Source organism: Lygodium microphyllum, chromosome 22, assembly GCF_053477565.2.
Source record: "Lygodium microphyllum isolate KBCC chromosome 22, Lygodium_microphyllum_v1.1.10, whole genome shotgun sequence".
Classification (NCBI taxonomy): Eukaryota; Viridiplantae; Streptophyta; class Polypodiopsida; order Schizaeales; family Lygodiaceae; genus Lygodium; species Lygodium microphyllum.
Window position 1 is genome coordinate 28,765,014 of NC_141156.1, and position 144,179 is coordinate 28,909,192.

Here is a 144,179-nt window from a genome sequence, read left to right on the forward strand (position 1 = left end):
AAGGTAGCACACTCCATGTGACTATCATCTCTTCTATCGGCATGATAGGTTTTTGACCATACATCAATTCTGCAGGCATATATCCTGTAACAGCACCATGAGTTGTTCTATCAGCCCACAAAGCATAAGGGAGCAATCGTGGCCACTCTTTTACCTTCTCTGCATATGCTTTTGCCAATGCCTTCACAATAGGTGGATGACCTCTTTCACTTTTTCCATTTCCTTCAGGGTTATAGGCTGATGTTAAAGCAAGCTTTATCCCCAACCGTGCAAAGAAATCATGAGCCTCATTTGCATCTAACTCACCCCTATCTGCTATAATTTTTTCCACACAGCCATATCGACAAAAGATCTCTTCTAAAAGAAAAATACATACGGCATTTGTCGTCTTAGTACATAGAGCTATTCTTTCCACTTGATTAGTCAAGTCTTCACGAGCAAGCACAAGATATCTCATTTGCCAAAGACCTGTAGGCATTGTGACCAAATCCACCACCCACTTAAAATGAAGAGACAATGGATATGTGGGTTGCAATCCATCCCGATGTCTCATACTTGAATACATTTGACATGTCGTACATCTTTCCACAAAGTGAGCAACATCCTTATACATACCCTACCACCAATATCTTTCTTTGATCTTTGTAAAAGTACCCCAAACACCTCTATGACTAGCCCACAAGCTTTCATGAAATTCTTGCATTACTTTTACTTGTGAAGCTCTGTCACCCAAAACTCGCAATGGCATACCCTATTTCTTTTTAGCATGTTTCCATAAGTATCCATCTTTTAAGAAAAATCCATAGGCTTTTCTCTTGATCTTCTTAAACTCCTCATCTAACCATTTATCTCTCTTTGTTAATGTACTGAGGTATTGACCAATTCTTAGCCACTCTCCTGCATATTTGTCTTCCAGAAACACTTCTACACAAGATGCAAAACATTTAAAGTGTCTTCTCTTTGTTGTCCAAGCTTCTGTTAATGCTGTAGCAACACCTTGCATTGCTAAATTCACTCTTGCAACATCATTTTTAGCCATAAGAAAGTCATCTTCTTCCTCCTCGTCCATCATCCCATCTTCATTATCATAGATTGCTCAAGATAAAAAGTCTGCCACAGGGTTATCTCTTCCTGCAATATGTTGAAATTCAGGGTTCAAATATTTGATGTATGCAATCCACCGGAGCATAGCAGTGTCTGGAGTAGCACAACTAGTAATCACACCCAATACCGGCAAACAATCGGTCTCAATGACTACATGAGCACCCATAAAATACTCCTTATCACATTTAAGGGCTGTCACAATTCCCCATAATTCTCTTTTTATATGTGGATATCTTCTTTGTTGTTCAGTCAATACTTTAGCACCAAAGCGAATTGCATATCTTTGTCCTTCCTAATCATCTTGCCCAATTGCCCATCCAATCCCGATTGGGCTTGTATCAATAGTAATAATGATAGGCTTTCCATGTGAATAGTCAACCTTTCTCAATGTAGGAGCAGATTTTAAGAGTTGCTTCAATTTCTTCATTGCTTTCTGATGCTTCCATTCCCAATGAAATTTTTTACCTTTCCTTAGAAGCTGATAAAGAGCATCGGCTACATGTGCAAAGTGAGGAATCCATATCAAATAGAACACACATGCACCCACGAATCTACGCACCTCTGATACATTCGTGCATACATCTTGCATTCTATCAATCCCATCTATTTTTGCTGGTGATGGCCTTCGCCCATAAGGCCCACACATATGCCCAACAATCAAAACCTCTTCAACTCCAAAGACAGAATTTTGTCCATAAAGAGTTAATTGCACCTCTTCTAGACGTTCCGAAATCCTCTCACAATCCACAATATGGTCTGCAACAAGTTGTCTGCATCCATGAGCATCCATCTCTTCATTCTTTTCATCCACTGCACACCCTTTGATTGGAACATCATCCAAGAAGGGCATAGTCAATTGTGGTATAAAATCCTTGAGTATCCTATTCATAGCATTTGTCATGTGTGCCACTGAGTTTGTTGCACCCTATGGGAGAGTACACATCCGTACTAACCCCAAAGGAGTCTTCATGGTTGTGATATCCCTACTTTCAATTGCAAGTTGAAATGATCATAACCCGAGTAAAGATCACCCAAAGAATAGATCGCTCTGCCTGCAAAAGCCTCTGCAAATTCATCAACCACAGGACTTGCACCCACATTTCTTATGGTCACTTTATTGACCGGTTGCATGTCTTGAATAAATCTCAAAGCCCCATTCTTTTTGGGCACAGTAAACCAACAATTTGAGTACAGGGCTGAAGAAGGCTCCAAGATCTTCATGCGAATCTTTTCATTTAGCAAATCCATCAACTTTGGCAAGTAAGCTTTAGGCACTCGAATAGGCCTCAAGTTCCATGGTACATGTGGCACAGTAAATATGACCATAGGAGAGAAAACATTTGGATCCACACAACCTATTTCACTTGGCTGAAATGTAAATGCCTTCCCATGTCTAGCCAACATCTGCATAAAACACACTCTCTCAGCACGCAAAAGAAACCCTTCTGCACCAACTTTCAATTTCCGTAATGTTTGAGATGTAAACTGATGACCTATATCTTTAGGATCTCGTAAGCTTGGCTGCCTTGACACTTTTTCATACTTATCCTCACTCTCTAGTGGAAGTGGCAAAGTAATTGGTTTCACCTTTTTGTAAACTGTCTTATACTTTGTCTCCACAAGTGCTTCAGCCCATTGTAATCCTTCCTGCTGAGCAAAAAATGCTATAACATCATACATATCCAAAGAACATACTGACAACACTTTGTTTTCAGCCTCATTTTCTGCATGTATAGTTGCTAAAATTTCAGCCATAGTGTCATTAATATTTAGCCCATAAAAGATGCCTGAAATGCCATAATTTTCAGCTAAAAACCCCAATGCTCTCAGTTTCTTAGTAGCCCATTTCATAGATATGCATTTAGCCCTACACATAGCTTCCATAAGCTTAAACCAACATGAATTGTTTGCTGTAAACTGAGAATTACCAATAGTAAATACATGCTTCATTTCATCAAGAGGCGAGTACACCCTTTGAACATCACTACTGTAGCCCCGCATTACAGTAGTGCTTAATGAAAATCCAGGTCTTTGAATTCACTTGCATTTGGAACCAAAGGAGACTCTCGAAGCATATCTCAATTTCTAGGATGATTAACATAAACCGTAAGAAATTGGACTGCTTTTCTCCCATCCTTGCTTCTGACTCTTGCATAAGCAGAACCATTGTCAAGCACCTTTGTTTCCATATGCACACCTGTAATATAGGGCTGTCCCAAAATCACTACATATGAGGAATGATCTTGCACAAATAAGTGTTGCTCTTCTTGTACATCACCAATCGTCACTTTTACATTAGGACATGCAACATAGAGCTCCCTTGAAGAATTATTTGTAGCCCTCATATGCCAACCATGATCAGTGTCCACACACCATGCACCATTTTCATACAATCCCTGCTCAATGACATTTATCTCAGACCCATGGTCAAGTAAAGCAACACAAGGAGTTTCACATTCCCCTATTTTCACTACCGTTTTAGTGGTAGCTCTAGCCCAATGATTTCTTGTGTAGTGACTTCGAGGAATAAATCCTAGAGTCTCTTATCCATATTGTTGCATTTGCCTTACTCCACCATACATATTGCTACAAGACAATGCATTTTCAGCCACTTTCTTCTCTTTTCCACATGCTATCCATTGATTAGTAGCATCCTACATAGATAATCATGTACTTACTTCATGCTCATATTCAGACTGAATACCTAACAAACCAATTTCCTCTTCAAATTGCAGCAATGCACTAGTGGTATCACCAAGAAACTGACGCTTCATTTTAATTATGTCAATGATCTCATCATTAAGCTCTCGCTTGGCAATGCCAAGCACCTCTCCCAAGGTAAATTCCACCCGACTGTTTAAGTTCTGATCTTCAAGAACCTTCTTAAGATTTGTGGATGTCTTAATGTCAGATTGCAACTTATATCCTGGCTGCTTGCCCTTCTTTTTGCCCTCTTTTTTGTTATTCTGTTTTTGCTCTTGAGGACTGACCTCTTCCATAACATGCTCGGGAGGTGGCTCATTTGTAGCTTTAGACTGATCCATACTTCTTCTTGTCATTCTTTTAGATGTCCTTGCAATATCTTCATCTCTTTTTTGCTTTTCTTCTACAAGTACATTCATGTTTTGTACCTTTGCTAAATATGCATACATTGAATATGCATCTACTGGTGATTCCCAACCAGTTATGCCACGAATGTCTTGCCCTGCATGAGACATTTCACTATTAGTGAGCTTTCTCTTTTCAACTGCATGTAAAGCATGTGTCCATATTTCAACCTTTGGACCAACTATCACTTGGCCATGCATTCTATCCAACTGTAAGCCAAAAGAAGAAGCATGTACTATCGCATAAGCATTTCGGACAGCCAAGTCTTCCAATAACTTTTGCATACCTCCCTTTCCAAAATTCAAAGCAAGAGGCAATCCCATTTCTTGTGCATGGTTCTTGCCATCTTTCCAAAAGATAAGCTCTCGTGTGAGGCCTCCTGATAGGCAGCACAATCCTTTCTCTCATGCTACAAACTGTCACACCACATACATCTTTTTCCAAGTTTAGGGGCTGTTGCTCGTCCCCTTTCCTCTTGTCCTTTTTCATCAAATTTTGCAACCTTTAATTGAAGATCCCGCATCCCTTTGACCAATTCATCCAAGACATATTTCCTAACAGAGGAAACAATAGCAGGTACAACCATAGGGTTAGCCACAGAAGTGGGTGGCTTACTGGATACTTCAACTGTTTTGTCCGTAACAGTGGGCAAGCTAGAGACATCCAATCTTTCTCTTCTTCTATGCTTCTTCACAAGTGCAGTAACAGCTTCCTTGACATGTCTCCACTCTGTTTTCAAACCTTTCTCTGTAGTCTGATCCTCCAATAAATCATCAAGCTTCTCTTGAAGCTCAGGATCAACTGCTGTAGAAACAATTCAATTTTCTGACTTGCAAGAGCTTGTTGTTCTGCGAGATCCAACTGCTCAAATCGACTTTCAAATTCTCTTAACAATTCCATAGCCACAAGACCCGAATGGGTTGTAAAACCCACTCTTGAAAAGTCTTGCGCGTAATCAAACTGGTGTCCTCAATGTAAAATTCTTCCCTGAGTGTCATCTTGAAGGCTACTCAGTCTGCATCCTGCAAGCATAATTCAGTAATCTGTGCTTTCAGTTCATGAACAGTAACACGTACAAAATACCGGCTCCATGCAAATTGAGCCACTCCAAATAATTCCATCTTTTGAGCATAGGTATGTACATATGTAGATACATTCCTACCATTGAATAACTTCACCTCACACTCAACTGCTTGCAAAGCATTCATCACAACACTTTCTGTTTGAGCTGAAGCTTGCATCACCTGTTATTGTTGTTGTACATGCATAAGCATATTCATATTTTGCACCAACTGTCGCAAAACATAACTGGAGAATGTATTCGAAGATTCCCCCATCTTGTCTTTCTTTCTTTTGACAAACTTTCACGTCGGGTTCACCAATGTTGGAGGGGTTTTTATCAAAAGGTCGAATCCACCGGGGATCAGAAGTAGAAGGAAGTAGAGATAGAAGATGGAAGAGAAGATAGAGAATAACCAAGTGGTAAATACTACAAAAACAAATCACAATGAATTGAATCAATATGTATTGAAAGAACCTGGAATCTTTGCCCTACTCAGAAGCAATCTACAGGCATTAGTTCTCCTAGAGCTCCTTCATAGACCAAAAACGTGGATTAGAAAAATCAGCTCTTTCTCTACTGCCTGAAACCCAAATCTGATGGCTCTGTTGGCTCTAAAAGGGGGGTAAAACCCCAAGACGCCTGATCATGAATCTCCCGGATCACTCCTTCTTCTTTCAGTTCAATCTGCAATTTTTAGCCTGTTTACAGCGATCGCGATGCGCGCGATTTTGTCAATCTGTCTTTTTTATGAAAAATCTCCTAACCGGTTGAAAAAGCAACTAGCTTTTTGCATGCCATCCTAATCTAGAAGCATTTTTAACCTTTTCAAAATTTTACAATAAATAATATCAAATATAGGCTAAAATTATCCTAAAATCTAGTATTTTTGGATAATCCATGCAACCCACACTAATACTAATGGCTCAGTTTACATTGACTTTATTGATTAATAAGAAGTCAGATGATGATGCATTTCATACTTTTTCACACTATGTCCTCATAACATCACGACAACGCCCAAAAGGGGAAGAAACACAATATTAGTGAGTTTGGGAATCTCCCAATTCCCATTTTTTGAATACTAAAAAGGTGGCACTCGAATAACATGCCCATAAGTTTCTCAAAACCATATGATATGACCTATCATTCAAAAGCACTTGAAAAATGGAATCTATTGAGCTATAGAGCACTTGATTTGGAGTTATATTGTTCAACTTATGACGAATCCAAAGATTTGACTGTGTGTCCCAAACTCATGGGAAATTCCCATATTTCCCAATATAGTGTTAAGGGTAGGTCGACTGTGATTGTCAAGATCCCCAAGGAGGGAAGTACTTCTTCAGACGATAGCCATTGATCAGAAAAGGGTCATCAGAGGAATCAACAGTCTATACACCTGAACAGAGCCATTAGGATTGATAGCAAGTACCTTATATGGGACCATCCACCATTGTTGAAGCTTGCCAGAAAACTTGCCAAATCTCGAATCATAGGATAGGACAAGATCACCTTCTTTGAACTCCTTGTGTTTGATGAAATTGTCATGATAGGCCTTGTCTCGCGCTTGAGTGGTTTCCATACACTGTAGAGCCATCCGTCGTATCTCATTTAAGCATTCCAAGTGTAGGAGGTATTGTTGCAGTGACTCATCATCTCCCAATCATTCTTTAGCTGCCACTCTCGCAGAGAGGAAAATTCCAGTTCAACAGGGAAGACGACTTCTATACCATACACTAGCTGGAAAGGGGTTTGTCATGTAGCTGCCCTGTGGGAGGTTTTGTATGCCCAGAGGGCCTTTGCAAGTCGATCGTCCCAGTTGTGATGATGTGCAGCAATCATTCTTGTTAGGATCGAGCAAAGGATGCGATTGGTGACTTCAACTTGGCCGTTGGCTCTGTGGTAGTAAGGAGTGGGCTTGCGATGGCAGATCTTATACAACTCCATCAGTTCTTTCATGATTTTGTTAAGGAAATGAGTACCTCTGTCATTTACCAGCTCAAGGAGATTGCCAAAACGGGTGATAATATTCTCGTATATGAATAGGGCTATGTTGTTACCATCGTCCTGCTTCAGAGCTTTAGCTTCACACCACTGTGTGACATAATCCGTACATACTAAGATGTATCTGTTTTGCTTCCGTCTGGTGGGTGGATCAATGGATCCCAGAAATCAATCCCCCACTTCTCGAATGGCTTTAGGAAAAGAATAGGTTGCAGTAGCATGGCACTTGTTTTGGTGGGTTTTCCCATTCGCTAACAGCATCACATCTTTTACAATAATCATGTGCATCCTTGTAGAGGGTCGGCCACTAGTATCTTGCTAATAGAGCCTTCTTGGCTATTGCTTCTCCTGCGAAGTGTCCACCACATAGTTTGTCATGGCATGCTTTCAATACTATGCCAATTTCAACCCCTGCAACACATCTTCGCGGCACTTCATCTTTGCCTCTCTTGTATAGTGCACCGCCTAGCAAAGTGTAGGGGGATGATTCTAACATAAGCCTCTTCTTCTCATGGCTTGAGATGCCAGGAGGATATTGTTGAGTTGCCAGGAGGCTGGCTATGTCTATATACCAGGGATTAACTATTTCAACTAGAAATAAGGAAGCATCAGGAAGGTCTGGATCATCCTGTTCCTCTTCTGTAGTTTGAGGAATTTGTGATAGATGATCGGCTAGGACATGGGAACGGCCAAGCTTAGTGACCACTTCAAAATCGAACTCCTGGAATATGAGCAACCATCTCATCAATCGTCCTTTAACATCTGCTTTGTTCATCAGGAAGGACAAGGCTTCATGATCCACATAGAACTTGAATTGTGTTGACAATAGATAGTGTCTAAACTTCTCTAGTGCAAACACCATTGCCAAGCACTCAAGCTCTGTCACTGTATAGTTCCATTCCCTATTAGTGACCTTTTGACTTCATAATATATTGGTTGATCTAATTTAGAGGGGCCCTTTTGATGTAGGACAGCACCTAGCCCTTCGACTGATGCATTTGTGTACACATGAAACTCCTTTGTCTAGTCAGGAGGTTGTAAGATAGGTGCTTTGATAAGGCACTGTTTTAGGGTATTAAAGGCTCCTTTGCAGTCATCAGTCCAAAGAAAATCCGCTTCTTTCCTTAGGAGCTTGTGCAGAGGGGCTGCCTTGGTTGCAAAATGTGCAATAAATCTTCTGTAGTAGCCCACATGGCCAAAAAATCCTCTCAATTGCTTGAGATTTGTTGGTGCTGTCAAGGCGGCAATCTTCGCCGGGTCTATTGCAATCCCTTGTGTAGAGAAAATATGACCCCGAAGAACTCCTGATGAGACGCCAATGACACATTTTTCGGGGTTGAGAGAAATCCCATACTCTCGGCATCTGCCAAAACATTACTCTAGGTGTCCCCAGTGCTCATGGATCAAACTATAGACACAAAATTCATCAAGATACACCTCAATGAGATCATGCAAATGATTCTAGAAGGCAACCATCATTACTCCTTGGAAGGTGGGAGGAGCATTACAGAGCCCAAATGACATCACTCTATAGACATAGGTCTCCCATTCTGTGGTGAAGGTTGTTTTGGAATGGTCCTCTTCTGCGATTTGGACTTGGTTATATCCACTGGATCCATCCAAGAGGGAATAAAGCTCATGGCCTGCCACTGTATCCAATAGTTGGTCTGTAAAAGGGATAGAGAAATGATCCTTCTTCGTCTTTGAGCTTTCAAAAGTTCACACATATTCAAAGTTTCCCGTTCTTCTTGGGTACTACCACAATGGGTGAAACCCATTCACTGTTAGCCACAGGATAAATGAACTCGGCTTCAAGAAGTTTCAATAATTTAGCCTTCACCAGAGCAGAATAATTAGGATTCATATGCCTTGTCTTTGCCTTACAGGTTTTGTATCGGGCTCTAGGTCAATGTGATGTTGGCATACTCTAAGATCAATCCCCTTTAGATCTTTATATGACCAAGCAAACACATCTAAGTTCTCCTTTAATAAGTCTCGCAGGACCACTAGTTCTTCTGGAAGATTGAGACCCACTTTCAAGTGACATTCAATACCGTCAGTGTCTAGGAACGTTACTTGTCTTTTACCTTCCACTTCGCGGATAAATGTCTCGCCGATTGCTTCTAGATAGAGATCTGACTCTTTCAAGGGAGTAGTGTCCTCGTCTAATGTTCCACTAGAACCGGTGTCCTCCTTCTGAATAGATGACTCATTTGTCTATTGAGATTGCTGGAAGGGTATCAGAGCTTCGTTTGCTTCTATGTGAGTGGTAATTTCTTCTGGACTTAGGGAATCATCTTCAGAGGATGTGTCCAGGAATGTCACATAGCACGAACCTTCTAGAGGTCGTTGCTCCGAGGGCTTTGGCTTTTGTTGGCAGGGGGCATCATCATCGTCTTTTCTCTCGACTGAACGGTCAGGGCAACAAGAGCCACTGGTGAACTTAATTTTTGTGCCTTTGATCCATTGCTTATGCAGATTCTGCATACTTTGTGGTCCATTGGCCAACCCAAATGGAACTATGGTCATTCCATCCAACACCCTGAGATCTTCGGCCTTTGAGGTCTCCGTAGGGCCTTCAAAAAGATCATCCACTATCAGAGGATCTTCTTCAACTACACTTTCATAACCTGCTTCATTTTCTTCCTCATCATTTTCATCCTCTTCCTCTGGTGGAGGCTCTGTCACTGCTTTTGTAGAGGCTCTATAAGAGAAGAAAAAATCTTCTATCTCTGTGTCTACTACTACCATGTAACATGGAAGACAGTACATCCATGCTTCTATTTCACTGTCAGAGGTGATTTCAAAAGTCGATTCTAGTTGAGGAAGGAGGTATTCTCCCATAGACAAGGACTTTTCTTCCCTTGGTAGTTGGCTAACAATGCCCATTGTTAGGGACTGTGCGTCTGTTTTCTTGGAAAAGATCTACTTAACAACCTCTTCGTCTCCTGATGTACCATCTGTTACCTCGTTGGAGGAGTTAGTTAGGACTTCGATGGATGTGGATCCATTGCCTTTTTGCGATCCATACAATTTCAACATCACTTTGTTAGGTCCTCTGCCTAGGGTTAGGTTTTCTTTGAACTAGCATGTCCTAGCCCTCGCTTCAAAAAGCCAAGGTCTTCCCAAGAGCAGAGGGTATGAGGTCCCATAAGAATTTGTTTTGACCACCAAATATGTCAGCCAATAGTCTCTTCCTACAAGGGTTGTTTTTATGTATGGGAGGATGCCCAACTATTTAATTTTGCTTTGGTCTGCCAATCTGATAAGCCACTGTGTATGTTGAATTCCTTGCAACCTTAAATCCTTCATTGTCATACCCATCATTATGTTTACTAATGAGCCTCCATCAATCAATGCATCTAAAATAAAGCATCCTTCTATCCATACACTAATCTCTAGGGTTCCAGGATCTAGGAAGGTGTCAGCCACATCTACTTCCTTTACAGGCTCCGGGGCCTTTTGTTCTTGGTCATTGTTGAAGGAACAATCCTTAGTCCACGTCTTCTTGTCAAGATGCTTTTGAATTTCTTTCGGCAACTAGGGAGACCTCATCAGCAAAAGCTGCTAGAATGTTAAGTTAGGTTTAAAGCTGTCTAGGTCTTTGACCAAGTCATATTCTTTTATATGATCCACATGCTTCTCCAGCCTGCTGGGAAATGGGGCTACACCCATTTTCATCTTTCCTTTTTCTTCTAACAATGGCAGCATCGGTACTTCCTCTGTTTCTAGAAGTGCTTTTGTATCATCTATCTCCTGGACCTCTGGTCCTGTTTCTGGGACAGTCTCTGTGACTCTCTGTGGCATTACAATGCTATGTACTGCGCTGTTCTGTCCTATACTGCTGCGTCCCTCTATTGGCAAGTTGAACTTCATAGTCTTGGCAAGAGAGTTGTTCTCTTCTTGCAAAACTAGTCCCTTATTCTTGGTGCGCATGACAGTGGCAACTTCCAACTCTACCAAATCGGAGGTAGGCTCTTGTATCTTCTATTGGCTATCAATGCCATTGGCCTTTACAGGGGCTAGACTTGGACAATCCTTTGCAATGTGGCCTTCTCCCTTACATCGGCTGCATAAGGGCTTGTAATCCACATATCATCTAGGATTTGGACAATTCACAGAAATATGACCCTTTTCTCCACACCTATAACATTCCACCTCTGATCTTTGACCACCGCCAGACTGTTGTCCTCTGTAACTTTGAGAGGGAAACCTCCTTGGACCAAAATTAGGACCAAATTCTCTAGGCTTTGGTCCAATATCCTATGTTGTCATTTTGGATTCTAGCAAGTTGAATCTTGCATTTTTATCTTTCTGTATTCATTCGTGCATCTCTTTCTGAGAGCAAATATCCTTTGTATGATTATTTTGCAAATAGTAGGAACAAAAGGCTCGAGGAATGGTTGGTTTTTTAGTACATTCAGTGGCTAAATGTTCTGCTTGATGACACTTTCCGCACCATGTATTAGAACACATCACATCTCTCCCAGCTCCCGCAGGAGTGGATATATTGGCGGTATTCACCTTCAACGTCTGTAGCTACTCTGTAAACACATCCATAAGCTCTTTCTTGATACTTGCAACTGAGTTGGATGAGTAGTCCTTCAGATTTTCCCCTCCTGAAGTGCTTGTAGTAGGGTTTTGGAAAGCTTCTGTAATTACTGCATACACTGGTTGGGTTGATCCAAAAGGTCCTCTGTTCTGGTTCTGATTCAGAGCTCCTGTTGAGACTTGGGATTATTGATTCTAGTTGGTAGGATTCCACTATTGTTGAGTTGCCATTGGAGGAATTGTTTGAGGTCACTGTTATTGTGGTTGAACCATCATTTGAGGCACTATCGTCTGTGGCAACCACAATGGATTAGGTGCATTATACTACGGCACTATTTGCATATGAGGATAGGGGTAGGGAACTGTCCCTAGGACTGCATTTGGTGGGTATACCATTCTTGGCATGGGAGGAGGTAAGACTCCTCTTCCTAGAGTCATTGACAACCTTGCTTCAACTTCGTCATACAATCTTGCACCTTCCATTGCAGCTTGCAGATTGACTGGTCTTCTCAATTCCACAAACTTGTGAACTTTTGGTTGTAGGCCTCTAAGAAACACTCATTTTTGAATGCATTTGTCCAAATGATGGTTAGTCCATCTCTTTAGGATGGATTCCATTTGCGAGACATTAGCTTCTACTCTTTCTCCAGAGGACTGACTTAAGTTCATGAACTCCTCTCGCATCCACTCTTCAAAACCTTCACGCCTGAATTTAGTAAGGAAGGCCAATTTCAGGTCGTCCCATGTGCCAAAAGTTCTTGTTGCTTGTCTCTCATACCACTAAGGAGGCTTCTGCTTCAAGCTCGTTCTCAGCTTTGATTTTTGCCTTCTCTCTTCTCACGTACCTCTGGACTCGTTCTAACGCTTGCCTCTTGATTGCGTCATTCATCAGGGGCTTGGCTCCAACCAGTTGTTCAGTACTCAACGTAATAGAATCAGAGAGAGCTTCAATCTTTGGGGAATTCTTTGGCCAACATCTCTGTTACTTTCATCTTTTCAACATCTCTGAATTCGGCTTTCAAACCACTACAGAGGGGGAGATATTCCATTCTGAAAGTATCAAAAATCATTCTTCTCAGGATCGTTGTTGTGCCTAATGCCAGCTTTTGAGGGTTTCAAAAGTGTATGTTGTGAAAAACACTCTGTCTACCAACTTCCAGTGGGTTGCTAATTGGACAAACAGAAGATTGTCAGTGCACCAAGCATCCCACATATCTTGCTGTTGAGTATCCACGAACAAATTCCAACTCTTTTCCTTCTTGTTTTCGTGAATCTCCACAGACCATGACTCCTGAAGCTTCTTAATGATTTCTCACTTGATGATGCCTGGAAACCTCAATGAATACCAAATCTTCCATGGATAGTCATTCTCTCTATTTTTGCTCTTCAGTTTGTTTCCAAACAATTTGCCACCAAGATGCAAGTTTCTACTACTTCAACACAAAGGGAAAACAATCCACCGCATAGAACTTGCATCATCATGGTAATATGTTTCCGCCAATGTGGGATGAACTTCTTGTGGAAAGTGGATTTGATAATAAAAATCTCCAAATCTTCAATGGAAGAAGGAACTTTGCAAACATCCATTGAATTCTCCTCTTCTTGGCAATGCCACTTCCTTCATTTTTAGCCTATTTTGATGCTTGTTGATGGCAAGTTTCCCCGACTGCGCACCAAAAACATGGAGCCCCAAGAGGAACACCAAGAAAATGGGGATTCTACTACAAGAAAATCTATCTTGTAACATCAAGAAGCTTTTATTTCATTCTTTTGATGACCAAAACAAAGAAAACAACAATTCTTCACGCAGCAACATAGTAGATATCTCCCACAGATTTGATAGAATCAACCATAATCTTCAACATCTTTATAAAATCTATAAATAGAACAAAAAACATAAAAGAATACACCATTTTTTAATGGAAATGAATCACATAGTATTAATCTTCAATGTCTTCATAGTTTTCTCTCTTAATCTCTCATATACAGTTACATTGTTTTGATAGAATTGATTATCTCTCTCTCTCTCTCAAAATAGTACATCATCTCCTCACTACAATACTCTATAATAACTCTCAATAATACTTCTTAGGTCGTGGATACACCTCCCAAGAGGTATGTCTGATGTGAAGAGGCACCAGAACCACTACAATGTCTCTTCATAGCTCACTACTGTCACTGTCACTCCAGTCTTCTCTTCAGTCTTCAGCAGCTGCTTCTTCCATTTGTTTTAGCTCTTTTGAACTTAGATTCATCCTTTCCAAAAGTTAGAAAAAATTTCCAAAGTCATACATACATTCTACAAAACACTTACAAAAGATCTACAGAACAGAATAGAACAGAATAGAACATAACATAACAGAATAGGAAGCAGAGACAAAACAGATACAGAGTAGAGACAGAGGCTCTATAGAAGGTTTACAGAGGGTTATAGAAGGTCATCAAAGAACATCAAATCCTCATAAATCATACTAAAACCATTCCAAACTATCAAAAACTATTCAATAATCTTTTAAAAAATTTCAACCTTCATCAATCATCAATCCAGGCTTCATATAGAAGAAAATTAGAACAAAATAGAAGCTATACAGAAGGTATCATAACCAATTAGAACCTCAACAGAACCTATGAGAACTTCACAGAGTTTCATATTTCCACTAAGAATCATTATAAGCTTTCAAAAAATAATCAATATCATCCAAAACACTCTCAAACACTTCCATTAACAACCATACATCACTCTAAATCCATCAAAAATCAATCATTCAGACCTCAAAAACAATAAAAATCAATAAAAAATTCAATCTCTTTCCACTCTCAACAGGTGTCTTTCAAGTGCATGCCTACATGCCCGAGCTTGGAATTTAATGAGAAATTACCATTGAGAAAAGCAACTTCAAATTGCCTGATAAAAGCTAATGCCTTAGCAAGATCTCTCTTATCGGAGTAAGAGTCAAACTTTATGTCCTTATCCCTAGACTTGAAAGTCTTAGTCTTATTAAGCTTGCTCCTCCTATGGTCCATCTTTGTCTGTTTGCAAATTGCATGAGACTTAGAACCTAGACAGTAGGAACTAGAAGATGATGAGGAGGAGGAGGAACTTGAGTAATTAGAGGAGTAGTTGGTTGCTGAGGGAGATGACTTCCTCCTTATCCGCCTCACTCGAGGTGAGGTCTTTTTACTCTTCTTGACTCGAGAGTCCTTCTTCCTTCTAGGAAGCTTCTCAGAAATTGGATGCTTTGCACTTTCACCATCAATTGGTGCAATTGTGTTTCCTCCAGTATCACCATCTTTTAGATGATCCGGTCCTTCATAAGTAGCTTCTTTCCTTGCCCTTAAGCTATCAAACAATTGATTACTTCGGGAATCTCCAACAAGCTACGATACTCTGTCAATTGAGCCTATAATTGCTCACTTATAAGCACTTCATCAATTACCATATTTAACTTCTTCTTGCAAGAATCACCTTTACTTTGATAAAAGCAAGGAAACCTACACTGATACCATTGTTATAGGATCTGAGATACACGCTCAACCTTCTTACGTACTTAAAAGATATATGGTGAATATTATGTTAGTGCAAAGAGAGAACAGATGATAGAAAAGAAAGATGTAGAGAGAAAGAGAGAGAGATTGAGAGATTGACAACATAGTAGGGATTGGAAGATGGGCCAGTTCCCCCCCCTTGTGGAGTTATATTATTGACAAGGATCAATCTCCTCCGTTACACATAAACCAATTCTTAACTTGTAGATCTTGGAAATAAGATCACGGTTCCTTGCATGGTATACAATTGGCTAACACTTACATAACTTGGAAGTTGGCACCTTTTGATCCTTCTTGAGTCTCTCCTTTTCTCCTACACAATATGTGTAGGGATCTCCTCTTGGATCTTGATTTCAGCATAGCTTCCATAGCACTTTGTGAGACTTGAACCGCCTTCTCTCCTCCTCTTGCATGCATGCAAAGTGATGCTTCCTTTACCTCCTCCACACCTAAGGAGAGCCTCCCTTTTATAAGCTCCAAGAGATTCTCTTCTTGGCGAGAGACTTGAGTTCCAAGATTGTAAAGGTTGATCTTCATGCAAGATGTGGTTGCTCCAGGACCTACTCTACAGCACCAATTTTGAAATATCTCTCTGTGCGTTGCTCGAATGGAAAACCGTCCAACATAAAAGTTGTAGATCGTGTTGTTTCTGATAACTTTCACATGCCATTTTTAGAGATCGACTTTCTATCCCAATATATTTTAAAAAGGGATTCACCATGTCTATTTTAAGAAAAGCAACATTTTAAACTCTATTCTTAAGTTATGGTCCATGCAACCACCTTGATCCATAGATAAGGAGAGTTCATTAGATTGCCTTGGGCCTAAACCTTAAGATTGACTTCCACACAAAAGCTTGTGCCATCTTAGACCTTAGAAAGAGAAAATCACTTCTCGCCTCACTTCCAGAGGATCATGTATCTCATCTTTCTTAGTGAGAGAATTACCTCTCTCATCATTCTTAGTGAAAGAATCACTTCTCTCCTTAATTCATTAAGAGAGAAAAGACCTTAAACCTTGACTTGTAAGGAAGAGGATGACCCCAAATGAATGCAATGCTCATTACATACAAGTAAACGTTTCCAGGCATCCTCGGATGCACACATCAATACATATACACAAGACTAATGCACTTCCTCTTCTTAGAACTCAATCCATCTTCATTTATGTGTAACTCCTTGGTTCTTGTGTGAACTCTTACACTTGGTAGACACTTTCTTTCCCCTTCATAACTTGTATTGCCTATATCAGATATCCCCATCACAGTGCTCTGATCACCCCATTAAGTTATGTATAGGAATACTGGTCTCTAAATGGTCTCATGGCCATGCTATATCATCATCAAAACTTAAAGAAAAGTGAGTCATTAATTTATTGACATAAATTTACTAAATAGAGAATGCATAATAAGCAATCATTTTTCATTTTCACGTCCATCACAAATCCTTTTGGGCTTCCAACCATCCCACCCTCACATCTCGTTGCACCTTACTTTAAGCCTCCATTAAGTGCATTACATGTTCCACTCATGCGGGATTCAGTAGTAGTAATAAGGAGACATCACCTGCGTGCAAGAAATATATCAAAATACCCCTTAGCTACCCCCTATTTATGGGACCTTACCTTATAAAATGTACCTATCTTCCCTTAAATAACCCCCCTCCCTTACACTCATGTGGTACCATATGGTAAACCCTAGTGGACCCCTCGAGGTTCCACCACACGACATCTTGGGGGGTTCTACACACTTAGGCACAACGTTTAATACACCTTTCCCTAACCGGGCAGTTTCCCTGTGATGGAGGCTTAGCCTCACCCTTCCCACCATCCCCCCCCCCTCCCCCACACACTTTTTGGGTATCCCTTTGGGATTGGATCCCAAACATATTCGAGTATCCCCTGTTGATGCCACATTTTGCCTCCATGGCCTTACCTAGTGGTCCAATTGGTCATTCTTTCATTCTCTGCGATAGGGCTTACTTGGCATGGTGCTTCCACCTCCCCCCATTGGCACCTTCTCGAGACATTCATGTTCCTATGCTTTCGTATCAATTGGCACCCATTGGATACTCACAGCCTATTTCTGCCTACTTGCTTCCTCCTCCACTAAATCCAGCTTATCCACCTCCATATTCTACACCACCCATCTATCCCCCCTAAGCTTCTCATTCATCTTCATCCGCTAAGCATGCTTTTCTAGCAAGACTCGTTTTAATGGGTTGGATTTTACCACTTGGTCCAATTTGATTAGGTATAACTTGGATTCCCAAGTTTTGTGGGAACTTGTTCTTAGACAAGATTCTCAACTTGGGACCCCCATCGGTATCCATATGAGGTTTGTCACTCTTGGAAAAGTAGAAATGCCATAGCCATTGCCAAGTTGATGCAAAGCCTCCTTCTTGAATCTCACTCACATCTCCCATCACTTTGACCTTGTCTCTAAGTGTTGGGTTTGAGCTAAAACATGCTTTACAATTGAATAGCATTTTCAAACAGCCCAAATTATGCTTAATTAATGAGAAAACACAAATTTGGTGCACTATTGAGAGTTTCAGTGGTCTCTCAAAGCCCTAATTTTTAGGGGCACCTTTCAATATTTATAAATAGATAGGATGCCCACCATTCAGCCTTATCCTCTTATGCAGATTTCTCATTCTACCGTGCAGATTTCAACCATCAACAATCACCAAGTGCAGCCCATCATTATCCAGCCCTAGGTGGTCCAGTTTTAGCCATCGCCTTGTTATTTGGAGGTCTCCATGTACTGCATCATCATAGCACTTGATCAACCTACGTTCTTAGCATCTAATGCTAGGCGAGAGGCTGTTTCTCTCTCTCCTACTAGGTGATTATTGTTGTACCTGTGTTTTTGCTATTCAACAAGCTGTCTATATTAGCAAACACCTCTCTTGTTGTCACCTTAGTTTCTTGACACTTTGGTGATCAACATTTGGTGTTTCCTGCACTTCAACACTGTGACTAGTAGTCATAGCACTTGGGATCCATCTCCAGTGGACATCACTCTCTGACACTTCATTGCTTTGCCCTTAGGCATCTTGTACACTCTTATATTTATTTACATACAACATTCATTAGCTTCAAAATTTCTTCTCTCTATGTTCTAGTTTTGAGCTTTTTCATTTTGTGTTTTTTGTGGGGGGTTTGAGTTTTACTTGTCTCTATTTGAATCTTTGTGTTTTAGTCTTGGTTGTATATACTGTGTTTTCTCAGTGCAAACCCTAGCATATCTTCATGTGGTATCAGAGCCGATGTTCTTCTAAAGAATATCCTATGGTGATTGTGGAGGCTAGTCTTTGTGCAAGACTCACACGTGATTGGATTTTGACTCATAATGTCTTAGGAACCTTCTTCTTCAGATCCTATAATTCCCCATTAAGCTTCTTCATCATTGGAGGCTTTGAGAAGGCATTATGGTCTTAAGGAGGAGGTAGACACACCTTCATCTTTACCATCTTCTTCTTCTATTTTGATCATCTTATAGATGAAGAGTTTGTGGAGTACTTGTGCATCGTGTGTAGTTCAATTTACATTCCTCAAATGAGTGCTACTACTCTGTCTAGACTGATTGGTGATACTAGCCATCTCTTTGATCTTGGAGGGACCACGACATTTGGTGCATCTCACAATCCATCTCCTTTATCTCAGTCAGGCCTTATGTTAGGTTCATATAACTAATTTGAGTCGTATGAGCTAAAATCCTCTCTTGTTTCTTCTTTTGGTGTGCAAGAGCTGGTGGATGTTTTTTAGTATGTTAACTTTAATAGAGGAGGCTCTCAAAGTAGATACCCTTTATGAGGTATGTCTCTACCATCTGTTTCTTTTGACCAAGTAAACTACACTTCTCAACTCCCTCCCATCCCAACATTATCTTCTCCACATTTTGATCTACTCCCATCTTCATTTCAAAATCTTGGATTATATTTCACTTCCACTCAAAGTACATTAGGGGTTGGATCTTTCATCTCTGCTCCTAGCACTTTTTATTTCTCCATTCCACCATCCACCTACCCTCCATTCACTCTAGCTCTTGATGTGCCATTAGGGGGAATGCTACCCTTTAACACTATATCTTCCACCCCTAGTGGTCCACGTCGAATGGATGGGTCAACCCATCCAATCCGTCTTGTCCAATATGACACGTCCGATGGAAACTGTTTGACTATTTCAAGTGCTTGTTTATGACCATTTGGAGTCACTTTTGGAATAATTTGTAGGTTTTGTTTAGGCTTCCTCTCCACAACACACTTGTACATACCCCAAATCTCTCTCTCTCTCTCTCTCTCTCTCTCTCTCTCTCTCTCTCTCTCTCTCTCTCTCTCTCTCTCTCTCTCTCTCTCTCTCTCTCTCTACCTTGCCTCCCTTCTAGCAATATACTTTCTCCCTCTCTTTCTCTCTCTAATTGCAAATTCAAAATTGAAGCTCAACCTTCAAGCTCTCTATTCTCAAACTCTCTCTCCTCAAGCTCTCTAACCCCACTCTGTGAAGATCTCCTTTGCCATATCTCCACCACCTTGCCTCCACTTTCAAGCTCTCCATTGGCCATCCTCTCTATCCTCAAGCTCTTAATATGTAAACTTCTAGTATAAAGTCTCTAAATATTTAAAGTATATGACTTTGAGTCCCAACATTTAGTATAGGTATTAAAATTATATGTACAATTTTTTCCATCGGACGTAGCATCGAACATAGGTCCAAGATTTATTAGTCCGATTAGTACCGTACTAGTATATAAAACGGTATTAATTGGATGCCAGTAGATGTGACAACCCTACAAGTTCCACCTACCCCCAATGTACCACATCCTTACACTTTGGGACGGCTATGATAGGCATTTCCCTCACTATCCTTGGACACTCAAACCCCCCACACAACCTTTTAGATGCAAGGATATTCACCCTCTACTTACGGACTATCATCACACATCCCTCAAGTCACTCCTACACAAGGATTTCCATCCTTTTCTCACCATGTCCCTATCCCTTCACCTTGGGCTACTGCACAGATGGTTACCATGACCATACCCGGTCCGCTCTTGCCCACATTTGGAATGGCTATGCACACTTCTCATATGCATGGTGGGCACTGTAGGATTTCTTCCCAAGTGTACTCCACTCCCCCATCCTATTCCCTTTACACACCTTCTCCATCTCCTAGCACTACCACTCCTGTTGTTGCAATGGCCAAGAATGCCTTCACAGATAAAACTCATTTTAACAGGTTGAATTTCACCACTTGGTCAAACTTCATGCAACAAGTGCTTGAATTTCAAGGACTTTGAGACCTCATCATTGGTACCGAGTCATTGGACCCTTAATTAGCTCACGTTGATCACATCTGTTAATGGAGAGCATGCAATGCGATAGCCAATGTCGAGTTAATTTAGGGGGTTCTTTCTAAGTTCCACTCACAATTACAACATTTTCCCCTCGTATTTGAGTGTTGGAGTCATCCCATTGACCACTATGCAACTCCAAATTGCACTTGATGTGCTTTACTTTGGCCTCATGCCTAATCTAGGATCTGAGAGATGTCTATATAGTTGAATGGTACATTTGGCTGCATTGAATGCATCCAACAACATATTTTTACCATTTCTTTTCAGACTATTTATTGCCCGAGACAGAGATGGACACATTCTGATCGCAAGATTCTAGATTTTTGATTGTGGAGATTGTTGCATGTACTTCAAGATTCATTGTCCGTAAGATCTTCAAGGTGGAGACATATGCAAACATACGCTCTGCACTCGTGTACATATCTACTTCCTTATTCATCATTCTTGATTGCAGATTTTTTGTGTTCTATTGTCTTTTCCTCTCTCTCTCTTCTCTCTTTGTTCGCTCTATCTCTTAGCCTTGGTCATATGCTTTAGCATCGCTACACTCTGATAGGAGGCCACTAGACAGTTGAGGTGCACCCTTTGTCTGATGCCCTGATTGCTTTAGGATGGGACGCATTGGGGTAAATATTGCAGGCCTTCCCTTTTAAGCTCGGTTTTGGGCCTAAGAGGGGATGTTGAGCTAAATTACGCCTTACAGTGATTAGCATTTTTAAACAGTCTCAAAACATGCTTAATTAATAAAAAATACAAATTTGATACTCAATTTGAGAGATTTCAATAGTCCCCCAATACCCTAAATTTTTGGGTCACCCTTCAACATCTATAAATAGATAGGTTGCCCACCATTCAACCTTATCCTTTTGTGTAGGTTTCTTACTCAACCGTGCAAATTTTATCCATCAACCATCTATCAACTGCTGTCCAGCCATCATCGACTACAACCCATCACTATCTAGCCCTAGGCGGTCTATTTCCAGCCATCACCTTGCTATTTGAAGGTCTCCATTTGTTGCATCATCATAACACCTAATCATCTTGCATTTTCATCATTTGGTGCAAGGCGACAGACTACTGCCATCTTTTCCACCAAGTGATTGTTGTAGTACTTGCGCTTTTGCTGTCCAACATGCCATCCACATCAACAAACACCTCGTGTTGTCACCTTAGTTCCATGACACTCTGGTGATTAGCATTTGGTTTTTCCCACACTCCAACACTCCTATTGGTGATGTGAGTATCATTGACAAGGATATCATTGATAAGGGTATCATTGATAAGGATGACTTGAAAGTCAAGTTGTGTGAGTATCGGTGTTTACTCGTCGCTGAGTTCTCAACCACCATTGGGATCATAAATCCCCTGACGACTGGTTACATTGTTCCTTAATAAGTTGCTATGGAAATATTTCCATTTTATGCAGTGGGTGATCTCCCAGTCTCAGATGCCCACTTTCTATGAATTAGGTGATCTCCCAGTCTCAAATGCCTACTTTCTATGAATTTGAGTATCAGCTACTATGTAACACTTGGCTTTTTCAATCAGTTTTATGGGATATCCTCCACAGAGGGGGCCTTTGTTGCATATTCTTAGAAGGGGCAACAAGGGAAGAGCAAGCAAACTTAACTTTCCAATCAATATCCAAATCCAAACCAAGCTTGTGAGTCATAAGGAACTTTCTCGTCAAAACTCAAATTTGGGTGATAGAATGTACCAAAGAAAAATCGGTATTATCAACATTGTCAAAAGGTTGATCACTTTGACGACGAGTATTGTTGAGAGGCTAAGGGTAATTCGTCCAAGGCTGGTGTATTGAGACCATTTGGTGTAGGCAGTTCCCCTCCCCCCCCCCCCCCCCTCCAACATCTGAGACAATAGGGTAGACATAGTGCTCACATGGTATGTGGTTCCTTTGCTCTCTCTTCACATGAGGAGTTGTCAAAAATTTCTACCAATTCTGCTATTGTGGACTTTAGTTATCATTGGGCATGTGTTGTCTCTCTTGAGGATTGATGTTATAGGGATGTGCAATTTTGAGATGCTTTAATCTTGCTGATAACATTGATCAAGTTATTAATCAAATATATCAAGGTTGTTAGCACATGTGATGCACATGGCAGCTATTTCATGGTAATAGGTCAAGGACCCCAAGGATGCAATGGGTGTTAAAGGAAAATGTTGTAATAAGTTATGTCTGACAGGTACATGGTGGTATTCGGTGTTAGATTTGGGCCTAGACCAATTTATTGGCCACTAATATCAGTGGTGACATTAGAGACTAGGCATTAATCTAAGGGTCAATAACTGCTCAAGGATACTTGGAAGACAAATTGGCCTAGTCAACTTAATTATTGGATGGTGAAATTAATTTTTTGAGCACTAGAATAATTATTAAATTATTTTAAAAAAATAAATATTCTAAAAGTTAATTTAATAAGCTAGATAATGCTGAAAAATGGGATATGAAGGCTGCCACTTGGCAAAACTTCTTATGCAAGTGGAAAAAACGTTTTTAGGGGCTGGTGGAGTCTATTCCAACCATTGTGAGAAAGAAGGAGGCTGTTAGAGAGCAAGAAGAGGCTGTTGATGTGATTTGTAGCCACCAAGGATCAGTCCTACAGAATTTTGGAGCTCTCCAGGAGCAAGTGACAACAACCCAAGGTCTTGATACTTGTGATAGCAAAAATGAGGGGGCAACAGTCTTTCTAGTGGTCCTAAGTTGTAAGTGATAGGTTCCATGGTTGTTTGAGCAAGGATAGTAGCATTTTTTCAATGTTTCTCATGATGAAACTCTGAAATTTCTCTCTCTATAGCATTCTCTCTCATTATCTAGCTATTTCTCAAGCTATCTTAACATTTTTCAGAAATTTGAGCAATCAAAGGAAGAGATTTCAGTCAATCTCTACTGTAAACCCTATGAGCTACCAATAATACTATGGATACAATCACTACAAACGGAATGACAAATACTGGTATTACAAATGAAGCTGCAAATACCATCAACCAAGCACTTGTCATGGATTCCTAAGTACTATATTTTTATAATAAAGGTAGCTATATTAAGCCATCATCCCATGAATTGGCAACAAAAGCTGCATTCGTAAAATATGATTTTATTTATTTCTTGCATATATCTTTTAAATGAATTCTTAACCGCAACTCCAAGGTGTAACTTGGGTTTGTATAAGATGTACCAAGGAGAGTACAGGGAAGGTACTGTGTCCCTAAAAGACTTAATATATTTTATTTGTATTGATCTAATGAAACCTTTGATGGATAATCACAGACACTAATTCTTGGTATATAAAAGACATTGAGATGGAATTGTCGAAAGAATAATTTTCGTAATAAAACTAACCAAGGTTTTCTAAATCACGGACAAGGACCCACAAACTCCAAGGGAGTTATTCAGATTTAGTCTGAGCTAGATCCCAAGTAAGGGAAAATCAAAGAAGACTATTAGAAGGTATTGCCACTTACGCTAAGTTTTGCCTTGATATTATTATTTTTGGAAAGAAGAGATTTGTCTTGGAAATAAATTTGTTAAAAGTTTATGTTTATTGCATTTTAAATTGGATGTTTGTGATTGTAAGTTACGTACTAATCTTTCCTAAAAATCATCAGGCTAAAAGTTGAATGATTGGGTACAAATCACTAACTGAGGCAGTATTTCGAGGAGCACAGAACACCGATTAAGGTAATGTTCTTGATGGCGCTAGACCTCCCCAAGGCTAGTATGAATAAAACCTACTCCAAGGGGCTCTTTTTTTCTTTGCGTTAGTGAGTATAGACCAATCGTGAGGGGAAAGGTCTTATCATAGGGAACTCTAGTTGGCAGGAGGAGGTGAGGATACCAAGGGGCTCTGGTCATAAATTCCTTAGGCTCTTATGAACTACCAACTACCATTTGAATTCCAAATAGTATCCTGGAAGTTCCAATACTAGTTGAGGAATTGAACTTGGAAATAAATATAATACCTTCAGGTTGACATCACTTTAGTTAGAACAAAAACATTATAAAAAGTTATTTTTCTTTAAAAAACTATTGAAAAATGATTGCTTTACTCTTTTTTTGTGTCATGAATTAAAGATGTGTAATGAATTTGTATCAAGAGATAATTCAAAGAAGCTGTTTTTATATATTGAACCTAAGGTGGTAGGTAATTAGGTAATTAAAACACCCTCTTAAGGGAAGCGGGAGGATGGACCCCGATGGATCCAAACGTATGGTTGAGTGGTCTCAGTGAGGCGATAGCTTTCCTAAGAAGGAATAAAAATTACATTTTTGATAGACCAGTAGAGATCAGAAAGCCTGACTTACATCACTCTAGGACCATGGGCAGAAGGGATCAAAGTGCTACACTCCCCTTTGTCTCCCGTTCTCTTTGAACCTAGCCCAACACAAGCCCGTTTTAGTTAGTAATTTTTTATAAGGGATGGAGACTTGAGCCACTGACACTAATCAACCGTTAGCAGTTGATTTGACCAAAGAGACTTAGGTTAATCCTCGTGGGAATGGGCATAACTTCCACTACGAGGTAGACTCAAGCAAGCCTAGATAGCAAACTCCAAGGGTTTTAATAAAAACTCCCGGATGACGTTTTCTAGGACATCTCTTGATGGGCTACTAAGAACATACCGCCAAGGAAGTAGCTCGGGGTGGTACAGTACACAAATAAATAGAAACTATAAGGCAATTGTGAAATATTTTAGTGAAGTAAAGGTACACGTGTACATGCATTGAAATGATCTCGAAGATCACAAAGTATAGATTCTTACCATTTTACAGTTACAACATGCACTTTGAAGTTTTATAATACTAAAAATCACAATATTAAAGTCTCAAGGTTTTCAAATTGATTCTCATTATGGCTAATGGGCCTAAGTGTGATTATAGGTTCTATGATATTTTGGTATACATATAGTTGATTTAGATATTATTAGAAAAAAATATGAAGAATGCACTCACGTTTATTTTATTCAAGTTTTTCAAAAAAAATCTAGAATTGGTGAGAATTGCAAATCTAATATTCCACATCTTTATTGTATATGCAAAGTAGTTAGCTCAATAGTTGATTAAAAGAAGAAACATGGTACTAGTAGTGAAAATTGCAAACTATAAATGAGTGGTTATTAAAATGTTATTTTAGCATATCCATATTGAATAAGCTATTAAGAAACTTAGAAGGGGTCATTCTTCCATGTAATAGAAAAAGGATTGAATATTTGCATTTTTAGCTTGGATTATTTTTATCATGATCACTTGGAAATAAAAGATTGTATTTTTAATAAAATTTCAGATATAAATAATAGTACAAGAATGTAGCAAAAACATATTAGAAACACAACAATATTTTTTTTAAAACACAACCAAACACAAATGACATATTTTCCCTTCATAATGAGTGTCATCCACTTTAAACATAGGTTAATGGAAAAAGGGAAGAAAAGGAAATACCACTATGTTGCAATGCTTAGGGACACCCCTTCCTTAGCTTGCTACTAGAAATAGTCATAGATTAGTGACAACAAAAATATCATAGTTTATTAAGGTCAAATGAAGTAGGTTAAAATGCAAAGATTGAGCTCCTATAGAAATCTCTTAAATGAAGCATGAGCGAATTTCTCAACATGAGAAAATTCCTCACCATTTAAGATATATGTCTCCTCAATCAATGGGAGGAGTTGTAGAATGTATAGTGAAAGTCAATGTTACTTTATCCACTAAGCACATCTAGGTTATGCTTAATTAACACCAACCACGGTTCGAAATACTATTGTGAGTGCTTGAGGATTAGAGTAACCTTAAATACAATGTATCAAGTGTCACCACAGATATCAAAGCATGTGGATGTGCATGCAAAACGTATTAGATTAGTGCTTAGATATGGTAACAAGAATCTACACTTGACTACATGCTAATAAAGATGCTAACAAAGATGTGATTAATTTCTAAGTCACAACTAAGATTAGTTATTAATTAAACATGTGTGTCTCGTAATAAATATTGATAGATCAAAAGATTACTAGAATTTTATTACTCAAGAATATGAATAATGAAGAGTGACAACCCTTAAGTCATTGAGATGTGAGCCACATAATCCTCAACATAGCCATGAGGTCTTTGGTTGTGTTGATTGGTGTATAAATCATATAGTATATTACGACTAACCTAATCTAGATATTTCATTTAATCAAATGCTAGTATCTAATCTCACATTGTAAGATGTTATGACTAACTTATGAAACAAGTGTTGTTGCAATAAACCATTGTATGACTTAGTAGCTTACCTTAGTGGCAAGTCTTACAATAGACTTGGCACATGAATCCTATGACATTTTTATAAGTTATGTAGTTTAGAGGTACGATTACACTAAAACTAAATGTCCTTTAGTGCCAAGTCTTGGGAGTACTTGGAACATGAATATCAATCTTGGTGCAACCATAAGGTATTTGCATTGTGTATTGAAACATATGAATATATATTGATTATTTTATACATGCCACATCACTAGAGATAATAACCAAGGTAGGAAACATATCATACAAAACCGATTCTCATTCAGCCAACTTGGTAGCAACACCACCATTAGCATATTCATTTATATAGGCATAAGAAACTCCTATCACATGATATTGTTTCACAAAAAATTCCTCTTAAAGTTATAATATCTTTTTCATGCAGGTATATCAGGAATTTGACTTGGAATCATCCCTTATAAGTACAACCACACATGGTTTTCACAATTCTTTAGGAGGCTCAAACAATTGCTTAATTTAATATGACTAGATCCAAGTAGCTTATCTATTTATAACAAGTTGACTAATCATTTCAAGCATAGGACATGAGTATTATGTAAGTTTCTTGATATGTATAGGATAATCTCATTGAAAGGCTCAATGAAAAGAGATTTGTGAGGAAATACTTTTGCAAAAAATGCATAGATTTCACCTCTTAAATATAATTCATAGAGTTTATTAACATGTTTTAGCATATCCTAAATATAAAATTTTACTACACTAATTAGCGATTGTCACTTTACACTAGCAAACTTACATTTTGTATTTCCAAAAATGATTATATGAATTTGGTATGACCTAGAAAAACTAGCAACATGTTTAGCAAAATACATTAATGTATCTTGTTAGAAATATTTGTCAATCCAATGGTGTGCTAACCATCATTTTCCATCTACTATTGCATATTGCAGTGGTTAATATGAATCTATTCTACATACGACATGTATCTATTCAAGGCCCTAGTCATAGGTGGAGAACATGTAGGCTACACAATGACATTGAAGATTGATTTCAAGTAGTTACTTATTAATCTAGTTCAAAAACATGGATTGCATCTATAGATGACAGAACCACTACGACAATCTACTTGAAATGGGCTCAAACATTAGAAAATTTCACTAGCGGGTATGATGTTTGTTCTTTGATCCAACACTATACCAAACAAATATGTAATCATTGCTCTAATCCTCAAAATATCGAAAATTGAATGTGCATATACCACATAAGAAGTAAAACCTATTTTTGTGGTACTTTTGTAGTGCAAAACTAATAGACACAATATATACAATCTTTAATGGGGACCTATATTGGATGCATAAATGGGTGCATTGCATATTGTAGGCTTTGTGAAGAATCTTTGTTATGATTATTGTAAAGGATATCGATGTATCGATTAAGTTAATTAGACCCTCTTTGCTACTTATCCAACTATAACAAAGTCACATTCATTCACTCATTGTTCATTGATAGCACGTACACAATAATTTTGAATTTAATTAAAATGGATTACTATGTAAATATCAAGGTAAGAGATTATATTATGGAACCCTAATCTATAACATCCATTGTAGTTTAGTAGGTAATTTATCATCATGGTTCCCTCAAATCTCATTGTTCACGACAACCTTAGTATAACAAAGTGCAATTGAAGCCAATAAACATAGGAAAATAATTTACCGATACATAGAATATGTTATGTACTTAGACATATCGATCAAGTAGCCCATTTAACACATCCCCTTCACTTGGTGAGTCTCCCTTCCCTTTTTGCACCTCAGGTTCTATATTTGTGTTGACTTACTTAGGGCTAACACCTAGATCTAATTCTCATGTGTAGGATGCCTTGATTATGACACTAGAAATGGATTCCACAACCACAAAAGAGTACAACTATAGATTTTTCTTTGATCATAATGATATAGAACTAATTATGCCTTTAAACTTTTGGGCTTGTTGGGCCGAGTGCACACATTGAGAGAAGGATGACACTACACATACAATAGTTGTTTGTGAGCATAGATCTTGCATGTTATGAAATAATATACAAGTGTCTTGCTGTGAGATACATGGCTTTTCAAAAATAGAGCCATAATTATAGAAAGAACCAAGCAAAACACCTACTTGAGTGGCTCCAAGATGCAAAGTCAAAACATAGGACATTCGATTATTTTGATCAAGTTCCATTTCTAACTCTTCTTGTAGTTCTATTATATTCGATTCTTCTAGTCAATATCCCATACCAATAGCAATTGGAAGGGAGAGAAACAAAGGGATATTCAATTCACCCATGATGCAAATTTTTACACACCATATTTGGCGGATGTTAATGTTCATCCAAATACCTCTGCCAAAAGCAAGAGGTTATGTTTGGGCCTCAAGCGATGATATAATGCTTCTTTTGAACCCAATGCAGTAGTTGTATGGTCATGCTAGAATACATTATAGATATTCCGGTGTCTCCTGTACTCATAAACGATAACACTTTGGCTTTCAAGGGTTTTTGTGTATATATAATTTTGAGCCCCACATTTGGCAGATGAAAAGGGCGCTCACTACTAAGTCTTAAGATTGGCACATGAAAACTGAAGAAAAGACGAAGTGAAGGTACACTTGAAGTAAATAAATTATTACCACAAAATCGAGCCTCAATAGATGTAAAGAAAATTCGCTCGAAGACGATGCTCTCCTGACCATCCTCTTGCTGGTCTTCAGCAGCGATCAGTTCACATTCGTCCACCTCGCCAGTCTCATCCTCTCGTGAGTATTATGACTCATGCATTAACGCAACTCACTGCGCCACGGTTTTCTCATCTACTCATACAGAGTGTTTGGCATTAAGATATGCCCATTTACATGATCGCGCGTACGTACATAGCTGCGTTTCTGATAATTAGCGCAAGACTTAACTCAATGTATTTGCATCCCTTTTAATAGATACATATTGTGACAATACTGATGGCACTAGTACTGGTGGCTAGTCTAGTACTGTGCTTGATCGGCGCAGGTGCAACAGGCTAAGAAGGTTCGTTTACAAACGGAGCTACTCACCAGGGTATCGGTGACCATGGCCATTTTTCCCATACAGAATGTGTATTGGGCGCCAGGTGTGCTAGCCCATAGTTTCTTCTCAGTGTGCACCGATGCAGACAATCTGGCGGTGGCCTACGCCCTGGGACGTATGGTAGGTATCAATGACGAGAGTGCTGTGCGTGTGTACGTATTTTATATGTACACACACCGTACAAATACGTATACGACGTACACATACACACACATATTATAGCACGGGATCTTCTGAATCTAGAAAATAGGTTTTCATATGAAAGGTTCTCTTTGGACTAAGGTGCGTTGAGAGGTTGGCTGTGTGCAGATCAAGCACTACTGCTTGAATTATGAGCAGATAGAGGCTGTGAAGCTGCTAGCGAAGGTTGCCTTCTCCTCCTCCTCCTCTTCTAAGCAGCTGAAAGAAACAAGCGTGATCAGAGGAATTAGTACGACTGACGACGCGATGATCGTGCAGCGAGCAGCAGCAACAGCTGCTGTCCTTCCATTAATAGCTTACTCAAAGCCGAGGCCTTGTACTCGCTGGGCATAATCTATGTCAACACCTCCGTACGTGATCACTACATGGCCGACAGGCGCAAGGCCATAGACGTACTCGTAAAGGCAGCCCGGGCTGGCCACCTGGCGGCCATCCGCTAGGTGGCCAGGCGGCTGCTAACCGGCTTCGACGGGCTGACACAAGACTTGACGGAAGGGGCGCGTTGGCTGCGGCAGGCCACCCGATTAGAATCCCAAGAACGAGAAGAGAAACAGTGGCCTCCTCTGAATCGTAATAATGTGAGGATATTGAGCACAGCCCCTGTGGTACGTCGTGGAGTCCAATTGGAGATCATCCAAGAAGGAGAGGAAGAACTGTCAGAGCAGCAGCTCGTAGAAGAATTAGAAGCATCATATTCCCATCACCAACACCGTCTACACTCTCATGTACTGAAGCAGAGGCCTAATCCAAGATTGATAGACGTGGTGCAGTACTCTGCTACTGCCACTAAGCTTGATGAACCCGAGCCCGCCGTCCAAATCGTTCACACAGCCAACGCTTTTGTGAGGGAGTGGTGCGAGCTTTACGATCAAAGGCGTGCCCTTCCTAGGTGCGCTAACACCGACACATGCGGCCGAATAGGCTACTTCTGCTTCCACTGCCCCTTAATTACGACCCTCGTCTTCTGCTGATCTGCCTCATGCTGGCTCTCCTTCTACACATTTTTTGGCTTCTGATCAGCCAATGATCGCCCATATTGTGTGATCCCTTCTACACATTTTTGGGCTAATCAGCACTACATGCACCTGCACCTTATGGCGCGGCGCCCAGATTGTGTGATGCTCTGTAACAATTTTTGTCTCACGTTTGCTGGACAATTAGGAGTACCTTCACCTTCTAATTTTTGGCTTGTATCTACGATTTCTCCTTCTTCTTCTTCTTGGCGATGAATATATATATCAAGGAACTTTGAACACTATCCCATATAGTAAAAAAAGAGAAATTTTCTAGATACTTCTGAAAGTATCTAGAAAAAGTCTCAACTAGTAAAAGTGGAATACTTTACAAGTTAGTGATATAGTAAAAGATTTTTATATAGAAAGTTTTTAAAATTCTAGTTGATGATGTAGTAAATTATTCCTAGATGAGAAAACTAGTTGGAATAATAGATATAGTAAATTTTCCTATATAAGAAAAACTAGTCAGAACCATTTATACAACAAAATATTATTGTCTAGAATGAACAATTTGAAAAATTTTATAATACAATTTAATTAGTAGAATATAAATGATAATTTTTACTCATACATGGGAAAAAACATCCAACTCACATATAGGCAAGTACTACCAATCAAGGATAGACAAGGTTGCCCAAAATGTTTTTATTGAAATAATTCTGATCAAGTCAAAAAATAATCCACAAAATTCAAGTCACTTTAGGGTCATTTAGAATATTGCAATTTGTAAAGCAAAAGAAGCCACACTTAGAGAATTGTCGAGGAACCTATAAGTGGTTGGTAAAAGCACATCACCTATACTCTCAAGCTTCCTCTCAAATGGCAAATACTTTTAAAGCCCACTAATGCTCACAAGACATCTACACACCTTAAGGGTTGTATAAAATTTTAGTGATGCTATTTAGATTTTTCAATCCTTCAAACACTTTCCACAAGCAACACAATTTTTCATCATTTAATACAAAAAAACTCTTACTCATTTGGCTTGATGGTATATTGATTCACACCAAGACTTGGAATGAGTATCTTCAAGCGCTTTATGATGTTCTTCATCCTCTTCTAGAAAAAAACCTATGAATCCAATTCAAAAAATGTTAACAAAACATCATTAAAAATCCTATGTTGCATGTAGAAATTCAAATTCGTCCAAAAACATCATTAGCAATCCAAGAGAATATCGTGCTATGGGAGAGACATCTCTTCAAATGATGCATCAAAGCTCTCTTCCATGAGCAAGCATTCTTGAAGCATTATTTATGTTGTAATGGTCAAACAATAGCAGAAACCCATAGCAACTTTGTCTTAGTTCTACCACAATATGTCAAATACAAGTAAGACGCTTCTCTACAACTTCACCAAATTTGACTGAGTCCTACAACAACATGACAAGTGCAAGTAAGATGCTTCTCTACAACTTAGGGCCATCAACATATACATTAGTATATGAATTTGTTGTGATGTATAATCAAAAAGTGTTTGTATCCTTAAAAAGGAATTCAAACATTTGGTACCTCTCATCATGGAGAATGCCCAACTCCTACACCATCTTGGAGAATTGATGTCATCATTCACCCAACAAAATCTGCATTTCCTACACACTAGGAAACATCATTAGAAATTTATGGACTGCTCCTATTTGCTGTGTATTGGGAGAGAGATCTTTTCAAATGATGCATCACCTTAAAAATCTTATAATCCACTACTTTTCAAGAGGTGCAAACATTGATCAATGGCAAAGCCCAAAAGCACTATGTCAAAGCTGCCTTGATGTATCACAACCAAGAGAAACCCTGTCATTTTCAGTAAACCACCTTCCCTTTAATCTTGCAAGAGTGCAATCTCCCATAACTCCATGGAAAAATCTGTGCTAGTGGTTGTATGCTTCAGGCTTTGTAGTCCTATCCACCACAAGACAATTAAATAATGAAATGATATTTAAAATATTTGTGTAATGTGTCCACCTGTTCCCTTCAGGACATGCCTTAGCAGTCCATCAGAAAGGAGGTCTAGAAAGCTTCGCCTAGCACTCCCATGGAATGTTACGGGGTTTGCGATCTAGGACTTTCCACGTCTGCCACATAGCAAAAGTATTCTAGCCATTCCCACTTAGGACCGACCTGAATCAGGGTTTCCCCTAATGGTCATTTCCTAAACGGCAACAGCGTCGAACCCTGAGCGAACTACTTTACGCAAAAACGCCATGGTCGAAGCGGATTCACGTTGCACTTGGTTCAAGGAGAATGGGAAATGAGAGGGATGCAAGGCTCGACCTCTCTGCCATAAGGCATAGTCCCATTCCGTTCCTCTAAAACATCATAGAAAGGGATTATTATAACCTAGACTCTAGGTCAACGCCCTTGCTATTCATTTCCTTTGAAAATATCTCCTTGTTGTCCATTATGATTGAGAAAAGTTCCCGGCCAACCAGGACCACCCATCCGTAGGACGGACCCATGGCCGCCGGTTCCTTTACGTAATCTTAGCACTTGACATAGAAAAGCAGTGTCAAACAAGTTCCTTTTCAACATGTTATCATATTTATATTTGGAATGCATTCATAAAGTCCAGCCCACAAGCTTATCCATAATCCACCCGAAGGCTATCCAACAATCCACAGGGATTACTAATCCAAGTTTCCGCCCGTAGACTAGTATGCGGGCCTCGAGATCCAATCCCGAGTCACGTTGGCCTCTTGTGCAAGGCTCGGAAGGCAAGGGATTTACTGCCAGAGCCCCCTTGGCACCCAAGCGTCCTCCTGCTCTAAGTAGTGCCCAACGAAGAGACCTCACGTGGCGGGCTCGGTCCACCTTCCTAGCACAGTTAACAACCCCCTTGGTTAGGGTCAGGCAGACAGTTAGGGGTAATTGAGGCTACCTCTCCCTTCAGACCTTCAACTTGAAGCATTAGATATCTTTTTATCCTTTAGTTCCTTGAGCAAACAAAGCAAATAGTGCTCTCTAAACTGTTACAAGCACAATCATTTCCAGTGGTTGTTATTTGGCCAACTGCTAAGGAGTGAATCCTTCTCTCTGAATGCATCCAGCATTAGATCCGGGATCAATTGCGACGTGGCAAGATCCCCAAGGATTTGTTTGTTAATCCCTTATGTCCTTGGGTTAAGGCCGTACCCTATTAACCCAACGAAACTAATACCTTAGGTTTTATCAACAAAAAAATCATGGCGAATATGTTGCTCCAAATTATTGATTGGTCCTTTGCTTTCAAGCAAATACCCAATTCCCTTATCTTGGCAATTTTATAACAGGATGACTACTCATCCTCTTGCGAGTTAAACTTGCGCAAGAATCTACCAATCTCATTCCAAGGAATTGGCCATTCTCTTGTGATCAAACCACAAGATCATGCGACGTTGCAACTTGTTGCACAAGTATCGTATCTAATCCATGGGATCATTTCACCCATCGAACGACATCTTCTAATCATGGAATCATGATTAGATAAGAAGCACGATTTAGGGTGTCTTCCTATCCAACCCATTCCCAATTGCACTAGGCTGACAACGTTCGGACCTAGGGTCCCAACTCAATCAGAGTTTCATCTTTTGAACGAGTGATCTTTAGGGTAGAAACCCTAGATTGTTTCTTGCAAGTACTTCCAATTGTCCCTACATTCCGTGAATGTGGGTAGGACTTTAGGGTATGAGAGTTTCGACTTGGCAATAAGTGCGACTAGGTCAAGTCCTTAATGTGCTAAACCCTAGTTAGCACTTGGAGTATATTGTATCGATTTAACCATCCTAAGCGAATCCTTTGTGGTTTAGGTGTTTTGGGTAATCCAATTTACTTGTCTTATGACAAGGACAAACTATTCCTAAAGATATTGTCTTGATCAAAGAGGGAAAAAGCTAGTTGCATTATGTCATAATTCACGTAAGCATGCGATTCATTTCCTCTAGATTTGCAATCCCTAAATTTTCTTGTTAAGACCAAGCACATGTTAAAATTCGTATAACTTCCATTGATCCTACTAGGACATGCATTCATGATTCATGCTACTAAGCTTTTAAGGTTTTATGTTAAAATGAACCATGCAGCCTTTCCCTAACTATATTTCTGAATGAAATATTCATACACTAAATGAGCATTACGCAATCTTTCCTAACTACTACGTAGTTAAATGAGATTTATGCCAATTGAAACTAGAGTTAACCTTCTTCACGCAGCCCTTAGAATCTTTTCCATGCCTTGAAATTTCCTATGATTGATAACGATTTTTTTTATGAATCATTATGAATAAGGTTTGTCTAAAATATGTGACATGCGATTTAATCTTTCCATGCATAATCAAAGGTGTACTATAATAATCTCGACTTTGTAATGATAGTCATTAGTTGTTCTAGATTCGTTACTTTGCAATGCACAAAAGCAACTTGCTAAAAATGCATAGACATCTTATGTTCTTTTTCATTCATTCTATTGAAAAATACAAATGACCAATCTTCAATCGTGAGTTACTTCTTTTAAAAATAGCCAATGTAATTCATTCGCATCAAACTAGGTGGATTTGACAAGCATAAGTGCATCCTAATTCCATGAATTAACCATGCATAATTGCAATACTTCGACGTAAATCAAAAATAGGAAGAAAACCTAGACTTGTGGGTTCAGTGAAATGTCCACATGAATATTAGGAGATGATCCTCCTGTGGTTGCGCCTTGTGACTTTTTAGGGGCCATTGCGAATTCGGCTTCTGGTTTGCCTTCGTGGATTTCGAACTTCTTGCCTTGGCTCGCACTCTTATGATCTTGGCCTGTCTCCCTCGTACGCGCAATTTCCTTTGAGGTACGACTTCCTTGATTGAAGTACCAACTTGCGGAATTTGGCTTTGGAAGGCCTTAGGGTTCTTGTGAAGGCCCTTGCGGCAACAACGGCTTGAGAGCTATTCTTCTCCTTGAAATTCCGAGGTTAGGAATGGTTTTGTGGGGCCTTGTGAAAAAAGGGACTTTAAATCCCAAGCCTAGTGGCTTGTGGGTGATTGGTGGAAAGGCTTTATACTTATTTTCTTCAAAATCACGGGGTAAAGATCTTGTGCAAAGGGGGTTTAAGGAAACCCTCTTCTTCTATACAAGAACCGGGGGGGGGAATAGGGATGGGCTTATGGGGGAAATCTAGTGGGAAGCGCTTTGTATCTTCCTCTCCTTCAAAGTCTCAGAAAGGGCTTTTTGGGGAACTAATGGGAAGGCCTTATAGGCTTCCTCTTCGAAGCTCGCGGGGGGGGGGGGGGGGATGACCTTTTTGAGGATTCAATGGGAAGCGGGCTTTAAAACCGAGGCTAGGAAATGGCTTGCAGTGGATGCAATGGGAAGGAAGGGCTTATAGAAGGCCCCTTAGAAGCTTCCAAGAAGCTTCTAATAGCTTCTGGCAGCTAACGTGGTGGCGTGGAGACGGAACTTGGAAGGCCTGATGGAGGCAGTAAGCTCCACGTTCTGAACTGGCGGCTTAAGCAGGCGGCGACCTCCCCTCTCTCTCCACGACGGCCTCCAGCAGCGACGCAACCTCCCCCTTCCTCTTACACCTTGTGACTTTTGTAGCTTCTTCCCTCTTCCAACCGTCCTTCCCAACTCCCCCCAAAGGGGGTTTTATAGTTTGGGGGAGAGGGGACCTCCCCCCCACGTGGCCTGTTGCATGGCCCTCTTCTCCCATGTCCTCAAGCAACCCTGCTGGCCCATCCCCCCACACTCCATCTCCTCCAGCCGTGCATCAGCTGGGGGAGAAGGAATAATAAATATTTAAAAAATTTGAATTTTTATCCCAACATTATCCTCTTAACCTCCTCCCAAGAGGATGTTTCCACGTGGCTATACGGGTTTTGAACCTCGGTCCCGATTTGCCAATGCGGAGGTCATGATTCCTCACATACGGTTTACAGGTTGCACTGCTGGTAACTCCAATGCCGAAAATAAACTTTGCATGAGCTTTATGCGGGGTGTGGAAAGTCGGACTAGAAATATTTTTCAAACGGGAATATTACATTCTCTCCCCCTTGGAGGAATCGAGATGTCCTCATCTCGAGATGAGTTGGGGATATCCAAGTGGCATCCTCCTCGCGATAATCTTTCCACTGGACGAGGCATTCTCTCAAGGTTCTGGATCTCAATTGTCTCTCCCTAACATCTAAGATCCTGTCAGGCCGTAGCTCAAGGACTCCTTGGCTAGGCATTACAACTTGTTGATCATCAAGTACATGGCTAGGATTAGGTACATACTTCTTCAATATTCTGATATGGAATACATTATGAACCTTTAGGTTCTCAGGGAGTTGCAGTCTATAAGCATTGGGTCCTAGGCACTTGAGGATCTTGTTGTCCACAATACCTTGGACTTAGCTTCTTGCAATCTCCTAAGGATAGGGAACTCTTCTTTGGGTGTACACAAATGAAGACCATGTCTCCTTCCTCGAAGGTTCTATCTTGACGCTTCAAATCCGCGCATGCCTTCTGTCTATCCTTGGCAGCTTGGATGTCCTATCTTATTGACTTTATTTGCTCATCCATCTCTTCCAGCATCTGCCTTGAAGCTTCAACCCTCAAGGTTGGATCTGAGAAGTTTAAGGGACTTCAACAGTCATGCCCATACAATGCTTGGAAATGGGTCATCTGAATGCTTTGTTGGTAAGAAGCATTGTAGGCAAACTCAACCAAGGGCAAGTATTGAATCCACCTTTTTGGTTCATGGCAACAGTGTGCCCTTAGCATATCCTTGATGACTTGATTGACTTGCTCCATTTGGCCATCAGTTTGGGGATGGTAAGCTGTACTAAAACAGAGTTGAGTCCCAATGGCTTCAAAGATAGCTCTCTAGAAGTGTGATATGAAGAGAGAATCACGATCACTAATGATTCTTCTGGGTAACCCATGTAGCTTGAATATCTCCTTGATAAATAACCTTGCAATGTCTGAGGCTTTATAGTTTGTCTTAACAGGAATAAGGTGTGCAACCTTAGTAAGCATGTCAACCACAACCATGATGGAGTTGTATCATCCCTGAACTTGGGGTAGGCCAATAACAAAGTCCATACTGATGAATTCCCATTTCATTTGGGGAATGTCAAGTGGTTGCAACTTCCATGGCATTTTGACATGTTCGGTCTTGATACGTTGACAGGACAAACACTCGGTGACATATTTGAGAACGTCACCTTTAAGCCTCTTCCAATAGTAGCTCTTCCTAATAACTGCATTGAGAGACTTGGCATAGCTAGGATGTCCTAAGAAAGGGGAATCATGAGCTTCCCACAGTATCTTCTGCTTAAGTGACTGGCTTGCTGGTATACATAATCTCATTCTATAGTAGACAAGTCCACTATTGATAGAGAATTCATGATACTTAGCCTGTAGCTTTTGGTCATGTTCCTTGATAGGGATCTCCCTTAGCATCTTTTAATAGGATGGATCATGACATGCTTCTTCTCTAGCTAGCTCAAGTATTGGGTTATTTGGCATGGATACCTTTGTGGCTAGAGATCTAGCTATTTTGATGGATTTTGTAGGATTAGAGAATTAAGGAATGCCTTGCAACTGAGTGCATCAACAACTACATTCTCCTTCCCAAGTCGATATTTGATATCAAAATCATACTCCTCCAGCACTTCAATCCACTGACGTTGCCTCATGTTGAGCTCGTTTTGGGTAAAGTTTCACTTGAGACTTTTATGATCCGTCACTAGAGTAAACTTGTTACCCAACAGGTAGTGTCTCCAAAGCTTTAGGGCATGGATGACAGCTAACAGTTCTAGATCATGGGTAGCATAATTCTTCTCATGGCTCTTCAGTTTCCTTGAAGAGTATGCTACAGGATTACCTTCTTACATGAGCACACATCCTAAGGCAAGCATGCTAGCATCAGTTACTACTTTGAACTCCTATTACTGAGGTCTAGAAGTTTTAGGATAGGTGATGATACCAAACTTTTCTTTAATCTATCAAAGCTGGTTTGTTCGGCAGTTGACCATGCAATGGATGTTTGCTTCTTCAGTAAATCTGTCAGAGGTGCTGTAATCAAAGCATAGTTTTTGATGAAGACCCTATACCATCATGTCAATCCAAGAAAACTGGGTATTTCTTTAACAATTTTTGGTATTGGCCATTCTAGAACATCTCCATATCCACTGAGATTCCTTCTGCTGATACGATGAATCCCAGATATTAAATTTGACATTTGAAGAATGCACACTTCTTCATCTTAGCATAGAGATTGTGTGCTCTCATTGTCTCAAGGACCATTCGAAGCTGGGGTTCATGATCTTCTTCTTGTTTGGAATAGACTAGGGTATCGTCGAAGAAGATGAGTACGAAGTCATCAAGATATGGCCTAAAGATATCCTGCAGTAACCTGTTGAAGGTGGCAGGCGCATTCGTGAGCCCGAATGACATAACTAGGAACTCAAAGTGTCCATATCTTGTGTTGAAGGCCGTCTTCAGGATATCTTCTTCCTTGATCCTTATCTGATAGTAACCAGACCTGAGATCAATCTTGGAGAAGATCTTCGCACCTTGAAGACGATCAAGAAGCTCATCTATTCTAGGAATAGGGTACTTGTTCCTAACAGTTGATTGATTCAACCCTCTGTAATCAATACACAGTTGAACCATTCCATCTTTCTTTTTCTAGAACAACACTGGAGCACCCCATGGTGAACTGTTAGGATGGATGTAGCCCTGATCTAGCAGCTGCTTGAGTTGCTCCTTTAGCTCAATTTCTTCCGGGATGGACATCCTATAAGGCCTCTTTGCAATTGGCACAACTCCTTGCACTAGCTTGATCTCATGATCCACTTCTCTCTAAGGCGGGAGTTCTCTCAGCTCTTCAAGAAATACGTGCGTGTACTCCTTTAGCAATGAAGGTTCTTCACTAGACTCTTGCTTCTGATCTAACTTATTGAGCTTAATCAAGTAGCTAGGTAGTCCCTTTCTAACTCCCTTTATGATCTGAGATGCTTTGGCCAATTGAATTTTCGGCTTTCCAGTCTCGCCTTGAGTTGTGACTAATTCCCCTTCACAGTTTCGAAAGGAAACTTGGCCCTTTTCACAATGAATGTGGACGTCATTAGGTTTAAGCCAATCCATTCCGAGTAGACACTCGTGGATACCTAGGTTCATGACTCTGAATTTGACCAAAGTCGTCTTTCCTCCCAGCAAGAATTCCACCTTAGCAGTTTGCCTGGTACAAGTGACCTCACGACCATTTGCTAATTCCACAAGCAAGGTAGGTGTTTCTACTGTGGCTATTTCTAATCTTCTTGCACAAGCTGGTGAGATAAAGGAATCTGTACTGCCACAATCAATCAAGGTTTTGAAACCTTTACCTTGATAGTCTGATGGTGTCTGAATCACCGAAAACTGGCGATTCGGGCCTTTTTGTGAAGAGCAGCATGGACTGATGACCTCTCAACCTCTGCTTCCATGGTCGGGTCTTCTTCTTCGCACAATTCCCTATTCGCAACACAGGCAATTCTTCCTCTGCCTCGGGTGGCGGCTCCCTGGCCACGGCCATTTCCTTGGAAATGTGATTGACGATGTTCTCCGCCAAGCTTGGGACATTGCCTTTTGAAATGAATAGGCTCGTTGCAGTGGAAACAACGGAGATTTCGGCCATTGCTTTGGGTAGGGACAAAGTTGTTGACATTATTAGTCCTTGCTCTCTTTCTTTGTCCCCGGTTTTGACCTTGAACTCTCTTCACTTGGGGCCTATATGCTCCTCTATTCTGGTCATTATAATACCAAATTTTGTTACTTCTTGGCCTAGCCTGCACCTCCTAAATTATGGGCACAACTTGAATGAGTGCATCTTGTAGATTTGTTGGGCACATAGATTCGAGACGGGTATTCACTGGTGGGTTTAAACCACTACAAAATTTCGACACCTGCTATGTCATGTCCATCTATGGTGCATACTTAAGAAGTGAAACGAATTTTGAGTAGTATGCATCAAGAGTGAGTCCCAGCTATTTCAACTCGTAGAAGTCATTCATTTTTTGCGTGCGATACGCAGGTGGTAAGTATCTTTCTTGCACAGCTTTCTTCAGCTTTTGCTAGGTAACGGATCCCTCCGAGATCCCTTGATCTCTGCACCATTGCTTCCACCAAAGCCTGGCTTCGCCGGTGAGCTTCAGCTTAGCGAGCATAGCCTGGTTGGCGGGTGCAGTACCGACTGCTTCAAAGTAATCTTCCATGGACTCTATCCAAATCTCAACATCCGCTTGGACAGTCCTACCTTTCTCGTTAAATTCTAGCAGCTTGATGTGCTTAAGAAGAAACTTCTTCTCCCGGATCACGGCCGTACTTGATGTAGGAGGCGAACTGGGAACCTGTACCTGGGGTTGTGCGTGGATAGAGGATTCTTAACATTATAACTCGTTAATCGTTATGATTTATATTTCATACCCAATTCAACTATTATCCAAGAAACCTAGCCACTTAACTTTTTATCAATTCTCATAGACAAGACAAACATTGATAAAAAGAAGTCTTATTTCATTTATATGGGCATAGCCCTTTCAGAGTACAATATTTCCTGGGATGATAGAGCAACTGTTACATTTAGTTCGGGGAGAATAATGTTGTATTACATTTAGCTACGGGAACTGGATAATAGTATGGTTTCGGGTCATGGATCTTCAGGAATCGGTAAGTCATCAGAAGATTAGGGTATCCTTTCCTTTGGTACCCATTCTTCTCGTAGCGTCCCAACACCTTGATCCTATTGGCGGGGATTACGTGGGTCACTTCCTTGTATTAATATGAGTTCAGCTCAACCCTCCGACCTTCGATATGTAAAGTTGAGTTTACGTGAGCCTCCACAAAAATGAACAGCTTCACGATCTTTAGATCCTCCAACCACTTGATCCTCTTTAGGTTGGTTTGAAGGTACGCAAATCGGTGGGCAACTATATAGTAGATTCCTAAGTCACCCATACATCTCCATTCCACCTATAAAGGCGATGGATTATAAATAAGGTCTAGGATGTTCATCATATCGATCCTTTGTCGATAATCAGGGGAATGCATCGCGGTCATAAATATGACTCGGAACACTAAGAACCTGTTCCATGCTTCATAATTCCGCAAGACATCATTGAAAGTAAGGAAATGTTCTGAACAACAACATTTTCTTTACTTCTTCTTATTAAGATTTCTTAAAAACAAATCCTTCGTTGGTTCACTCTGATACCAACTGTAACCTGTCCACCTGTTCCCTTCAGGACACGTCTTAGTAGCAGACGTGGAAAGTCCTAGATCTCAAACCCCGTAACATTCCATGGGAGTGTTGGGCGGAGCTTTCTAGATCTCCTTTCTGATGGACTGCTAAGACATGTCCTGAAGGGAATAGGTGGACATGTTACAATTTGCTAATGATACAATGGCTTCCAAAAGACTTTCATGAACTGTGTTTTTGTAATTGGCTGATATTCTTTTAGCTACCATTAAATTTTTAAAAAAATCAATAGGATCCCTTTAACTTTGCATCCCTTAAGCAGAGTTAATAAGACTTTGATTCAAGTAGCCCAAAAATAAAGATACTCTTAACTTTGAAGCCGCCTTGAGAAGAGCAGTATCTGAATTAGTGGGAGACCACTATCTCGCAATAAGGTTCTTAAACTATATACTTGCAACTTGATGTACAGAAATGTCTGCAGTTGGTGTCACAACAACTTGAAGCAAACCCACGAGGTGACCAGGTACATGCTGATATTCAAAACCGATCATTAAAAGTCCAAATGTTTAGGTAGCCAGTTACAAAGAATAACATCATTGACATATTGAACCATACACAATTAGCTTTAACGTTCAAAACATGCCTAAGGTGGTACTTCAGGTATGCCATCTTATTATCTCTTTTAATTCAACTGCATAAGGTAGAAGAAACTACTTCATCTACAAGATGCACAAGAAGGTGGATTTGTATCATGAACATGCTAGTGGGTAGGTATTTCTCAAAGAGACAGACCGTCTCCACTGCTCCCCGCCTTGTAGATTCAATAGAGGACATCTTAATCTCCTTCTGTGAGATCCATTGCACCAAAGTCGACAACTTGTAAATGGCCCCATGCATTTCTGGAGTAAGACATCCTATGATTGCGATCGGTAGTACAAACTATCACAGATAAGAAAGCATTATGAACAATGGTTACACTCCAAATAACAAAATGCGCACACCAATTACAATCCATTCGTAGTATAAACGTGACATATCTTATGCCAGTCATTTTAGCCCTAATAATTGGTCGTCTTTAGAAAATGCAGACCTGAGAGAATGCATCATACCCGTTGGAGTGCGGATAGACTTGACTACTTGCTTCACAATGCGCTCTTGATGGGAGCTAAAATGGGCCGGCATTGGCTGTGGCACTAGCTGGACCTCATACTCATAACAGACAAACACACCTAGGCCTCGTGGACCAGGAGCATCAATCTACTGCTAAAGGACAAATTGCCCTAAAGCCTAATCTATGCGTTTATAGTTCTATCATTTTGTAGTCCAACGTTCACCTTTCTCATAAACTCCTCAGAGGGAGAACCCATACACATTGGCAGTGCTACGATCACACACATGGAGGCAACCTCTTTGTAGAAACACCGCGGCCCCACTGCAGCTCTCCTACATCGCAAGGATTGGCCCCTTGATGCACTGCTCAACATATAAAACATTTGAACACAAACTCCTCTCTTTATTTCAAATCCAGTAGATATACCATGTGTCCTCACTTAACAGTCCCTTAGGAAACCGCCCCTCTATCCTACGGCAAGGGATAACCTTACGCTCTCAATCGTGGGTCAAATTCCTAGGAAAACAAGTGCTATGCAGTCCAGGAGCTTTTTTGTTGATACCATGAACCATGCATAGTGCATAATGTGAATGGTTTAGTGCACAAACAGAAGAAAATTAGCATTGTGCTTCGTGCAAAACAATTCTTTTCATGATTTCCATGCTAACGTTTATGTAATGAGAAGAGACACCAAGCCTTACGCTCATGCTGCATTTCCCTTTATTTTAAAACAACGTCCTATATGCATGATGCAACACATAAACCAGATTTTAGTTTATATTTTGATGCTCAAGCTCTCCTCTCACCCTACCGTTTAATGTTTTGCATTCGTTGATAGGTGAAAGGGTCATTTTATGTGTGTTTCCTTACAAAGAAAGCGATAAACATAAACAGAAACATAGAAACGAGGGTAAACTAAGGCCAACCTCGTGCTTTACCTTCATTATACACTACACAAATACACATGTAATTTTTTGGAATTTTTATTTTATCATTTCTTAAAATTTTCCCATTTAAAACCCATTTTCACCATTTTTTGGTAATTTTCCTCTATTTTTTTCAATAAAAAATGACTAAAAATTAAGATTTATTGTGGGCTGTGGCCCTTAGGTTCCTTGACAACAAACTTTCAGGGTTTGGTAGGTATTATGTCCCATATTTTCCATTTATTTTGCAAAAAATCCCAATTTACCCCTTAAATGCGTGTTTTTCGGGTTTTATAACATTAATTTCAGCCATATCACTTATGATTTTCTGTTTTTTAGATTATAAACTATTGGAACTCATAGAAAACAACATCACAATGCATATTCAGCCCATGGGAACAATGTTTCATCAACCAAATAGCATAAAAACTCATTTTTCCTTCATAAAAATTGAATTACCACTTAAGCTTCATGTTTCGGGATCTTGGTTTTGTTGCGGGACTGTGGGTCAGCCCACATTCAATGTCCAGCATCTTCACAATCAGCAATCTTCATGTCTTTCTTAGATCCAAAAGTAATCCGATCCCAACCGGACAAGCTTTCCTTCACCATTCTTCATTTTCCTCTTGCACACAAGAACAACCCCTTAGGGGAGAGAGAGGGAGGAGAGAGAAAGACTCAATTTCCATCTCTTCATTCAGTCCACCGAGACAGGTGATATGATCAGCAGAGAGGGAGAAGATCAGCCCCAACATCGATTGCATAGGGTCTTCATAGCCAGACATCACCCCCATCATCCCTCATGGCGCATTTTTCGGGCACAGACAGGCCAGCTTCCTCACGTTTCATGCTCCTCTTTCTCTCTCCATGATTTGATGTGGCATAAAATGCCCCAAGCCCCCAAAGGTCACAACCCGTTTTGGCTAAACTTTGCTTTGGTCCACCTTTTCAAATCTTGCCCCTCTTGTGGCCATTTTCTCGTCCTGGCTTCGATTCGAGCTCTAAAAAATCCTGGGCGTCCGCCTTGACATCCCGCATTGACTAGCAACTCTTGACAACCCACACGGTAGTCTGAATAATTATAAAAAATCCACAAGTGTTGCTCGGGCATCTTTTAAAAGTCGTCTTTCACTTGGTGCTTAAAATCGTCCTAGGCTGGAGCCGCCGCCTTCGATGTTAAATATTTTTCCCCTAAATCTCAGATTTTTTGGCAAATTTTAGGCACATCCCGGGCTCAAAACTCCGCTCTCATTGGCGACCACGGGATAGGGCAACTCTGCCCGTCGAATCCCACAATAGATCTGCACAAAACAACCAAAGGAAGCATCAAGCTGATACAAAATAAATACATACTAAACACATCACAATGCCCACCCTACCCCTGACAAAACCAAGGCATGAAATCCACAAGGAGTAGGCCTAGCATAATTTGATAAAAGGTCCGAAGCTAGTCACTAAACCGACTACTCCAACACGGCCAAACAAAAAAAAAACCCTCAAAGAGGTCGCCCTAAGTGATGGTCGAACTAACTTCCTAACTATGGACAACACAACCAAGAGCTCCTACTAGGCGAGGACTCCTATAGCCTGATCAAGAAGTATTTTCTTTTAGCACATTTCTTCTTTTAGGTTTTTATTTTCCCCATACTCGGGCATATAAAAAGGAGGGAGCTGAGAGTAGTGACCTAAGGAGAACAGGGCATCGGCCTCAGGTCCTGTCTCGGTACCCAAGAACCTACCAAGCCCTCCCAAGGCGACACTTAATCCTTTTCTAATGCTCACTTTTATTTTCTCTCCAACCTTCTTGACTTTCTTCTTTTCCAGCAAGATGCCACCCCTAGGAAGACAAGGGATCGGCCTCAGGTCCTGTCTTGGTACCCAAGAACCTACCAGGCCTCTGCAAGGTGATGATCAACTGCTTATAGATTTTCCTTTCTTTGCTTTTCTATTTTGATAGGGGGTTAGAACCCCTTTTTACACACCTTTGCATATCCTTATTGTCTTTCAAATATTCAGGGGTTTTTCTTCTATCTCTCTATCATCATCATTATTTTCCTTCTGGCAGGCTTCTCTAACTGACTCACAACTAACAAGAACTCCTAGGATGGCTACCTAGCAGGCTAGCACAATAGGGTCACTAGGAATACCTTCTAAAACAGTTCTTTTGATGGCTGGCAATGTCTTTACAGGAGGCAATGACTACTCAGACCTCCCTCGGACATGCCTAACCTAAACCTGGGACTTCATGCCTTGGACTCCGATCCCCAACAAGAAAAGAAAATCCCCTACAAGCATACAGACACATATAGCATAAAAACACGGTACTCGTAAAGGAGAGATATCACCTAGATAGGGCCACAAGAAGCTTCCACGCAACAAAGGCTCCTTCCAAGCTCTTCTTCGAACCTATCTAGCACAAGACTAAAACAAGAAACCATTAACCGCACCTACACTAAACAGACAACTGGCCCTCTTGGCCTAACGAAATAAAACATTTCACTGGAAAAACTGATCGGCCCTCTTGGCCTAATGAAATAAGACATTTAAAACCTTGCAAAACTGGCCCTCTTGGCCTAATGAGATTAAAAAAATAGCACTGACACATCCCTCCCCGAAATAGTATAGATATACAATAATAGGCCCCTTTCCAAGGAGGAAAACCCAGGGCTCACAACCCTAAACTAAATGCATAAGATTATGACCCATCCCTCCTGCATATATAGCAAGAGGCGTACGCATAACATGTTGTCTAATCAACCTATGGGTCTAGGATAACAACAGTAGATTGGTCTCATCTACTCTTTGCATCACCCATATCAACCATCGCCTGCCATATATTGCATGCTCTGATAGCATTCCCCACAAGCGATCGGGTCATGTCGCATTATTGATAGCAATATCCAACCTAGGACCACAATTGAAGAAAAGGTCTTCTTCATAAGTAAGATTTGCCAGTGAATCCGCAAACTGATTCCAGTAACGTGGAATCAGCTGAAAAGACACTCTCTCAAACTCCTCAAGTAGGGTCATCGCAGTTCGATGATACATACAAAGAATGGGATTCCGCACTGTGTATGTCCCATCTAGCTGATTCAGGATCAACTGGGAATCCCCTTTTACTAACAATTGCCGAATACCACCTTGTTTGGCAATATGCAGTCCCATAATCAAGGCTTTATACTCCGCCATATTGTTAGTGAATCCTACCTCGAGATAAGCAGCTAACTTCATCGTAACTCTACGTCGGGGATCTCGAATCACTACTCCAACACTCCCTTTTTTATTAGGGCCCCTGGAGGCTCCGTCAAAATATAATGTGTACATACACAATGGGTTTACACAGCCTGCCATCACGAACCCCTCTATTCGTAATTATGATAATCAAAATTTAACATGTTCTTAGGATGAAGTGATGGCTCCATCCCACCTTCTTCATTAAACTCAACGCGGATACTTGTCAATATTTGTAAGCAGTGATGACAGAAGGCTTTGATATATATAGGAAGAAATAGAAAGAACATGACTCTGTTTATTTCTCTCAGAACTTGATTGTAATGCAAACTAATTTTAGGATTGAAAGCATCATTATACTATTGATGCCTTATTCTTGTATATTATAATGAACAGGGATCATGGGAACATGGCATGGGAACATACCAATCACACTGACGGTATATAAGGTGTAAGAGGGTATTTTAAGGCATCATAGAAATGATCAAGAAACTCTCTTTTCACCTTCTCAAGCTTCCATGGCTTCTTCTTCTTCTTCCTCTTCTTCTTCCTTTTTCCCTCTTTCTCTTTCTTCTTCTTGCCTTTCTCTCTCCTCTCCCTCTTCTTCTACAGTCCTTCTCTCTCTCCTTCCCCTTAGTTAGGACAGTTAGGTCTCTTTCATTACAAGTGGTATCATAGCTTTGTCCTTGATCCTTCTCTTTTCCCATAGATTTAGGGCTCTCACTGTTTACCATAGTTAGAAAACTCCAGTTACATCTCTTTCACAGGTACACAGGAGTACTCAGGCAGGCTGTTAGCCCTCTTGAAGACTATGGCAGCCTTCTTGGAGCTTTCCCAAGAACCATGGACATGTCTGGAGGCGGGTAGACAAATTTGACAGGTCATTACTAATTTTCATGCAAGTTTTTTTTAGGGTTTTGGGCAAAAAGGAGGGTAGCACAATTAGAGAAGGCCAAAAACTCAGTTACTTTTCAAGAAGACCTTCTCTCTCCTCCTTCCTCCAAGCTGCCATGGAACCTCCAGCCCAAGAACCTCAGGAATCTTGCTTCCTCCTCTTCCTCAGCAAGAATGGCTGGTCCCAATGCCTTCCCTTCAGCTAGAGCAACATTTAGAGCAGCAACAAGCTTGGTCTACCCTGTCTGTAGCCTCCAGGAGCAGCCCCGAAATTTGCGGTGCAAAAAACGGGCTGCTTCCTGGCCTGTTGGACAGCTCCCCCGCCCTCCTCTCCTCCCTGATCTCACTCCAAGCCTCTTGGGCAGCATTGAAGGCTTCTTGCTCAACTCTTGGACTCCCCTTTCCACTTCAAGAAACCCTGATCTGGTGCAGTCCATGGCAGCCATGGAACCTTGGCATCAAGCCATTGGCTTTTCTATCCTTGACAACTTCAAGAGGAATGAATTTTTGACGATTAGGAGACTGAAGCCATTCCTTGTCTTATTTTTAGCATACTTTGGGTCACTTTTGGAGGGTGGTGTTGTCCCAAAACTGCCATATTTCCTTTCAGCATTAAAAGTGGGGTAAGTAGGGATTTTGGGGCTGCCATTCCCTACATTGTTGCTACGATAATTATTAGCATATGGGGGTTGCCTGATAGGGTATCTTTGCTGTCCTGCAATGGGTTGCATGCCCTCATTGTGATGGTATTTCCGACCATAGCATTCAGCCAATTCTATGGCTGCAAATAGGGTGGCTGGCTTTTGAGCCATTACATCACCTGAGAGATGCGCATCTGGCCCATAAATGTATTTATGCAATTTGGCCTCATCACTGACTACCTCAACATACATGGATAGGTTCATAAATTGGTTGGTGTACTCCCTCACGGTGAATTTTTGCTTATCAAACTGATACCATTGCCTATCCAAGCATTCTTTTTCCACCGGGGAGAAAAAAACTTGGATCATATACATCTTGAACTCTTCCCAATCACGAAACTGCTGATTTTCTCTTTGAACGAATCTCCACCATGTGTGGGAAAAACCTTCTAAATGAAGGGAGGAAAAAATGATATTTGCCTCATCGGTACAGGGGTAGATGAGAAAATAGGCTTCCAATTTAGAGGTCCATTCCTCTAGTTCAGCTGGGGACGAGGACTACCCATTGAATTTAGTAAACACAGTCTTGTCACGCAGCTCATCTAGGCCTTGCTGCCCATAAATGCCATGTGCTACATGCTGCCCATATATGCCTTGCTGTCCAATCCCCGACTGTCCAAAATGTATCCATGTATGTTGAGGCATGATGCCCATTGCCATCTACATGTTACCCATTGCCATATACATGTTGCCCATTGTCATATGCATGCTGCCCATGCTGCCCATGCACTCCGTGCATTCCATGCTGCCCAATATTTGCATTGGAGCCATTCCCTTGAGTGTGCAAGTAGCTTCCGTTACGGGGGAGTTGGGGTGCCAAGGATGGGCTTGAAGGATTCCTAATGGGGGAGGGAAGGAGGGGCTCATCATGTCAAATGGAGGGATCACCCATTTCATAAGTACTATAGGGAATGCCATGGGTACCACTGAGACCTTGTGGGCTATGCCCCGTCTCCAAGGGGGGAGGGCGGTTAGCCTCGAGGAGGGACATACTCCTTGGGTCGATCCGAGGGGGCAATGGCGGGGATGAGGGCGCCCATGCGCTCTATGAGCAAGTTCATCTTGTCCATCATCTCGGAATGACAGTGATCTTGGCGGGTTTCCATCTCCCTGTGGCGTTGCTCCATCTCTCGATGTCATTCAGCATGATGGGTCTCATGTTGGCATAAGGTTTGGTTGAGCAGAGATAAGCGGTCTATCTCGGGGGCACCCTCTTCAAACAAGTCTTCACAATCCTCCTGGGCTGAGCTAGGATCATTCATTGAGGCACGGGAGTCCCTTATTTCATGCTGAAATTCCTCCTGGGCCTTTGCTTTACCCTTGTGGTATGCCATCCCAAGTGCAGTCCACCAGACCCCTTGTTACAGAAATGACGATATCTTGTGCTAGGGAGCTCGGATCGCCAAATTTTTTGATTCAAATGAAAGCCCTCAATCCCATCTACAAGGCTATGTAAAAATATCTCTGACAGTAAATGATCAGGGCTTTTTTGTAATTACTTTTTGTGGGCTAACTGTGTAGGACTACTGCTGTCCCACAGTACCTCTGGGCACAAAACTGAGTGTATCTCCCAAACCGTAGGGCGGAATGGGGAGGTTTTTAGTTCAGATCGAAGGGGAGGATGCCCTCTTCAAATCAAGCTATAGAATCTGTGCTCATTCGCACAACAAGTCTTTGCTGTAATCAACTTTTGTGGGCTGACTGTGTAGGACTACTGCCTGTCCCACAGTACCTCTGAGCACAAAACTGAGTGTATCTCCCAAACCGTGAGGCGGAATGGGGAGGTTTTTAGTTCAGATTGAAGGGGAGGATGCCCTCTTGGAATCAATCTATAGAACCTGCACTCAGTCATACAAGAAGGCTTTGCTATAATCAACTTTTGCGAGCTGACTGTGTAGGACTGACTGTCTACAATACCGTACAAAGACTCCCTGAAGGAGCATACCTTATCCCATTGGTGAGGTTCTTATCCCAGAAATCCAGGGCCTCAATAGTGGCTCTCAATGCCACATAAATCCATACATCCTTCGCATCTGTAGTTCATTGTTGAGACCATTTCCATAATTGCATACCCTGCTCTTCTTGCATTGCATCCACCATACATTATCAAGTGGTTCGTGACATTACTAATGCATGCAGGGGCCTGTAGACTCAAATGATCAAGGTTCAGGCTATTCCATCAAATGTACCTACACCTGCAATAATTATTTGGGCTCCGGATCACCGGGAGGCAGGCAAAGTTTCCCCCGGGCCGGCTTGTGCACCCCTTCAGGGTCTTTGATGGCAAGGAGGGTCACCCCTCTTTTGTCTTGCCACCTCGCCTGACATCGGGCTTTTTCTCACCCGGAATATACATGGCAGACATTTATTAATTAAACACCCAGCATGAGATGCATTGCAGGAATCAAAATTTTGGGCTTTTCATGAAGTGCATGGAATTGGAATGGGGAATAAGGATAGAGAGCTTACCGGTAGTGACTCACTGACTACTCACCCTTATACAATGGATTTTTTTAAATCAATTCTTGGCTCAGTCAATTCAAAAGAAGCCAAATAGGTTATGGGTAAGCAAAAATATAATCTCAATGAAGCTTCAGCATGAGTAAAATCCATTTCAGTGCCATAAGATCAAAGGGAAATGACTGGGATTAATATTTAGCATGCATTCAATGTCTGGGACTCCTATTATCTACTTGGACTCATACATTCTCTCAAACAAGTGGATAGGATTCAACAAGAGGCTTAAACGGATAGAATGAGAGCCAAGAATCGGTTACCTTGAGTCTTTTGGAGATGAAGGCAGTCACTAATGCCACTTTAGTCCTTCATGAGAGCTCCACTTGATCCTGCATGCTCCGTAGCTCTAAAATGGTTGTACTCCGTCAAGAAAGGGTGAAGTCAAGCTTAGGGAAGGATGGCTCAGGACCTTCCCATGAAGAGTTCTTGCTGAAATTGGAGCTTTACTCCCATAGCCATGGCTGCCCACAAGTACATGCCTTCAAATCTTGCTTCTAAACTTCTTCCCGTGCTTCTTGATGGCTGAAATCTTGAGCTAGGCCATACACAACTGATCATGCATCCAAATGCCCCTTTAAGAACGCCATTGTCAAGTTTAATAGCATGTATGTGCTAGAAGATAGTGACAAGTTAGAAGAGGACTTGCATGACAACTCTCCAATGATGACACTAGGAGGATCTTGATACCGTTCAGTTTTATGACTCACCGGACGGGTTCCCTTTTGACCCCGGTGGCTACCCCATTGATTTAACCTCGGTGGTGGCTGCCCCATTGATGACATGCTTGGGAATGACCCTTGGCACCCCTCATTCACCACTATATCAACTTGCTCAATCTCCAAGGATGCATGGACCGGCTCTAGGAGCCCGAACACCCTACGAGTGCATGGTAACATTGATGGCAAGAGTGTATATATCCTCATAGATAGTGGCAGCACGCACAGTTTTGTGAATAAATCGATTCTTGGCTGTTTGACATGTGTTCCCACTGAATTACAGCAACCTCTTCAGGTTCAAGTGGCCAATGGAAATGAGGAAGTGAGCTCCCATGTATGCACACAAGTGTCTCTTATGCTGGCTGAAAATTACACAGCAAAGGTGGACTTGATTACCCTTGATATGGGCCACGTGGATGTTGTTTTGGGATGTGATTGGCTTCAGCAGTTGGGAAAATTCTCTATGGACTTCTCTCAGCTATATATGGAGTTTGTAATGCATGGGTAGCTTGTACACTTGGAGGGAATCAAAGAAAATGTAGATTTTCAGCTTATAACAGCAAGACAACTCAAAAGAGAATTCAAGAAACACTCCCAAATCTTTGTCTTGCATTTGCATAAGGATAATGATAACCAACACACCTTGGGGAAGCAAAATGCAGCACTAAAAGTGCTTTTGGCTGAATATGAGGACCTATTTCAACCCCCCACTACCCTTTCCCCTCAGAGATCGGTGGATCACCCGATTGACTTAGAGCCCCATGCCAAGCCCATCAATAAACCCCCATATCGACTCTCTAAATGTGAGAGAGAGGAAGTAGCAAAGCAAGTCAAGGAGCTCACTGAGATGGGATTCATAAAGCCTAGCTCTTCCCCTTATGCCTCCCCAATTCTATTGGTTAAGAAAAAGGACGGATCTTTTCGGTTGTGCATTGACTATCATGATCTCAATAAGATCACCGTCAAAAATAGATACCACATCCATTGAATTGATAACTTGCTTGATGAACTCAAGGGAGTACGCTACTTCACCAAGATTGATTTGTCATCCGGTTACCACCAAATCAGAATGAGGGTAGGTGATGAAGTCAAAACAACCTTTCAAACTGACCATGACTTGTACCATTTCCTTGTCATGCCATTTGGGCTCACTAATGCACCCGGCATATTTCAGAGCTTAATGAACAAAATATTGCAGCCATAGCTTTTCGAGTTTGTGTTGGTATTCTTTGATGATGTACTCATTTACAGCAAGTCACTACATGAGCATCTGAAGTATATCAGGTAAATTTTTGATGTAGTGAGAGAGCACCAGCTATTTGCCAAAAAAAGCAAGTGTGTCTTCATGCAAACAAAGGTTGAGTACTTAGGACACATTGTTAGTGAAAAAGGCATCCAAGCTGATCCTAAGAAAGTGCAATGTGTCCGGGAGTGGCCCACCTCCACCACCACTACCTCCTTGCATGGTTTTATTGGCCTCTCCTCTTTTTATCGGAGATTTATTCACCATTATACCACAATTGCAGCCCCGTTAACAGACATGCTGAAAAAGGAGGCTTTCATATGGGATGAATTGGCTAACCACAGTTTTCAGCACAGCTGAAAGACTTGCTCACTTCAGGCCCCATCCTCGTATGCCCCAACTTTTCAAAGGATTTTACCATCTAGTGTGATGCTAGTGGACAGGGTATTGGTGCAGTCTTACTGCAAGAACACGGGGTAATAGCATTTGAGAGCCAAAAATTGGATGAGAAAGACAGAGAGTTGCATGTCTATGATCAAGAGAAGTTGGTAGTCATTCATGCTATCAAAAAGTGGCATCACTGCTTGTATGACAGCAGATTTAAAGTGAAAAGTGACCACCATGTGCTCCAATACTTCTTGACTCAACCCAACCTCACTCCCAAACAATGTAGATGGGTGGCTACCCTACAAAACTATGACTTTGAGATTACCCACACCCGTGGCAAGGACAATGTAGTGGTTGATGCACTCTCTCGCATGTGGGTATGCAAGGTTTCATCCATCACTGAACTCCACCATGATTGGATTGAAGAGCTCCAAGAGGCATACTTGCTTAATGCTGAATTCAGCCCTCTTTTCGAGAAATTATAGCAAGGTGTCATGGATGACAATTCCCAATATCAGCTCCACAATGGCCTCATTTGGATCCATGGCTGTATTGTGATTCCCCATGCCTCTCCCTTCACCCAAAGGATCCTTGAAGAGATGTATTCTTCACCGATTGCTGGCCACTTAGGGGTCTTCAAAACATATGACCGAGTTTCAAAAAGCTTCCATTGGAAAGGCCTATGGCGGGATGTTAAAGACTTTGTGTCTAGATGTGTGCCTTGTCAACAAAATAAAGATAGCACTCTTAAACCGGGTGGATTGTTGCAGCCTTTACCTATCCCCGAAGGAAAATGGACCCACATTACCATGGATTTCATCATTGGTTTACCTACAACCAAGAAGGGTTGGGATAGCATATATGTGGTAGTTGACCGACTCACTAAAGCAGCCCATTTCATCCCTACAAAATCCTAGTTTATAGCATCTCAAGTTACCACTCAGTTTATAGAGCATGTTTTTAAGTTGCATGGCTTACCCCACGTCATAGTACATGACCGGGACACTAAATTTATGAGTCAGTTTTGGCAGACAAATTTTCAACTCCATTGGGACCAAATTGGCTCTATCTATAGCCTATCATCCCCAAACGGATGGGCAAACCGAGAGAGTCAATAAGTGGCTTGAAAATTATTTGCAACATTTTTGTCATGATTTGCAGAATTCTTGGGACGTATGGCTACACTTGGATGAATTTTCTTACAACAACTCCATTCATTCGAGCATTGGAGTCTCTCCCTTCGAACCGTCATCTTCAATGAAAAGCTCAACCCCCTTGGAAAAGAAGAGTTGGACCGCATGCAAGCTTTACTTCAATAATGCAAGGTAAACCTCAAAAGGGCTCAAGAGCACATGAAGCTCCATGCTGATGCAAAAAGAAGACCCCTTGACTTTCAAGACCACAATCGATCAATTCTATGCAGCTTTCCGAGGAGAATATGCCCCTGAAAGAGGTGGACAATACTAGTTGCGTATGCTGAATGTAACACGCCAAGACCCCCATGAGAATGTGAAAGGCTATGCTAAGAAGCTTAAGGAAGTGTTTCGTAAGTTACAAACTTACATTCCTATTCTGCCGGCTGTCCAATTGCAATACTTTTTGCATGGATTGGATTTCAATATTCAGGTACAATTGAGCAGTGTGTTGGCTGGAACTTAACCATAACATCTATTTTGGAATGCAGTCTACATCTGGACAGCCACCTATTTTGTACCAGTTTTGGTCCTGATCCATTTTCAGCCCCATTCTCCATATATGGGCTAAAAGTACACCTCGAGGGCTCCATGCCAACACCTTACTTGCCCCGATCGGAGTTCCCTAGTGGAAGTTATGGCTGTTTTTCTCCAGCCATACCATCTGGGACTGCACACTAGTAATTCCTGGACAGCCCTCTATTTTGTAACAGTTTTGGTCCTGACCTGATTGCAAACCGCCCCACCCACATGGGCTGAAAGTACATCTCATGGGCTCCGTAAGGACACCTCAACTGTCCCATTCGGAGTTTCCCACACAAAGTTATGGATGATTTCCTATAGCACACCCTTACAGTCCATGACTACATCCCTTGTTTTTTAGGACAAAAACTTTATGAGAAGGGATGGTTTGTAATGAACGGGGATCACGGGAACATGGCATGGGAACATACCAGTCACACTGACGGTATATAAGGTGTAAGAGGGTATTTTGAGGCATCACATAAATTATCAAGAAACTCTCTTTTCACCTTCTCAAGCTTCCATGGCTTCTTCTTCTTCCTCCTCTTCTTCTTCCTTTCTCCCTCTTTCTCTCTATTCTTCTTGCCTTTCTCTCTCCCCTCCCTCTTCTTCTGCAGTCCTTCTCTCTCTCCTTCCCCTTAGTTAGGACAGTTAGGTCTCTTTCATTACATATATATTTCTTCAAATATAATATATCTCACATTTCACAAAACAATATCCATCAAAATAATCATTGTGATTATATATCTACTTTATTCTATAGCATTCATGATCTTATTTATTTTTTTAAAATGGTTTAAAAAGTATTGTAAGATGTTCTATAAAGTTAGCTACAGGAAATAACATGAAATTTTGACAAGTAAATGGAGTTAGATAAATAAATCATCAGTAGTCCTGTATACAATAATATAAACTTTTGATAAGACAAATGGAGTTGAATAAATAAGTCATTAGTAATCAATTTTTTACAAGAAACCTATGATAATAGATACAATTATTCAACATCTCATCAATCTTTTTTTGTAGTTGATAGTCTCTCTTAAATAAAAATAATTTAGTAAACTGATAGAAAAATTTGTGAAGAAATGGTAAAACAAATATATTATCCAAAAAATATGTAACTACTCAACACCTCTTCTATAATTTTTAAGCTCTTAAAGAAGATAATCATGTAGTAAAGATATAGTAATATAATATATCTTCAAAAATATAGTCCTTATTGGATCCAAATTGTGTAATGATAGGTAGAAAAAATAGCAAAGGACTAGTCGAAACATTTCCAAGACTTACTATGCTTAAGATACTCCAAACTACTTATAATGATCTTTTCATTAAGTGACAGCCATATTAATTAAGAGTATCTTAAAAAACCATGAAAAAATATATTTTTCAACTATATCATTTTTTTTTATTTTTAAAGATTTTTTAGTTTTAGGATAACAATCATTACTAGATTCAATTATGTAATAATGTTATGATCTTTATTTTTAATGAGATCTTGCACTTTTTAAAAAATTACCAAAAAATCATAAATATCTTGTGGTTTGAAAAAGATTTAGACCTCATTTGTTATTTAAAAATATTTTAAATTTTAAAATAAGCCTAAAAAGAGAAAACTTTACCATAAATGGAACTTGTAAGATACGACGTGATTAAGGGGATTGGTGTATCTTTAAATTTCAGAATGAGAAAAAATCACCACAAATGGGACTTATAAGGTACTACGCAATTAGGATAGTTGGTGCACCACCAACTCCACCAACCCCCCTAGTCGTGCCTATGATGCAAGTTTTATTTTTGGTGCCATTTACAAAATATTTTAAGGCAAAAAATAAGCCTTGAAAATGAGGAAAAAATCACCATAAATGTAGCTTGTAAGATATGGTGTAATTAGGGGGTTTGGCGCTTCACCAACCCCCCTAATCGCATCATATCATGCAAATTCTATTTTTGGTACCATTTAAAAAATATTTTAAGACTAAAAATAATCTTAAAAACATCCATTTATGGTACACCTCTCCTAATCATGATGTATCTTACAAGTCCCATTTATGGTAATTTTTTCTCATTTTTCAGGCTTATTTTTAACCTCAAAATATTTTTCTAACAGCACCAAAAATAGAACTTACGTGTTACACTGTGATCAGGGGGTTTGGTGCATCAAAAATCCCCTTAATCATGCTACATCTTCCAAGTCTCATTTATGGTGATTTTTTCTCTTTTTTAAGGATTATTTTTAGCTTAAAAATATTTTTAAATAGTATCAAAAATAGAATTTCTTGATTCAGTGTCATTAGGGGAATTGGTGATGCACCAAACCCCATAATTGTGTTATATCTTGCAAGTCCCACTCATGGTAATTTTTTTCTTATTTTTCAAGATTATTTTTAGCTTTAGAATATTTTATATATAGCACAAAGAATAGAACTCACATGATATGGCATGATTAGGGAGATTGTGATGCAATAGTCTCCCTAATTGTATTGTATGCTGCAAGTTCCATTTATGGTGATTTTTTCTGATTTTTTAGGATTATTTTTAGCTTAAAGATATGTCTAATAGCATTAAAAATAGAACTTGTATGACATGGTGTGATTAGGGGAATTGATGATGCACCAAACCCCCTAATCACATTATATCATACAAGTCTCATTTTTTGTGATTTTTTTTAAATTTGTAAAGCTTATTTTTAGCTTTAAAATATCAAATAAGCTCTTTTTTTTTTTGAAGTATAGGATATTTATGGAATTTTTAAAAATATTTTTTGACAAGTATAAGGTCTCATAAAAAAATCATGGCATTATCACACAATTATCCTAAAGTTAAATAATCTTAGAAAAATCAAACATCTTAAATATAGTTGAAAAAGAGTTGAGAAAATCATAAAAAAGAAAAAAATCCATTTATTATAGTTTATATATTGTAGATATTTATTTATTGCTTTGACTAATATCCGAGGAATATACTTCAAGGGTAGACTATTATTTCATATATGTATACTCACATCTTGTAACTCATGATATAATAAAATAAGTTGGGTATATAAATCAAACATATTTTCATTTTAAGAATCATATTGAAGTATATGAAGTTTTTTCCAAATGTTTCTTCAGAAAAAGTGTTGATGAGCAATACTAAATTCTCAATGGTTTATATATTTCTCGTTCTAAAAATACAATAGTGAGAGATATATAACTTAAACAAAGCAAATAATATTCACATATTTTTTCAATGGTATACACAATTAAGCTTGAATATTTATCCAGAAGTGGAATTTTCTTATAAAAAACTTATAATGTGTTTACACTATTGAACTCGATCTTATATCTTTGTTTTGTTCTGGTTTGTGAGTCAAATATACATCATAAGAACTTATATCTTGAACTTGTGTTATCTTGTCAAGAACTTCAATGTGTCTGTAATATCTTCTTATAACCTAGAAAGTACCATTCAATCTCTCCATAAGCTATCACTCAAACTTGTTTATGAAAAATGTTTGTAGAAAATAATCCATTTTTATTACTTACTCTGATAGGAAAAAAAATACATTTATTACTTATATCAAAACTTACTGTGTATTTGTAAAGAAATGCATTTAGTTGGAGGCAAGTATATATCCCTAACCATATGAACATACTAAAGTTGAGCAAACATTCTTAATATGCATCCTCTTGTTTTACTTTTTTCCCTTGTGGGAACCTTTGTAGGATGGTAGTACGGTAATCTAATCATTTACAATAATAGTTTTGGGCTTTCAAGTTTCACCTATACTTTTGTTATAGATGATACAAGAGTTCATCGAACAAGACCATGTAAAATACCACATGTTAGATATTAAAATGACCTCTTTTACTTTAGTAAACTTACATATTTTTTTCAAATTGTAATAAAATTTTCCTTTTGTAAATATAACCTTGTAAATTGTACTAAATATAATACCCTTTCTTTTGAACTCATGTGGTATTTTACATGTTCTATAAGGTGGAACCCATCCCCCCTCCCCCCAAGCTAAATCTTGCATGCCAAAGTTTACTTGTATCCACACAAGCGGTGGTTGTGAGAGTACTTAGCTCATACAAGTAGTTTCTTTTTTTTCCTTTGCCAACAACTTAGCCAATTTATTGACAAATTATGCACCTATCTTAATGAACCTCACCTCATGGCCGAGATTAGTTATAGAAGCAAGTGATGGCAGATTTCTCTTAATCTTTGAAATATAGAACACATTTGAAAGATTTTTTAGTTTGCCATTTGCAGTAATAAAGGAAATAGTTCATGTATCCTCAACAGGGTACTTTACATAATTCCCAACCATCACAATGATGGATTATTGCAGAGGCTTCATAGGACTATATACACCTTTCTTGTTGGTCATGCGATGAGAGGCACCACTATCCAATATCCATGACTCAATGGGAGATATTTCTTGTGTCGAGGAATACACTTTCTCAATGGTTGCCACCCATGAATAACTCCAACTCTACTTCAACCATATTGACTATCTCCTTCTCTTTAGTCACTTCCTCAATGGTTGCCATGAATAACTTCAACTTTGCTTTAGCCATATTGACTATCTCCTTCCCTTTAGTCTTCATGATACCATTCTTTTCATTTACCTTCTTAACACAACAATCTATAATTTCATGCCCTTTCTTCTTGTAGTAGAAGCACTCTCTTGGAAATTTTTTCTTATCACCCTTCTTCTTTTTGTCACCATTGGTAGTAGAGGAACCATCTTTCCCTTTCACAATGGTAGAGAATGTAGCATCTCCATTGCTACTCCCTTCTTGGGTGCTTTAAGCCACAAGTCCTCCTCCATTAGTAGTGCACAAAATTCCTCAAACATAAAAGCTTGGGTTCTTACCTAAGTATTTAGAGCACTTACCAATCCATCAAAGTTTGGTAGACAAATCCAATTTAGAGACCTCCAAATAGCTAATCACTAGTCTTTTGTATCCCAATGCAAGCCATTTGGTTGTGTAAATCCTTGATTTGAGTGATGAATGCTTCAATTGTCTCTCTTTTAGCAAACTTCTTTGCTACTAGTTGATTCTCCAAGTTCTAAATCCTTGTTTGATTTTATGTTTTGTATTGACTCCCCAATACATTCCAAGCCTCTAATGCCATGGTTGTATTCTAAATTAAGGTCAAAACTATCCGAATAACTTGTAACTAAGGCACACAATGCATTAGTGTTCCTTTGTTTCCAAGCTCATAAATATATGATTTGGATTTGGAGGAATCTTAACACTCGAATTTGATGGGTCAGGGGTGGATTGTGGTTTTGGGTAAGTTCCCAGCACCATCTCCAAAAGCTCATAAGAATCAAGGATAGTTGTGATTTTAAATTTTCACAAAGTGTAGTTTGTACCATCTAACTTGCCTTCATTGAAGGTTGGTGGATGAATCCTCACTATTTGAATTGTTGGTACAACAATAGCACCACGTGATGCACTAGCACCAATTCCTAATACAACAACAAATGCCATTTCTCCTCTTTGTTGTTGAAGCCCTTGCCTCTCGCATACTCTTCACTCCTTAAAGCCCCTTGGGCTATGATACCACAACTAGCACTTATAGTCCCCTCGTAATAAGAAATTCTAACTATGCATTTATGAATTCCCTACTTATAACAAGTTACTCCATTTCTAAATCTTATGTTATGATATTATAGGTAATGTAGCTAGAGAATCTTGTATCAACATATTATAGGTCATATAGTCATGAAATCCCATTTCCTACATATCAGAGTAGGAAATTATAGGCCACACAACTAGGAAATTCCATTTTTTCCATCTTATGCTAGGAAATTAAAAATGGCCATATCAACATGTACTTTCACTACAAGGGATTAGGGATGTACACGATCATATTGATACCTTTTCTGAACTAAGAAAAAACTTATGGGTGTGTCCAAGATTATGCTTAAGCTCACCTCAAAAGATCAACGTCTATAGTTACATATATTACATGAAATATAACCATGATTTTTAATGCACCTTTGAACATGACATGACCTACAAGCATATGTATAAATGCATTTTTTTGCAATTCTAGCATTGTATTCATACAAATACAAATGCACCGTATGTAGATCAAAGACAACTAGGGAGCTTCTGGTTGCATAATTGTCGCTCCAACCATAGATCCATAATGAGGATTCACATTCCATGATCAAGAGAGATTGAGACTATTAAAAAGATAAGCAACTATAAGACCAAATACATCCAAAAAGTTATTGTACAATTTCATTTGATTTTTCTTTTAGTATTCTTCTCGGAGTAGAGTAAAGATTAGAGAAAGGAAAATATTAATTTACACAAACAAATAATTTAGACTTACAAACAAGAAGATAATATTTTCTTTATTACATAGCTGATGATATTTTTTTAGGTAGAGAAAAAGTAGCTTGCATATTCATGTTCTTTCATTGACATGGAGAAAATCACACCTTAAAAAACTAGTTTCCATACATGATCACCCCTAAATACCAAAAAATAAAATAGAAATCAACAATGCTAGCAATAACATTGCTATTGCCATGTAGTAAAGCACCACAAACCATAATGGCATTACCAAGCCCACATGATACCGAACGGCCTAATAATGATCAGAATAGCTCAAACTTTATTAAAGCTTAGTGGTACATAAAATCATGGACAACTTCATCAAGGTTCAAAACTTGCAAGAAGATGTTATACATGTGCTAGTAGGGGAGAGATACATTATATGTTTTGGTTCTCTCTTTTGAAAATCTCAATAGTAGCAACTCTCAAACTTAGACAACATCACTATGTAATGCACTCCTATTTCTCGAGATTCCTCTATGCTCAAATGAAACATGTGACACTCATTGCAAATGATGATTTCCTCCCCCACAATAGAGGTAACAATAGAGAGACTCTTCTCTATATTATCTCTAAACTTCCTATTTAGTTTAGAATGCTAACAAATAGCTTTTTCACTTCAATGCTTAGACTTGAAAGAGCTTATTTATCTTTGAGAGGAGTGAACCTCCACTATAGCATGTGATGTCATTGGAAATACTATTGTTCTCTCCAAATTTTCCATCTCCTCTAATGTTAGGTGTGTACCCTTAACAATAAGCTATAAACTAGGACTAGCATGGGTAGTGCAATTACCCAATTGTCTAGAGCCCAACAAATATGAAATGATAGAAGCACAAAACCAGATGAATCCCTCATAAACACCCTCAAGGACACCTATAGATGCCGGATAGGTATATGGATCCCCAAAACAAGGTGAGTGTTGAGATGACAAGCTCAACACATGCGAACATTGATGATGGACCGCTTGGTTAGATGGGTCCACACGTCTACACTTAGCACGTTAGTGGTCATTATGACTCTCACATGGCCACTGACTCATTACTTATTATATTCAAGTTGTTGCACTTATTTACAGCTGGCATAGTTATAGTGCCAGTCGACTAATGTAGTCGGTTATGCATTGTTTGACTTAGTAGACCACTTTCCTTTATGTTGTATCTTATCTATACTTTGTGTACATTGTAAAGTGTGTGGAAGAAGAAGAAGAAACCAGCAAGAAATCATTTTGGTCTCCATCTCTCTTCTTGTCTCTTGAGTGAGCTTCTCCTTGTGCATTCTGTGTGTGTTCGGCGCAACATCTTGAGCAAGTCCCCCCACCACGTGATTCTTGACATGGTATCAGAGCCACGCCACTAAGAGAGGCTGATTTCGAAGGCTAAAGTGAAGGAGAAGAAGCAAGGTTCGAGCAAGCAAGCCACGGGTAAGAAGCTCTCCCATCATTCCACTCTCTCTCTTGGAAAGTGCCTGTGGAGGCACGGGAAGCAGGGCAAAGCAAAAGTCTCTGATTTCAGTGAGATTGCATCTGAGGCTGTTTCAGGCCCCATTTTAAAGCCGCAAGGTTGCGGACAGTAGTTTCAGGATACATTGCGATCTCGGTTGTTCTGACCAAGAGTGGGTGCGCAGGTTACAGATTGCAAATTTGTAATTTTTGAGGTGTTTGCAGGAAGTAAACATAAGGTTTATTTGCAAACAGGTTGCAGATTGCATGTGTTGTTGAGCAGACAGTGAAAAAGGCTATCTGGTATATTTTTGTGCACTACAGGTCGAGGGTTGCAGAAGATTTTCCTGATGTTTGGTATTAGTTTTGTGATAATGTCAGAGAACAGTGGAAGCCCCATCATTGAGAAGCTCGACAAGAATAACTACCCTTCATGGAAGTTTCATGTCATGAACTTCCTTATTGGAAAAGGCCTCTACGAGTTTGTTTCAGGAGAAGAAAAGGAGATGAGTGATCCTCCAACTGCAAAAGAGACAAAGGCACGGAAGGAATGGAATGAAAAAGACAAGAAGGTCATGTATTGGTTGTCTGCAGTAATTGACAATAATATGCTGGGACATATTAGAAATGCAGAGAATTCATATGCAGCTTGGACCATACTTGAAAGTATGTTTTCTGTAAATACAAAGGCACGAAAGATTCAACTCAAGCAAGAGTTGAATACATTGAAGAAAGGGAAGATATCTATCAATGAGTATGCGTACTAAAGGTAACGAGCATTGCAGATGCCTTGGTAGCGATTGATGCAATGCCCGATGATGATGATTTGGTGTCGTCTACCTTGGGTGGACTTAACAATGAAAATGCTTGGAAGTCTTTTGTAACTTCCGTATATGTCAGAAAGTCATTTCTAGATTTCGATGAGTTGGTCTCCCTTACGATCATTGAAGAGATCAACATGCAGTGTGAGACATCTGAAAGAAGTGGTGAACAGGTCCAAGCTTTCTACTCCAGTTCAGGAAGGGGACGTGGCAGGTTCTCTTCAAGAGGCCATGGTACAGGACGTGTGGCAGTGACAACCAACAAAACATATTGAATCAGCAATTTGGTGATATGCAAGTTTTGAGGAGGTGGTGGTAACTTTAGAGGCAAGGGGAGCCTTAGAGGAAGAGGTGGATGGCAAAACAGAGGTTCTAAAAACTCTGGTATTATGTGTCACTACTGTGGCAAAACAGGTTATATTGCAACCCAATGTTATGCTAAGAAAGATGATATTCGCAGTGGTAAGTTGCAGCAAGAAAACTATGCATCATGAGTTGCAAAAGAAACTGGATCCAAAGGCTGAAAAGTGTGTCTTTATTGGATACTCTTTAGAGCAAAATGAGTATCGTTGTTATAACCCTGTCACATGTAAGTTCAGAGTGAGCAAGGATGTCATCTTTGATGAAATGAGCAGTTGGTATGCATCTAGTGGTGATGCATTGGATGATGATGATGATCGTGACACTCATGTGCAGGTTGAAAAGCAAGAATCACGGACTCTTAGTGGACTAGAGAAATCATCTAGTAGTCCATGGTCTGGGAGACTAAGGAGTAGCTCTACATCTTCAGGTGCATCTAATAGCACTACGGGTAAAGAAAAAGGAAAGAATAAAGTGTCAGATGGCATTGATGCAGTTCTTGATGGAGACTCTAGTGGCTCAGAGAGCTTGGATGATGAGCTTGGTATTCCTTCTATCATAAGACACCAGGTGTACAGAGAGCTCATAATAATGTAAAGACTCCATTGAGTGATCCGGTGGTATGCAGATCTAGCAGGCTCAGATACCTTGTTAAAAATTTTGATTTTGAAGGTTATGCAGCTCACCATTATGCTTATATGGTGAGACTAGTTGAGGATGTTGAGCCCACTTGTTTTGAGGATGTTGTTGGTCATACTCATAGGGATGCAGCAATGGATGAGGAGATGGCTGCATTAGAGGCCAATAAGACTTGGGATTTAGTATCATTGCCGAAGGGCAAGAAAGCTATTAGATGTAAGTGGGTTGATAAGATTAAGCACAATGCAGATGGTTCTTTTAGTAGGTACAAAGCTAGGCTGGTTGCAAAAGGCTATACCCAGACATATGGCATAGATTATGATGAAACCTTCAGTCCAGTTGCTAGGATGGCAACTGTCAGATGTGTGATTGCTTTGGCAGCAGCCAAAGGTTGGAGATTGCAGGAAATGGATGTGAAGAATTCCTTCTTGCATGGTGATTTACAGGAAGAAGTGTATATGGATCAGCCAGTAGGTTATGAAGATTTAGAGCATCCCATGTATGTGTGCAGGTTAAAGAAGGCGCTCTATGGGCTCAAGCAAGCACCTAGAGCATGGTATGACAAGATCAGAGAGTATCTTTTCAATATTGTCTTTTATGTTTCTGATGCTGATCACTCACTTTATGTGAGAAAGGGAGATGCAGGTTTGGTCATCATAGTCATCTATGTGGATGACTTGATTATTACAGGTGATAGTGATAGTGGGATTGCTGAAATCAAGGACTTTTTGAATAAGAAGTTTGAGATGAAGGATTTAGGTGAGCTAAGGTACTTCCTTGGCATTGAGGTGATCAGATGTGATGATGGTATATGGCTGTTCCAAAGACAGTATGGCTTGGATATGTTGTCCAAGTATGGTATGATAGCATGCAAACCACTTTTAGTCCCATTGGAGCAGAATGTAAAGTTGAGTGCTGATGTTGGGGATGAGATAGAAGACCCTACTATGTTCAGGAGGATAGTGGGGAGTTTGATCTACATGACCATTACAAGGCCAGACTTGAGCTATGTTGTTGGTCTTGTGAGTCAGTTTATGCAAGTACCTAGAAAGCCACATTTGGATGCAGTCAGACGCATATTGAGATATGTGAAGTCCACATTACATTATGGACTTTTGTATGAGGCAGGTACAGATATACAGGTTTTTGGATACATAGATGCAGATTGGGCTGGTAGTATGTCTGATAGAAGATCTACCAGCGCAGATACATGATCTCTTGGTAGTGCAGCAGTTACTTGGAGTAGCAAAAAACAACCTACAGTTGCTTTGTCGAGTACAGAGGTTGAGCATAGAGGTGTTGCTGTAGCAGCATGTGAGGTAGTATGACTATAAAAGTTATTGGCTGATTTAGATGTGCATGTGGAAGGTCCAGTTGTCATTTATTGTGACAACATGAGCAGTATACAATTGGCTAGGAACCTTGTGTTCCATGCCAGGACAAAACATATTGAGGTACACTACCACTTTGTGAGAGAGAAGGTACTAGAAGGTGAGATTGACTTGGTGTATGTTAGTACACATGATAAGATAGCTGACATCTTCACGAAGGCATTGGGTACAGCGAAGCTTCAAAATTTTCGAAGCTTACTTGGAGTTGCAGAGATGCAATTGAGCTTGAGGGGGAGTGTTGAGATGACAAGCTCAACACATGTGGACATTGATGATGGACCGCCTAGTTAGATGGGCCCACATGTCTACACTTAGCATGTCGGTGGTCATTATGACTCTCACATGGCCACTGACTCATTACTTATTATATTTAGGTTGTTATACCTATTTACAAGTGGCATAGTTATAGCGCCAGTCGACTAGTGTAGTCGGTTATGCATTGTTTGACTTAGTAGGCTACTTTCCTTTATGTTGTATCTTATATATACTTTGTGTACATTGTAAAGTGTGTGGAAGAAGAAGAAGAAACCAGCAAGAAATCGTTTTGGCCTCCATCTCTCTTCTTGTCTCTTGAGTGAGCTTCTCCTTGTGCATTCTATGTGTGTTCGGTGCAGCATCTTGAGCAAGTTCCCATATGACTTTTGATTTTGGGTCAACCCTTCTAATTTCCTAAAAGTCTTAGTAATCACTCTATACTTGGCGACTAATAGTGAAGCTCTTGGCCCAACAACTACTCATTATTTTCTCTTTGTTCATTATTGTTGTTACATACTTTGTTCTATGGCTATTGATCCGGGTTTTTTACAACCCGGATTATTACCACAAAATTTTGGCCAAAGCCCCTATCAAGAGCTTACCATATCACTTTGGGTTTACTCTTCAAGCACTAGGTATGCTACATTGCTTCTCGATTATGATAACTCTAGCAAATGGGGGGAACAAGTTCTTAGAAGGCATGTCAATGTAAAGGGTAAAAGGGATGGTTATCTTAGTGAAGATGAAAATGGATTACACCTAGGAGTTGAGTGAATGCATAGATTTTTTTCAAAGGACTAGCCTCCAACTACACATGGGCCCCGTCTGCATCACTAAGATTTGGAATCTATCACCATCATTAGAGGACACCTCACCCTTGCATACAAGTCAATATCCACATCATGGTGTCATTTGGATCTTGCATAAAAGCTTATAAGCATGGACCCCTTTTGTCACATGCTTATATGTATTTATATACATATGGGGGACTAAAGTCAAAGTAACTTTTGAAAGCCATTTTTTATAATCTCAATAACTCCCAAGAAAAAGCGAATTTCAAGAAAATTCTCGCGTAGGCTGATCGGTTTCGACCTGGTCTACAAAGTTGCAGAAGAAACTTTTTCCAAATTCCTCACGGATTTGAAGTTACAAAGGCGCAGACTGCTGGCTACATGCAATTTTCTTCTCTCTTTCACCACACCAACTTTCCACTCTATCCTTCTTGTAAATATATTATAATAATGTGCTTTGGGTACCCACCTCTTGTAATCTAGCTCCATTTCTCTATTTTGTCTACCACCACCCTTGGCTTCTTGCATGATGATCAAGGTGGGGACTTGTCCCATCCACTACTCTCCATATTTTCAAAGATGCCATACATCATCTAGGATTATGTTAATCAAGAAGATTAGCTTAATCTAATCCCTCATGGAGGCTATATAAAGAGCCCATGGAGAATGAGGTGTGGGGGGGAGGACAATGACAAGTCCATGAGAGCACTCTACAATATCCTCATCTCTTTGAGGTAAGCTATGAGTAAGTTCTTTTATTATGTAGTATAATGGCAAGCTTCCTCTACCTCTTCTCCTATTATCTCCCTCTCTTCTCATCTTCTCATTCCATGTAGCATAATGGCAAGCTTCCTTTACCTCTTCTCCTCGTGTCTCCCTCTCCTCTCATCTCTTTCTCTTCTATTCCAATATGGTGTCTAGTACATATATTCTCTCTTGTAAATTTGTGTCTTGATTCTCTTGATTCTCTTTGAGAAAAGGGATGTCCTAGCCCATCCTCCCTTTGGCTAGGTGGTGCCCCTCTTTAGTTCGCTTAGTGAGGATTGGAGGTTGGATGGGTAAGAGGCAACCCGTTCATCATTTCAGCCCTCATTTTTGGTGCCCCCGCTGAGGAGTTCTCAAGCTATGCTCTACAACTTCCATGAAGAAAGAAACATCTAAGGAGTTGTCCTCTTCTTCAACAAGTGTGTGTCAAGAAATCACTAAGGAGGAATCTTCGTCAAACCCTATTCAAGGGATTCACCGCTCAAGAGTACCGCTATGGTCTTCAAAAGAAGCTCAAGAGAAGAAGGATCTTTATCGACAAACAGCACGTATGCGAGTAAAGCAAGTTAATTACACACACCCTTCTTTGATTCATGAGAAATCTTGCTCTCATCAAGTCTCTAGGTCAAGGCATTGTGTTGAATGCTTGGTGTCTAGTGTAAAGACACTCCCTACGGAGCTTCGTCTTCAAGTGGTGAAGGCGCTTTCAAATTCGGGGATTAACAAGTTTTTGGAGGGTGAGTTACACATCAATGGTGTGCGGTATTGGCGAGAGGCTACATATGGTGATGCGCTTCAACTACTACTAGCAAGAAGACTTAAAGTAATTGAAAAGATAGCTATCGAAGCCTATGAACTTTACAAGGCTGATGATGGTCACACAAAAGCTACGCTAATCAGCGGTGAGCAAGTCCTTCGCATCTCTCGAATGGTGGGATCTAAGAGGCCATAGCTTCAACGACACGCTTCATGAAAGTTTGTAGTGTAAATTTGTAGTTAATGCATAAATGACTACTCCTACTTTCTACAACTTTCAATCGGTTCAAAACATACGGGTGGATGTGTGCATTAGTAGAAAGATACATTTTCAGCAAAGGTTGGTATTCTATTTTGGAGCTGAGAGGTTGAGAGAGATCTTGTTGTCTCCTGATCCCATAATACTCCCTATTTTGGATTATAACATCTCCTTTAATGTGCACATATTCATTCTACTCTAAGTGTATCCCATGAACCATAGGGACTTGTACGGACCTATCCGTCCACTTGCTAGACAAACCGTGCATATAATCGTTAGCACAAAGATCAGGTTTCAAAATATTATAAGGGGCTTATTGGGCCCTCGTCGTCTTGCTGAGATTAATGCATCTGTAAATCCATTTATTCTACCCTTGATAAGATATGACTTGGGCCTAGACGTGTTCATCTTTATTTTGTATTGAGCTAGGCCAACATCTTCCTATCATGGCTTTTCCAAGTTTTTTTGGGCACAAAGGGGAGAAATCTCTGGACTTTTTGGATGACTTAGAAATGGCCTTCCTAGTCACAGGCCGGGATGACAAAGCAACCAAAGTACGGGCCTTCCCTTTAGTTCTAAAGGGTGATGCTCGAGTGTGGTATCAAGCTCTCCCGGAGGCTACAAGGGGTACTTGGGAGAATCTCAAGACCGCATTCATACACAAGTACCAAGATACAGAGCCACCTGAAGATATTTGGAGACAACTCTTAGATCTTCGCCAAACCGTAGCAGGGGAATACCAAACCTATGAAGGCATGTTTATAAAATTGTGGGATAAATGGACAGCCTCTTTAGCCAAGGGAGAAAGAGTACCTGATTGCCTTAAGAAAGATTGTTTTCTAGCCGGACTCCATCCTCTACTAAGGGAGAAGGTCAAAGGAAAGTTTCCCACATCCTATGAAGAATCAGTCACTTATGCGAGGGAGAAAGATAGAAAATTAAAGTATCAAGCCCAATTGAAGGGGGGAGTTGAGCCCATGCAGGTTTTACCAACCATGCCAAGGCCTAGAGAAATAGCAGAGGCCCCACCTGAACCAGAGATACCACAGCAAGAGCTCCTACAACGCATTACTAATCAACTTGAAAGCCTTTCATTAAATTTGGTGCAAGGAGTTCGGCCCCCTCCCCTCATAAATGAAGGCAATCGAGGTCCAAGAAGACAAGAAAGAGAGTATGTTTGCTATAATTGTGGGGAGACTGGCCATGGTATGTACTTTTGCCCTCATCCTAGGCGTTTTCCAGGAAATGGGTTCCAACCAAGAAGGAGGGGACAACAAGTGACACCACCTAGGGAAAGGTTTGTTCCACCGAATCCAAGGCCTCCACCACCGGTTCAAGTTCTCCAGCATCCTCGACCACTTGCAGAGGTGCCGCCCTTACCTATCCAACTGCCAGAGAATCATGATGTTAGGATAATTAGTTTAGATGAGAGTGATGTCAAAGGGAAGGCCAAAGTAGTAGAGGTTGAAGCAATGCCGGTGAAGAAAGCCCGGAGAATTGAGAAGATGGAGTCTACACCACCAAAGGAGGTTGAAAATATGGAAGAGGAGGCAGAGTCATCAATGGCTGCAAAGACACGCAACAGTAAAAAGAGGAGGGCTCGCTCACGCCGACACATTGAGCCAGATGATTTTCCCTTGGGTAAAGGTACTAGAGCTTATGATTTACTTGCTGATGTGAGGAATCAAGGGCCAAAAATTTCATGGCCACAATTACTACATCTATCTCCAACAGTGCGGCGACAATGGTCAAAGATAGTAAGCATTAGACCCATGAAGAATAGACATGTGAATGCAATCCAGGCTAGAAAGATGAAAGATATTGTACCTCTAGTGGAAGCCGAAATCAATGGGCAGAGAGTGTCAAAGACATATGTGGATGGAGGTGCAGAGATTTGTGTCATGACAGAAAAGTTGATGCATCGTTTGGGATTAGAGGTAAATGAAACTACTAAATTTGGGGCCAAAATGGCTAACAATGTGGTAGTAAATTGTTTGGGAGTTATAAAGAAAGTCAAGGTAAAGGTGTGTGGAGTGCAATTGGAGCTTGACATGTATGTGATGCCAGTGAAGGGGGACGGCTATCCGCTCATTCTTGGGCGACCATGGCTAATGGGAATGAAAGCCAGACAAGATTGGGAGACAGGGGCTTTAGAGCTAAGGCCACAAAAGGGGCTGCATAAAAAATGGAAGAGCACTATCTACAACATGAAGGAGGGCCGACAGGAGGATCTTGTATTAGAAACCACCACTGATGAATGGAGTTCCAGCGAGGGTTGGTCATCTATGACAGAGGGAGAGTCTTCTAATGAGGAGGAAGAAAGCTCTCTAGAAGTGATGGGGATTACATTAAAAGGGCCTTCTAGTAGTGAAATTCCACAGCAGCTTCAAAAGGTTGAGAAGGAGGGGTTAGAAAAAATGTTGGCTAAGGATCTATCAGTTGAGGAGAAGGCAGCCTACATGGAAGTGGTGATAAAACACTCTGCACTTTTTATTTTTGATTATGAACACATCATAGGTGTGACAACAGTACAACATCACATTAATCTTAAAGCGGGAGCAAGGCCGGTGGTGCAGCGACTACGACGGTTGGGAGTAGTTCAACAAAACGCTCTACTCACTGAGGTGCAACGACTTTTGAAGGCAGGCTTCATCTATCCAATAGGGGATTCAGAGTGGGTTTCACCTGTGGTGATGATACCCAAGAAGAATGGAAAATGGAGGATTTGTTTGGATTACAAGCCGCTAAATGCTGCAACAAAGAGAGATCACTTTCCTCTTCCCTTTCAGGATGAAATACTCAACGAGGTGGCCGGGCATGAGAGATACACTGTTTGTGATGGGTATTCAGGTTATTTCCAGATCCGAATAGCTGAGGAGGATCAACAGAAGACCACCTTCATTACACCTTGGGGTTGTTTTGCTTACAAAGTAATGCCATTTGGATTAACAAATGCCCCAGCTACCTTCCAACGATTCATGAATTATGTCTTCCAGCCATATTTTGGGAAATCCATCAGGGTCTTTATTGATGATTTTTGTATTTATAGTTCTAAGGCTCTACATCTAGGGAAGGTGGAAGAAGCTTTCAACCGACTCGCACAAATGGGGGGGCAGTTAAACCATGAGAAGTGTCGCATTGGCGAAAGCAGTGTAACTTTGTTAGGGCATGTCGTAAGTGAGAGGGGCATTGAAGCATATCCAAACAAAGTTAAGGCCCTATTGGCAGTGCCATCACCATCTTCTGTGAAGCAACTAACCTCTTTCATTCAGAAGGTGCGATATATGGGGCGGTTCATTCATCTCCTCTCCCAATTAATATTTCCACTACAACAGTTAACCCACTCTGAGGAGCTCCTGTGGAGTGACGACAACGAAAGGTGCTTTCACGAGGTGAAGAAGGCTCTTAGCACCCTTCCTATAATTTTACAGCCTTATTGGGATCAGGAGTTTTTTGTCAATCCGAGTTTTGGGGAAGATGCTCTAGGGGCAGCACTAATACAAAAAGATGCTAAAACTGGCCTAATGAGACCGGTTTACTTTTCTAGTAGAGTAATGACAGCATCAGAACGAGGGTACAAGATGGTTGAGCTGATGGTTTTGTCTCTAATGTTTGCTGTAAGAAAGTTTCGTCCTTATCTTCTCCCTAGGCCATTCACAGTGATCACGACAGAAGAGCATTTTCCCTATGCCTTACAGCACATGGATGTTTCAGCTAGAATCGCTAAGTGGGTGATACAACTCCAAGAGTTTGACTACACCTTCAAGGTGGAGGATTCTACTCAAGCTTGCCTAGCTGATTTGTTGACCCATAGATGCCATCAAAAGAAGGAAAAGGAGAAGGGAAAGGTAAAAGAGGAGACACCTCCTCTTGAGGAGCCGCCACGGGTGGAGAATGCCCATGCCCTCTACTTTGATGGGGCCTACAAGCGTATTAAAGACAAAGCGGCAACAGGAATAGTGGTGTTCAGTCCCGAAGGTGACAAAGTTTATGGAGAAGGTATCAGCTTGGAGGATGTCCATTCTAACAATGAGGCAGAATATCAAGCCTTGCTTTTAGGTTTGAGGTGGTGTCTCTCACATGGTGTCACTCGACTTAATGTTTTTGGGGATTCTATGCTCATTGTTAAGCAAATGAAAGGAATCTGGGCTTGTAAAAATGATAACTTAGCAGTGAAAATGAGGGAAGCTAAAACTCTCATGAGAAAGCTACAGAAAGCCCAAATCTATTTTGTGCCAAGGCGCACAAATGGCGACGCAGATGCTCTAGCAGCTGAAAAATTGAAAGAGGTAATGGTGGGAATCATTACAGTAAAGCTTCCCTTGTTTCAAGGCAAGTTTCAACTACAAGATGTGCTTTATTTTCTCGAGCAAGGTGAGGCACCTACACATATGAGTAAAAGTGAGAAAAGGTGGCTGGCTACTAAGGCCACTAAATACCGCTTGATAAATGATGTGTTGTATTGCAAAGGAAAGGATGCAGTGCTTAGAAGGGTGCCAACAGCAAAGGAGATTATAGATGTGATTAAGAGCTGCCATGAAGGGGTTTGTGGCGGACATTTTGCTCAAGAAATAACCAGCAGGAAGATTCTCCAAGCCGGTTTTGTGTGGCCTAGTCTACACCGAGATGTGCAACATTGGTGCTGCACTTGTGACGATTGCCAAAAGGCCGGACCAAGGAAGCTAGTGCATGAGGAACAAAATCCCATAACTACATATGGCCCATTTGAGAAATGGGGAATTGATGCAATAGGGCCACTCCCACGAACTCAATCTGGCAAGGAACCCGGATTATTACCACAAAATTTTGGCCAAAGCCCCTATCAAGAGCTTACCATATCACTTTGGGTTTACTCTTCAAGCACTAGGTATGCTACATTGCTTCTCGATTATGATAACTCTAGCAAATGGGGGGAACAAGTTCTTAGAAGGCATGTCAATGTAAAGGGTAAAAGGGATGGTTATCTTAGTGAAGATGAAAATGGATTACACCTAGGAGTTGAGTGAATGCATAGATTTTTTTCAAAGGACTAGCCTCCAACTACACATGGGCCCTGTCTGCATCACTAAGATTTGGAATCTATCACCATCATTAGAGGACACCTCACCCTTGCATACAAGTCAATATCCACATCATGGTGTCATTTGGATCTTGCACAAAAGCTTACAAGCATGGACCCCTTTTGTCACATGCTTATATGTATTTATATACATATGGGGGACTAAAGTCAAAGCAACTTTTGAAAGCCATTTTTTATAATCTCAATAACTCCCAAGAAAAAGCGAATTTCAAGAAAATTCTTTCAAAGGCCGATCGGTTTCGACCTGGTCTACAAAGTTGCAGAAGAAACTTTTTCCAAATTCCTCACGGATTTGAAGTTACAAAGGCGCAGACTGCTGGCTACATGCAATTTTCTTCTCTCTTTCACCACACCAACTTTCCACTCTATCCTTCTTGTAAATATATTATAATAATGTGCTTTGGGCACCCACCTCTTGTAATCTAGCTCCATTTCTCTATTTTGTCTACCACCACCCTTGGCTTCTTGCATGATGATCAAGGTGGGGACTTGTCCCATCCACTACTCTCCATATTTTCAAAGATGCCATACATCATCTAGGATTATGTTAATCAAGAAGATTAGCTTAATCTAATCCCTCATGGAGGCTATATAAAGAGCCCATGGAGAATGAGGTGTGGGGGGGAGGACAATGACAAGTCCATGAGAGCACTCTACAATATCCTCATCTCTTTGAGGTAAGCTATGAGTAAGTTCTTTTATTATGTAGTATAATGGCAAGCTTCCTCTACCTCTTCTCCTATTATCTCCCTCTCTTCTCATCTTCTCATTCCATGTAGCATAATGGCAAGCTTCCTTTACCTCTTCTCCTCTTGTCTCCCTCTCCTCTCATCTCTTTCTCTTCTATTCCAATATGGTGTCTAGTACATATATTCTCTCTTGTAAATTTGTGTCTTGATTCTCTTGATTCTCTTTGAGAAAAGGGATGTCCTAGCCCATCCTCCCTTTGGCTAGGTGGTGCCCCTCTTTAGTTCGCTTAGTGAGGATTGGAGGTTGGATGGGTAAGAGGCAACCCGTTCATCATTTCAGCCCTCAGCTATCATCATCTAGTACAATAGTAGGGGGAGAGAAAGAACTAGACACTTATGCCTTACAGACCTATGATCTTGAATAGTCTTCTAATATCTTGCAATCCCAACTTTATTCGTCCTACTATATATCAAGTCAATGAGTCATTTGATTGAGCTTGATTTCCCCTATTTTGAGAGAAAGTTATTTTTTATTTCTTGCAAAACCAACCCACTTCTAGCATATCCACCCACCAAGTGTATATTAGCATCTTAGGGAGATAACTATGTATAAATCCTATATATTATATAAGTTCATGGCATGTTTTAGATATCCCTATGTAACCTATTTTGTGATATTTTCTTGATCCTTTTGTGGTTTTTTACCATACTTTATAAATATTTTTCTATAATTTTATTTTTTTCATGAAGAATTTAACATGTAATAGGTATAAAACACTAGCTTTACTATTTCATTTTTGCAAACCTTCAAAAGTTTGTTGAGCACTTTGTAATCCCCTTTTCAAGCCATTGATTATCTTCTCATAAGTCGAAACACATTTATAATCACTTAGGTTTTCTTTTTTCATGGTCCCTTTAAGATTTAATGTTCTCTATACATCTTCTTGTTAACAATGTAAAGTTAAGTCATGCACAAATGGATATTATTTACCTCTTGTGTAATCTCCCCATTATTTAGTTTATTTTAATAAACAATGAGTGTATACATTCCAAAGAAATTTGATTTATATTGCACATTTTTTTAAAAAAGTTATGAAACTGCCTCTATTTATGAAGATGATTGTTCTTATTAATGAGGTATTATATGCCAGTTCATGGAAGAAAGACTTGGGAAACCCTCCCAATGTAACATTCCATAGGAAAACCCCCTATTTTCATTAAAGAAATCGAAAAAAAATTAACGCCCATGTTAACGCTGCCGATTGGTGGAGGGAGGGGGAACCGCAAAAATCTATTGACTTGAAGATGATGACGGTGAGAGGAAGGACGAAGATGATGACATGAAGATAAAGGCGATGATGGTGAGGGTGGGAGGCCATGTGGCCTGCACCCCTCTCCCCCTAACTCTTGACCAGTCCACCATCGGTGCTGACAAGTGGTGGGTGGGAGAAAGATGCCACCACCACCACCACTTCACTTCGCCACAATACCACTCTCCCTCCTATAAAACACTCCCCCCCCCCATCGTCAAGAGAAGAAAGCCTTGGAGGAGGCCTCGACCTGTTGCTGCCGTGAGAGAAAGAGAGAACCCCTTGTTGCCAAGAAGTGAGAAGAGAGAAGAAGGGTAGAAGAAGAAGAAGAGAGCGAGAGAGAGAGGGTGTGACATAGAGGGAGAGAGCTAGAGAAAGAGAGAGAGAGAGAGAGAGAGAGAGAGAGAGAGAGAGAGAGAGAGAGAGAGAGAGAGAGAAACCTCCAAAAGGTTCTCATTCTCTTCCCCTCCTTAGAAGGTGACCACATGCGTTGCTCTTCTCCTCATCTCCTGCATGGGAAATATTATATGAAACATGCATCGATGGTATACAAATTGACCTTGCATTAAAGTCTTGCTAATATCATGAACTATTAGTTCATTGGGATCTTGAAGTTGTGTGTAGCTAGTACAAACAACAATCGTTAGGATTAAAACTATGATACCTTGAGATCCGTCTGATAGCGATTATATTTATCAATCCTATTAGGGGTTGGGCTAAATGCAAACAATATCTCCAAGTCTCAAAGGCAAGGGAAAATTTCAAGGGATTAGGAAACCCTAAGCCAAAAAGAAAAGACTGGTGCTTTTGTACTTGTTGGGAAGAAGGTTGGGTTATCAATCAATGTAAGTGATCAATAGGATTATGTCTTGTACAATGTTTGAAACCTTAACATATGCCTTAGTTGAAATAAGGGTGTGTTAAGTAAATTTTACGTGGAACCACCCCTGATTCCAAGGGGGAGAGCAAATACGCAATGGAAAAGTTACCGCAACTATTCTTGCAATGTTTGGAAAAGGATACCATTGTTTTTAGTTGATTGATCAAATAACATCCTAAATAATTTTGCATTAAATTGATTGTTGGGATATGATTGGATGATTATTCCAAGTGCTTGTGTTTGATGGTAAATGCATGGCAAGGGTTTGTGATGATAGGTTGCCATAGGAAATAAATGAATGTTTTCTTGGAATATGATATTAGGATGATTGCCTGGATTGTGCTTGATTCTTAGTTGGATAATTAAGGAAGGATATTTTGCATGGGTGGATCATCTGCAAGGTCATGCCGCACTTCAACCCGAGAGGGCACTGCTCGATTCACAGGTCGAAGATCGAGTGGTGAAAAGGCGAGCCACGGAAGTTGTGTCTCACTCCTAGGTGGCTTGCCGTCAGTGGAGCTCTGGACACCCCTTGCCTAATTCGAAACGAAGTTGTAGACTGCCATGAGCCCAACATCTAGGGTGTTGGAAGATCCTATTCTAGATCTTAGATGGAAGTTATGGTGCCACATGATTTGAACTGGGTACTTCTATTGGACAGAAGGAAAGATATAATTTCTCCTGTATGGGTAGGAGACAAAGATTAACTTGAAGATAAGTTAAGGAACTTGCTTGTCAAAAGGATTGCTTGCCTTTTATTCGTGTTTGTGTAATAAATTATGCGAAAAAACCCTATTCCCTAAAAGGCATAATTAAGTAAGTTGTTATTAAATGTCACACATAAATGTGAGAGGATTTAATTAGATAACTAAAGAACACCTATTGAGGGAAGCAGGTGGGTGGAACCCCCCACGGGTCTGCCCTATGGAAGGGTAGTCCCATAAACTGGGAGGCTTCTCAAAAGACTCTAATAGTCACTCGACCTTTAGGTATGGTTAAGTTAGAACCTGATTCATGTCTTTTTAGGGGGCCGAAATGGGACTATGCCCTATAGACAGAGAGGTCGAGCAGCGCATCCCTCTCATTTCCCATTCTCTTTGAACCAAGTGCGGTATGGGTCTGCTTCGGCTTGGGTATCTCTGTGTAAAGTAGGATGTCCAAAATTCGACGCTAGAATGTCGTCAAAAGACCTTGACCCCTCGGAACTCGGATTTTCGATTGATCCTAGTGGGTTTGGCCGCGAACATTCTATTTTGAGAGACAGACTCAGAAAGCCCTAGGCGACAAACCCAAAAACATTCCATGGGAGTGTCGAGCGGCGACACTTAGATTTGTTTCTCGATGGACCGCTAAAATATGCTTGGACAATCAATGGGCGAGCACGTTACAATTGGTATCAAAACAAAACTTCGTAATGCTAGATGATTGATTAATGTATGGCTCTTGGATACTTCCTAAACAGAATAACCTAAGTGGTATGGCTTGATTGTTAGGCATCTTCTGTGCCTACGAATGTTGATCTGATTGATCCTAGTGGGTTTGGCCGCGAACATTCTATTTTGAGAGATAGACTCAGAAAGCCCTAAGCAACAAACCCAAAAACATTCCATGGGAGTGTCGAGCGGCAACACTTAGATTTGTTTCTCGATGGACCGCTAAAATATGCTTGGACAACCAATGGGCGAGCACGTTACAATTGGTATCAAAACAAAACTTCGTAATGCTAGATGATTGATTAATGTATGGTTCTTGAATACTTCCTAAACAGAATAACCTAAGTGGTATGGCTTGATTGTTAGGCACCTTCTGTGCCTACGAATGTTGACATGCAAGAGAAGAAATTCCTTCTCAGGAAAAAAAAGGCACTCGAGTTTGATGGAGAAGGGGTAGACGTTGCACGGAGGCCGAGATATGGATTGAGTCAATGGATGATTATTTCTCTACTTCAGGAATTACTTTCTCCAATCAAGCAATGATGGGTAAACTTAAGTTAGTTTGCTAGGCTCGGATATGGTTAAAGCAATGGTGCAAAGATCAAGGTATTGCTGAAGCCTCTATCACTAGGGCTCAAATGAAATATGTTGTACGTGGACTTTGAAGATGAATGAACTCTTCAAGCTCAAGCAGCTGGAACTAACCTTGGAAGCCTACTACTTGAAGTTTGTAACCTTACTAAAATATGCACCACCTATGGATATTGCATAACAAGTATCCAAGTTTTTTCATGGCCTGAACACTCCTCTGAAGCACCGTCTTGAAGCAATGCATCCAATGGACTTGCAAGATGCACTACTTCGAGTGAAGCAAATCATTCAAGAACTTGGATCTGGAAATTGTGACAAAGATGATTCCCGAGATTAGGGCAAGAGATGCCATACGTGCGGAGAGATAGGGCACATCCACAGGAGATGTTCCTACTACCAATGCTTCCATTGTAATGAGCTAGGACACGTCCAAGAAAACTGCCCTACTAACCTAAGTCCAGAAGACATTGAACCTCCAAGGAAACAAAGCTACACAAGTATAGTCTATGGATATATAGAGGAATTAGACGAAGACGAAGACCTATAGCTTACTACACCTCTTTATGATGATTAGAAATCCTAGAAATTTTATCAATATGTAATACAACTTGTATTGGAATAAATCCTACTCTTGTACCTATGATTAATTGCAATAATATGAGTTGCACTACTTGAGTCATTACGAGTAGCCTAGTGGATGCACAATGGGTCCTAACCCACAAGTCTTAAGCCCCATTAATGCTTGTGGATGTAATGTTTTGCAGGAAACCCCCCCTATTTTCATTGAAAAAAGTGAAAACTTTTTTAACGCCTAAAATGTACTTAAACTTAAAAAAACATGTTAGTATTATCAATTGTTTTTTAGGAAGGAACAAGGAAATTGATGGAGGGGATAGATTCCATGCATCGCATTGACAATTGTGTTAAAATTTCTTATGGTTGAGTGCTTTTGAATTTGTGAATGATGAATTATGGTTCTTATGATTTTGGTCTTGCACAGAGACGGTCGGGTTGTGGATTGTAGAGATTCAGGACATTGAGACCCTAACCCAATGCTCCCTAACACTCTACGGAGTGTGGAAAAACTCACTTGCAGGTGGGGGTCCTACACTCCCGAGGGAGGTAGGTGTTTTTTCTTTTTGATCATTTGAGCACCTGAGAGGGCAAAGGGCCAAGTGGTAAGTGCCCCTGTTATGTAGGACGGCTCTGGAGGCTTAGGGAAGCTTACAGGGGCTTTGAGTCGATAAATTCCCTGTTGACCGCAGATGGAGTGCAATCATATACAACCCAATCTCGAGGGATTGGAAGGTCCTATCCTAGGCTGGACTGTGCCTTTCTGCAAAAAGACGGTTTTGTATCACTCTGTGGAGTGATGGTGAAATAAAGTATCTGATTTTTGAATTGTTTGTTATGTGCTAAAGATTGAGTTTAACAAACCCAGTTTAACAGAGTAATAAAAGGAAGGTGAATTTATATGTCCAAACAGTGTGGTGGTATGCTTTGTTAATTAGAAAACTAAGCAAACCCCATCGAGGAAAGTGGGAGGCTTCAATCATGATGATTGGACGCCTATGGCTGGGTGGACCCGATAACTCGAGTACGGGTAACTTTCCAACATTAGATAGAGCTCATTAAATCATGACCCTCCCAATATCGGTAGGATTGGTTATGAGGTTTAACAACATTTTAGGGGGCTGGAGCTAAGATTTTACCTTATGGGTAGGGGGATCAAGTCACACTCTTCCCCATCTCTCACTCTCTTTGAACCAAGTGCGGTGTTAACGTCACTCCTACCTTTGATTGATTACAAAGTGATCTTTCTTAGGTGGGTGTTAGATTGCTGTTATGGGTAACTTGTCCATGCTTCCCTTGTGAAGTAGAACTGAGATTCCCATGTTCAACTAAGTCCAAGATTTCCCATGGGGAGAAGGGATAGTGATGTGCATGGATATGAATTTCAATCAACTCCTAAATAGGACTCCTCTGGGTCTGTTGGAAGAGGCACCTCACATGTGGTATCAGAGCCTAGTTGTTGAAGTGCCAAGAAGGCCTTATTTTGGTATGGGATGTTTTGGTTATCCCCAAGAGCCTCCACATTATGTAGTTTGCCATGTACATGAGGATCCACTAAGATATGAGAATATAGACCTTGATACTTTTCATGAGGAAAGAATCCATGAGATGATGTATTGGTAGATCATAGTATGATCAGATACATATTTGTAAATACTTTTCATAAATATAAAGTTTCGTTATTATTTTTGAAGAGTGTGAGTTACAAGATTATGATGTTAGTTGAGCTGCTTTGACAAGTTAATCATGAAGTACGCTTTAATGGCGAGTGATTTTTGAGATCATGTACTTCATTGCTTCTGTGCCAATCAAACATGTTGGAATTAAGAGAAAGTGTGATGGCTATCTTAGAGAAGACTCATCTATGGAATTGTTTAAGCTTATGAAGGGGCTAAAACTGGAGCCCAGATCTGGGGAAGGGACAACCATTACCTGTACTTAGGCTCAACTCTGTACGAAGATGTGAAATTCCATCTCAAGTTGTTAAAATGGCTTGAAGAACTAAAACTAGTTCAATGTTCTCATTTGAAGGATAGAAGGTTAATGATATTGTGACAATTAATGGGGAGATAATGACCCTACAATATTGGGTGTATGACCAATATACAAAGGTTAATTTTCCCAATAGGATGGCCCTTATTGGGAGTGTAAAGTCAAAAAATTTATGAGCTTCCAGAGTATCCCAATCTCCTAGAAAACTTATCGATTCCTAGAGACAAAATCCAAACCACCTCGTTTTACAACAAAGAAGTTACATAGATAATCAAAATCGCCAACTAGTGTGAATTGATAAAACATACAATGAACTCCAATAAAAGAAGTTTATTCTCAAGTAGACACCAACACCTAGGTTTAGCAATGAAGGACCCAAGGTGGAGCAAGATGCAAAAGTGTGGATTGAGGCTTTGGACGACTATTTCCTAGCCCCACTGAAACTACTACTGCAAATCAATCCATGACTGCTCGTCTTCATCTTACTGGTGAAGCTAAGCTTTGGTGGAAATAGTTTTGCTGAGATAAAGGGGTAATAGAAGCTTCACAAACTTGGGAGGAGATCACAGAAGTTGTGAAACGATGTTATCTTCCCCCATATTTTGAATCAATCAAGATGAATGAATTCCGCAACTTACAATAATTAAGCCTAACCTTGGAAGGATACTATTCTAAGTTTGTGAGTCTGTGTAAATATGCACCCCTAATGACAATGTCTCAACAGATTCAAAGGTTTTGCCAAGGACTAAATCCACTTTTGGACACTCACCTTGAATCAATGAGACCAACGACTCTCAAAGATGCTCTTATGCAAGCAAAACCTTTGGCCAAGGAAATTGCTCAAAATGGCCAAAGGAACCGTCCAATAAACAGTTATGGAAGGGGTTGCCCAAACCATGGTGTCAACATGACCAATGCCAGCGGGAATGGTAGATCTAATGCAATCACCCAAGGACCAAATGGTATAGGAATCAGGAAATGCTACCAGTGCGGAAGGATTGGACACTTAAGGGCAAGTTTTCCTAACCATCCTCAAAATCCTAGCCCAAACCAGGTTGGTGGAAGAGACAGAGGGAACAACAATAACAACCTAGACTATGGACGTGGAAGAATAGCTAATGCTTGGGTAAATACCATGATTTGAGAGCCCGAGGAATGCACGTTAGGTGAAGAAATTGAAAGAGGATCCATTCATGCTACTGTGGAAAAGAAAGGAGTGGACCACCAATGTTCATAAATTCAATCTCTAACTACTTACAAAGGTACACCATTTATAATTTTAATTGATTGAGGTAGCACACATTCCTTTCTTACACCCAAGACAGTTAAAAGATTGCATCTAGAATCCACGGGGACAAGGAAAATGATAGTAGAATTGGCTAGTGAGAAGGAAATTGCCTCAACTGAAACGGTAGGGAAACTTCAATTTGAGTTAGACAACCATATAACTGAAACATAATTTCAAATCCTACCACTAGGATGCTATGATTGCATTCTGGGAATGTATTGGCTCAAGAAGAACAAAGCCCAAATTCTATGTGCTAAAGAGGAAATAATCTTTCAAGACTTGGAGGGTGAAACCATAAAGGCATATAGGAAAGCTGGAAGAACTAGAGTCCCACTAGCCAAGGCAAGTCGACTCAATAAGGGATTGAAGAAAGGTCAACCAGTCTACATGATCCGATTGAATAAGGTTGAAAAGACTAATGAAGGCTCTCTACCTTCCTAGATCAATGACTTCGAGGATGTCTTCCTAGAAGAATTGACTCAAATAAAATTGACTCCTGGAGCCAAAAATGACCGTACAAAATGTCTATTCTTGAAGCTATTGATCTTAAGGAACAACTAAGGCAACTGATAGAACAAGGATTTATTCATCCAAGTAATTCACATTGGGGAGTGCCTGTCCTCTTCCAAAAAAAGAAGGATGGAACACTTTGACTTCAGAGGACTAAACCAAGTTACAATAAAAAACAAGTACCCCATACCTAGGATAGACAAACTTTTAGATCACCTACATGGAGCCAAGGTTTTTTCCAAGATTGGTCTAAGGTCTGGATACTATCAAATTTGAATCAAGGAACAAGATATCCCAAAGATTGCCTTTAACACTAGGTATGGCCATTATGAATTTTTAGTCATGCCATTCAGATTGACTAATGCCCTAGCTACATTCAATTGTCTAATGCAAGACATCTTTCAACCATATCTAGATGATTTTTTGCTAATATTCTTTTGCGATATACTAGTATACTCCAAAACAATAGAGGAATATGAAGGTCACTTAAAGATCGCCCTAGTAACACTCCGTGAAAATTAGCTCTATGCCAAGATGAGAAAATTCGTATTTCTCACTGATAGGAATGAATATATTGGATACATTGTTTCTGCTAATGGAATATTTGTAGACCCTACCAAAGTGAAAGATATCCTAGAATGGCCAATACTTAAGTCATTAAAAGAAATCTGAGGATTTTTGGGGCTGACAGGATGGTACTGAATCTTCATCAAGGATTATTCCCTCATTGGTGCACCCTTGACAAACCTTTTGAAGAAAAATACAGTAATCATTTGGACCGATGAGCATCAAGAAAGCTTTGATAAGCTTAAAGAAGCTGTAACCACTGCACATGTATTAAAACTCCCTGACTTCAGTCAACCATTTGAGCTGATCATTGATACAAGTGGACTTACGATCCATGGGGTGCTAGTACATGAAGGAAGACCAATGGCCTATACTTCCAAAAAATTGAAACCCTACGAGTCCGACTATGCCACTCATGACCTTGAGTTACATGCAGTAATCCATGGCTTGAAACTGTGGAGACACTATCTATTAGGAAGGGAATTCACTTTAGTGACAAATCATAAAAGTCTTAAGTGGATCTTCACCCAAGCTAACCTAAACATGAGGTAGAGAAGATGGATAGAGATACTGCAAGAGTTTGATTTTAAAATCAAATATCATCCAAAGAAGGACAATGTTGTTGCAGATGCATTAAGCCGAAAATTCTTTCTTAACAGCATTGTAGAAGTTCAAAGATGAAGAACCATATCCATATCTGATAGCCCTGTACTTAATCTTGTATGCCAAGCTATTTCTTAGGATAAGGAATATGAAGGACTCATGGCTAGATCAAGATGCCTGGAGAGTTACAACCCTTGGACATTCCACAAATGAAATGGGAGTCAATAAGTATGGGCTTTGTTGTTGGATTATCTACTCTGCTGTTGGTGGATATGATTCCATCATGGTAGTGGTTGATAGATTGACAAAAGTTGTACACTTGATCCGAATCAAAACAACCTATAAGTCATTTGACATTGCTGAAGTCTTTATCAAAGAAGTATTTAGGTTACCTGGATTGCCAAAGAGCATAATCAGTGATCGAGACTCCAGGTTCACCTCTAAGTTTTGGACTTGCCTATTCCAAGAGATTGGAATATAGCACGTTCCCGATAAACCAATCATGTCAAAACACAGTTCTCCGACCAAGATAGGATGCATCCACATGGGAAAAACCCGAAAAAGGACTTGAAAATGGACTCGAAAATTAATACGGGAATAAGCAAGTACTAGAACGAAGGATAGTAAAAAGAAAAAAATGTCCGAGGAAAGGAGATTCATAGGGCTGTCACATCAAAACTTATTTTTGGGGGAATGATGAGGGGTTCACATAAGAAAAACACAAAAAAGACGCTCGAAAACACATTGAAAAATTAATAACTAAAAATCCAGTGGCCAAAATGGGGTTTAAAAAAAGGAAAAATGTGGAGAAAGGTTGGGTAGACATGGTTATCAAATTGAACTGGAATGCTGGTGAAAATAGGGCATGTTCAAATGGAAAAATGTAAATAATATACACGAAAATGTCCTAAAACCCCGCAAAAATGAATAAACAATGAACCAGGCATTGGAATGATAGGTCGTAAAAAGAAAAAATATTAAGGGAAAGGTGTAGGATAGGGCAATCACATCATATGGTTGTCCTAAAGCAAAAAGAATGCATTCACATGGAAACATGACCAATTGATGGAAAATGGTTCAAAAACGAATAACTCAAGGACCATCTAGTGGAATAAGGGTTGATAAAAAGAAAAAATTGTCACTTTGAAGGGATGAACATGGCTATAAAGTTGGATTTGTGTTCCGGTGAACGCAGGGTGTGTTCACATGAAAAAAATTCAAAACAAGGGATAAAGGGAAATAGAGAAGGAAAGGCCCGAGGAGTGGGGTGAAAGTGAAAGGGTGGGTAGGGAAAGAACCCCATCAGGGTAAAAGCAAGTCATGGCATAGATGCATGATCCAATTAAGGCATATGTAGGGGGTATGCATCATAGACGCACATGGACGTATCCTCACACTTAAAACCTTAATAGGAAGGGACATCAGACCACACTTAAGACTTGACCATCACTAATAAACAAAATGTGTAGGGTTAGAAAAACAGGGATATCAGACCAACTACCAACATCCCCATACTTAGGACTTGACCATCACTAATAAACAAAATGTGTAGGGCTAGAAAACCTTGGCCCATGTTGGAGAGAATCGAGGTTTACTGGTTATGTTGCATACTGTGCCGCATTAATCGGATGCAAGAGAGACCAAGGTGTCTTTGTAGCACGTACACATCCAGTGGGGTAGGGACCGTCTAGTAGCAATACCTAGGGAGGCAGCTTTGGTGAGGGAATCACGAGAAACCCTCGATGGCAAAGAATATTGCACTCAGCTCACGATCACTCAAATGGAATGAAAGAACAGTCACTCACCCCACTACTGACATCACTCGAGTGAATCATGATGAAAACCTAAATCTCACACCGGGTTAGGAATCAACAAGGGAAATGGTGTAGAGGGAGTATGCGAGGGTGCACAGTTGATGGTGCATTAGTGCGTCCAACCTGTTTGGGCATAGGTACAAGCAGGAAGGCTAGGGATCCTTGTTGCATAGTGTACAGAAGAGGATGACATGTCCTATGGTGCTAGCAGAGACCAATCCCGTGTGTGTATAGGGAAATGAGAATATACCTGAATCCAATTGTTGTAACGTCCCTCAATCCCCACCTCTCATTATTTGATTTAGGAAACACTAGTCACACTCAACCCCCCTCTGTCTCATGCTCTATTAATAGATACAGGAGGGCAGCTTGTTCCTAAAACCCATTGATGTTATCCTCATAGTCACTTGTGCATAGGTTGTATGCCTTGTGCGCAATTGATGGTGCAACTGTGCATCCCACCATGTGCAGGCATACGGTGTGAGAAGGAAGGCCATGGAGACTTATAGTGCAGTGCACATGAATAAAATGTGCTTTGTGCATTGAGAGGCCCAACCCGTGTGTACAACAATCTATTCACACATCGCACCTCTTTGTTAAATGTAAAGGGCAAGGACTGGTCACTCGCTCCACCCTCTATCTCACACTCACTGATAGATACAAAGGGCTGACCATACTCTCATCCCCATCCGGTTAGGATGAAAGCTTGCATCACTCAAGGGGTGGTTGATAAAGATCTCTTTGTCTATTATTCTCATCAAAGTGTTGAAGATGAGGTGTACCCAAGGAGGCAAGCCAACACGTCTAGTACTTTGATTGGGTTGGAAAAGAGACTGTTTATTGAAGGGGTCAGACAGACTGATGAAGTTGTAGAGACAATATACCAAGGGAGGTGTCTTTAAATTATATCTGAGAAAGTTCTGTTGGTGACTCAGCTATCTTGAACTATGGGGTGTTACCACCTTCTCCATAGTCAGCTTCCCACCCAAGGGTGTTTACCACCTTTTCTTAGAGTGAGGTCTACTATGATAGGGAATTGCTTCCTTTTCTCCCATAGCAATTTGTTTTTGTTTTTTTTTGTTTTTTTGGTTTCTTTTTCTTTTTCTTGTTTTTTCTCCTACTTCCGAGGGTGTTTCCACTTTTTCTCGAAGAATAGGTCGGCATGATAGGGACCGAAGTCCTTTTCTCCCATGACCAATATATGTATAGCTTTTTTTTAACTTAAGAAAGAGAATGGTAGAAATACCATGTGTCAGAACCATCCTCGCCACCACTACTGGATCAGATGAGAGGAGAACAGAGTAGGGATGGGAGGTGTTTGGGAGGGGCTAGCAGAAGGATGCCACCTTATAAAGAAGAGCATAATGGCTATCAGTAGCCCAAGGAGAAGGACATTGTGGCTCCCAAAAGGGAAAGGGTGGGTCGACTGTGATTGTTAAGATCCCCAGGGAGAGAAGTACTTCTTCAGGCAATAACCATTGATCAAGAAGGGATCATCACATGCAACAACTGTTTGGACTTGGATTGAGCCATTTGGATTGACGGCAAGTACCTTATAAGGACCCATCCATGATTGTTGAAGCTTGCCTAGAAACTTACCGAATAGGGAATCATAAGTGAGAACTAAGTCACCTTTCTTGAACTCCTTCTGCTTGATGAAGTTGTCATGATAGACACTCCAAGTGCAATAGATAGCGTTGCAAGGAATCGACATCTCCCAAGCGTTAATTGATGGCCATGTGCACAAAGGGTAGCTTGAGTTCAACAGGAAAGACAGCTTATGTTCCATACACCACAACTGGAAGGGGGTCTGTCATGTAGCTGCTTTATGGGAGGTTTTGTACGCCTAGAGGGCCTTTGTAAGTCAATCATCCCAATCACGGTGATGTGCGGAAATCGTCCTTGTCAGGATCGAGCAAAGGATGTGATTGGTGACTTCAACTTGGCCATTGGCTCTGGGGTAATAGGGGGTGGACTTGCGATGGTGGATCTTATACAATTTTATTAAAATTTCCATGATTTTATTAAGGAAGTGGGTATCCTTGTCACTGACAAGCTCTAGGGAACTGCCAAAATGGGTGATGATATTCTTGTATAGGAACAAGGCTACACTATTAACATCATCTTGCTTTAGAGCTTTAGCTTCACACCACTTGGTGACATAATCCGTACATACCAGGATATATCTATTCTGCTTCCATGTGGTGGGGGGATCGATTGGACCAATGAAGTCAATGCCCCACTTCTCGAACGGCTTCAAGGGAAAGATAGGTTGCAATGGCATGGCACTAGTCTTGGTAGGTTTCCCCATTTGTTGACAAGAATCACATTGCTTGCAGTAATCATAGGCATTCTTATGGAGGGTCCACCACCAGTATCTTGCTAATAGAGCCTCTCTGGCTATTGCTTCTTCTACAGAGTGTCCTCCACATGGCTCATCATGGCAAGCCTTCAGAATAATCCCAATCTCATCTCCTACAACACATCTTCTGAGCACTTCATCTTTTCCTTTCTTGTATAGTGCACCGCCTAACAGGGTGTAGGGGGCTTATTCTAGCAGAAGATTCTTCCTTTCCCTGCTAGAGATGCCAGGAGGATATTGTTGGGTTGCCAGCATGTTGGTGATGTCTGCATTCCATGAGTTACAATGTCGACCATAAACAAGGATGCATTAGGGAGGTCCTGATCATCTTGCTCCTCTTTTGCAGTCTACGGGATACGTGATAAATGATCAACCAGAACATAGGAGCTACCAGGTTTGGTGATTACTCGAAGTCAAACTCCTGGAATAGAAGGAGCCATCTCATCATTCTTCCCTTCACATCTGCTTTGTTCATCAGGAAGGATAGGGCCTCATGATCCACATAAAATTTGAAGTGAGTTAACAGTAGGTAGTGGCAAAACTTCTCTAGGGCAAACACCATTGCCAAGCATTCCACCTTTGTCATTGTATAGTTACACTCTCTGTTAGTGACTTTTCGGCTTGCATAGTAGATGAACTAATCCAATTTCAAGGAGTCTTTTTGGCATAAGACTGTGCCTAAGCCTTCAATTGATGCATCAGTGTGCACATGGAACTTCTTCGTCCAATTAGGGGTTTGCAGGATAGATGCCTCAACTAAGCACTGTTTCAAAGTGTTGAAGGCCTGATCACAATCCTTTGTCCAAATGAACTCTGCATCTTTCCTTAGAATCTTATACAGAGGGGCTACCTTTGTCGCAAAGTGTGCAATAAATGTTTTGTAATAGCCCACATGGCCAAGAAATCCCCTCAGTTGTTTGAGGTTGGTTGGTGCTGTGAAGACTACAATCTTCTCAATCTTTGCAGGGTCTATTGCTATCCCTTGTGCAGAGACAATGTGGCCCAACAAGACTCCAAAAGAGACTCCAAATATGCATTTTTCGGGGTTGATAGAGATTCCACACTCAAAAATCGATCAAAGAATTTCTCTAAATGTCCCCAATGTTTAAGGATGAAACTATAAACACATAAATCATCCAAATATACCTCAATGAAGTCGTGTAGATGATTTTGAAATGCAGCCATCATGACTCGCTAGAAGGTACCAGGGGCATTGCAGAGCCCAAACGGCATCACTCTATAGGCATAGGTCCCCCACTCTATTGTGAAGGTTGTCTTGGAGTGATCTTCTTCTGTTATATGCACTTGGTTATAGCCATTGAATCCATCTAGGAGGGAGTAAAGCTTATGGCATGCCACTGTGTCCAACAGTTGGTCAGTGAAAGGGGATAGAAAAGTGATCCTTCTTTGTCTTTGAATTTAACTCATAGAAATCCACACATAGTTGCAATTTTCCATTCTTCTTGGGTATGACCATGATGGATGAGACCCATTCACTGTTGGCCACTATTGGATATATGAACTCGGCTTCCAGAAGCTTCAGCAACTCTACCTTTACCAAGGAAGAGTAGTTTGGGTTCATTCACCTCTGTCGTTGCTGTACAGGCTTGGCATCAGGCGCTAGATCAATATGATACTGACATATTGTTGGATCAATCCCCTTTAGATCTTTATAAGACCATGCAAACACTGTGGAAAATCAGAGTTTGTAGCAAGAAGAATGCACACAAGAGGGAGAAGAGAGCTCAAAGTACAATAACAAAATATTGCTTACTAAGTTGCTTAGACTACAACTTGGGTACACTCTCTCACATTTGATAGTGATCCATAGGCTGTTTATATAGCCTCTGCCAAGCTAGGGTTAGGGTTTCCCCTGTCCCTTATTAAGGCCATTCACATCCATCTACCCTCATAGACCCTTGCTTAGGGTGAATTCTCATGCTTATATTCTAACACCCCCTCAATGCCAAGGTGGCATTGTATCACAAGACATGTTAAAGTTCCCCCCCTCAATCAAATGGGACTCCTTTATAAATCAGGCTACAAGGATATTCATAGGTAGAGGATGTTATAAGACTCAAAAGAGTTGGTCATCTGTGGATTGGGAGGCAAAGTTGGCCTCCAATTCTTTAGGTACTTTTGGAACACTGGGACACTTATTAGTGATATGCCTGATATTTTTGCATTTATTGCACTTCATTTTGTTAGGATATTTCTTCTAGCAATTGCTTACAATATGCCCTTTTTTGTGACACAAGAAGCACTTAATAGAAGTGGTATGGACTAACACTTTCTCACGGAAAGTAAATGCTGAAGTTCCTTCAGTATGGTTTCTCTTCTCTTCATCCAGGTAGCAAGACTGGATGGTACTTGCCAAGGTTGGGTTCGGGATATTAGTTAGGGTAGTCACAAGAGTCATAAAAACCTTTTTCACAAACTTTAGAAGAATGCCAATGGTATCTTCATCATGAATGGGTGCTTGAACGGAGGAAAGCTGTGTCGTAAGCCCCTTCATATGTGAAATAAAATTGCTTAGATCTTCTCCATGTTTGTACTCCAGGTTAAAAAACTCAATCTTGAGAAATATCCTGGAGTTCTTCCCTATAGCACTGTAGAGCCTTTCAAGCTCATCCCGGTTTCCTTGGCAGTGAAGAGTTGGTCAATATGATGAATTAAAGATTCATCTAAATGAAGCATAATGATGGCTTGAGCCCTTTCATCATCTTATACATCAAGGGGATTGGATGGGTCAATAACTTTGGTCCCTTTTATGAAGGGCTAGTACCCTCTTTTCATCATTTTGTATTTTATCAAGACTTGCCAAGGATGGAAATCCTTTCCATTGAACTTGAGAATTTGAGGCCTTACATCTGCACAGGCCACGGCCATTATAGGAAGGTCTTACCTATTGCCTTAAGCAATGGCAGTGTCTAGTCCTTTACAAGTGGCCAAGTACAACCGAATAGCAGAACTAATAGCCAACTTTTAAAGTTGTAGAGTTGAAAAGGTTGGAAATCATACATATGCAGTATCTCAAGATAGGATTTAGGAGGTCATGTTCTTCGAACATCTCTTAATTTAAGCTTTACTATTTTCCTAGGTTTCAACGAGGACTGAACTTCAGGCTCTTCTTGATAATGTGGCCTATTAGAGGAGTTCTTGGTGGAGCACAAGTTATCAATCAACTCTATGCTCTAAGATGAATCAGAGGAGAGTACAATAACACTCATATCTCTGATGTACCAACAACAAATTGATATTAGGATATGGTCTATGTGTTTATAGTTGTACACATAGCCTTACAAACAAGCAACAAGAGGTTAATGACATAAAGCACTTGATGGATTTAATTTTTTAATTAAAATACCAGATTGAGTCAATATCCAACTAGCAACATGATTATAAAATGCAACATTAGTGCTTACAAGCACTCATCTCAAAGTTTTATGCCACTTGAGATGTGAAATGTGGATTGTTTGATGAACTAAGGAGGTCTGCCAAGGGTTAGAGACTTTGAAATAGAGATTTAAAATCTTCAACTAACTTTGGACAAGATCAATCAATGATTAGAATTACTGTTAGTGCTTAGAAATTGAAACAATTGAAGAATGGAAAAACTTGAAGCTTTCTGGCTTTGGCTACCAGAAGATAGGGAGTTAGGGTTTGCCTCTATGTGGCCAGCAAAAGAAGGAATTTTGTCAAACCCTTTTAGGGTTAGGAATTTCACTTGGGGGGCTATCATTGCCCCAAGACACCTGCCATGATTGCACCTTCTACAAACCGCACCAAGGAGTTGAGTATGAGGCTGTGAAATTTGTGCCAGATTTACGATTTCTGCAATGGTGCTCTCCATGACACATTATATTACCCTCTGATGTGCCACGCCAGGTTTTCTTGAGTTGAGGAAGAAGTTTTCAGTAGAAGTCAAGAGCTGAAATGATCTTCTTTGGCTTCCCTAGGTCCTCCAAAGTCAGGGGGTCAAGGTTTGGCTATGAAGGTAAGAAGAAAAAGATGAAGATGATGGAAAATCATGTGCACTTAGTAAAGCTGAGGATAGAGGAAGCTGAAAGGATCAAAGGAGGCTGTGATACCATATGGAAAATAGGAGTTTGCAGCAAGAAGAATGTGCACAAGAGGGAGAAGAGAGCTCAAAGTACAAGAACAAAATCTTGCTTAGTAAGTTACTTAGAGTAGAACTTGGGTACACTCTCTCACATTTGATAGTGACCCATAGGCTATTTATATGGCCTCTTCCAAGATAGGGTTAGGGTTTCCCCTACCCCTTAAGGCCATTTACATCCATCTACCCTCATAGACCTTGCTTAGGGTGAATTCCCATGCCTATATTCTAACAAACACATCCAAGTTCTCTTTCAATAAGTTATGCAGAATCGATAGTTCCTCTTGGCAAGCTGCTACCCACCTTTAGGTGGCATTGAGAGCCATCTGCATTCTCAAGGAAGTTACTATATGTATATCCTCTACATCACGTGTGTTCAAGGCCTATTTATAAATATCCTTATCCATGATTTTTTCTTGAATAAAACATAACCCTTTTCTATTCAATCCGTAAATAACCCCTTTATATTACACCCTTTTGTATGTAAAAAATGTATAAAAATGGTAGTTTAAAAATGCCTTATTTGAAGCCACATGATGCACACATATATTCATGAGGAACTTACCCAAGTTTACATCCACAAAAGTCAATTTTCTTTCACCTTCTACCTCAGGGATGAAGGTCCCCTGCACTGCTTCTGGATACATATCTGACTCCTTCAAGGGAGTGGTGTCCTCATCTGTTGTTCCACTAGAATCGACTTCTTCTTGGGTTGCTCCTTGGGATGTTGAAATGGGATTAGGATTGTTCCAGTTTTGGTTTCAAAATTAGTTACCTCTTGGCTCAAGGACTCATCTTCTGATGATGCATCCAAGAATGTCACATAACATGGACCCTATAATGTCTATTGGGGCTGTTGGATTGGTGATTGTTGGCAACGTGCATCATCATCATCTTTTCTTGGGAAGGATGAATGAGGGTGGCAAGAGCCACTATTGAAAGACAGCTTATTATTTTTTATCCATTTCTTATAAAGATTTTTCATATGAGAGGATCCATTTACCAGACCAAATGGCACCATCACCATTCTGTCCCACAGCACGAGATCTTCTTCTTTTGGTGCTTCTGGGATGTCGTTCTCATATGTATCCTCTTCAGGTGGGATAGATTCTTCCATTTCACTTTCATAACCGTCTTCCTTAGTATCATCTTTGTTCTATGTGGACTCTGTCTCTATCTCTGTCTTTGTCTCTATCTTTGTAGGAGCTTTGTAAGAGAAGAATAGGTTCTTTATTTCATCATTTGCCTCTATCTTTGGATCTAATTCGGCCATGTAGTAGAGAGAGTAGTACATCCAGGCCTCTATCTCACTATCAGAGGTAATGTTGGAAGTCGTTCCTAGTTCAGGAAAGAAATATTCACCCATTGACAAGGACTTTGCATCTTGAGGGAGTTGGCTTATAGTGCCCACTGTTAGGGATTGTGCCTCTATTTTCTTGGGAGATATCCGTTTAACAGCTTCTTCTTTTGCTAATGTACCATATGTATCTTCATTGGAGGAATATGATAAGACTTCAATAGAGGTAGATCCATTACCATTCTGTGACCCATACAACTTCAACACCACTTTATTGGGTCCTCTGCCTAGGGTCAGGGTTCCTTTAAACCAATTCATCCTTGCTCTTTCTTAAAAAAGCAATGGTCTCCCCACGAGGGTATGAGGTCCCATAAGAATTTGGTTTCACCACTAGATACACCAACTAATAGTCTCTTTCTGCCAGGGTTGTCTTCATGCATGGGAGAATGCCCAAAGGCTTGATTCTTCATTGTGTAGGTTGCATACCTTGTAGGCCTAGATCCTTCATTGTGATATCCGTCATAATGTTTACTGATGAGCCTCAATCAATGCATTTGCAATGAAGCAACCTTTAATCCACATGCTAGTATTTGGAGTATTGGGATCTAGGAAGGCGTTGGCTACGTCCACTTCTTTTATAGGCCTTGGAGCCTTATTGATATTGGTTGCTATTGAAGGAGAAATCCTTGATCCACGTCTTCAAGTTAAGATGATTTTGAACTTCTTTCGTCAACTGGGAGATAGCATCAGCAACTGTTGAAATGTTAAATTCAATTTAAAAGTGTCTAGGTCTTTTACCAAGTCATATTCTTTGGTGGGATCCATGGGCTTCTCCAGCCTGTTAGGAAATGGGGCTACACCCATTTTCATCATTCCTTTTTCTTCTAGCAATGGCAGCATTGGCACTTCTTTTGTTTTTAGAGGTATTTATGTATCATCTATCTCGTCAACCTCTGATTCTATTTTTGGAATTGTTTCTGGTACCTTCTGTGGCATTGTAGTCCTCTGTACTATAGGGTTTTGTTCTGTATTGGTCTACCCTTCTATTGGTATGCTGAACTTCACAATCTTAGCAGGTGGATCGTTCTCTTTTTGGACAAGTGGTTTCTTCTTCTTGGCTCACGTAATAGCAGCAACTTCCAACTCCACCAAATTAGAGGCAGGCTCTTGTGCTTTCTACTAACTATCAGTGGCATTGGCCTTGACAGGGGTTGGACTGGGATAGTCCTTTGCAGTGTGACCTTCTCCTTTACATCTGTTACAGAGAGGTTTATAGTCCATTGACCTTCTAGGCTTTGGATAATTTGGCAAAATGTGCCCCTTTTCTCCACATTTATAGCATTAAACTTCTGATCTCTGGCCACCACCAGATTGTCTTCCTCTATAGGTCTGGGAAGTGAACCTCCTTGGTCCAAAATTAGATCCAAACTCCTTGGGCTTTGGCCCAATATCTTGGGTTGTCATCTTTGACTCTAGCAGATTGAACCTTGGGTCTTTATCTCTCTTCCATCTGTCATGCATCTCTTTTAGAGAGCAGATATCTTCCGTATGGTTCTTTCTCAGGAAGTATAACTAGAAAGCTCTTGGGATAGTAGGTTTGCGGGTACATTCAGTGGCTAAATGTCTCGATTGATGGCATTTTCCACACCATGTATTGGATCTGAGGGCGTCTCATGCCACTCCTATGGAATTAGACACAATGGTAGTGTTTACCTTCAGAGTCTGCAGTTGCTATGTCAACACATCCATGAGTTCCTTCTTGATTTTTGCAACTAATTTAGATAAGTATTCCTTCAAGCTTTTGCCTCTCTTGCCAAATTGGTAGCAGAGTTTTGAGGTGTCTTTGTTATCACTGCATAGACTAGTTGAGTTGATGTAGAGAGTCCTTTGTTTTGGTTCTGATTCAGGGCTCATGTCTAGACTGTTGGCTGCTGTTGATTCTAGTTGGTAGGATTCCATTGTTGAGACTGATTCACCATTTGAGGGACTATCTGAGGCCATTGGGGTAGTTGTGGAGCCATCATGGGGGGCACTGTGTGTTGCCATTGTGGAGTTGGTGCACTATACTGAGGCATTGTAGGCATCTGTTGGTAGAGGTAGGGAACAGTTCCAAGGACTATATTTGGAAAATATGCCATTCCTAACATTGTGAGAGGTAGAACTCCTTTTCCTGGGGCCATTGACAATCTTGCCTCTACTTCATTATACAATCTAGCACCTTCCACTACAGCTTGTAGATTGGTTGGTCTACTTGCGAATTTCTAGTTGTAGGCCTTTGAGGAACACTCCTTTCTAGATGCCTTCATCCAAATGATGATTGGTCCATTTCTTCAAGATGGATTCCATTCGTGAGACATAAGTTTCTACTCTTTCTCCAAAGGACTGACTTAGATTCATAAGTTTCTACTCTTTCTCCAAAGGACTGACTTAGGTTCATAAACTCCTCTCGCATCCGCTCTTCAAAACCTTCATGCCTGAATTTAGTGAGGAAGACTAACTTCAGGTCGTCCCATGTGCCAAATGTTCCTAATGCTTGGCTCTCATATCACTGAAACGCCGTGCCCTTGAAAGTGGCAGGGAATATTGCTAACCAATGCTCAAGGGTTCTAGCATTGTTAGCCACACATGCTACCATAAAATCCGCTACATGAAGATCAGGATCTTCATTGTACTCTCCCTTAAAAATTGGCAATGGGACTATATTTGTTGGCCTGTCATCAATATTTGGACAAATCTGACTAGGAAGGGGACCTTGAGTTGCCATGGGGACTTCTGTAAAGAGTGCTTTTAGGATGTCAAAGGAGGCTTCTGTTGCAAGCTCGTTCTCGGCCTTGATTTTTGCATTTTCTCTTCTCACGTAACTGTGGAATCGTTCTAGTGCTTGCCTCTTGATTGTGTCATTCATTAGGGCGTTGGCTCCAATCAATTGGCATGTGCTAAACAGAATAGAATCAAAGGGGGCTTCGGTCACTGGAGGACTCTCTGGCCAACATCTCTTCTACTTCCTTCTTTTCTATGTCTCTATATTCAGCCTTCAAACCACTACAGAGGAGGAGTATTTTGTTATTGAAGGTATCAAAACTCATTCTTCTGAGAATTGTTGTTGTGCCATCATCATAATAATTCCAACTTTTGATTGTTTCAACAGTGTATGTTGTAAAGAACACTCTGTCTATCAACTTCCAGTGGGTTGCTAATTGGACCAAATAGGAGATTGTCAGTGCTAGACATCCACGTGTCCTACTGTTAAGCATCTACAAACAAATTCCAACTTTTTTCTTTCTTGTTTTCATGAACCTCCACTGACCACGACTCCTAAAGTTTCTTCACGATCTCCCACTTGATGATGTCTGGAAACTTCTCAATGAATGTCACTTTGCTATGGTGATGCAAGTTTTGGTAGCTTTAGAAGGTAGTGGACATAGACTATATTTACAAAGGGGCCGCATCAGAATGGCCTTGTGCTTTCTCCATTGGGGGATGAATCTTTTGTAGAATGTGGCCTTGGCAAGGAAAGATTCCAATTCTTCAATAGTGATAGGAACTTTACTCTCCATTGCTTTTCTTTCTCTTCAACAATGCCACTTCTTTCATTTTCAGCCTTTATTTGTGCCTGGTGATGGCAATTTTTCCCGATTGCGCACCCAAAACATGGAGCCCCAAGAGAGACACCAAGGAAAAGGGTTTCTACTACAAAAAAATCTATCTTGTAACATCAATAAGCTTTTGCTTCATTCTTTAGAGAACCACAACAAGAAAAAAGAATGCCACTAGCAAGAAATCCTCACGCAGCATCATAGAAACAATTCTCCCACGGCTTTATCTTCAACAAAATTCATAATTCTCTTCATTTTCTTCATAGAATTCATGAACCAACAAAGAGAACACAAAAGAAACACCGCTTTGAATGGAAATAAGATCACATAGTATTCATCTTCATTATCTTCATAGTTTTTTCTCTCGGTCTCTCATAGATAGATAATTGTTTTTCATAGAATTAGCTATCTCTTGCATATGATCTCTCTCACAATAGTACACGCTCAATAGCACATCAAAACCTCACTAAAATACTCAATAATCACTCACAATAATCCTTCTTAGGTTGTGGATACACCTCCCAAAAGGTGTGTCAAATGCGAAGAGGCACCAGAGATCATAGTATCCTGTGAGATCTGGCTTCTGTCACTATTCTTATGTAACTTTCTATGAATCTTCATCAGCTCACTACAAGATACAAGCCTTATATCGATGTTCAAAATGGAAAAAATGTTCATAAAGAAATTTGCCCCTATCGCTGCAAAAAATGTCAGTATTAGCAAAGCCATAGAACAATCACTATTAGCATCGCTATCAGCGTTGCATTTGGGACGTTGATACCGACACAGATAGCAATGATGATAGAGACATTTTGTAACGCTAATAGCAATGCGTGCAGTAGATTTGCGATGCTAATAGTGACAATAACAGGGAAAAAACAATTTTGTGGCAGGGCTATGTGCTTTATTTGGGCCATACAAAAGAGTTTTAGTAATGTGTACAATACTCGTGTAAATGAAGGCAAAGTGTACTTGAATCATAACACTGATACATGAAATAAATACAAGATCGCGTAATGAAAGGGACGATACAATCATTGCAAGATACTACTACTACATATAAAATGCCTACACAAATCATGTGACCAAAAAAGAAGAGTATGTGAGCTCCACGTATCCAAGGGCAAGCTATAGATCCTTGCCATCCAAAACCTCATCCCACCGCAAAGGAGCATCGAATGGACTCTGCAAAAAAAAAAACAACTATACATCAATCCAGCATTCAATAATGCATTTTAATTAAAAATAGTAACTACAGACAAGAAAGATGAGTGACTTACAGGGCCTTCGTGTCCATACAATCGGTTGATCAATGCAATGAGATCGTGTCTCTCTGCATATCAAGTCTCTAGGTCGGTGGGACTGCGGTTTTTAATGGAGTGCTGCAAAGAAAACAAAATACAAATATTAGAAACACGATTGTCAGCACAAGGGATATTACAAAAAAATAAGCAATCAGAACAAAAGAAAAACTTACAAAGTCCTCCAGATATATCCTATGGCCGCCACTCCCAAGATGATGGACCACTCCTACCTCCAGTCGTGCCCTTGCTGCCTTACACTGCTGTCTCCAATGCCTTGGAGAAACTGTAGCCTCCTCCCTCAGTCAGCGCCAGTCATCTGCATCTAGCCACTTGGGCTTTGAGGCCCCACTCTTAAGTGCCTTGCGTACATCCGATCATTTGTGTGATGTGTACGCACGCATGCACTTCATCATCTAATCTGTGGAAAACCTATCTGTTGTGGCAGGTACCAGAAACTCCTCATGCAAGGATGCTACTATGTACTCCTTGCTCCCCTCCAGTATATTCTTCCAATTATCCAAGACGTTGTGCCAAAAAACTTGTTGGCACAACTCTCTCATATGAGGCATCACCCTCCTCCCCTTATCATTCATGATGATGGCTCCTGTCCTATCATCTACAAGGTATCCATACCCCTCTAGGGTATGCCTAAGATGTGTCCTCTCCCACCTGCAACCATGCTCCTAGGCATATCCAAGAGACCCCTATACATCTATGAGCCATCTTAGCTTGGAATTCCTTCCAACTATCAACCTGTTGATTTTCCCTCTTTATGTACCTTGAGTATGTATGAGAAAAGCCCTCAAGGTGAAGTCTAGCAAAGTGAATCTTTTGGTCATTTGACCTAGGAAAAATGTCAAAATAGGATTCTAACTTTGAAGTCCACTCCTCCAAATTAGTTGGCGATGATGAATGACCACTATATTGATTCAACACAATCTTATCAACACAGATTTTTCTATTAACAAAGTGTTGCTATCCATTATATGCTTGGGGCTGCGTGTCCATGCAATCACCAATGGGGTTTGAAAGATTAGAGGCACTTCTATGATATTAGTTTGAAATCTGTTTGGAGGAATAAGTGGCTAACTTCTAGCTTATGGAGGAGGATCTAACCCATGAATACTCAAAATGGGACTCCAAATCCATGACCACCAAAGTAAGGAAACTCTTGCCTCTTATTACACTCCCACACTAAAAATATTTACTAGTCTTCAAAAGGATAGGGTTTTGTCTTCAATAACAGATCACAAGCATAACTTTCTCCATCCCAATAGGGAAAAGAAGGATGATTCTCTCCATCATGTAGCTCAAAAGATAGCTAATACAAAATGAAGTTGATAATGTTGGGTAGAGAGAGAGAGAGAGAGAGAGAGAGAGAGAGAGAGAGAGAGAGAGGCATGGGAACATGCATTTTAACTGTGTCTGGCTATATCTATGTTTTTCAAAAGAATGTCTAGGTTTTGAGTATTATGGCTTAGAGTGGTATTACTTCTTCTTCTTTTTTTAACGTATCCATTGTGGTGTGAGATGAGGTAAGGGAAATATTTGAATGATAGAGGAGAATGGAAGTGGAAGATTTAAAAGAAAGGGCCTTTAAAGGAGGGATCAGAGTGAGAGAGGTAACTTCGAGGTGTGGCAAGCCTAGAGGATGGTTGTGGAGTAGGAGAAATGAAGTATTTAGGAATTCAAGAAGGAGAAGGAATGACAGGTGTAGGAAATGGCCTTGAGAAAAGGATTTGTTTTTCCTTTTAACATTTTTTTTCCAAAAATTAAAAACACCTTAACCTAACCTTTATCTTCATACTTTGTTTGATTTGTAGGTCATATGAAGGAACGTGTAGAGATGAACAATGATAGGGTGCACAAATCTTGACCATGGAGAGGAGATTGGGGTAGTAAAGGAGATTTTGGAGGAGGAGAAGACGAAAGAATCATCCGCTTGTGCTATTGCTTCATCTTAATCCTTTTTGTTCAATAACTCTTGCTATGCTACCATGCCATGAGGGAGGGGATGAAAGGGGAGGAAGAAATAGGGATTGTGGAGGAGGGGCAAAACCACAATGCAATCACACAAGCACATTTTTATCATCCTCTACTCCTCATCATCCTCGTCAAGCGAGTGCACCTATGTTGATTGGGGCTGTTGTAGCTTCTTCATCTTTTACACCATATATATTTGCACCTAATCATCTTTTGTTTTGCTACAAATTCCTACATCTTCTCTTTTGTGATTTTTCAATCTATCACATGATGCAAAGAAGGTTGCATTCACCATAAATAGTGTGCCTTTAAGAAAATTATCATTGAGGATGGATGAAGGCGTCAGAATAGGATTAAAGGCACTGACCTACTCCCCAATCTCTCTCGTGCTGCCCTGATTTTGAAATCTTCCTAATGATCAATGAAGGAGCTTCATCTCTTCAACCTCTCAAATTATTATTGTCAAAATCACAATGTATTAGTCTCCCTCTCACATCAACAATCCTTCTCATCTTCTTCCTCTTCTTCTATTTCATCTTCTTTTTCCTTGTTCAGTCATATCTTGAAACATTCCCCTCTTATTTTTTCCTATTATCATTTTTCTTCTCAAATCTGGTTGGGCTCTCTATAAGAGGGGTCCCTCTTCTATTGTTAATTTATTATTCTATGGTGTCTTTCCCCAAAGCAAACATTGCAAGAGTGTTATTTAATAAGCCATTATCTTCTTGCATGTGGTGGAGAGGGGTAAAGTGGGGATGAAAGATGAAAGATTGTGAGGAGTAATGTGTGACATGCAGCAAGGGCAAGCCAACGACTACCAAAAGTGTAAATTCTCTATCTTCTTCCCCTTTGTTTCATTTTCATCTTCTCACTATAGCCAAACTACTCCTTTACTATAAGGATTAATTGACAGATCTCTCTGGTCTTTGCTATTTAGAAGAAGGTATGGCTCACCTTATCTTCTTCCTTGTGTTGTGTCATTTTCTTCAACACATGCTTACCTCTTGAATGAAGAAAAATAGCTTTTGCAACGAGGCAATGCCACCATCGCTCATGCCTCTACAAAAGGATATGGTCACCATTATTCTTTTCTTTATTTTTCTTCTCGAGTCTATCAATGCAGTTTTCTTTGTCTTCTTCTAAGATCCCTCTAAATACATGGAGATGACTTCTTTCTCTTCACAAGTAGACCTTTAAGAAGGGTCAACAAGAAGCACGTTTTGAAAATTGAATTACAACCACCACTAGCACTTATTACCAAAACTTTATGAAACTCTTGCACCACCATTGCTCCACCATTACAATTCTTGAGATTAGCCCTTTTCCATGACTACACACAAAAATGAAAGTAGCCCTCTCACGAACAGAAAAAATGAACACAAAACCAAGATAGAAACATGCAAAATCTATGCACATAGTTGAGCTATTAATCTCTAAACAAGAAAGAATCACAAATCTCGCTCTTGACAATGAACTAAATCATCATCTTCATCTTCATCCTCCATAACCTTAGTTGTACAAGTGAAAAGATGAAAGGGAAAAGAGAAAGAGAGGAAAAACTTTGCTCAAATGTGTGTTGGAAAAAATGAGAGAAAAAGGAACATAATCAGTTTTGCACTCCACTCCACCTTTTCCCTAAAAGACACTCAACTCTTCATATTTTTTATTATTTCTTGATTTTTTAAATATATTTGTATTTGTAAGGCTTTAGTCTTCACATTTCAATTCTTTCTAGCACTTTATAAATGCATGCACATACAATTTTATGCATACCATTTATTTATGATGGATGTGGATGTGGTGCGCTCATGTGTAGGGGTATACTTTAGTGCTTTTGCAACAAAATGAATATTATTTACTTTACAAAAAAATAGAAATGTGATGTATGCACTAACATTTTTACGCACTATTTTTTTGCTTCTTTTGGTGTCATCACCATGTATGGATCATAATGACCATCTGTGTGCTAAGTGTACCCTTCTAACCAGGTGGTCCATCATTAATATCCGCACATATTGAGGTTGCATCTAAATATTTCTATGCTAGTAGTAAAGGCACATATTCTTATGCTTTTAAAATGGAGGTTTCCTTTAGTAATAAGGATTTTTGTCAATAGTATATACATCGTAGCATTCTTTCTCCTAAGGTTTTATCAAATTTGGACTTTTTTTCCTACCACTCCTTGTAATCTACTATTTGGATTGAGATTTTAAGTGGAGGTTTTTAGCATCAAAACATCAGACCACCATTCATGCACATGCTATAAAAACAACACATAGGATTTTCCCTTCAGATGGCTTTAAAAAGAATCACTCCTAAAGTAGCCCACATCAGTGCTAGTGACTTTAAGCCATATAACCATAGCTTTAGAGTGAACTGCACAAGGGTAGCTTTAGGTGTTATACTAACAACCATAGCTTGAGTTGCTCGTAATCATGCCAATGGGCTCCACATGATCATAGGATTTTATGATGCCTATAAGCAAGGCCATTGGGCTCTTAGCCCTTGCCTAGATATTGCCAAGTGTTGAGTTAGCTAGGCTACTCAACATCATGTAGAATTGCCACTCCTGATCATGGCATAGACCATGAGTGTTGCTCACAAGTGTAGACCACAATCATAATGATCATCATTATAGAAACTATTTTTTATTATGGGGCACTTGTGATCATGTAGGAGTGGATTGAAATCCTTATCACACAAAATAGGGGGCCATCATCATGCTATCACCATCATAAGGAGGTGGATCACAATTAAGATATCCATTGGCTTGTTGGCTCGAACTATTCTATTGTTTAACTCCATTGACATTTCAATTTTTACCACATGAAGTGAGAATTAAGGATTGATTGCATGGACTCATCATATAGACTAAAAGTTGGATAGAAGAAATCATGTCATTGTAACCTAAAGTTCTTTATATGATAGGAGATCATGCTATTGCTTTTCTTGTTTTATTTTTCTTACAAGTTTTGACTCAAGTTGAATGTGCTTGTAGAGTCTATCCATTTGCAAATTTTGTCTTCTGACATTGAAATCAATGCCAAATAATGATGAAGATCTTTTCTTATTTTTGTGTGTATAGCTTCACATAGGTGATCAGAGTTTTCCTCAAAATGGAATTTAAGATCTCAATAGTAAATGAAGTGTGGTGTAGAATTTGATGGCTTGGTTGATGGACTATTGATTATTGAAATGGTTTGTTTCACACACCTATGGTTTCACAAACTGGTCAAGTTGATAAAATTTCACCTATATTTTTAATTTATTAAGTTACATATCTTATGTTTGCCTTACATGTGTTGATAAGTAATTTGCTAGAGCCTATGATTCAAACTCATATTGTGCTTCTCTCTATTGGAGAAAAATAATAGTCTCTACTAACCAATGTAAATACCAACTTCAAGATAGTGATATAACAATCTCAACTTGAGGCTACAATAGTTTAAGTTCAAGCTAATGCGGTTCAAGTAGAACCTTAATATCAACAACTACAATAGCAAGTGCATAGCTCTAGTTGGATATGGAATAGGCCACATCATGTCTAACAATGGTCTAAATTATATCAAAATTGTATGAGATTCCTAAATCATATCATGTCTCCAAATCATGTCTAATAATGTCTAGAAATCATATCAAAACTTTGAATGGACAATAACAATTCTTATCAAAATTATGAATAACAATGGTCTAACTAGTCCACCATTTGGCACCTTGAAAAGAAAAAGATCTCTTTGTCTCTCTCTCTCTCATAGTGAATAAGCACAAGGAGAAATATAGACATTTAGAAAAATTTTATATTTTGTAAATATCCTTTGAGCTTTAGGTGGAACTCTCATTTATGATCATAGTGCTACCAAAGCAACCTGCCATAGAGCCCACACTGCCTCATTGGTGGGGACAATGCAAGAGCATTTCCTTGGAGTCCCTCTCCTCCCTTGCTTTTTCCTAACTTTCTTCTCTCATCCATACTAGTAAGCACAATAAGTAAATGGACTTAAGAGTATCCTTTGCTTTTCTTATAAAATAATTATGTCTAATTTTAAATTTATTTCTTTGAAGTTATGACCAAACTAAGGTGTCTAGGAGATTTCATGTTTGGCATCACAATGCCTTTTTTCTATATCAGATGCCTATGAAGGTTTGTTATACAAGGTAATTGAAAGGCTATCCTTGATGTCATAATTCTTCATCATCATATCTGGAGTACACAATTTTTTTGTTATTGTAATTGAAGGTTTGCTATCGATTTCAATTGAGAGACTCCTATTTCTTTGTGTGAATTTTCTCCACCTGCCTTACTCTCTGTATATATTCCTCTTGTTCACTCCTTTGTACAACTTCTCCAACGTACGTTGCACTATTGTCCAGTCTATCCTATTATTGAGTGTGTAAATGATTTGTTTTTGGGCTGATTTTTTGTTTTTTTTGTTGTTGAATGGTTGTTTTTTGTGATTGATTGTTTGAATTTGAAGATGTTTTGAAGTGTTTGGAATGGTTTGAGTATGTTTGAAGGGTTTATGTTGGTTTTTGATGAGGATATGTTGTTTTAAAGGGTATGATTTTCTTCTGTTTTGTTTTGTTTTGTTTCTATTTTGGTAGTTGAGATGGTTGAATGGATGTTTTAAGAGATGGTTGAGGTTGTGCTAAAAGGTTTATAAAAGATTGAATTGGTTTTGGTTTGGTTTTTGTGGTTTTAATGGTATTTGTTGATCTTCTGTAAGGTTATGTAGTTATGTTCTTCTGTTGTCATGTTATTCTGTGGTCTATGCTGTTTGTTTTTGTTGAGTGCTATGTTGGATGTACGTATGTTTTGGAAAGTGTTCTTGCCTTAGAAAAGGATGAATTGAAGCTCTATTCAAGCTAAATGAAGTGAAGAAGTAGCCGCTACAAGGATACATGAGTATAGCGACAGCCCTTTCTGATGCAAATTAGTGGCGAATGCAAATAGCAGCGCGATGCAAATAGCGATGGTACTTAGGTGAAAAAAAGCGGGCCGAAACCCGAGCGTGTCATTTTGTACAAACAAATGAAAGAGGGAGCGAAAGGGAGAGTGAATTGCATCTTGCGTTTGAGAGGGAGAGGGAGAGAAAGAGAGAAGGAGGGAGAAAGAGAACTTCTCACTACCAGTGCCGCTATTTGCAAAGAAGAGGAGGAAGTGTACGGAGGGTGAAGAGGAGCCGTCGTCGCGAAGAGGAGCTGTCGAATCCATCCTCAGGCCTTTGCGGTGAGTGCATTGTTCCCTCTTGCTTTGTTTTTGTTTTTTCTCCTTTTCTTTCGCTTGTTTTTGTTAAAAATCATGTGTATTGAGAATGAAAGAGAGGAAACGAGAGAGGGAGAGGAAGAGAGAAAACGAAAGAAGAAACGAGAGAGAGAGTGGGAAAAGACATTACACATAATAGAGAAAGAGAGAACGAGAGAGAGAGGGAGGGAGGGAGGGAGAGAGGAGAATGAATGAATAAAAAACAAAGGGAGGGTAAGATCATCTTCTTTAATTTCTTCTTTTCTTATTTGAAGTAGTAGTAATAGTAGTAGCAGTCTATGCTGTTTGTTTCTGTTGAGTGCTATGTTGGATGTATGGATGTTTTGGAAAGTGTTCTTGTCTTAGAAAAGAATGAATTGAAGCTCTATTCAAGCTAAATGAAGTGAAGAAGTAGCCGCTGCAAGGATACATGAGTATAGCGACGGCCATTTCCGATGTAAATTAGTGGCGAATGCAAATAGCAGTGTGATGCAAATAGCGATGGTACTTAGGAGAAAAAAAGCGGGCCGAAACCTGAGCGTGTCATTTTGCGCAAACAAATGAAAGAGGGATCAAAAGGGAGAGTGAATTGCATCTTGCGTTTGAGAGGGAGAGGGAGAGAAAGAGAGAAGGAGGGAGAAAGAGAGCTTCTCACTACCACTGCCGCTGTTTGCAAAGAAGAGGAGGGAGTGTACGGAGGGTGAAGAGGAGCCGTCTTCGCGAAGAGGAGCTGCCGAATCCATCCTCATGCCTTTGCGGTGAGTACATTGTTCCCTCTTGCTTTGTTTTTGTTTTTTCTCCTTTTCTTTCGCTTGTTTTTGTTAAAAATCATGTGTATTGAGAGAGAAAGAGAGAAAACGAGAGAGGGAGAGGAAGAGAGAAAGCGAAAGAAGAAACGAGAGAGAGAGTGGAAAAAAACATTACACATAATAGAGAAAGAGAGAACGAGAGAGAGAGTGGAAAAAAACATTACACATATAAGAAAAAAAGAAATTAAAGAAGATGATCTTACCCTCCCTTTGTTTTTTATTCATTCATTCTCCTCTCTCCCTCCCTCCCTCCCTCCCTCTCTCGTTCTCTCTTTCTCTATTATGTGTAATGTTTTTTTCCACTCTCTCTCTCGTTTCTTCTTTCGCTTTCTCTCTTCCTCTCCCTCTCTCATTTCCTCTCTTTCTCTCTCAATACACATGATTTTTAACAAAAACAAGCGAAAGAAAAGGAGAAAAAACAAAAACAAAGCAAGAGGGAACAATGCACTCACCGTAAAGGCCTGAGGATGGATTCGGCGGCTCCTCTTCGCGACGACGACTCCTCTTCACCCTCCGTACACTTCCTCCTCTTCTTTGCAAACAGCGGCAGTGGTAGTAAGAAGCTCTCTTTCTCCCTCATTCTCTCTTTCTCTCCCTCTCCCTCTCAAATGCAAGATGCAATTCACTCTCCCTTTCGCTCCCTCTTTTGTTCGTTTGCGCAAAATGACACGCTCGGGTTTTGACCCGCTTTTTTTCACCTAAGTACCATCGCTATTTGTATCGCGCTGCTATTTGCATTCGCCACCAATTTGCGTTGGAAATGGCCGTCGCTATACTCATGTATCCTTGTAGCGGCTACTTCTTCACTTCATTTAGGTTGAATAGAGCTTCAATTCATCCTTTTCTAAGACAAGAACACTTTCCAAAACATCCATACATCCAACATAGCACTCAACAAAAACAAACAGCATAGACCATAGAACAACAGGACAACAAAAGAATATAACTACAGAAGCTACAGAACCTTACAGAAGATCAACAAATACCATAAAAACCACAAAAACCAAACCAAAACCAATTCAATCTTTCATAAACCTTTTAGCACAACCTCAACCATCTCTTAAAACATCCATTCAACCATCTCAACTACCAAAATAGAAACAAAACAAAACAAAACATAAGAAAATCATACCCTTTAAAACAACATATCCTCATCAAAAACCAACATAAACCCTTCAAACATACTCAAACCATTCCAAACACTTCAAAACATCTTCAAATTCAAACAATCAATCAGAAAAAACAACCATTCAACAACAAAAACAACAAAAAATCAGCCCAAAAACAAATCATTTACACACTCAATAATAGGATAGACTGGACAATAGTGCAACGTACGTTGGAGAAGTTGTACAAAGGAGTGAACAAGAGGAATATATAGAGAGAGCAAGGAAGGTGGAGAAAATTCACACAAAGAAATAGGAGTCTCTCAATTAAAATCGATAGCAAACCTTCAATTACAATAACAAAAAAATTGTGTACTCCAGATATGATGATGAAGAATTATGACATCAAGGATAGCCTTTCAATTACCTTGTATAACAAACCTTCATAGGCATCTGATATAGAAAACAGGCATTGTGATGCCAAACATGAAATCTCCTAGACACCTTAGAGTGGTCATAACTTCAAAGAAATAAATTTAAAATTAGACATAATTATTTTATAAGAAAAGCAAAGGATACTCTTAAGTCCATTTACTTATTGTGCTTACTAGTATGGATGAGAGAAGAAAGTTAGGAAAAAGCAAGGGAGGAGAGGGACTCCAAGGAAATGCTATTGCATTGTCCCCACCAATGAGGCAGTGTGGGCTCTATGGCAGGTTGCTTTGGTAGCGCTATGATCATAAATGAGAGTTCCACCTAAAGCTGCTACTGCTACTGTTGATCATCTTCTTTAATTTCTTCTTTTCTTATTTGTAGTAGTAGTAGTAGAGCAGCAGCACCTGCTGCTCCTGCTGCTACTGTTGATCATCTTCTTTAATTCCTTCTTTTCTTATTTGTAGTTGTTGATCATCTTCTTTAATTTCTTCTTTTCTTATTTGTAGTAGTAGTAGTAATAGTAGTAGTAGTAGTAGTAGTAGCTGCTGCTACTACTACAAATAAGAAAAGAAGAAATTAAAGAAGATGATCTTACCCTCCCTTTGTTTTTTATTCATTCATTCTCCTCTCTCCCTCCCTCCCTCCCTCTCTCTCTCGTTCTCTCTTTCTCTATTATGTGTAATGTTTTTTTCCACTCTCTCTCTTGTTTCTTCTTTCGCTTTCTCTCTTCCTCTGCCTCTCTCATTTCCTCTTTCTCTCTCAATACACATGATTTTTAACAAAAACAAGCGAAAGAAAAGGAGAAAAAACAAAAACAAAGCAAGAGGGAACAATGCACTCACCGCAAAGGCCTGAGGATGGATTCAGCAGCTCCTCTTCGCGACGACGACTCCTCTTCACCCTCCGTACACTTCCTCCTCTTCTTTGCAAACAGCGGCAGTGGTAGTGAGAAGCTCTCTTTCTCCCTCCTTCTCTCTTTCTCTCCCTCTCCCTCTCAAATGCAAAATGCAATTCACTCTCCCTTTCGCTCCCTCTTTTGTTCGTTTGCGCAAAATGACACGCTCGGGTTTTGACCCTCTTTTTTTCACCTAAGTACCATCGCTATTTGTATCGCGCTGCTATTTGCATTCGCCACCAATTTGCGTCGGAAATGGCCGTTGCTATACTCATGTATCCTTGTAGCGGCTACTTCTTCACTTCATTTAGGTTGAATAGAGCTTCCATTCATCCTTTTCTAAGACAAGAACACTTTCCAAAACATCCATACATCCAACATAGAACTCAACAAAAACAAACAGCATAGACCATAGAACAACAGGACAACAAAAGAATATAACTACAGAAGCTACAGGACCTTAGAGAAGATCAACAAATACCATAAAAACCACAAAAACCAAACCAAAACCAATTTAATATTTCATAAACCTTTTAGCACAACCTCAACCATCTCTTAAAACATCCATTCAACCATCTCAACTACCATAATAGAAACAAAACAAAACAAAACATAAGAAAATCATACCCTTTAAAACAACATATCCTCATCAAAAACCAACATAAACCCTTCAAACATACTCAAACCATTCCAAACACTTCAAAACATCAAATTCAAACAATCAATCACAAAAAACAACCATTCAACAACAAAAACAACAAAAAATCAGCCCAAAAACAAACCATTTAAACACTCAATAATAGGATAGACTGGACAATAGTGCAATGTACGTTGGAGAAGTTGTACAAAGGAGTGAACAAGAGGAATATATAGAGAGAGCAAGGCAGGTGGAGAAAATTCACACAAAGAAATAGGAGTCTCTCAATTAAAATTGATAGCAAACCTTCAATTACAATCACAAATAAATTGTGTACTCCAAATATGATGATGAAGAATTACAACATCAAGGATAGCCTTTCAATTACCTTGTATAACAAACCTTCATAAGCATTTGATATAGAAAAAAAGCATTGTGATGCCAAACATGAAATCTCCTAGACACCTTAGAGTGGTCATAACTTCAAAGAAATAAATTTAAAATTAGATATAATTATTTTATAGAAAAAGTAAAGGATACTCTTAAGTCCATTTACTTATTGTGCTTACTAGTATGGATGAGAGAAGAAAGTTAGGAAAAAGCAAGGGAGGAGAGGGACTCCAAGGAAATGCTCTTGCATTGTCCCCACCAATGAGGCAGTGTGGGCTCTATGGCAGGTTGCTTTGGTAGTGCTATGATCATAAATGAGAGTTCCACCTAAAGCTGCTACTGCTACTGTTGATCATCTTCTTTAATTTCTTCTTTTCTTATTTGTAGTAGTAGTAGTAGTAGTAGTAGTAGTAGTAGTAGTAGTAGCAGCAGCAGCAGCAGCTGCTGCTGCTACTGTTGATCATCTTCTTTAATTCCTTCTTTTCTTATTTGTAGCTGTTGATCATCTTCTTTAATTTCTTCTTTTCTTATTTGTAGTAGTAGTAGTAATAGTAGTAGTAGTAGTAGTAGCTGCTGCTGCTACTACTACAAATAAGAAAAGAAGAAATTAAAGAAGATGATCTTACCCTCCCTTTGTTTTTTATTCATTCATTCTCCTCTCTCCCTCCCTCCCTCCCTCTCTCTCTCATTCTCTCTTTCTCTATTATGTGTAACGTTTTTTTCCACTCTCTCTCGTTTCTTCTTTCGTTTTCTCTCTTCCTCTTCCTCTCTCATTTCCTCTCTTTCTCTCTCAATACACATGATTTTTAACAAAAACAAGCGAAAGAAAAGGAGAAAAAACAAAAACAAAGCAAGTGGGAACAATGCACTCACCGCAAAGGCCTGAGGATGGATTCGGTGACTCCTCTTTGCGATGACGACTCCTCTTCACCATCCGTACACTTCCTCCTCTTCTTTGCAAACAGCGGCAGTGGTAGTGAGAAGCTCTCTTTCTCCCTCCTTCTCTCTTTCTCTCCCTCTCCCTCTCAAACGCAAGATGCAATTCACTCTCCCTTTCGCTCCCTCTTTCCTTTGTTTGCGCAAAATGACACGCTCAGGTTTCGGCCCGCTTTTTTTCACCTAATTACCATCGCTATTTGTATCGCACTGCTATTTGCATTCGCCACCAATTTGCGTTGGAAATGACCGTCACTATACTCATGTATCCTTGTAGCGGCTACTTCTTCACTTCATTTAGGTTAAATAGAGCTTCAATTCATCTTTTTCTAAGACAAGAACACTTTCCAAAACATCCATACATCCAACGTAGCACTCAATAAAAACAAACAGCATAGACCATAGAACAACAGGACAACAAAAGAATATAACTACAGAAGCTACAGAACCTTACAGAAGATCAACAAATACCATAAAAACCACAAAAACCAAACCAAAACCAATTCAATCTTTCATAAACCTTTTAGCACAACCTCAACCATCTCTTAAAACATCCATTCAACCATCTCAACTACCAAAATAGAAACAAAACAAAACAAAACATAAGAAAATCATACCCTTTAAAACAACATATCCTCATCAAAAACCAACATAAACCCTTCAAACATACTCAAACCATTCCAAACACTTCAAAACATCTTCAAATTCAAACAATCAATCACAAAAAACAACCATTCAACAACAAAAACAACAAAAAATCAGCCCAAAAATAAATCATTTACACACTCAATAATAGGATAGACTGGACAATAGTGCAACGTACGTTGGAGAAGTTGTACAAAGGAGTGAACAAGAGGAATATATACAGAGAGCAAGGCAGGTGGAGAAAATTCACACAAAGAAATAGGAGTCTCTCAATTAAAATCGATAGCAAACCTTCAATTACAATCACAAACAAATTGTGTACTCCAAATATGATGATGAAGAATTACAACATCAAGGATAGCCTTTCAATTACCTTGTATAACAAACCTTCATAAGCATTTGATATAGAAAAAAAGCATTGTGATGCCAAACATGAAATCTCCTAGACACCTTAGAGTGGTCATAACTTCAAAGAAATAAATTTAAAATTAGACATAATTATTTTATAAGAAAAGCAAAGGATACTTTTAAGTCCATTTACTTATTGTGCTTACTAGTATGGATGAGAGAAGAAAGTTAGGAAAAAGCAAGGGAGGAGAGGGACTCCAAGGAAATGCTCTTGCATTGTCCCCACCAATGAGGCAGTGTGGGCTCTATGGCAGGTTGCTTTGGTAGTGCTATGATCATAAATGAGAGTTCCACCTAAAGCTACTACTGCTACTGTTGATCATCTTCTTTAATTTCTTCTTTTCTTATTTGTAGTAGTAGTAGTAGTAGTAGTAGTAGCAGCAGCAGCAGTAGCAGCAGCAGCAGCAGTAGCAGCAGCAGCTGCTGCTGCTACTATTGATCATCTTCTTTAATTCCTTCTTTTCTTATTTGTAGCTGTTGATCATCTTCTTTAATTTCTTCTTTTCTTATTTGTAGTAGTAGTAGTAATAGTAGTAGTAGTAGTAGTAGCTGCTGCTGCTACTACTACAAATAAGAAAAGAAGAAATTAAAGAAGATGATCTTACCCTCCCTTTGTTTTTTATTCATTCATTCTCCTCTCTCCCTCCCTCCCTCCCTCCCTCTCTCGTTCTCTCTTTCTCTATTATATGTAATGTTTTTTTCCACTCTCTCTCTCGTTTCTTCTTTCTCTTTCTCTCTTCCTCTCCCTCTCTCATTTCCTCTCTTTCTCTCTCAATACACATGATTTTTAACAAAAACAAGCGAAAGAAAAGGAGAAAAAACAAAAACAAAGCAAGAGGGAACAATGCACTCACCGCAAAGGGCTGAGGATGGATTCGGCAGCTCCTCTTCGCGACGAGGACTCCTCTTCACCCTCCGTACACTTCCTCCTCTTCTTTGCAAACAGTGGCATTGGTAGTGAGAAGCTCTCTTTCTCCCTCCTTCTCTCTTTCTCTCTCTCTCCCTCTCAAATGCAAGATGCAACTCACTCTCCCTTTTGCTCCCTCTTTCATTCGTTTGCGCAAAATGACACGCTCGGGTTTCGGCCCGCTTTGTTTCACCTAAGTACCATCACTATTTGTATCGCGCTGCTATTTGCATTCGCCACTAATTTGTGTCGGAATTGGCCGTTGCTATACTCATGTATCCTTGTAGCAGCTACTTCTTCACTTCATTTAGGTTGAATAGAGCTTCAATTCATCCTTTTCTAAGACAAGAACACTTTCCAAAACATCCATACATCCAACATAGCACTCAACAAAAACAAACAGCATAGAGCACATAACAACAGGACAACAGAAGAACATAACTACAGAAACTACAGAACCTTACAGAAGATCAACAAATACCATAAAAACCACAAAAACCAAACCAAAACCAATTCAATCTTTCATAACCTTTTAGCACAACCTCAACCATCTCTTAAAACATCCATTCAACCATCTCAACTACCAAAATAGAAACAAAACAAAACAAAACATAAGAAAATCATACCCTTTAAAACAACATATCCTCATCAAAAACCAACATAAACCCTTCAAACATACTCAAACCATTCCAAACACTTCAAAACATCTTCAAATTCAAACAATCAATCACAAAAAACAACCATTCAACAATAAAAACAACAAAAAATCAGCCCAAAAACAAATCATTTACACACTCAATAATAGGATAGACTAGACAATAGTGCAACGTACGTTGGAGAAGTTGTACAAAGGAGTGAACAAGAGGAATATATAGAGAGAGCAAGGTAGGTGGAGAAAATTCACACAAAGAAATAGGAGTCTCTCAATTAAAATCGATAGCAAACCTTCAATTACAATCACAAACAAATTGTGTACTCCAAATATGATGATGAAGAATTACAACATCAAGGATAGCCTTTCAATTACCTTGTATAACAAACCTTCATAGGCATTTGATATAGAAAAAAAGCATTGTGATGCCAAACATGAAATCTCCTAAACACCTTAGAGTGGTCATAACTTCAAAGAAATAAATTTAAAATTAGACAAAAAAAATTTATAAGAAAAGGAAAGGATACTCTTAAGTCCATTTTCTTATTGTGCTTACTAGTATGGATGAGAGAAGAAAGTTAGGAAAAATCAAGGGAGGAGAGGGACTCCAAGGAAATGCTCTTGCATTGTCCCCACCAATGAGGCAGTGTGGGCTCTATGGTAGGTTGCTTTGGTAGCGCTATGATCCTAAATGAGAGTTCCACCTAAAGCTGCTGCTGCTGCTCTTGATCATCTTCTTTAATTTCTTCTTTTCTTATTTGTAGTAGTAGCAGTAGTAGTAGTAGTAGTAGTAGCAGCAGCAACAGCTGCTGCTGCTGCTACTGTTGATCATCTTCTTTAATTTCTTCTTTTCTTATTTGCAGTTGTTGATCATCTTCTTTAATTTATTCTTTTCTTATTTGCAGATGTTGATCATCTTCTTTAATTTCTTCTTTTCTTATTTGTAGTAGTAGTAGTAGTAGTAGTAGTAGTAGTAGTAGTAGTAGTAGTAGTAGTAGTAGTAGTAGTAGTAGTAGTAGTAGTAGTAGTAGTAGTAGTAGTAGTAGTAGTAGTAGTAGTAGCAGCTGCTGCTGCTGCTGCTGCTGCTGCTGTTGCTGCTGTTACTGTTGTTGTAGCTGTAGCTGTAGTAGTAGTAGTTGTTGTTGTTTTATTTATTCTTTTTTTTTTTTTTTTTGTTATTGTGGTAGTGGTAGTGGTAGTGGTAGTATTTGTTGTTTAATTTCTTATTTTCTTATTTGTAGTGGTAGTGGTAGTGGTAATGGTAGTGGTAGCAGTGGCAGTGGCAGTGGCCAGTGGTAGTTGTTTAATTTCTTCTTTTCTTATTTGTTATTGTTGTGGTAGTCATTGTTTAATTTCTTCTTTTTTTATTTGTTTTTGTTGTGATAGTCGTGGTGGTAGTGGTAGTGGTAGTGGTAGTGGTAGTGGTAGTATTATTAGTATTATTATTCTTGTTTGTTGTAGTAGTAGTAGCAGTAGTAGTAGTTTTTTTTCTTTTCTTTTCTTGTTTATTGTTGTTTAGTTTTCTTGTTTGTTGTTGTTGTTGTTGCTGTAGTAGTAGTAGTAGTTTTTTTAATTTTCTTGTTTGTTGTTGTTGTATTAGTAGTAGTTGTTGTTGTTTTTTTTTTCATCTTTTCTTATTTATAGTAGTAGTAGTAGTAGTTTTTTTTTTCTTGTTTGTTGTTGTTGTTGTAGTAGTAGTTTTTTTTTCTTCTTTTCTTGTTTATAGTAGTAGTAGTAGTTTTCTTTTTCTTGTTTGTTGTTGTTGTTGTTGTTGTTGTAGTTTTTTTTTTCTTCTTTTCTTAGTAGTAGTAGTAGTAGTAGTAGTAGTAGTAGTAGTAGTAGTAGTAGTAGTAGTAGTAGTAGTAGAGAGAGAGAAATGCTCTGTTGAAGGAAATGAGAGAGGCAGAGGAAGAGGAAGATAAAAAGAAAGAAGGATCGAGAGAGAGGGAATAAACATACAACATAATAAAGAAAGAGAGAGAGATAGAGGGAGAGAAGAGAATGAATGGTGGATAAAAAACAAAGAGAGGGTAAGATCATGTTCTTTAACTTCTTCTTTTTTTGTTTGTAGTAGTAGTAGTAGTAGTAGTAGTAGTAGTAGTAGTAGTAGTAGTAATAGTAGTGATCATGTTCTTTAACTTCTTCTTCATAATAAAGAAAGAGAGAAAGAGAGAGAGATAGAGGGAGAGAAGAGAATGAATGGTGGATAAAAAACAAAGAGAGGGTAAGATCATGTTCTTTAACTTCTTCTTTTCTTGTTTGTAGTAGTAGTAGTAGTAGTAGTAATAGTAGTAGTAGTAATAGTAGTGATCATGTTCTTTAACTTCTTCTTTTCTTGTTTGTAGTAGTAGTAGTAGTAGTAGTAGTAGTAGTAGTAGTAGTAGTAGTAGTAGTAGTAGTAGTAGTAGTAGTAGTAGTAGTAGTAGTAGTAGTAGTAGTAGTAGTAGTAGTAGTAGTAGTAGTAGTAGTTGTTGTTGTTGTTGCTGTTGTTGTTGCTGTTGTGGTGGTGGTGGTGGTGGTTCGGTGAGGTCTGGTGCATTACCATGAGATGGGAAACACTTCGACATATGTTAATTTGTGGGTGGATGGAGACTTTACATACGTTAATTTTTTTGAGTTACAAGAGAAGAAATCCCTTCTCAAATAATTTAAGAAATAAAAAAAGAATGATAACAAAACAAATTTTTTTGTCGTAACGTAGACCAAATGGAAAATGATGAAGGTCCTGATGTTCAAGATCGTGAGGCGTATCTTAATCAGCATGTCCCATGTCCTTGCTCTCAATGTAAGTTGGAAATTAGATAAAAAGGTCAATTATCTATAGAACACATACGATACTTCGGCGAGTTTCAATTAGAGATCATTGATCAGGTGATCTCAGATTTATTAGAAAATGATAAGAAAAGTGTATATCGATCATGCATTGTATTTGCAAACTAATTGAATATAATATACAAAAACATTGGATGTGGCTAGCAAATTTTCTATCCAAGGAGCTGATGTCTCATCCCAAGGAGGAGTGCACCCTTTGCAGGGAGTTAGAAGAGTTCATGGCCGTGCGACAAATGGAGTGCCTGAGCCAATCCACTACTTGGAAGATACTACCCGATCTATATTATCAATACCAGAGGAGACAAGCAACCTTCTAGACTTTCCTACAATCTTGGAGCCTGAGATGGAGGCAATGATCGATGCATTGATCCCATGGATATCAAGACATTCGATCTGCTTAGAGAGGAAGCATCCATACCATTATATGATGGGTGCCAAGTATCTCGCCTGAAGACAATGCTTGCACTACTAAGTGTACAAGCAAAATACAGGTGGAGTGATAGGAGTGTGACTGAGTTGTTCAGGTACCTTGTATGTACACTTCATTGATTTCTTTTTGGCATTATCATAAAAAACATTTGTGCTTTTTCAATGTGTTTTATGATTTTTTTCGTAGGTTACTAAAGTATCATATATTATCACTTGAAAATACTATGTGTGAGTCTCGTGATGATGCATGACATATTTTATGAAATCTTGGCATGGACTACAACAGCATCCATGTATGTATCAACGATTTCATACTGTTTTGAGGAGAATACGAGACTATGGAGACAAGTCCAAAGTGTGGTGCTCACGTATCGATAGGACTTGCAAGGCCAAACCATCCCTCAAAAAGTTCTTAGATACTTTGCAATTATCCCTCGCATAAACCACATTTTTTGTACATCTAACATGGCGAGCTTTACAACCTGGCATGTGCAAAATAGATCCACAGGTGGAGCTCAATGAATATCAGCGGATTCAAGTGCATGGAGCCATATTGACTCTACCTTTCTAGGCTTTGCCCGAGAGCCAAGGAAGCTTTGACTCGGTCTTGCTATGGATGGTGTGAACCCATTCAGTCTGCGCTCAACTTCCTACAGTGTGTGGCCTATAGTCCTTGTCAACTACAACATCCCTCCATGGCTTTCTACAAAGAAAGGACATCTCATCCATAGCTTGCTTGTTCTCGGCTGCTACAAAGTCAAAAATATGGACGTGTATCTTCGTCCATTATTCGATGAGCTTAAGATTTTGTGGGAGGAGGGGGGTCACCGTGGAAGATATGAACTAGTGCGATGGTCGATGGTCCACCAATATTCGAGCCATTCTCATGTGGACCATGCATGACTTTTCGGGATTTGGGGTAAGTAGGCTTCCATTCTCATTGGTAATATCTATCATAGTTCATTCAAGTTTGTATTCACTGGATAGAGGTGTTGGGATAGGTTTGGTTACCTCAGGTTATCATGCATGTCCATTGTGTGGACCACAGTCAGACTCCCGAAGGTCACGAACCATGAAGAAGATGGTATGTCAAGGACATGCCGCTTTCTTGCCAAAGGGTCATGAACTCAAGAAATGTTTTCTTGAACAAATTCCGGCACGTATGAATGCCCAAAGCTGGTATGAGCTGAAAATAGTCCACACGGAGTCACATCCAAACAGAATGCAACGGTTCTTTGTTTTCTACAAGTTTCCATATTGGACCCACTTATAGATCAACCACTTGTTGGATCCCATGCATATTTTCAAGAACATGGGCAGCTTACTATGGGACCACATCACAAGAAAGAGAGACACTGTAAGAGGCATGAATGGATTTGAAGGAGGTAGGCAAGATGGAGGCACTTTGGCCACAGTTGAGTGCTGATGGTGGTCGCTTGCAGCTACCTCGCGCTCCTTGGGTTTTGTCCACTAAAGAAGAATGCATTGTGAAGCAAATGGTCAATTCTATCTGCACTCCGAAGGGTATGATGCGTTCTCTCAGGTCGGCGTTTTCTAAAGACAACCAATTATCAAGGCTAAAATCCCATGATTGGCATAAGATATGTCAAGTTTGTACTACAAATGGATTGTAAGTGGCATGCGTATTTTGCTATCTAGAGTGTAGTCGTTGTTCATAATGCTTCCTTGTTTGTGGCAGTTTGTACGACCGATCACAATCGCAGAATGCCTTACTCCATGTAACGTGTCCACTTGTATCTTCAGGACATGTCTTAGCAGTCCATCGAAAAGGATGTCTAGAAAGCTTCGCCCGGCACTCCCATGGAATGTTATGAGGTTTGTGATCTAGGGCTTTCCACGTCTACCACATAGCGGAAGTATTCCGTTCGTTTCCACTTAGGATCGACCTGAATTAGAGGGTTTTCCTTATTGGTAATTTCCTAATGGTGGCAACTAGCGTTGGACCAAAACGAACTACGTTACGCAGAAACGCCAGGTCTGAAGCGGATTCACGCTGCACTTGGTTCAAGGAGAATGGGAAACGAGAGGGATGCAAAGCTCAACCTCTCTACCATAAGGTATAGTCCCATTCCGTTCCCCTAAAATAGCGTAAATCGGGATCAATCATAACTCTAGATCAACGCTTTTGTTGCTCATGTTCTTTGACGATCTTCCTGCTGTCCCTCGTGATTTGAGAAAAGTTCCCAGCCAACCAGGACCACCCATCCATAGGACGGACCTATGGCCCATCCTCCGCACTTTTCTCGGGTTGTTTTATTTATTTAATTACCTAACACATTAGTTGGACATGTAGCAATTAGTTTCTTTAATTAGCCCGTTAAGCACTGGTTCTTTCAGGTAATCTTATCACTTGACATAGAAAAACAATATCAGACAAGTTCCTTATTAACAGGTTATCATATTTATCTTTGAAATACAAAGAGTCCAGCCCGTAGGCTTATCCACAATCCGCCCGAAGGCTATCCAGCAATCCACAGGGATCACTAATCCAAGTTTTCGCCCATAGACTAGTATGCGGGCCTCGAGATCCAATCCCGAGTCACGTTAGCCTCTTGTGCAGGGCACGGAAGGCAAGGGATTTATGGCCAGAGCCCCCTCTGGTACCCAAGCATCCTCCTGCTCCAAGTAGCACTCAACGGAGAGACCTCTCACGGCGGGTTCAGTCGGGCGCTCAATGGAGAGACCTCTTGTGGCGGGTTCAGTCCACTTGCCCGCTGGCGTGGTTAACAACCCCCTTGGTTAGGGTTGGCAGGAAGTCGAGGGTAACTGAAGCTGCCTCTCCCTTCAAGCCTTCAACGTGAAGTATAGATATCCATTTATCTTTTAATTCATTGATCAAACAAAGCCAAATAGTGCTCTAAAATTTGTAGCAAGCACAAACATTTCCATTGATCGTTTTTGTTGGCAAACTGCTAAGGAATGAATCCTTCCTTTTGAATGCATCTAGCACTCGATCCGAGATGACTTGTAGCTTGGCAAGATCCCCTATATCCTGGGTTAGGGCGTACCCTATTAACTCGACTTGGTCAAACCTTAAGTTCATCAGTTATTTCAGTTTATTGGCTGGTCTTTAGTTTGCAATCACTCTTCTTTTCTCAAGAAAGATACTAAATTAGGATCATTATTCATCCTCTTGAAAGATAACTTGCGTAAGGACCTGCCAACCTTGTTGTAAGAATTTGGCCATTTCCTTGTGATCCAATCACAATATCATATGACTCCAAACTTGCCGCACAAGTGTCGCATCGAACTATGAGACTTATTCTATGCATTGAACGGAGTCAGAAACAATCTGTTCTTGATTACATTAGGCTGACGTCGTCAGTCCCAGAGTTCCAAGCTCCATTTCGAAAGATTCCTAGGGACAAACCCTAGTTCACTTTCCAATTACATTTCACTGTCCCTACATTCAGTGAATGTGGGCAAGTATTTAAGGTATAGGAGTTTCAGTTTTAGCAATACGTACGATTAGGTCACGTATTGATTTCCTAGTGAATTTCTTGGATTTTAACTCATTCTAAACGAGTACTCTATGGCTTAGGTATTTCAGGTTTATGCCAATTTGTTTAACTCTAGAAGATAATTACGTGATCATTTTTCACATGAATTGTTGTCTATGTGTAAATTGATTTTTCAACCCTAACTTATCGATTTGAGGTCAAGCATAGGTTAGGTCAAATTCCAACTAATCTTCCTATAACTTTGAAAACAAAAATTCATGCTAAACAAGCAACCTTTTACTTGATAATTTGTGCAATTTACAAACAATAATTTCCTAGAGTTATGCATCGTAAGAATCATTTCATGCCTTGCACTTTCCACGATGATTTGTTGCGAAGAGGATATAGGTTAATAGTGCGATATGCAGTTTATACTTCTAGGCTTAAACGAAGTATACTATTTTAATGGACAATAATCTAATTTTTAATTCATTTCAATGCATAAAGCTATTTGCTCGAAATGCATTTATGCTTTCTTTATTTTGCATGTTTCATTGAAAGGATTAATGACTAAGTTCCTCAGTTATGAGCATTTAGGACAAAAATATATCCTATTTCCAACAATTAACCTTGCATGATTGAATTACAACAATATCAATTAAAAATTAGGAGGGAAAACCTGGGCTTGGGGTGAGATATCCACGTGGATGCTTGGAGACGGCCCTCCCATGGCTGTGCCTTGGACTTTCTTAGGAGGCATCACAATTGTAGTCTTTTTGTCGTGGAATTAGCTTTACAACTCCTCTTTGGAATTCCACCGTCACTCCCTTTTTGCAATAACTTGCACCGTCCGTCGAAAGTAGTTTTAGAAGGCTCCCTCCTTAAAGTAGGGATTTTGAAAGAAGGGGTGTTTCAAAATCCTTTGCGGATAAGACTCATTAAAGCCATGGGAAGGCTTAATGGCCTTTGTAAAGACTCGCACGAACGGGAAATAAAAGGTGTGGAATCCCTTACAAGGCTTTTGAGTGGGAAAGGAAGGTGTCAAATGGCCCTCAACATTATTCTTTCTTTTACGTGTGGGAAAAAAAAAACAAGGTACGGGAGAGTTTCAAGGGTAAAAGGGCTAAGGTAAAATTTTCTTGGGGGAAAATGGGCCTTATAGAATCTTAAGGGAGAAACTCCAAGGGGGAAAAAAAGTAGCCTTAAAGGCTATGGGCCTAAGGGGTTTTTTTTAAAAAAATTAAACACGGGAGGGGGAAAAGGAAAGGTCCTTTGGAGTAACCTTTTATGGGGGGGGAAAGGCCCTAAGGGAGCCTTAGAGGGGAAGTTTTATCAGGGGAAAAAAGTAGCCTTTAAAGGTTATACCTTTTGGAAGGAGGGAAAAGGCCTAAGGGCCCTTAAAGGCAAACTTGGAGGGAGAAGGGGGTAATCCTAAAAGCCATAGGAAGGGGGCTAAGGGAAATTTTAAAACACGAGGGGGGGGGGGGGGGGGAAGTGGGGGGGGGAGGGGGGGGTAATAAGACCTTTAAGGTCTAAGTTATTTTTGGGGGGGAAAGGGGGCTTATGAAGCTCTTTTATAAGCTTCTAGAAGCTTCTACATGTGGCAGGGAGGGTACAGTCGACAGCCGGCCCTCAAAGCTAGCGTAGGGCCTCGGTGACAAGGCGAACTCCTTTGGCAGTGCCCTATCTACGCTGCTGCAGTAGCTCCCGGTCTCTTTCCGTGCGAAGACCACCTATTGGTGCGTTTGCCTCAACATTTTGACTTTGGACGGACTTCTATTCTTTCAGAAGCTGCAACTCACGTTGGCGACAATCTCTCACCTTGTCTCTCACGCTCCGCTCTAACTAACCAAGCATTCTCCTCTCCAACCCAAGGAAGCAAGAACACAAGACTAGCTCGAGTTGTAATGAACTCACCTAACTTGCCTTTCAAAGGCTCGAAGATAGTTCCACGACCATGATAAACACAATCCGATGCCGTCGCTCCTTTGCATCCACCACCAAGCACACCAATGAGTCGAAGAGCTAGTAGAGACGACGAGAAAAGCAAGAAGACGACGAAGAGCTTCACCTTCCCTTAGTCCCTCGCTCAACACACCTCTCACTCTCTCCCTCTCAGTCACTCTCAACACAATGGAAGCAAGATGATAGAATAGAAAGATTGAATGGTTGCACTAACAGAGCTTCCGCAGCATGAATGTGCCAAAGGGGGTGAATACAATTGAGACCTCCCACCCTTATATAGACATAGAATTAGGGTTAGGGTTAGGGTTTGTGTCCCTTTTGCATTTAGGGTTAGGGTTAGGGTTTGCGCCCCTTTTGCGTTTAGGGTTTCCACAACTGTGAATTAGGGTTTGCACCCTCTTTGGGCATCCTACCCACATAGTGGAATTTAGGCCGGTCAATCCTTGAAACATGCTTGAACCTTAGCCTAAATAGACCAAGCCTACACTATTCTAATCACAATTACATGTGCGCAACCCACGCAACACATGCGGGTGCGACAAATACAACTATGGGTGATAAATACAATGTGCACGGGAGTGAGCCCGGCTCTCATAAAATAATACAACCATGATAGTCTGATGATGTCCATGAGTAAAAAGTAATACACAAGTGCCCAAAGTAATACAATGAAGCTCCACAAAATAGTAATCCACCAAAAAATAGTATCCAGCACTTGCGCTTTCTGCAGCCTTCTCAAAATACCGTTAACACCACCTCTCTCTCTTTCGTCCAACGTCACGGCAACTAGAATTCGTCGACCTCAATCTCTTCCTCACGAGTCTCTACACTCACCCTTTCTAATATTTGATGGTGTCCCCCTCCCTAAATTGTTCATGGCAACGCTTAGCCGTGCCTCTTCTCTCTGGCCGCCCCATGGTTTAAATAGAGGAGGGGAGGGGGATGCTCCCTCTCTTACATGTTGACAGGCATGGCTCCTTGCCTAGGCAAGCTCCAGCACAAGGAGCTTGCCTCTCTTGCTATTCCCCTCTTCCTCTAGCTTGACAGTTGGCTGGAGGAGAGGGGAAATAAAAAAATTTACTTTTATTTATAAGAAAAATTATCTCTATACCCTATTCATGTATGAAAGGAGGAAATTAGATCGTTACACTCCAGAAATACACAGGGTGATTTACAGGTTGTCAACTTTAGTGTAATGGATCCCATAGAAGGAGATTAAGACGTCCTCTATTGAATCCGCAAGGTGGGGAGCAGTGGAGATACTCTATCTCTTTGAGAAATACCTGCCTACTAGCATGCTCACAGTACAAATCCACATTCTTGTGCATCTTGTAGATGAAGTGGAGATTGATGGACTTGTCCATACACGATGGATGTTCTTCTTGGAGCACTTCATGAAAACCTTGAAAGGCTTTGTGTGACAATGAACTCAGCCAGAAGGTAGCATGACTAAAGGTTGGTTGGTGTCTGAGGTGTTAGTACATATTTCATAGTGGCTACCAATGGTGGATTGAGACAACACTATGCTATGGTCACTAAAGAACGATGATAGACTGACTGGAGATGTGGTGGTTGGAAATGGGATAGAAAAAACAATGTATGCTGCAATGGAGGAGAAAGTGAATTGCTTTTGCATGTTGCACCATGCCTCCATGGAGGCGTGGCTTGCTAGGTATGAGCAAGCTAGGAAAGATCAGGATGAAACGCGAACTGAATTTTGACGTGGTATATGCCATTGACCGATTCAATATCCCGAGGGCATGGAGGAGATGCCACGATTTATGTCAATACGATGGTTGCATGGAGCTTTGATTGCAGTGTCTCTCGAAGGGACAGAGGTCTCAATCGAGGAATGGGAATTCTCAAGGGAATGTAGTCCAAAGGTGACAACGTGTTTAGGATTTGTCGTATCTATGTTTTATATGCAACAACTAATTGAGTGTTTCAATGTACAGTACAAAATATATAGTGCAGCGTGGTCACACGAACGGCATTTCCGCATGGAGCATATCAACAAAATGCGCTCCACAATAGATTATGGTATCATGGCAAAGTTCGAGCAAGAGAGCCGAGGACGAGCAACGAATCCAAACAAAGTTATAGATTAGATGGAGTATTTTGGGAACTTGTAAAGTATTATCACAGTGGATTACCGTAGCTTCTCCATGATCCTATTTGATATGCAGTGGTTCAAAGTGGTACTTGAAGAAGTTGGAGCAATAGTTCAAAGAGATCCATCTCGATTTCTCAAAATAGATTCTGAAAAAAGATGGATGGATTTGAGCGACACATTTGTGTTACTAGCCCATTGTGAATAGGTGCATGAACTCACGTTTTTTTTAATTTTATTATGACATGGTACATGTCATAAAAGTTAAATCTCTCTTGTACATGATTTTGAACATGTAATTTTCTATCCAAACCCCCGACAACAATGCGAGAGTATATGATCAAAGAGATGTTCCGAGCAGCATAGATGAGGACAATATGCAAATAGAGGGGTCGATATTGCAAGGGATGGAGGCCACCAAAAGCTTGGAGCATGTAGAGGAGCCAGAATAGAGTAACAATGATGGAAATATAGGAGTCCAATAATTCTTTGAGAATGAGGTGGACTCATTCTTTTGTAGTGATATGTCTATCGACCTTCCAGTGTATACGGAGTTGTGTCAAGAGATTGACATGGGACCATAGGGTACTTCATATTTGGAGCATCCACCTACTCAATTCATTGACGAACCGCTTATAAGGGTACATAAGATATACATTTTAAGTAAGATCATTTTTAAAGATTTATATTATCATGCTTTGCTTGATTTATATTGATTACACTAATATCAATTTTTGTATGTGTAGGTAACCTTTGTGGATATTTAGATCAGTACGATGAGTCAAGGGATAAGTGACGAGGAGCTACAAAAGATCTTCACACGTATGTCTCTAGATTAGATGGATCAATTCAAAGATATGGCAGACCAAGAGCTGGCTTGGACACCATCATGCCATTTTGTTAGATCTACTTTAGTGCACTCTGATGCTTCAGTTTCCAGTAGATGAGGTCAACGCTTCAAACTTGGGTCAGATGGAGGGAGTGATTCTGGGGGATGTTGTGGAGACATGGATGCAGTGACCCCACGGTCTGCTCAAGATACAGGTGCTACTCCTCACTCTTGTGGCGGTTTGAGAGAGCGTGGCTCAGGTGGTTGTTGTGAAGGTACCGACACAGTGTCTCCATCTTGTCGTTCTGTTTGAGTTGCATCACCTATGGGATTTGTCACACCTATGGGGTTTTCTACTCTAGTCACTCCAACTTTTTCTCAGCCGTCCGCAGGTGGCACCCCTATAGGTGCTACTCCGAGAGATACTACCACCGTTTGATTGACATAGTTTTACTAACAACTTTGGAAGTGTTTTGTGTTAGACAATGGCTCTTCTTCAACAAGGTTTGTGAGGATGTTTCACATTTCAATATGGGAGGAAACAATGATACCAAAAGAAGCACAAAAATGTTAGTGCATATATCACACTTTTAGTTTTTTGTAAAGGGAATAATATTCATTTTGTTGTAAAATCACTAAAGTATACCCTTGCACATGAGGGGACCACATCAACATCCATCAAATAAATGTTATGCATAAAAATATATGTGTATGCATTTGTAAAGTATTAGAAAGGATTGAAATTTGAAGGCTAAAGCCTTACGAATAAAAATGTATCAAAAAAATCAAAGAAATAATAAAAAATATGAAGGGTTATGTCTTTTGGGGAAAAGGTGGGGTGGATTGCACAACTGATTATGTGCCTCTTTCTCTCCTTTCTTCCAACACACACACGTTCTCCTTTTGTGGCTGGTAGTGCAAAATTTATCTTCCCTCTCCTTTGTGCAAAAGTTTTCCTCTCTTTCTCTTTTCCCTTTTCTATTTTCACTTGTACAACTGAAGTTATGGAGGATGAAGATGAAGATGATAATTCTGTTCATTGTTTTAAGAGCGAGATTTGTGATTCTTTCTTGTTTTGAGATTAATGGCTCATCCATGTGCATAGATTTTGCATGCTTCTAGCTTGGTTTTGTGCTCATTTATGTTCATGGGAGGGCTGCTTTCACATGGCCACTGATTTATCACTTATTATATTTGGTTTGTTTCTTCTACCTATAACTAGCATAGTTATAGCACTAGTTGATTAGTATAGTCAATTATACACTATTTGACTTAGTAGGTAGCTCTCCTTATGTTGTATATTATGTATACTCTGTGTATAGTGTATTGTGTATGAAAGAAGAAGAAACCAACAAAAGAATATTTTGGCCTCCATATATCTTCTTGTGTTCTTGAGTGAGCTTCCTCTTTTGTGTATGGTGTGTGTTTGGCAAAGTAGAGCTAAAGCAAGTCCCCTCACCATGTGATTCGTGATATAAGAAAGCAAGTTATGGTTAAAAAGCTCTCTCATTCTTCTACTCTTTCTCTTGGATAGTGCCTATGCAATGTAAAAATATTAAGGATGTATGCTAGGATGGATCATTAATGAGCATGTAGACAATCATAATGAGACATAAGTAATGACAAAAGAGAACAATTAATGTTACTCAAGCATACTGCAAGTACAATTAAATGAGAATGATAGATAAAATGCATGTGGGATGAGTACCTTTTATAAGCTTACAATAGGTGGTATTGGTAGGTGGAAAAAGTTGAAAAGGGACCATGGTATTCACTAGCTATGATTTTAATAAACCATGCATACATGACCTAGTCCAAGGCTTTATTTGTAGTGCGATTCTTTGCTTTTTTATTCATTACAAAGAGGCTATAGAGTGGGTGTGTGATTGCACATTTTGCAATACCTCTCCTCAATCACATCCAAGACAAGCACTGATTATACAAAGACTATCATGAGTAGAACCTTGCTAAGTATAGATATGGAAAAACCAACCATATAAAGCTAGAGGTTGTCACAAGGCCTTATAAGTATGTAGAGGCTATAGTGAAAATGTTACATGAGAATTACAAGAGCTTATGATTAGAATATTAGGCAAGTACACATGAGGAACCTTAAAAAGACTATCTGAAAATGAACTACAAAAAAGGGACTAATGGGCTCTCTCCCTTTGCTCTTGAGTGTCTTCTTCTTCTTCTTCTCCATTTTTTTCTTCATCTTCTTTGACTATTTAAGGTATCTCTTTGAGATATGTTCCTAGCATGGAAAAACTTCTCAATAAGCCCAATTTTTTTTCACCAAAATCACAAACTATATCATTTTTCCCTTTGTCTTTGACATAGAGGAGTTGTTGGTCTCCTCTTGGGGTTCTTGCTTCTCCTTTGCCCTTGATATTCTTTTCTTCTTCAAGGAGAGAGGCTTTGGTGTCCACTAGCTTCAGCTTTGGCATATTGATTAATGTGATAGACACATTATCATATCAAGTGGAAGACTTTTTAGGAGTACTCCAATGCAAATATCTTCATCCATCCTCAAGTTGATTCCTACAAGTTGTGTCAACAAGATTTCCATATAATTCAAATGAGTTGCAAGTGAGGTACTACTCTCTATATCAAGCCTAAAAAATTTAATTAATAATCTGTATTTTGAGGATTTTTTGTGTGCTCCAAAAAATGTATCTAGGCGCAAGCATCTACATTATGAATGTAGCTATCACATCAAGCTCTAGATTGATAATGGCTTGAGCCTTATCATCATTTTTGTCCCATATTACTGAGAGTGTAGCTTCCCTTAGCTTCTTCTCTTGACCACTTGTGATTGACTACCATAAGCCTTTCTTCATCAAGATGAGTTGCCATGTGTGGAACCTGACACCTTTAAATTGGCATGAGGGTGAATCTTTGCCCATTTTGATGGCAAGAGAAGCAAAAAATAACTAAGAGTAGACTAGCAAGAGAGCCGAATTTGAATGTGTCAAAAGATACAGAAGCACTAGTGCCAAAAAGCAATATGTGAGTATTAAGAGATACTAGCCAGTTGAACCTTTGATGTTGGATCTTGATGATGAATGTTCTCCTTCCTTATTTAAAGTGGTAGCTCTGATGGAAATTGAGTGTGATAGTATATCAGAGAGTCGATGGCATGATTGAGCCCAATGGGACTGTGAGAGAGAAGAGATATTTGAGCTTGAACTCAAAGACTATGGATGTCCTCTTTAGGGTTTTGATAGGCATATGGCTTTTCTCTTCGTGGTGCAGCCTGACACAACATTTATTCATTGAGATCTCTTGTGGGAAAGCAGCTCATCCACAAGCTTTGAAAGCCCTATGGTCTTTTTTAGCATTGTTGCATGTATGGACTACATAGGCTATATGACAAGAATACATGTGAAAATAGGCAAAGAGCTACAAGATTTGCAATACTAGAGTAGAGAGATGACAATGCTAGATTGTGATGTGATAGGGAGAAGTGCTAGGATTAGGGAAAGGTTTCTCCTATTCACTCCACTGGTAAATACTGCCTAGAAAAAGAGATACAACTCCTCTAAGGCAGTAGCTGGCTATGGAGGTAGGTGAGAAAATCATGGAGAGAAGGAGAAAACCAAAAATTCAAATTGAAATGACATTTTTGACCTAACTAATGGCCCTAATGACTCATTAACATTGAGACCCACTCTGACACCATGTAAGAATATTGAGGATGTATGCTAGGGTGGAGCACTAAGAGCAAGTAGACAATCATAATTAGACATAAGTAATGACAAAAGAGAACAACTAATATTATTCAAGCATAATGCAAGTACAATTAAATGACTATAATAAATAGAATGAGTGTTGGTGTGCCTGTAGTGGGAGTTCACGCTCAACCGCCACCAAGACCCATGGACTGCTTTTTGTTCAAGTGTTTCAAGTGAGCTCTAATGGCTATCTCTCACCTAGCTGACGCACCTCTGATCCCATGGGTGTAGTGAGCTTTCCTTGATGCCCAAATGTGTGGCCTTCTCTCACAAGCATTGTGGTAGCTCCACGATCTTAGTTGCATATTCAAGCAACCTCATGCCTCCTCCTTCAAGCTCCATCCTCCATAGCCATGCACGGGTCAAGAGAAAAGAAGAGAAGAGAAGAAGAAAGGAGGAGATGGAGAGCTTCTCCACCATAGTCCCTCACCCTCACACACTCACTCCCTCACACTCTCACACTCCCTCTCTCAAGCACAAGCACACAAGCAAGAAGGAGAGAAGAAGTCAATAAGAAGAAGCCATTTTAGCCACACACCAAAGAATGTGCTTCTCATTCACTTTTTGAGTTTATATACAAGCCCTGAATCCCTTGGGCACACATTCCCTTTTTTACATGACCACACATCTTGCTAAGGTCCTCTTTCACTATTCCCTTCTAGTTGCCTTATCCCTTCACCTATACCCATCTAGATTTTACAATTTGCATGGGAGGGAGCTTGGCGCTCTTTTTACAAAATTTTGGTGACACCTTTGCATTTTAAAATGCACCTTCACCTTCAACTTGACCTTTTGTGCTTTTGGCATTTCCTATTTTATTCATTTGGGAGGCTGCCCTTTTTTGCATTATTCCTTATTTTGAAAATTTTTTGGTATTGCATCATGGTTAACATTACCCCCCTCCTAATTGAGTGCCAATCCCATGGCATCTACGGGTCTTTGTTGGTAAGTCTCAACGATTTGAAGGATGGTGGTGTGAGTTGATGATGGGGCCTTGTTGAGGTTGATCATGGGAGAGAATCTTGTCAATTAATGGTGATGGTAGAGGTTGAGGGGATATCGAGTGGATGGTAGGGCCTCCGATGTTGCTGGTTAGGAGGACTCCGGTGTATCAGTAAAGAGAAGAAAAGAGCACCGCATAGGGGATGTGTGTACCTTACCATGTGGTGCATTGTGCCCATCCTAGTGAAATTGGGAGTTGGGTTGGGAGTCGGGTGTTGTCCCACACTTGAGGACCCTGTTTGTGCGGTAGGGAAATGTGCTATGGGTGTATCTTAGGGAGAAAAGTCTAACCATAGGTGTGTTGACCTCCCTAGGTGTGCCCTACTCTTGATGTGCCCTAAGTGTGAAGTGGGGGATCAAAATGGGCTAGGGGGTTAGGGACGGAACAGATCAATTGAAGCTACTGGGTGCACATAACTTGAGGACCCCTAGGTGCAATGACTATAGCACTCATGAGTTTATTGCTTTTTCTTGGGATTTTCTTCTTTGTTGTCTTGTTATTGTCCTTTCCTCATCTCTCTTAAGCTCTTTCTTTTTCTGTCTTTCTTCTTCTTTTTCTCTCTTTTTTCTTCTTTTTCTCTTTTTTTTTGAAAAAATTATGACAAGAAGCTAGTCTTCGTTGTTGAGGTCATGAAAGGAAGAAGCGGGGGGTTTAAGGAACTTACTAAGAAAGCTTTTTCCCCTACATGTACAATGGTTGCAGCTAGTGAAACAGTGGTTGCTCATGTGCTCTAGGAGGGCTACACAAAAAAAATAGCAAGAGGGCAGCGTGCATCATTAGCCTAGCCATTGCACAACTATCTATGCCGGCATTGAGATAAGAAAGAGTAGTGGGAGGTGATATTCCTGTGGAGTAGGGTCTTTCCTTAATAATATTCTAAGGAGCATAAGGTAATTACAAGTTGTCTCAGGAAGGCAGGGTTTGGGCAAGAGTTGAATTCAATGAGAGGAAGTGATCAATGGAGGCATACAAGTCCTTCTTAGAGAAGGTAAGCACTTCCTTGGGCTTAGTAGCATTGACATTGTAAATTTTTGGGAAGTCATATTGACCATGGATGTCTGGATTAAAGTCCACTCCTACTCTTCTAGGATATGGCTTTTAGGTGGGGTTATACATCTCAAAGGATAGGGTGTTGCAGAATGACATCTAAGAATCCATGTTGCCCTCCCAAATGCACCTTCTCCATCTTGACTGGCACTTGTAGCCCTTCACCATTCAGGGCACTTCCATGACCTTATTCTCCAAGTATTCAAGAGCCTCTATTCCCCATAAGGTGAGATTCTTATCTCTTTCGGCCACCCACTTGTCTCCTAGCTTTTTTCCTATATTAATCACCTCTTCCACCACCTTGGTTGATAACACTCTGCTCAATGTAGTGGGAAATCGAAAATTAAAGTCAAAGGGGTTGTGGCCGTTTTCTTTTGTTCCCATACTATGAGTTTTGCATTCTAGAGTCTACTAGTGGTTGAGGGATGTGTGCTTTTGGGGCCACTGCTGCTCGAGCTTTCAACCTCTTTTGTGCCTGGTCCAACATGTTTTTTCTCTTTCTTTCTAATCTCTACTTTTCTTTCAACAATGGTATCTGCCTCTATTGTACTTTGGGCCGTGGAGAGGGGGATTGTGGGACTAATTCCTTGCTGTGTTGCTCCATTAAGGCTTGGCCGTATTTCTTTAGTCGTCCTTTGCATCTCCTCTCCACTGTGCTCTTGTGACTCTGCTTTCTTAGGCCCTGCTGCTTGTGCTTGGATGTGTAGCCCATATCTCCGAGCCCTGTGAGCAATCTCCAGTTTTCTCCTTAATGATTCAATAGCCTCCTCCTCTTCAAATAGTGTGGCATCTAAGAGAGCGTTGAGGAAGGTGCATTGTTGGGCTTCCAAACTTATTTGCACAGCCTCTACTCTACTTTCTTCTAGTACCTTGTCACCTTTTGTAAGGGCTTGCCGGCTAGCTAAGTCTCTCACCCTTTACTCCTACTACCCACCCATTCATCTGCTCCTCTTTTCATCTCTTTCAAGCTTTCATTATGCCTTTGGGCTAAGGCCCTTTTTCTTTGCTCTTGTTCATTGATTTCTCTTTCTAGTATTTTTTTCTCTTCTAGCTCCACATCCACCCTCTTCTCCAACTTGTCCATGTTTTCCTAGTACCTTTGGGCCCTCTCTTCTTCTACAGAGGCTACAAGCTCCTCCATGGAGTCCTAGACCCTCTTCATCTCTCCTTGCAACTCTTCTTGTTGTAGGATCATGAGCTTGTACTCCCTTTGAAGTCACATCATCTCTCCTGATTCTTGTTTTCAAGTTTTCTTCGCCAAAAACTGTCCTCATGCTCCTCCTTAGCCCTAAGCTCCACCTTTAGCTCACTTATTTTGTGTTGATACTTGGCTACTTGGCAGGTTTTCTGGAGTTGAAAAGCCACTAATGCATCTTTATCTGCTTCCAGCTTGGCCACACCCATCTTCTTTTCCTCCTTTACTCTCTCCAATTGGGACAAAAGTTCCTTCATATAATCGCCATAATTTGTAGATGATGGCAGTGTTGTAGGGATAGCCATTGTGGATGCTTACCCTCTATCACTTAGGATCTTGTCATGATTCTGCATCTGTAGATGTTGAGATATCGAGCTCCACTCATGATATGCCAGGGTGACCGTTGTGCATTTATGTCACTGACTTGTTAGCTGCAGATGAGGTTGGTACACCGCCCATGAATAATAGCTAGATGACAGCTATCCTTATCTACTCTTAGTTAGTTGAGTTTGGTTTGAGACTCATTTATAGGGTTTTTCTATTTCTCTGTACGGGTGTTCTTTTTGGCTTACACAACTAAGAAGAGGAAAATTGTTTTCAGCCTCCTTTGTGTGTATTCCCCCATTGTGTAAGTGAGAAAGCTACAAGTGAGACTCCTTCCTTCTCTCCCACAATCTTGACATGGTATCAAAGCCTAGTTCGTGGTAAGGAGCTCAAGAAAGCAAACCAAGTTCACTGTGTTCTGGTAAGAGGACCAGTGTTGCTTTCATTTTGGGAGCAAGTCTCTGCAGGTAGCACAACCGGAAAGTGCAAGAGTGGATTGTCTTAGATTGAGACACCATTCGCGGTGTAGCAAGAGGGCAGTATATGCTGCGGGAGTAGGCTTTAGCCCTTGGTTGCCCTATTTTTTTGATTCGAGGCCATTTCGGGGCCTATTTTGGAGGCGGAAGTTTTTTGCACGCACTCAAGAAAAGGCCTTGTTTTTTGCTATGCGACCACTGTTCTACAAGTCAATGAAAAGTTACCGTAGAAATTGCATCGTATGCTTGTGTGCAGAGACATTGGGAGTTACAGAATCATCCTTGTTTCCTGTTGATGCAAAATCGTCACTAGGAAGTGACAGTGTGGTCAAATACCACTCTCGTCAGTTTTGCAGATTTGCCCTTGTGAGGCTGAAGCTGTGTTTTCTGTAGTGACAGAATTTTTTGCAGTGTTCTATAATGGCGTCTGATTCTCTTTCACAGATTATCACTGAAAAGCTTGACAAGAACAACTTCCAAGTATGGAAGTTTAGAATGACGAATTTCCTTATGGGAAAAGGATATTGGGAATTCATTGCAGGAAATGAAGAAGAACCAGTTTTTCCTTATGTTCCCAATCAATAGCAAATGCAGGCATTTAAAGGATGGCATGAGAGATCTAGAAAAGTTATGTATTGGCTGTCTATCAGTATTTCAGACTCTATGATTGTGCATATTCAAGATGCAAGTACGCCAAAGGAGGCATGGGATACTTTGTCAAAAATGCATAGCACAAATATGCAAGCCAGGAAAATGCAGCTCAAGCAAGAGTTGCACAATGTGCAAAGAGAAAGTATGAGCATCAATGACTACCACATGAAGGTGAAGAAGATTGCAGATACACTTGCTTCCATTGGGTCGCCAATGGAAGATGATGATTTAGTTTCTGTGACCTTGAATGGTCTAGGAAAGGATTATGCATAGTTTCGAACATCCATTTCCGTCCGTGAAAGATTTCCTGATTTTGAGGAGTTGATTGCTCTTCTAATTTCTGAGGAGCAGAGAAATGGTGGTGCATCTTCTTCAGGAGGAACTTCAAAAGAAGCTATCTTCTACTCAAATGCTGGAAGATGTAGAGGCAGAGGTAGAGGAGGCTGATCTTGAGGCCGTGGTAGAAATTAGAATATGCAGCAAACTCAAGAAAACTAGTCCTATGGAGGAGGACATGGTAACTCTAGAGGCAGGGGGAGCCAAAGAGGTCGTGGTGGATGGCAAAGAGGCCAAAATGCAAACAACAATGTTGAATGCTACTATTGTGGTAAAATGGGTAATATGGCTAAAGACTGCTATAAAAAACAGAATGACATCATGAATGGAAAATTGCAACAAGGGAATTATGCATCTTCTAGTAGACACGGTGATGATAGAAATGAGCATTTGTTTATGGTGCAGCACATGACCAATTCTGTGACAACTGCAGAAGAAAGCAACAATGTGTGGTATGTTGACTCACGTGCATCAAACCACATGACAGGTCATGGAGAATGGATGCAGGATGCAAGGAAAATGGAAAAACCAGGATTTGTGGAGACTGGTGATGATACTCCACATCCTATTGTGCAAATTGGAAAAATTCCTTTGTCTATGCAGGATGTAAAAAAGAAATACTTGTCGGATGTATTTCATGTCCCAAATATCACCAAGAACCTAGTTTCTGTTGGTCAAATGGTTGAGCAGGGCTTGCAAGTTAGATTTAATCTTCATGGATGCTTTGTTGAGGATATGAGAAATAATGGTCGCTTGATAGCAAAAGGAAAGAAGAAGGGCAGAATGTTTACGTTGGATGCAGACATGCCTGAATTGAGTGCAACAATGTTTGCACATGGGGCCGGTGTAGTTGCAGATATTGATATCTGGCATAAATGCATTGGCCATGTTAATGTACAACAACTTAAATCAATGCAAGCCCAAAATATTGTTGCAGGATTGCCTAAATTTAAGGTTGCCGAAATGCATAAGGTATGTGAAGCCTATCAATTTGGAAAACAGGCAAGGAAACCATTTCCTAGACATGTTCAAGAGAGTAAGAAGCCATTGGAATTAATCCACTCTACTGTGTGGACTACTAAAGTTGCATCTATTGGAGGCTGTCATTATTTTGTCACTTTTATTGATGACTATAGCAGAAAAGTTTGGGTGTATTTTATGAAAAAGAAAAGTGAAGTTTTTAGGCATTTCAAAACTCTTAAAGCTATGGTTGAAAAAGAAACATGCCTGCAGATAAAATGCCTAAGGTTAGATGGAGGGGGAGAGTACCTCTCAAATGAGTTTGCAAGGTTCTTGCAGGAGCATGGCATAAAGCAGCAATATTCATGTAGTCATACCCCACAGCAAAATGGAATTGCATAAAGAAAAAGCAGGCATATTAGAGAGGTATCTTGTGCCATGCTCAATGAAAAAGACCTACCAGATTTTTACTAGGCTAAGGCAGTTGCTATAGCAGTCTACATAATGAACAGGACTACCACTACAACAATACATGGCATGATTCCAGAGGAGAGGTATACTGGTAGGAAACCAGATATTTCTCATTTGAAAATTTTTTGTTGCATTGCCTATGTTCATGAGCCAGATGAGTTGAGATCCAAGTTGGATCCAAAAGCTGAGAAGTGCATCTTTATCGGTTACTCTCTGCACAGCAAAAAGGGTATAGATGCTATAACCCTTCTACTCATAAGTTTACAGTGAGCAGAGATGTTGTTTTTTATGAGATGAGTAGCTGATATAAACCAGTCAATGTGATTGATAATGTAGATGCACAAAATGGTAATGCTGCACAGAATTCACAGTAGTAGTCACAAGATATTAGTGGACCTAGAGTCTCCTCTAGCAGTGGTTCACATTCTTCACCATGGACAGGTAGATTGAGATCATGAGAATCTCCTCAAAGCAATGCAGATAGTGGTATGCAGGTACCACAAAAAGGAAAAGAGAAGGTAGATCAGCCCATGTTTGATGTGAATGCAGGTCACTCTTATGTGGATGGTGAATCTAGTGGCTCAGAACAGAGCATTGATGATGAGTTGGGTATTCCTTCTGTTGTTACACCTAGATTAAGGAAGACTAGGGATGTTTTGAGAGCACCTGGAAGTGAGCCTACTTTGCTTAGGTCTACCAGAGCTAGGTATCCTGTGGATAGGCTAAAATATGATGGATTTACAAGCATTCACTATGCCTATATAGTCAAAGTGATACAGGAACTAGAACCCACTTCTTTTGAGCAAGCCATGAGAAAAGAAAAATGGAAGAAAGCTATGGATGAAGAAATGGATGCCTTGGAAGCAAATGCTACATGGGAATTGGTACCTTTGCCTAAAGATAAGAATGTAATTGGTTGTAAGTGGGTTTATAAGGTGAAGCACAATGCAGATTGTTCTGTGAACAGATACAAGGCAAGATTGGTAGTCAAGGGGTATGCACAAATATATGGCATTGATTATGAAAAAACATTCAGTCCGGTTGCAAGGATAGCAACCGTAAGAGCATTCATTGCTATGGCTACATCAAAGGGATGGTCTTTACATCAGATGGATGTAAATAATGCCTTCTTGCATGGTGATTTGCAAGAAGAGGTCTATATGGAGCAACCACCAGGTTATGTGCATGTTGTTCATCCTGAGTTTGTTTGGAGGTTGAAGAAAGCCTTGTATGGCCTGAAGCAAGCACCTAGAGCATGATCTGACAAGATAGGACAGTATCTTGTCACTATTGGATTTCATATTTCCAAGGCAGATTTCTCACTTTATGTGAGAAAAACAGAGAAAGGTATTATGCTGCCTATCATTTATGTTGATGATTTGATTATCACAGGTGATAGTGATGAAGATATCCTTCATGTGAAAATGCTATTGAAGCAGAAGTTTGAGATGAAGGATTTGGGAGAGCTGCATTATTTCTTGGGCATTGAGGTGATTAGATCACCAAGTGGGATACGACTCTTGCAGAGGCAGTATGTTAACGGTAATTTGAGAAGGCTGCAGAAAGCGCAAGTGCTGGATATTATTTTTTGGTGGATTACTATTTTGTGGAGCTTCATTGTATTACTTTGGGCACTTGTGTATTACTTTTTACTCATGGACATCATCAGACTATCATGGTTGTATTATTTTGTGAGAGCCGGGCTCACTCCCGTGCACTTTGTATTTATCACCCGTAGTTGTATTTGTCGCACCCGCATGTGTTGCGTGGGTTGCACACATGTCATTGTGATTAGAATAGTGTAGGCTTGGTCTATTTAGGCTAAGGTTCAAGCATGTTTCAAGGTTTGACCGGGGCCTAAAGACAACTATGTGGGTAGGATGCCCAAAGAGGGTACAAACCCTAATTCACAGTTGTGGAAACCCTAAACGCAAAAGGGGCGCAAACCCTAACCCTAACCCTAAACTCAAAAGGGGCGCAAACCCTAACCCTAATTCTATGTCTATATAAGGGTGGGAGGTCTCAGTTGTATTCACCCCTTTTTGGCACATTCATGCTGCAGAAGCTCTGTCAGTGCAACCATTCAATCTTTCTATTCTATCATCTTGCTTCCATTGTGTTGAGAGTCACTGAGAGGGAGAGAGTGAGAGGTGTGTTGAGTGAGGGACTGAGGGAAGGTGAAGCTCTTCGTCATCTTCTTGCTTTTCTTGTTGTCTCTACTAGCTCTTTGACTCGTTGGTGTGCTTGGTGGTGGATGCGAAGGAGCGACGGCATCGGATCGTGTTGATCGTGGTCGTGAAACTATCTTCGAGCCTTTGAAAGGTAAGTTAGGTGAGTTCACTACAACTCGAGCTAGTCTTGTGTTCTTGCTTTCTTGGGTTGGAGAGGAGAATGCTTGGTTAGTTAGAGCGGAGCGTGAGAGACAAGGTGAGAGATTGTCACCAACGTGAGGTGCAGCTTCTGAAAGAATAGAAGTCCGTCCAAAGTCCCGGCTGTTGGTGCGTTTGCCTCAACATTTTGGTTCCGTTGCCGGGACCTAGGATGGTGCAACCGCCGAGGTTCTCATACTCCCACCGTGTGGCAGAATAGGAGGCTTGTGCATGGGCGTGGATAGGATCGTTGTGGTTACGATTGTCCTTGTTTGTGGCTAGCTTCCGAAACCCATGCGGCTAGGTTAGGAAGGGCCAAATCGGAAGGAACCGATTTGTTGGATTGAGATTGGAATAGGGTAGAATAGAAGAAAACACAAACCATAAACTCAAAAACACAAAAACATAAGAAAACACAAGAAAACACAAAACTCAAAACTCAAAACTCAAAACTCAAAACTCAAAACTCAAAGCGCTCTTCTTGTTGTTGGACATCTTGTGTGGAAACGTTGGGAGATAAGGGTTCATCATTCTTGCTTTTGTCATTGGTTACATATATGTTTATGGTTGAGATCTAACCAAATATACTGCTTGCCTTTGTACTCGTCTTCTAAAGTTCTTGGCTTGTGAGGTAGAGGAAGGAGAAAGCAAAGAAGGCCAAGAAGAAGTAGATAGAAGATGGTTGGGAAGAAGAAGAGATAGATGAAAAAAAGGGTGAAATAGAGAAAAAGGAAGGGCAAGAGGTAGTGAGGAAGAGAGCTAGAAGAAGAAGAGTAAGAAGAAGAGAAGAAGAATACAAGAAGAAGAAGAAGAAGAAGAAGAAGAAGATGCAAGGATTGAGATAGAAGAACGATAGAAGAAGAAGAAGAGGAGGAGGATAGAAAAACAAGAGAAGAAGAAAGTAAGAAGGAGTGAGGAAGAAGAATAAGAGAAGTGGAAGAAAGAGGGGAAGAAGGTGAATAAGAAGAATAAGAAGAAGGGGATAGAAGAAGATAAGAGTACGAAGAAGAGGAAGCGTAGGAGAATATGAGAAGTTGAGGAAGAAGACTAGGAGAGAAGGGAAGTGGAAGCAGTTGAGAAGGAGAAGCGGAAGAAAGAGGGGAAGAAGGTGAATAAGAAGAATAAGAAGAAGGGGATAGAAGAAGATAAGAGTACGAAGAAGAGGAAGCATAGGAGAATATAAGAAGTTGAGGAAGAAGACTAGGAGAGAAGGGAAGTGGAAGCAGTTGAGAAGGAGAAGCGGATTAACGAGAATAAGTAGGGAAGTCGGCCAGAAGGGTTGGTAGGGGAATAGGAAAGAGATATATGTATATATATATTTTTTTCACTTTTTTTTTTCTCACCCTTGCTCTAACACATCAACTCACACCACCTCACTTACTCGCAACACCATCCTTGAACCGCCTAGGGTTTGCACAATCTTACAACTCGCACCACCTCATTTGCACTAGGTCATACTCATTCGCACCACCTCATTCGCACCACCTAGGTCATACTCATTCACACCACCTCATTCGCACCACCTAGGTCACACTCATTTGCACCACCTCGTTCGCATTCGCACCACCTAGGTCACACTCATTCGCACCACCTAGGTCATTCGCATTCGCACCACCTCATTCGCACCACCTAGGTCACACTCATTCGCACCACCTCATTCGCATTCGCACCACCTAGGTCATACTCATTCACACCACCTCATTCGCACCACCTGGGTCACACTCATTCGCACCACCTAGGTCATTCGCATTCGCACCACCTAGGTCACACTCATTCGCACCACCTCGTTTGCATTCGCACCACCTCATTTGCACTAGGTCATACTCATTCGCACCACCTAGGTCATACTCATTCGCACCACCTCATTCGCACCACCTAGGTCATACTCATTCGCACCACCTCATTCGCACCACCTCATTCGCACCACCTCATTCGCACCACCTAGGTCACACTCATTCGCACCACCTCGTTTGCATTCGCACCACCTAGGTCATACTCATTTGCACCACCTCATTCGCACCACCTAGGTCATACTCATTCGCACCACCTCATTCACACCACCTAGCTCACACTCATTCGCACCACATCATTTGCACCACCTAGGTTATACTCATTCGCACCACCTAGGTCATTCGCATTCGCACCACCTCATTCGCACCACCTAGGTCATACTCATTCGCACCACCTAGGTCACACTCATTCGCACCACCTCATTCGCACCACCTAGGTCATACTCATTCGCACCACCTCATTCGCATTCGCACCACCTAGGTCACACTCATTCGCACCACCTAGGTCATTCGCATTCGCACCACCTCATTCGTAGCACCTAGGTCACACTCATTCGCACCACCTAGGTCATTCGCATTCACACCACCTCATTTGCACCACCTAGGTCATACTCATTCACACCACCTCATTTGCACCACCTAGGTCACACTCATTCGCACCACCTAGGTCATTCGCATTCGCACCACCTAGGTCACACTCATTCGCACCACCTCATTCGCATTCGCACCACCTCATTCGCACCACCTAGGTCATACTCATTCGCACCACCTCATTCGCACCATCTAGGTCACACTCATTCGCACCACCTCATTTGCACCACCTAGGTCATACTCATTCGCACCACCTAGGTCATTTGCATTCGCACCACCTCATTCGCACCACCTAGGTCATACTCATTTGCACCACCTCATTCGCACCACCTAGGTCACACTCATTCGCACCACCTAGGTCATTCGCATTCGCACCACCTAGGTCACACTCATTCGCACCACCTAGGTCATTCGCATTCACACCACCTCATTCGCACCATCTAGGTCATACTCATTCGCACCACCTCATTCGCATTCACACCACCTCATTCGCACCACCTAGGTCATACTCATTCGCACCACCTCATTCGCACCACCTAGGTCACACTCATTCGCACCACTTAGGTCATTCGCATTCGCACCACCTAGGTCACACTCATTCGCACCACCTCATTCGCATTCGCACCACCTCATTTGCACCACCTAGGTCATACTCATTCGCACCACCTCATTTGCACCACCTAGGTCATACTCATTTGCACCACCTCATTCGCACCACCTAGGTCACACTCATTCGCACCACCTAGGTCATACTCATTCGCACCACCTAGGTCATTTGCATTTGTACCACCTCATTCGCACCACCTAGGTCACACTCATTTGCACCACCTAGGTCATTCGTATTCGCACCACCTAGGTGACACTCATTCGCACCACCTAGGTCATTCGCATTCACACCACCTCATTCGCACCACCTCATTTGCATTCACACCACCTCATTCGCACCACCTAGGTCATACTCATTCGCACCACTTAGGTCGCACTCATTCACACCACCTCATTTGCACCCACCTAGCACCTTATTCACTCGCACCACCTCTTATCACTCACTAGTACCACCCCAACCCTAATCCCTCACGAACCCTAATTATCACTTGCACCAATCACCCCTCACTCATACTCCTCTCTCACTAATCCCCCACTTACTTCTCCACACTCATCTCTCACTCATCCCTACTCACTCATCCTCTCTTAACTCTCGCTGACATTCCCACCCATAGTCTCTTAACCTATGCCTTAAGCTTCACTCCTACTTGTTTTACTAACATTCTAAATTTGAATCTCTTGCTTTAAGTATTGGTATCAAGTGCCATCCTTACTTGCCATATTGTCATCATGACCTGGTTGTGATACTTGGCAGAATTGCTTGTCCCCATGCACATTGTATTTGAAAGGAAGAAATCTTGATTTCATACTTCGAGTGTTTTTATTTAAAAATGGAAACGATGAAGAGAATGTGTGTATTTGACCAATATTGAGAGAACCCTTCAGGTACTTTTCACTCCCACTCAACAACTCAACAAAACAACCAATTCGAATGTTCTGAAACATTTGAACCATCATTCATTGAGGACCATTGCTAAGACCTAGGTTAACCTCTCATTGATTTAGTTGCATGCGCTTGCGAAACGGCAAGGTGATCCTCTCTCCTCCTAGGGAGCGGAGCCCTAGCCTCGAGACTCTTACTGTCCCAACAACCTTCACAATGGATGAAGCAACATTTTTGGACTCTCTTCCACAAGGTGTCTGAGAGTCCTTGGATAGCTACCAAATAGCTGCATGCTTTGATCATGCTCAACTCTCCCCAGCAGAACTTGAGGAAAAACTCATGATCCTCAAAGACCAAGGAACTAATACTTTTAGCAAGATCCTCAAACACACCATGGACACAAAGCAAGAACTTTTGAACATGAAAACCGAACTGGATGGGATCAAGCACATGTTGCTGAATGCTGGAACATCAAGATCATCCACTAATACTTTAACGGACCTCATCCAACATAGGCTCTTTGATCATACCGACTTGCTCACTGTGGGAGCTCACATGGCTCAAACACTACTTACTGGGATGGGTAATACACCTGCCCAACGAGACCAAGCCAAAGTTCCCCTAGTGGCCAAGCAAATTGATAAGTATCGTGCTGGCGACGACCCATACAGCTTCATAGAGCAATTTGAGCAAGTTTGCGAGGCCAATAACCTTATAGGCGATGCCAAGCAGGCTCAAGCCTTTGGGCTTTGCATGGGTGAGAAGGGTCATACTTGATTTACTGGCCTTGATCCAGCTGAGAAGGCTTCCTTCATAGCTCTTAAGACTCTCTTCATAAAGCGATTTGCCGAGGCAGGCTACGGGGACAATTTAATTGTTTGACTAATGAATATTGAACAACACGACAAAGAGAGCATGAGAGACTATGTGTCTCGATTAAAAGGCCTCTACAAGAGAATCCCGCTAGCTGAAAAACCAGCTGCTAAAGCAGTCACGAAGGCTTTCATCAAGGGTATCCGTGATGAAAAGATTTATGAGGCACTGGCTAGCAATTCCGTGCTAGATCGAGCAAATCTCAATGGAATCTTAGATGAAGCAATCCGCATAGAAGAGGTACACAAGGAGAGAACTCGTGACAAGAAAGGAAAAAGCCTAGAATCTGAATCCCAATCTAGTAGAGGCAAACTTGAGATAGGAAACACCCAGACTCAGCATCTCATGGCTGATGTGATGAAACAACAGCAAGAGCTCTTAAAAATGATCGACTCATTCAGGCAGCCTCGACCGTACCTACAAAACGTGCAGTGCATA